The 102,368-nt window shown below is 43.7% G+C and overlaps 1 protein-coding gene and 2 long non-coding RNA genes across 5 annotated transcripts; 1 reads left to right on the top strand and 2 right to left on the bottom strand.

Annotated features, from left to right (window-relative positions):
* Positions 1–12,058: 12,058 nt before the first annotated feature.
* Positions 12,059–91,192, top strand: Cysltr2 (cysteinyl leukotriene receptor 2). Of its 3 annotated transcripts, none has more exons than XM_076545354.1 (4): positions 12,059–12,147; positions 85,166–85,292; positions 87,702–87,848; positions 89,998–91,192. In XM_076545354.1, exon 4 carries the CDS (start codon positions 90,009–90,011, stop codon positions 91,011–91,013), a length of 1,005 nt encoding a protein of 334 aa, XP_076401469.1. In that variant the 5' UTR covers positions 12,059–12,147; positions 85,166–85,292; positions 87,702–87,848; positions 89,998–90,008; the 3' UTR covers positions 91,014–91,192. The 3 variants fall into 3 exon arrangements, with proteins under 3 accessions (XP_076401469.1, XP_076401467.1, XP_015841238.1); XM_076545352.1 differs by lacking the exon at positions 12,059–12,147 and adding an exon at positions 65,163–65,453; XM_015985752.3 differs by lacking the exons at positions 12,059–12,147; positions 85,166–85,292 and adding an exon at positions 65,163–65,453.
* Positions 15,717–17,499, bottom strand: LOC143267423 (uncharacterized). The gene is made up of 2 exons (XR_013042519.1): positions 17,401–17,499; positions 15,717–16,840 (listed from the first exon to the last, which is right to left on the bottom strand). It is a non-coding gene; the product is annotated as an uncharacterized LOC143267423 (long non-coding RNA).
* Positions 91,193–93,354: 2,162 nt separating the features above from the next.
* Positions 93,355–95,010, bottom strand: LOC143267424 (uncharacterized). The gene is made up of 2 exons (XR_013042520.1): positions 94,528–95,010; positions 93,355–93,591 (listed from the first exon to the last, which is right to left on the bottom strand). It is a non-coding gene; the product is annotated as an uncharacterized LOC143267424 (long non-coding RNA).
* Positions 95,011–102,368: the final 7,358 nt, after the last annotated feature.

The raw sequence follows: 102,368 nt of genomic DNA, 5'->3' as shown, positions 1-102,368 counted from the left end.
GAGAAGCAGTCAGAGAAGGAGCTAGGACAGCAGAAGCAGCAGAGGTTGGGGTGACATGAAGTGGGGGCGTGACTGACCTTCGCTGACTTTGAGATGGGGGTGGCCTTTGAAATCAAGGCAGGCGAGGAACAAACTGTCCTCCAGGGCTTCCAGGCCCTGCAGACACCTTGATTTTAGCCGACAAAACCCAATACTTTCTCATTTCACAAAAGAGGACGACAAAGCCCCGGCAATAGTCCTGGCTCTGCCCTAATTCTCATACAAGTTGGTTATCTACCTCAAACACGGGACAGGGTAGACCAGGGTTTCATAAACGCACAGTCTTTTAAGAATGTGGGTTCTGATTTGGCAAGTCTGGGTTGGAATCTGTGGTAGTGATTCATGTGTCTGTCTGTGATCTTACAATTCAGAAGAACCAGGGGCATCTGGCAGGATTCCCCTAGAAAGGATAGATGCAAGTGTCCCATGTACAGAGCTCTTTGGAGACTGGATTGAGGGTCTCATAGGGAAAGATAAGATAAAAGCAGAGCTCGCTATGCTGCCTGTGAGGAAGACAGCATTGAAATATGATGGATTTATTTGTAGCTCAGACTGTACTGTAACTTGCTTTGTAGCCCAAGTGGCCTCAAACTTATATTCCTTCTGTTTCAGCCTCCCAAGTGATGGGGGGACAGGCCTGCGCCATCATGGCCAGCTACATGATTAATATTTGTAATTGGAAAGACAGCTCAAACTTGCAGGCGTGAGTCTGTCATCACACACAGCACACAGATAGAAAACATGATTCTTCCATTTTAACTTTTTATTGGGAGAGGGGAGAGAGAGAGAGAGAGAGAGAGAGAGAGAGAGAGAGAGAGAGAGAGAGAATGTGTATGTGTACCTTGCTGCATGTGTGGTGGTCAGAGGATAATTCAGAGGAGTCGGTCAGCTTCTAGGGATCGAACTCAGGTCTCTAGGCTTGCCAGCAAGCGCTGAGCCGTATCTCACTGGCTGAAGCTAGAGATGGTCTTTCTGCCACAGATCTATATTGTAATTATGAAAGAAAACACTAGTCTTTAATCTTTCCCTGAGTTTTACGTACTTCCTTTTAGAAAAAGAAATAATGTGCTTATTTTTGAAAAATGTCTCTTGACAGAATTTAGGGGCTCCTGGGTGACCACCCCCTCTCCTCAAGCCCCAAACCACCTCCTTGGGGTGCTGCACACTCAGGACCAGGATGCTGCTTTCCCACTGATTGCAATTGTGGTGTTCTGAGTCTTTGCTTTGAAAAAAATATGGCGTCTCCCATCACACAAATAATGCCTTGACCTACTTCGGCAGTCATTGCAGAACTTCCAGCTGTTTGTGGCTGTAAGAGCCACCTGCAGGCTAAGAATATTCTGGTTTCATTTTGAGGCAACTTCCTGGCACAAAAGCAGGAAATATCAACTCTCAGACATGTGAACACAGAAAAGAAATAAACCTTGGATTGTTTCCTATGTCTCTGCCTTTCAAAAGCTCCTCTCTCTTCTCATCCCTCCTGTTCTCTCCACTTCCTTCTCTCTCTATTCTTCCTCCCTTCTTCTCCTCTTTTTCCTCTTCTCTCTCAGTTTATTTTGGCTTTAGACAAGACTCCCTTTGTAGCCCCGATTGGCCTTAAGCTTTCTATCTTCCTACCTCAGTCTTCCGAGATTATAGCATGCATTCCCACACCCAGCCATGCCTCTATTAGAGTGGCTCAGATGTGGTTCCCCCCTCAACAGTATTTACCTAGAAGAAATATTAGAGTAGTTATTTTTCTTTATGTGTATTCACACACACACATATGTGTGTGTGTGTGTGTGTGTGTGTGTGTGTGTGTGTGTGTGTGTGTGCAGGTACAGGTGTATATGTATGCATGTGGAGGTCAGAAGACCTGTCATTCTTCAGTAGTTCCCAGAGAACTGCTCACTTTCGTTTTTTGTTTTGTTTTGTTTGAGACAGGGTTTCTCTGTGTAGCCCTGGCTGTCCTGAAACTCACTCTGTAGATCAGACTGGCTTGGAGCTAAGAGATCTGCCTGCCTCTGCTTCCCCAGTGCTGGGACTAATGGTATACACCACAAACTTTGTTTTTTGAGATAAGATCTCTCACTGGCCTGGAACTCAACAAGTAGTCTAGGCTGGCTGGTCAGCAAGCCCCAGGAATCTGCCCATTTCTTCCTTCCTGGGGCTGGGATTAAAACCATACCGTCAGGCACTACATTTTCACATGGATCCTGGGGGTTGAATTCAAATTCTCATGCTTACAAGGCAAGCACTTTTATTGACTGAACTACCTCCAAAGCCCCAAGTATTTCTAAGACACGTTTTCTGAAAACTCACTCAGCTCTGGGTTTGCCTGTAAAGGCTGATATGATTCTGTTGGAAGATAACTTGTGGGTGAGCTATCTCGATCACTTACACCGGGGAGCCTTAAAAAGTACAAGGAAGGCTGGGCGGCTGCGGCTCATACCTTTAATCCCAGCACTTGGGAGGCAGAGGCAGGCAGATCTCTGTGAATTCGAGGTGGTCTACAGAGAGAGATTCAGGACAGGCACCAAAACGACACAGAGAAACCCGGTCTCGAACACTCCCCCCCTCCCCCCAAAAAATAGTACAAGGGAGGCGCAGTACTAGGTTCTGCAGAAAAATCTCCCATTGCTTCTAGGCAAGGTTCAGTGACCATGTCTGGATGCTGAACAGTTTGGCTTGAGGCCTGTGGATGGGAGAAATTCAACATTGTGGGTAGTTTTCAGTTATCACCCTGTGAGAGTGACAAACCACAGTTTGGGTGTGAGATAGTCCTTGTTGATTGTGAAGTCATGTTCAGGCCCCTGCACGCCTAAGCTTCTGCACCATGTTGTTGTGTCTCTAGCTGAAAAATCTGAATTAAAATTCCCACTCTCAGGATTCCTGTGAGGACTAAAAGAAATAATGTAACACGAAGGAAGCCCCTAAACTGTTCCTTCCTCCAAGAACCAGAGCAAACTGGATTTTCAAGGAGAACCTCTGCGTGGCTATAAAATGTACTATGTCACCTTTCTGCCACACATTGGTCTACTTATTGTCCTATATTTTGCTTAGCTTCCAATAACGTTGACTTTTATTTCTTTGGCATATATTCCCACTGACGAGAGAGAGATATGAAATGCAAACTGTGGCAATCCAGTCCTGCTGTAAATTGCAGGATTTGTGCACACGCACAGATAGAAGAGAGGCAGCTGTGCTTAGAAGAACGTGGTCGTCGGGCTGGAGAGATGGCCCAGGGGGTGTCCTAGTTAGGGTTTCTATTGCCGTGATGAAACACCATGACCAGAAGCAATGTGGGGAGGAAAGGGTTTATTTGGCTTACATGTCTACATAATAGTCTATTATCGAAGGAAGTCAGGACAGGAACTCAAGCAGGGCAGGAACCTGGAGGCAGGAGCTGATGCAGAGGCCATGGAGGGGTCCTGATCACTGGTTTGTTCCCCATGACTTGCTCAGCCTGCTTTCTTCCTGTACCCAGGACCACCAGCCCAGGGATGGCACCACCCACAATGCACTGCGCTCCCCCATGATGAATCACTAATTAAGAAAATGCCTTACAGCCAGATATCGTGGAGACCTTTTTTTTCAGTTGAGGTTCCCTCCTTTCAGTTAATTCTAACTTGTGTCAAGTTGACATAAACTAGTCAGCACGGTGGGTAAAGCCCTTTCCACAGAAGCCTGAGAGCCTGAGTTCTCCTTAGAACCCACATCCAGATGCAGAAGAATGTGTCGGTAGTCCCAAGTGCTTCTATGGCAAGATGGAAGCAGACACAGGAGGTATGCCTGCCTAGTCCTAATTTCTTCATGACTTCTATGATGAAACCATGTTGAAGTTTGTCAACTACGTTTTCTACATCTATTGAGGCAACCATGCGATTTCTGCCCTTGACGTCTATTTATACAACATGTTATACTTAACTGATTTGTGTGCATTGAGTTAACTTTGCACCCTTGGTAGGAGACCAACTTGGTTGTGGTTTGCGACCGACCCTCTTAATGTATTCTTTAACTATGTTGGCAAGTACTATGTCGAAAAATTTTTACACCTATGTTCATCAGGAAGGTTGGTCTGTAGTTTTCTTTTTGTGTGTGTCTTGTTTTAGTATCAGAGTAATGCTGGATTCATGGAATGAGTGTTTAGTAAGTGAGTGTGTGTGTGTGTGTGTGTGTGTGTGTGTGTGAGAGAGAGAGAGAGAGAGAGAGAGAGAGAGAGAGAGAGAGAGAAAGGAAGAGAGAAGAGAGAGGGAGGGGGAAGAAGGAGGGGGAGAGAAGAGAGAAAGAAAGAGAGGGAGGGAGAGAGAGAGAGAGAGAGAGAGAGAGAGAGGATATACTGTGCATGTGTGGTGTGTGCACACTCCATGCATGCCTGTGCACATGTGCAGACGTCTGAGGAAGATGTCTTTTATCACTCTATACTTTGTTCCTTTGAGACAGAGTCTCTTGCTGATCCTGGAGCTCAAGTTTTTTCAACTAGGCTGGCAGCCAGGAAGCCCTACCGTCTCAGGGCTGGTGTTACAGGACCACATCCAGTGTTCACATAGGTGTTGGGATCTGAACTCTGGTCCTGGGTCCTTATGTTTGTGCACAAGCCCTTTTAACCACTATAGCTCATGCCATTGGCTTTTAAAGTGGTGGTTCTATTTTACACTCTTACTGTCCGCGAGCGAAGGTTTCACGGGGATTTTGGATTCTAGCCTTTCCGAAGAGGAGTGTGGAACCACCTGGTGGTTTTAATTTGCAGTTCCCTAATGGTGTACAGTTAAGCATCTTCTCACATGCTCTTTGCTATCTCCGGATCTTGTTTGGCAAGGTGTCAATTCCTACCTTCTGGCATTTCATTGGATTACCTGTCGAGGTTCAAGAGATCCTTGCATGGTTTGGAGTGGGGTCTTTATCAGATGTGTGCTTTGTAAATAGTCTCTCCCAACCATTTTTTATCTTTTCATCCTCTTAACAGTGTCTGTCTCAGGAAAGGTTTTAAATTTACTAAAGTTTAAGTCAGTGATTTGGATTATTTGCCTTTGCTGTTAGATTTTTAAAAGTCATTGCTGCTTCCTCTATGCAGTTACCAAAATTTATAGCTCACCTGCCCTGGGGAGTTTCTTTTAAGCACTAATAAAATTGTCCTTGGGCTTAAAAAAAAAGTTATACCAAATGTCTAATAATTAAGATTTTTATATTATCTTCTAGGAATATTATAGTATTTCTTTTACATGTAGGTCTGAGATCTACTTGAGTTAATTTTTGTGATAAACTGTGCCTAAACTTTCTTTTATTTACTTGCGTGCAAGTGTCTAGATGGCCTAAAGCAGTGGCTCTCCACCTCCCTAATGCTGCAACCCTTTAATACAGTTCCTCATATTATGGTGACCCCCAAACCATAAAATTATTTTCATTGTTACTTCATAACTGTAATTTTGCTATTGTTACAGATCATAATGTAAATATCTGTGTTTTCTGATGATCTTAGGCAACCCCTATAAAAGGGTCATTTGACCCCAGAGGGGTCATGACCCAAAGGTGGAGAACTGCTGTTCCAAAGTCATATGTCAAACCTTTTATTCTACCTCTTGAGAGAGTTCCCAGGACTCCGTGCCCTAGTTCATACTGCTATGACAAAACACTGACCAAAACCAACTTGGTGAGAAAAAGGGCCTGCTTGGTTTACACTTCCACATCTCAGACCATCACGGAGGGAAGTCGGGAAGTCAAGCAGGAACTTGGAGGCAGCCACTGAAGCAGAGACCGTAGAGGGTGCTCTTTGCTGTCGTGCTCTCCAGGGCTTACTCAACTTGCTGTCCTATAGCTCCCAGGACCATCTGCCCAGGGTGTCACTGCCCAGAGGGAACTGGGCGGGTTAAGCTCTTTGTCTCTCTCTTTTGTTCTCTGTAGCGGCAATAGTAGAATTTGCTTCCTTGTGTGGTTTGAGGATTATAACTCTTTTTATACAACAGGAATAGAACAAGGCCCAGCACACAGGAGGAAGTACAAATTATTCCTGCCAGGTAGGTATGTGGGTCCCCGCAAGCTCAAATCACAATTTTAATGTCCTCATCCAACTTGTCATTAAACACTGAGGCGTCACAGGAGTAGCCTCGTCAGTTTTATTCTTCTATCTTTCAGCAGCTTTCACATTTGAATACTCATCTAGAGCAAAGATGAATCATCAGCGACAAGGTTTAGCAAAGCCGTTCATTTTGGTGGATTCCCAAGGAAACCAAGATGTGGGCTAAACTAGGCTGAGCGATTAGGAGAGTGCCGCGAACCACCACCTCACCAATTCATTTCAGCGTGTGGGGCTAGAACGCTACACCAGTGTTGTCATGCCCAGATTGCGGGGACCCCCAAAAGACCAGCATGGAGACCGAATCCCATATGTAAAAGCAAAGAGTCTTTATTTTCAAGCTCAGAGCTTGGCCCCTGTGTCTGTCGACATAGCAGTGAGAACAGAGAGCCCTGAGCTCGGGTGGGGTGGGGTTTTTAATCACAGCAGCGGCCAAGCTGTTTTGGGGCCCCTCTATAGGTAGGTGTACCAGCTGCTGTCATTTAGATCGTACCAATGCTGTTGTTGACATTTGATCCCCCTCATGAAGATGAAGGACCAGGTGGGATCTTTAAGAAATTATTAGGTCCTGATGGTTAGGCCTTTATGATGGATTGATCTATTAAAATAGTTCAAAGAATAACAAACTCCCAGGAATGGAAAGGTCCATCTAGAACAGTGGCTCTCAACCTTCCTGATGCTGCGACCTTTTAATACAATTCCTCATGTTGTAGTGACCCCTCCCCCAGCATAAAATTATTTCATTGCTACTTCATAACTGTAATTTTGCTCTGTTATGATTAATAATATAAATATCTGATATGCAAGACATTTGATGTGACCCCCGTGGAAGGGTTGCGACTCACAGGTTAAGAATGCTGACACAGAATACTACACTGAAAGGAAGTACTGTTCCTCTGCATAATTTCACACAAGAAGGAGAAAAAAAAGGTGCAATAATTTTATCATTTAGTGAGAAATTCTGGGGATGAGGTTTTTTTTGTTGTTGTTTTGTTTTGTTTTTGGGAGTCCTGAGACCTTCTGAAAGTGTCTCAAAGCTCCTTTTGCCTCCTCCCAATCCATTTTTTTTTTTTTAATCATTTTCCGTTGGAGCTTGTCCTAAGTGTTGAGGCTCAGCTGTTGGGAGAAAGGAAGCAGCAAAGTTAGGGTGTGTGAAACTGGGGTCCAGGAACTTGGCTCCCGAGAGTGAGATCCCAAAAGCGAGGAAAGGTATAGAAGAGGAGACTGAAGGGTTTAGAAAGAGGAAGGCTTTCAGAAGCTTTGTGTGGAAATTCATAACTTTTATGAAGTTCATAACCCCTGGACTGACTCGTGGCTATGGTGGCGACGGCGATGGTGACGGTGACGATGTTGATGGTGTTGATGAGATGATGTTGATAATAATATGACGTGGGTGATGAGATGATGTTGGTGATGCGTGTTGCTTGCAATGAATGCCTTTCATCTTTAAACTCAGAGAGCAACACAACCATTAATTAGTTCTGAAGGAGAGGCAGGGAAATATCATTATCTTCCGTTCACAGATGAGGAATCCCAGAAAGGGGAAATTAAGCCCTTGACCCCAGGCCACCTCGGAGCGCTTGCCAACAGGAGGGTCACAGGTCTTATCTCCTCACTTTCTATCGGGTGCTTTCCTTTAGAAGCATTCTTCAAATCGCTCTTTGTGGTCGACCAGTGCGGAAGGCGACAACAGGAAGGAGCCCAGAGTTGAGCATGAAAATGGAGTGTACAGACACAAAGACAGGAACAAGGGTGAGGAGCCAGCTATGGGTCTGAGAAGATTTCGAGCCAAGCTGCTGTAGGGATCAAAGCTCTTCCAAGAGACCACAAAACTTCTCGCTGGGTCTTCCAGGAATGCAAGGTCCCAACTGCTTTCTACCTGGGCCCTTCCTTTGGGGGGGGGGGAGGTAGTGGTGGTGGTGGTGGTGGTGGTGGTGGTGGTGGTGGTGGTGGTGTTTGCTGTGAGTGACCTCAAAGGACTAGGCAAAGGATGACTTTCAAACCGGGTCTAGTGGCACACACCTTTAATTCCAGTACTCAGAAGGCAGAGGCAGATGGATATCGATGAGTTTGAGGCCAGCCTGCTTTACAGAGTGAGTTCCAGGACAGCCAGAGCTACATAGTGAGACCCTGTCTTAAAAGTCTCTCCTTTTCTACCTCCCTGCCCCCCCACCAAAAAAGAAAAGAAAAGAAAAGAAAAGGATGATTTTCCAGAGACTTCCTTCCTACCTGCTATGAAATAGGTAGATTCCACAAGTAGAGGCCTCCTTGGTGATCATGCTACCCTGGACCTGACAGCATTCATCTGGCCCAGTGGAGCTTGGAAGAAGGGGAGATAACTCAAGCACGCTGCTTATGTTGCTTAGCACTCATAGTACTAAAGTCTCTTGTCCCTGGTTCAGGACCAGGACTCTCATATTCTCTGATAACTCCCACAACACAATGACAGACTAAGGTCTTCACTTATAAGCAAGTAGGGTCAAATTGGATCCTAAATCTTTTGGGACAGCTTGAGCAACACCAAGTGCACCTGCCCTGTGGCTCCTGAACCCCCTTGTCTCAATGTTGAGCATCCTTCATAATTGTGCATTTACATATCCATGTTTTCCAGCAGGCTAAAAGTTCTGGGAAGGCATGTATTTCCTGGGCCTTGAAAAACATTTGGAATACGTTTTGTTTCCCTCCAATACTTGTCAGAAGATTGAACAAGTGAATATAGCCAGTTAGAGGAGACAGTCTTATCCCAGACTGGTCTGGAACTCTCCATGTAGTCTAGGCTGGCCTTGAACTAATCATCTTCTTGTCTCAGACTCCTGAGTGCTGGGATTCCAGGAGTACTGCACTGTGCTTGACTAAGGGACTATTTCAATCCTGGGCCAGTCCAGGGAGTAGAAAGGAAGAGTTGACTAAGAACAGGGCTTTTGTTCAGCAGACTTAGATTTGGCCCCTTGAAAGCCCATGAGCAATAAGGCTTCAGGCCACCGCATGGAGGCCAGACACTCCTTGCACATCTGGCTCAGCTCAGCAACAGCCACAGAGTTGCCCTCTGGAAGGGCCTGACACACCTGCTCACCCTGAGATTCCTTTAAGGGAGGCACCCGCATGTATTCCAGAGCAAATTAGACACAGGCTTAAACGCCCTGGTCCGGGCAATCAACACCCACAAGTTCGAACTTGCCTGAAGAACTTTGGGGGTTGGGGAGCTGAAGGTGCTTCTCTGGGAGGCAGCACTCTCTTGGAAAAGAGGAGCTGGAGAGAGAAAACTCCCGACTCCACACTTTTCCTTTAAATCCGGACCTCTGCTCTGTCTTGTCTTTGATAGCAGCCTTAGGTTCCTGCCACTGCCCTGCTCAGTGTGAGCCAGGGATTACCCGTCTGCACGGATCACCTGCTCTTTAAATACAAAGGTTGGGCCACTAATTCGGAGCCTGGCAATCATTAACCATGAGCAAACCACATGATTTTCTTAATGGCGTGGCACCAGATAATCTCTGAACCCTGTAAGCCCTGTAAAAAGCTGTAATCAGATGTGGGCGTCTGTATTACCCCAGCATTTTGTGCCAGCTAGTGCCAAAGTCCTGTTCAGTTCTCCATGGTGCCGGGCGGACCCTTCTGGGGATAGCTGAACCCAGTGCGCCATCTGAACCAGCCAGGCAGCAGGGATTCAGGGAGGTGGGCCAGACGTGTCTTTGGAGTCTTGCAGACATGTAATTTTCTTGTGTATTTAACTAGAAATGGCCCAGAGCTCAAAATAGCATAGCCATAATTTTATCCACCAGACAGTTTCTGAACACCCCATTGGTGCCGAATCTTGTTTTAGAAGGTGGAAATAAAAAAGTTTGCTTAAAAACAAAACAAGATGGGGCGGTTGTGGGGGAATAGTCGGTTTTTTGTTTTTTGTTTTTTTTGCCCTGAACAAACATGTGCTGCACAGACAGTTTCTGTTCTCTTGCAGCTCCTCCATTTACCAGGCCACAAATGCTACCGTTCATTTTTAATCATGTTAAATTGATTTCCTGGAGACTGAAGGAGAGTTAGCCTGAATGATTCCCCCGCCCCCTTTCTCTCCCTCCCTCCCTCCCACCCCGCCCCTTCGCGCCCTTTGGGTTTTTTTTTTTTCCCTAACTTTTGGCTTGATAACATTTTTGGCAATGCTGCCCCCTGCAGAGCAAGACTGGAATCTCAACCCCAGCGGTTCGAAGTGTGGAACCTGAAGGTTGAGTGTTCCTCAAGCGTTGCTCACTACCAGCTAAGATACTTTTGAGTACACATGTCCACCCTTGCATGTCATTTGGTTAGCTTTTGGTTTGGGCCGTAGCTTTAAGTGTAAAGGCTGATTTTTCTCACGTATGTTCTGTGTATTAAAGAAGTACAGTTCTTTTTCTACAAGCATCCTTCGTTTGCAGAGAAAATCACTGGGTGATTTCCCCCCAACCTCTCCTTATGTTCTGGGCTCCATCTTGATCCCAGCTTGATGTGAATTTTCATTTTCTGTTCTTCTAAAAATAACAGGGATGTCTGGTTTATCAAATCCAAGTAGAAGACGTCTAGGTCAATTTGAATTTCAGATAAATAATGAATAATTTAAAAATACACAATACATAGGACATACTTATGCTAACGAATAGTTGTATTTCTGAAATGAAGTAGAATGGTTTATCATGTATGTTACCAGGCAACACTATACAGGGATGCAAATGTCCTAATTTTCCTATGCTGGGATGTTTGTTCTTTGTATTTATCCCTTATCTCAGGAAATACAGCCATGCCATCCGAAACCACCTCCCTACTCTAAAAGGAACATGTTCTTTTCCACTACAAACGTTGTCAATAACATAAACTAAATGCACTTTCCCTTAGCTGCTGTCCTGGTTTGTCTGGGTGTTGTAACCATTGTCTGTCTGTCTGTCTGTCTGTCTCTACCTCTTCATGGCCACCTGCTGCCACTTGTCCCACATTCCTCGACAGGAGAAGAAAACCCTTTATTTGAACCTTGGCCCGTCAGGGAAGAACAGCTGGGCCCAAATCCTTTAGCTCTGTGGGTTACAGAATGAATGAATGCTCGGAGTTCACAATCTGACCGGCTCTGTCACTAAATGTCACTTTTGTACATGAAAGATGACCCTCAGTTTTCAGACGAGGCTTTGGAGTAAAGGCCACTCACTGTTGAGTTGACATGGCAATCTGTGTGGTTTGGGGGTCCTTTCCGCACAGCAGCAAAGGCTTCAGCCCCCACCCTCAGGGGCTTCCACTGAACTGCTCTCACAGCTGATTTCCTCCCCTGTGTGTAGGTCCACAGGAAGCCCCTTATGTGGAGGTGGGTGAACGTCCAGCCCCTAGTCTAGTGGAAGCTGCCGCTGAGCTCTGGGTCATTTAAGCCAAGCTGGCGCCTCCCTGAGAGGGGGCACCAGGGGACTAATTAGGCAGAGTAAATGGCAGGCCAGGATGGGTGGCTACCCTCCGTAGATGTGTTTCTGCTGAACTGTGTGAGCAGAGACAGGAGGAAGGTCTAGACGCAGGCAGCTGCGCTAGCAGAGGAGCATATTGGGCAATGAGAGCGGTAATTTGACTTTTTAATGAAATAAAGTGCTAATTACTTGGGTGCACACCAAATATAAAAACAATAAGAAATTAGGCAGTGGCAACTTGCAGACATAGGGGCACCAGACCTAAAAGATGAGGGGGAAGGATTAGTCCTAGACACAGGCTAAGCAAGAACACCACTTTAGGAACAGAATACCGACTGTACCAACCACCCTGGATTAATCCTTTAGAAACAGGATATCGGTTGTACAAATGACCCTAATTTAACCCGTGGCTCAGACCTGGAAGAGGAAACCTCGGACGCTGTCCAATCTCAAAACCCCACGGTCTAAGGTCTCCAGTTAGGATGCCCATGTGTTCCGGGCTCCTCCCATAGACCCCACCCAGATCCTGCGGAGCTTCCGTTCACACTTCAGGCTTTCTCAACCCGCGGTGGAAGACCCCTGCTTTCCCAGCTCTGTCTGCCTGGACCCCAGCTCAAGTCTCTCTTTGCAGCTCTGGATGGCAGAGGAGTAAGTATACATGCCCCTTCCCCACCCACCCCGCCACACACAGACTGGCAGCCGTAGCGTAAACCGTAAACCGCCAGAGCAGGAGACGAGCGTGTGTGTAGTGTGTTCGAGTCTTGTCGGCTTTAGTTAGTGAAGGATGCTTGGCCAGAAATACCATGGACGGGGGAACTTAAGCAACAAACATGTGTCTCACAATTCCGACGCTGTCTAGGAAACAGCATATTGGAAAGTTCCGTGGCAAATTGTTTGGAGCTGTGGTACCCAAGCTTCTGTGACCACATAAAGTTAGGGGTTAGTGATAAGTAGTGAGCATTTCATTTCATCCCCGGGGGAAAGGGTGGCCACAGCAGATGAGAAAACTTTCTCCCCGTTTTCACTTTAAGAGTCTGAGGTTTAGAAAGCTGAGTGGGGAATCAAGTTCTTAACTGTCTGTTTTGTTCTTATCTTTTTTCTCTCCCTGAAGAGTTATCACTGGAATATATCTATATCTATATATCTGTGTTTATGTTTTATAGTTCTTGTGTGTGTGTGTGTGTGCTGCTTAAGAAAATATGCCAAATTTCCACCAGAATATGAAGCAGGGAAAGCATGTGTGATCCTTTTAGAACCAGGCCCTATATGTGGTGGGGTGGGTGGTGGTGGGATGGACTGTGACCAGGCCAGGAACATACCCAGCCCCCTTGCCACCAAAGAGCTGAAGTCAGCCTGGCTATTACCATGTAATCTGGGTCATATATCACCTCATTCTCCTACCAACCGATTCTCCTGCCTCGGTTACATAGTATAGGTCAATAGTAGCTAAACCTATTTCATTTTTCTTTTTTAAATATTTATTTTTCAATTGTGTGAGGTGAGAGAGAGAGAGAGAGAGAGAGAGAGAGAGAGAGAGAGAGAGAGAGGAGAGAAGGTACCCAGAAAGTCCAGAAGAGGGGGGGGTTAAGATTCCCTGGAGCTGGAGTTATAGGAGGCTGTGAGCGGCCTGATGTGGGCACAGGAAAAAGAGCTTAGGTCCTGTGCAAGAGCAGTGTGTGCTCTCAACTGTTGATCCATCTTTCCAGCCCCTAAACTATTTTGCAAGGCAGGACGTCCCTTCCCTTGGAAACCTTTAGGAGTAGACTCCTTGCTTTGTCTGGTGGGGCTGGAAGTCATTCAGCTGTCCACTGTGCCGCTTGCTAAGAAGTGTATTCAACTCAGTCTCCTCCTTCCTCAACAGGCCCCCCCCCCTATCATCTGCCAAAGCTAGTACCTTCCTCCCCTGAGGTAACTATTCTATATAGGGATAGTTGGGGGCCTACCCCTACCTATATTATATATCAATTTCTTGGCTCTTTCCTCCATACATTTTTTGCAGCAAGCCTTCCTGTCCTTGGAGCGCACTCTGCCCCAGTCAGCCAGTGGGATGCTGTCCAAACCATCTTTTAAGGATGTTTTTTGATTTTCTCCTTTACTTTAGGAAGCATCTTTTTTCTCTTGAGATTTTTTTCTTTCCTTTCAGTCATGAAGTGTTCTGCTTGTGGAACAGATATAAAGGTGGGAAGGAGGGTAGGAAGGTGGGAAGGAAAATCTTCATGTTGGACTCAATGCACAGGGCTTTCTTGTGCAGAACGTCCCCTATCACAGAGATAATAGGTGGTGAGCTTTAGAGGGCCTGATGCCATCTGAAATCATTCTTTGAAACAAGGTGCACCAGGGTTTAGCTTGTGGGCTTTCCCAGAAGGATTTGTCAAGGTGGCATAGTGCTTTGATTAATTAACGGAATGGGGTTCTATACAAATATCACTTTCCTTTACCCATGAAATTTCTCTCAAGCACAGCTTGAGGAAAAGGAACTGAAATTCAAGGCTGTAAATGCAACGCTTCATCCGCATTTGCATCCTGGGACACAGGGATGAAGACATGATGTTGTGAGAACGTCACACTCACATTTCAGCCTTGCCTTGGCAAAAAGGAACTTCCTGAGGTGGAGCTCCAGCCTTTGTTTGCCACCAAGGCCAGTAGCCCAGTACTCTACTAGCTACCCAGGGCTGCCAGAGAAGAATCTTTTGGGCAGAAAGTTCTGATGAATCAAATGTTTGTGTGGCCCAAACTCCTACATTGCAACCGTAACTCCCATGTGATAGCGTGGAGAGAACCGCTTGGCCACTTCCTGTGACTGTGAGAAAGTACACGAAAAAGACTTATTTTGGCTCAGGGTTCAGAGCTGTCCACAGTCACTTGGCTCCATCAGTTCTGGGGCAGAGTGTGGTGGCAGAAAGTCCATGGTCCAGCAAAGGTACACACCTTGGTAGATAGCCAGGCTAGATATTGTGGTTTCCCGGGCTTGGGTGGACTTGGGTATAAAGCCTAATCCCTGGGACTGTTGGACATCAGTGGACATAAGCCTGGCCTCCCAGGAAGTCTGCAAGACCTATACAGCCTGTGGAAACTCAGTGAGGCTGGTGTATTTCTAAAGTACTGAAGTGCACATGGTAATAGCAGCAAGTGCGGGCCTCAATGGTTTCCTTGCTTGCAACATTTTCCTATTAGGACCACCAGGGGGCGACAGAGTACTCCCTTTGCCTGTTCTTGCTTCAGGTTCTTCGGGTCAGTTTTCTTACCTTCAGCACAGTGCCCGGAGCCTGACTCATGGATCAGTCTTGATTTCTTTTAAAATCAGAACGAACCAAACAATATTATAAATAAATACAGAACAACGAACCCAGCCTGTTTTATATTAATCTTTGTACCAACATAGTTGTCAGGTATAATTTTTTATTTTATTTTGTTACTTATTTTTTAAATAAGAGTGGGCCATGAAGGCAAAACTGCCTTACATTTATGAAAGTGACAGTTTTCCCAGATAGGTTCTGGACTGGACTTTGAAGAATGGGTTGGCAGCCTGGGTTACCACTTGACTTGGTTTGCTCAGGCAACTGATCGGGTAATGTCTGAAGTAGTGGTTGTCAATCTTCCTAATGCTGCGATCTTTTAATACAGTCCCTCATGTGGTGACCCCAATGATAAAATTATTTTCGTTGCTATTTCATTACTGTAATTTTGCTACTGTTATGAATCGTAGTGTGTAATATCTGTGTTTTCTGATGGTCTTAGATGACCCCTGTGAAAGGGTCATTCCACCCCAAGGGGTTATGACCTACAGGTTGAGAACCCCTCGTCTAAAGGCATACCTGTGTATTGATCCCCACTCAGTTCATATGGGGTAAGGGTAGCCACATCGAACAGACAGGAAGAGCGGGGGTGGGGGGGGCTTCCATCTTAAATTATGTTAGTGATCAGAAAATGACACCCAAGAGTGAAACATAGTAAGTAGACTCAGAAAACACATTCTCCCTGGCTTCTCCTGCCCTCCAGCTCTCATTCTTCACTCTTTCCCAAAGCAAGACAAAGAAACCAGCGGTCGCCTTCCCGAAAGCCAGCCACAAAGGAGAGAATCACACTTTTAATTTGCCCAGCTTGGCTGGGGAGCTGGCCCCAGGGAAGCAGATTCCGAGTCCACCAGGGTCCTGCCTCAGACCCGGGAGAGGAAAAGGCTGTAATTGAGCGGCCATGGAGCACCAAAGCGAACAGGCCTTGCTGCATTTCTTTATCCAGTGTAGTTCCCTGTATCTACGCTAAAGGCGCCACACCACAGGCACCGGGTTCCAGAAGCCTGCCCATAGACTAGGGACAGATCCCGATCCCCCTGCCTGGGTGCCCCCCAAACAGTTCGAGCCAAACAACCGTCTTCCATGTCCAGAGGGCTGAGTCCAGTCCCATGGGGCCTCCACAGCCACCAGTCCACAGTTCATGGGCTTGCACTAGTGTGGCCGGTCATCTCTGCACGTCCTCCCATCATGATCTAGACGACCTACAGTATCTCTCCTCTCTCTCATCAATTGGATTCCCGGAACTCAGCCTGGTGTCTGGCCGTGGATCTCTGTATCTGCCTCCATCAGTCACTGGACAAAGGCTCTATGATGACATTCGCTAGGCTGGTGAACAGAATAGACTGGTCCAGGCACCCTCTGGACCACTGCCTAGCTGTGTCCTTCTAAAGGGCCAATAGTGGGTGTCAGAACACAGTCCAAGACTGGAGTTGTGTTAAGAATTCTGAGTGCTTGTGAGAAAATTCCAAGAAAAGAAGACAAGAGTCTTGTGACCTCAGTTTCTTCAAAACACAGAATTGTTCTTGGAATGTGCTTTCATGCCCCTCCCAGGGGTAGTGGAGGACAGGAGTGAGCTGACTTCAGATGATTCATCACAACTGGCTATTGTTATTGGTTTACATGCCTCGAAGGAAAAAAACAAGTTTTTGCCACAGACGGCTTGTCACTGTGATTGTACACTTTACTCACGTGATTCTTCTTAACCCTTAGAGTATAAATTGTCCGAGGCTCTGAATAAAGTTGGCTATTGGGTGAAACTCTAGTCAGCTTTGTTTTTAGGCTCCATTCTCCCAGGTTCAACCACCGGCTAGAGCAGGGAACAACTGGGCAGGCCAGAGTTGGTGAAGGAAATCCATTTTATTCAATGCAGCATCCCACGAAGGTGCTGGCGAAGCTTTCCACACAATGGGCTTTTACAATGCTATCAGGTGACATTGGGCAGGGAGGCTGCGTGACTGGTGGGGTCATGGACATCAGGGTGTGTGTCTTTTTTCTCTTCCTGGCTAGACTATTACAATAGACGTTTTCCTCGGGCCACGTAGGACTTTCTGTAGGTTAAGGAACACAGCAATTTCCATGTGTTTTATTAGCTGATGATGCTCAGATTGAAAAAGTAAAAGAGACTGAACCATTCTGATGTTACCCAAAGGTCACCAGATAGCCTGGGCTCTGACACCTCCAAACTGTTATTTAGCAGTTCATGTTTCCATCATCTCTGTATTACAGTTTTTCTTTAGAAGTTACAAACTGCCCAGGCCAGTTCCCAAAGGAGCAAATGTTGTTACACTCAGAAAAATCAGAGTGAAAATTACCTTTTCCCCTAATGAATAATAATGGTTCCTTGAATTTGACATTTCAATATTTCTGTCCCATTTCTGCTCTTTGAGGCAAACACTTAGGCAACTTTCCAAACTGCCAGTACCTCAGAGGTGTATGCATCTGTGCCAAAACAGAGCTCTCACCACAGAGGGAATAAGATATTTTATTCTGGACCCATGTATGGGGGACCATGCCTGGGACCATGGATTCAAGTTCCCTCTATTATCATGGTCCAATGTGGCAGCAGTGCCATGAAGTTCTATAGTAAGAGAACAAAAGAATGGCTTACATCAAGGTCCTTTTCAAAGATACTGCTGGAAACATTGGGTAGGCAGTTACAGCCAAGTGTGGACATCTTCACTTTTGGCTACATGCTCTCTCATGCCATTCTTAACCACTGAGCTAGTGGGGGCTAGGGGTCTTGTCAATACATTTGGCAAGGATTTACCTAATAGTCACAAAGGTGGTCGGTTAGATACCATTGTGAACAATGAATGAATGGATGAATGGGACTAACAATAGCCTAGGATAACAGTTCTCCACAATCGCAGAAGTTCTGATTAGCTAATCAGACTTGTAGAATATTTAATGTAGGCTTGGCTTTTTTTTTTCCCCTGGAAAATTCTAGTTCACGGGTGTTATCTCTAATAAAGCTGTGTGGAGTACATGGCTTGTCTACATCACCTCTAAAGTTGGTGAGAAAAGCAAGTCATTAGAAGCAGTGGAAACTCCAGGGCTTGTCCAATTTCCTCTCGTTCCAGAAACGCTAGCGCTGAGCCACATACCAACAATCACATTTCCTTTTTATATACTATTTCAGCTGCCCCAAAGTTAGTATTTATCTCCCTCTGAAAATTTACTTGGTTTTCTTTTTGCGCCATCCTCCTTTCCCCTCCTAAACACCTTGTGTGATCTAGAAAACATGATGAAATTTTCTTAGCATTCTCATCCTTTCTGCTGGATGCTCTGGGTGCCCCCCTCCACAGGTGCATACCGCTGCCAGCCCCTGTGGGCCCCTCCTTGCCAATCTCCTGGGACTAGCTTTTTATATTTATTGTACTGCTGTTTCTTCCTGGATTTTTCTTTTTCTTCTTGACTTTATAATTTTGACTAATTGCATCCCATGGTTGCTTCCTGAGAAAACATAAACAGGAAACAATCTTTTTTCAGTTATCATTCTTCTGAAAAATGTCTTAATTCCATGTGTTTAAATGGCAGATTTGGCTTCTGTCCAGGGAAAAGGTCCTATTTTGAAGCACTTCTCCACTGTGTCCTAGTTTACAGCTGAGAAATCCAAAGTCATGGTCAATTTTAATTTCTTATATGTGATTGTGTTTCCTTGGTGGAAGCTTGTAGGATAATCACAGGAATTCTGGGGTTTCATTTATTGGGTGCTGTGGATGGGTTCTTATTCTTCATTATGTTGGCAATTGTTTGGGTTCCTCCAAAATGTTCTTTTGTTCTTTCTTTTAAATGTCCTTTGGACACAAGTCCCCATCTTTAATCCAGAAGCCATCTGTTGTGGGATAGTCTTTTAGCACACTGTGAAGATGCTTTTATTGGTTTAATAAAAAGCCAATAGTGGCCAATAGTTCGGCAGGATTTCCAGGCACAAATAATGCTGAGAAGAACGGAGTTTCAAGGAGATATAGAGGAAGCAGGACATGTAGGAGATGAGATAACAAGCCAGGAGCCACATGGCAGCAGGTAAATTAATAGAAATGGTTAATTTAAGTTATAAGAACTAGTTAGAAACAAGCCTAAGCTATCAGCTGAGCTTTCATAATTAATAACAATTCTCCATGTCATGATTTGGAAGCTGGCAGGTGGGACAGAGAAAGACTAGCCACAGCTATCTCCAATTGATAATTGATAACTTCTTGTAAAGGAAAGAAGCCGGCTTTCTCCAGTGGAGTCTTCACTGAGTATATAAACCATATTCAATGGCAGGCCTCATGCCCAGCAGCAGATGGCCAACACAAAATGAACTCAATGGTAATTTCTCATAATTTTTTAAAAAAAGTCTTTCTTGGTGTTTTGCTTGTATATTATGGTTTTGGATTTTGTGATTTTATGGTTTTGCTTCTGTATGTGTGTGTTTCCTGTACTTTTTATTTTGTTTATTTTATTTTTTTGCCTGTTTGTTTTCTAAAGAGAGAGAAAAAATAGTCATACAGTTGGATGGGTGGGAAGTAGGCAGGATGGGAGGAGATGAGGGAGGGGAAGCTGTGATCAGAATATATTGTACAAAAAACATTTCAATAAAAGAAAAGTCCTTTCCTGCATGTTCCCCCATTTTGCCACCTGGTTTGACTTTTCCCCTAATTGTGCGCTTGTCTGTCACCTGGTTCTGTGTTTTGAGTCACAGATGACCTTGACCTTCTCAGTTCTCTTGAACAAAAAAGCCCCTGACTGACAATGTTATCATCCTCTCAAACTAGGTCAACTTTGTTGGTCCAGCATTGCTTTCTCTTGCATTTCTCTGTTTTTCTTTCTTTTTGATTCCTTTTCTTGGTTTATTGAAACAGGATCTCACTGTGTGGTCAAGACTGGCCTGGAACTTATCTATCTGCCTCAGCCTCCATGTGCTGGTAGTGAGCATCACCCAGCTTTTGTATTTCTTTCTTTCTTTTTGTTTTTGTTTTTGTTTTTGTTTTTTTTGAGACAGTGTTTCTCTGTATAACAGCCCTGGCCATCCTGCAATTCTCTTTGGAGACCAGGTTGGCCTCGAACTCACAGAGATCCACCTGCCTCTGCCTCCCGAGTGCTGGGATCAAAGGCGTGCGCTGCCACACCAGGCTTGTATTTCTTTATACATGTGGATCTGTGCCTTTTTAGTTGCTTGGGGGTCAACTTGATGAGCGTGGGCAAAAATAGGACGACTTCTGTATTACGCCTGCTCCTCCCAGGGAACAAGGACCATTACAGGGGAGGGGCAGAAAGGCCATGACCCAGAGGTCAGAAAGGACTGCACTCAAGTGGGACTGCCACACTCCTGAGCCTACAATAGCAATGGTTGCCTGCACAAGGTCAGGCCAGTGAAATTCAGTCATAGGGGAGTGACTCGTGAGTCTTCCATCCTTAGCTGAGGCGCTATGGGCAGATGAGAGCTACAGGGAGAAGACGAATCAGTATTCTGTGGCTCCTGGTAGGTTGACCACACTCCCGTGGATGGCCTACATCCCTGAGTATATGGATAGCATAAATTGGACTTGGCTTGTGTGCTGACTAGTTTCATGTCAACTTGACACAAGCTAGAGTTGTATGAAAGGAGGGAACCTCAGTTGAGAAAATTCCTCCATAAGGTCCAGCTGTAAGGCATTTTCTTAATTAGTGATTGATAATGGAGTGCCCAGACCACTGTGGGTGGTGCCATCCCTGGGCTGGTGGTCTTGTGATCTCTAAGAAAGTAGGCTTAGCAAGCCAGGGGAAGCAAGCCACTAAGCAGCACTCCTCCATGGCTTCCGCATCAGCTTCTGCCTCCAGGATCTTGCCCTAACTTCCTTCAATGATGGATGTGGAAGTATAAGCCAAAATCAACCCTTCCCTCCCCAAGTTGCTTTGGTCATGGTGTTTCATCACAGCAGTAGAAAAACCTAATTATGACACCTCTATTTGATTAGTAAGGCTGGCTCAGTGCTATCATGTCCTCCTATGCAGAATGACTTTATTATGTCCTGCTCAACCTATAACAGGTGGTTATGATGAACACTGGATCAAGATAGAACTCTAAGGTGTCACATATGTGTTGGAAGTAACCATGAAAGAGTAGAGCTGGAGGAGTAACAGAGAGACCTGAGAAAAGCCTCATCAACATTTTCAGTGAAACTCACTAATGTTGAGTTGGGTGGTGGCACATGCCTTTAATTCCAGCACTCGGGAGGCAGAGACAGCTGGATCTCTGAGTCCAAGGTCAGCCTGGTCTACAGATTGAGTTCCAGAACAGCCTGGGCTACACAGAGAAGCCCTGTCTTGAAAAACCAGGAAAGAAAGAAAGAAACTCACAGATTTTAGATGTTACAGCATCAAATAATATCTTACTAGTTTTTCATGGGCTTTGCCTTTATTTGGCAACTTTAACTAAAGACTCATAAAGGGTTAAAACTGTTCTTCTGGGGGAAGTTGCCTTTTTGTGCTCTTTCTTTGTTCTGTGTCAGTTAAATGCAAGCTTAGCTATTAAAAAGAAAGAGGAGGAGGAGAAGAACAACAACAACAACATTCCAATCAGAAATGGTAAATACAGAACTCAGAAGGTTGGTAACCAGTTAGGTAACAGCAGCATGTGTATCAGAGAAGTAGAGCACTGTAGGGTTTATAAGGATTTGTCTTATCTCTTTATTCACCTGGGCCCAGCAACTATTAAGAAAGAGGGTTTTGCTGTAAAATAATCCTGTACACTGTGAATATGTATTACTCTCATTGGTTAATAAAAAATTGACAGGCCAGTAGCCAGGCAGGAAGTATAGGCCAGACAGCCATACACAGAGGACTCTGGGAGGAGGAAGAGTGGAGTCAGAGGAGTCATCAGGAGCCACAGAGGGAGCAGAGCATGCTGGAGGACAGGAAAAGCCATGAGCCATGTGGTAGAATGCAGATTAATAGAAATTGGTTAATTAAGTTGTAAGAGCTAGTTAATAATAAGCCTGAGCTATTGGCCAAGCATTTATAAGTAATATAAGCCTTGATGTGGAAACTTGGAAGTGGCTGCTGGGATGGGAAACCTCTACCTACAGGGTTTTGTTTTTTGTTTTGACAAGACTCTTTACTTTCCAACATACCAGCTTGTTACCAATGAAACTCTTTGTTCCCACATAGTTCTGTCTCTTCAGTTACTAAAGTGGGAAGCCAGGGAGCCAGACCTGTCACAGTTACAGCTGCTGTGGAGGGTCTCCACATTTTGAAGCAGAGCTCTGCTTCCTGGCTGTCTGATTCTTTCATGAATTCCCATTTGTTACAGACACTGACTAGACTATTGAGAACCTTGAACTTGGAAACTCAGTTGTCCTTTGTGGATGAAACATATGTGGTATAGAATTCCATCCATGAAGAGTGGGAGGTTTTGGATCACCCCTTTCAAGAAATGGGACCAGGATGCCAATATGTGGTCACCAAGAGAAGAAACTGGATGGTGGATGCAAATGAGAGAGTTACAAATGGCATGTCTGAGGAAAGAATGTGCCAATCTAAGAACCGATCCTGGATTGAAAGGGAGGTCGGGGAGTACAAGTGTCTTCAGAATCACTGAGTAAAGGGGATGCCAGTGTAGGATGGTGCTGTAACAATTACCTCAGCTAGGCAGCTGCATTCTCTTATGTGATGGCTCTATCAGTTCAGTCCCAGGAGACAGTAAGAAAATTCTTTGGTCTAAGATTATGTTGATTAAAAAAATGCTTCATGAGATGGGGAGAAGGCTCAGGAGGAAAAGTACTTGCCTTGTAATCATGAGAGTCTGAGTTCAATCCCTTGAACCCACTGGGTATGGCAGCATATGATGCAATCCCAGTATTGAGTAAGTGGAGACAGGCAGGACCTGGGGACTCATTGGCCAGTCAACCATTTCTGCACAGTGATCTCCATGTCAGGGAAGGATCCTGCCTCACAAAACAAGGCACAAACAAACAAAAAACAGTGGTGTGGACAATGTCTGAGCAATGGTACACAAAGCTATTGTCTGACCTCCACACATGTGGACACAGACTTGGGTGGATTGAACACATTCCTTGCCCAATGTTTTGTGAAGACATTCATTCACAAAACTCTTCACTTGCCAAGGATACAGCAGTAAGCAAGACAAAGATGCTTGCCTTCATCAGCCTGTCTTTCGAGTGATGATCCACTATTGTGGAGACTGATGTGACAGCCGTAAGTGTTAGACCGGCTCTCTAGAGATACACAACTAATCTGGGTGGCATTCCAATTAGATTATTCCAGAGGGGAAAATGGTTAATAAGCAAAGTCAAATCCTAGTCCCATTGGCACACTGTAGGTTAATTAACTGTTCTCTGGTCCCCCATGAGTTTGGGTAGTTTGAGGTTGTTCCAACACTCAGCTGAGTGCACTATGAAGACTTGATCTCCAGATTCAAACCACTTGACTAGACCCTGCAAAGCACTGAAATTAATTTTCCTTAGCTCTGTCAGTCTCAAACATCTTCCTTCTACTTCACTAAGCATTTCTCTTTTCCCTGCCTCAATGGAGATGTTTGTTTGTCTTCCACAATCGTATTCTTATGCAGCATGTGCATAATAGCAAGTCATTCATATAGTCCTTCCTCAATTTATTTTTAGACAGGGTCTTCTTATGTGTGCTCAGTCTGGCTTTCAACTTGTGATTCTTCTGTGTCAGCTTCCTAAGTGCTGGAATTATTGGAATGCATTACTATGCTAGGTTGGATTTTGTTTTGTAATCCTATCAACTAGTCTGTTTCTCCTTATTGGTAAGTTGAGGCTATTTACATTTTAGGTTATTATTGATCAGTATTTATTAATTCCTGTGTGGTGGAACCTTCCCATTTCTCCATGGGAGGCCCACTCCCACTTTTTTCCCAGGGTACTCTTGAGGAGAAAGAAGTGAGAGATATTTAGAGAGAAGGATAGAGGGGAGAGAGACAGATAGAAACACAGGATAGCCTTGGGAGGGCCTGGATCAATATCCACTGGTCCCGTCTATCTCTTCTAAAGGGCTTTTTATAGGAATGCCAAGGAGTGGAGAAAAGACCTCCCCCCCAGCACAGCCAAGTGCAGACTCTTTCCAATCACCTGGTAACTACACATGTGGTCAAGCAATCCTCTAATGCAGCCCTGATGGGTAAAGCAAGCTCATATCTCACTAGGAAACCTTTGTGGGCCTCCACATTCTTGTAGCTTCATTGGTTGGTTTTCTGGTTGATTATATTCTTGTTCATTCTTTACTTTCTCCCTGTTAGGATCAGAGGCTGTTTATTTTACTGTGTTGGATCCAATGGATTCCTTCCTAGTTTTTGTGGTAGTTTGAATAAGAATGACTCTGATAGGCTCATGTGTTCAAATACTAGGTTCCCAGTTGATAGAACTGTTTGGGAAGGATTAGAAAGTGTGGCCATGTTGGAGGTGGTGTGTCACTGGCCTGTAGGTTTCAAAAGCCCACACTAACTCTGGTTAGTTCTCTTTGCCTTACACTTGTGGATCAAGATGTGAGCTCTCAGCTGCTGCTCAAGCACTATGCCTGCTTGCCTGCTGCCATGGCTCCCTGCTATGATGGTCATGGACGCTAACCCTCTGAAACTGTAATCCTCCAATAAGCTCATTCTTCTATAAGGTGCCTTGTCCTGGTGTCTTCACAGCAATAGGGAAGTAAGTAGGATGGTCTCTCTTATTTATTGTTCTCATGAAATGAGAAATCTAATGCAGAGTGTGCCACAGGGTTAAAACCATTAGGGTTAAATGTGGGAATGACAAATTAAGTGAGATAAAGAAGGAGGAGACAGAGAAAGAAAAAGATAGAGGAGAAACAGAGTCCAGAGAAACATGAAGAAGAGACTTTTAGGGAGGAGAACTGAAAACAGCAAGAAACTGGAAAAATTAGAAAATTAGATTAAAGAAATAAAAAAAAAAAGAAAAGAAAAGAAAAACAGATAGCATCCAAACATTCCCAACAGTGAGAAAATTAAAGATAAGATTAGGCAACATGCAAGATGGGGAATACAATTTAAAACATGAGAGCTTATTAGAAAAAGGAAAAAAAAGATAGGAAAAAATGAATAATTATAAAAACTGCATAAGCAAAATTGTATGAACGCATGATTGGGAATAAAAAGTAAAATAATTAAAAAAAAACATGACAAACTAGAAATGCCCCTGAAAGTTTAGTAAGATAAGAAAAGGAACAGCATTTGGAAACCATCAAGCCCAGAGGAAAGAGGAAGTAAAATAGACCAAGTGTTGGGATGCCATTTCTCTGGGTCCTCAGAAATTGGAGACGGCCAGTTCTATGCACAGGCAGTGTCAAGGGGATGGGTGAGATGGACGTGTGGAGCCTTCTCTTCCCTGTGGTTTAGACTGGGGTTGAGCCTGTGTGGGACAGTGTTCAATGTCCACCAGGGTTCTTTCCACATTGATCTCTCCCATTCTTCGCATCTCAGGGGCTTCTGCTGGCCATGGTCAGCACTGGAGTCTATGTGCTGGGCTGGCTCTCCCATCCTCCTGAGACTCACTCTCCCCATCATATCCCTGTGTGTTGCTAATGTTCTAGTAGGGAGGTGTCTCCCAAGTGCATTGGGTGTGGAGAAGCAGCCATGCCAGAGCAGATAGTCTGGATTGATGCTTCTCAACCCCCCCCCCCCAAGTATTGATTATCTTATGAAGGAATGCTGCTGTGGGTGTCAAGTATCCTGATGGCAGGTTAGCACCCTAAGAAGCTACAGCAATGGATGGCAGAGAAGGCTTCCACTTGTCCAGCTCAGGCTCAGGGTTATCAAACCGTCATGAGGTCTCTCCCACTGTCTCCCTGACACAGAGGGTGGAACCCGCTTTCCCTGTGCACTTTACCGTCTGGCTGATCCTCCTGCTGCCTACCCTTTTTCCTTGTCAGCTTCTGAGCCTCTCAACTCCCTACAAGCGCCTCTCAGGGGAGTCTTCCACCCTGAGTCTGTGGTAGGTTAAATTCAGGCTCCATGGCTTAGAGTTTTCTCCTTCCCCATAACTCGGTCTCTCTCAGATGTGGATAGCCACTGCCCTCTAAATCACGGAGGAGGGGGGATTGATAAAGACGTCCCATTAGGGCTGAGTACCCCACCATCACTTCCTTACAGCATCTTGACGAGGGATGAGTTTCTGTGTCAACTGCTACCCACTACACACAGATGCTTCTCTGACCAAGGTTGAGAGAAGTACAAGTCTGTGGGTGTAAACATCCGTGTCTAGAAGGGATGGACAACATGGTCCCTTAGTGAAACAGCATGGATAGATTCTCTCCTAGGTTCTGTGAGCTCCCCAGCCCTGGGGCTCTCGACCAGGTTTGCAGTACTGGACGTCAAGTGGCGGCTCCTGGGAAGAAGGCCTCAGATCTCATCAGAAAGTAGTTGGTTAACCCCATGATGGTGGTTATGGTTCGTTAGAGTGGAGAAATACAGATTAACGTCAGCCATAGAAAAAGGGAAGGAAGGTCACTACCATTCAGTTTTTTCATCAGTGAAGAAATGTGGACAAGACTTATTCTCCCAGCAACAGTGTGTAATGACATGGAAGGGAGCTCATCTGAGCCATGGTTTCCAGATTTTCCTTAAAAAGAGGTTTTCTTTTATTTTTAATTATGTGCCTAGGTGTGAGTATGTGCACACGAGTATAATACCCTTGGAAGTCATAAGAAAGCATCAGAGCCCATGAGCTAGAGTTCTATCTAGGTGGTTGTGAGCTGCCTGATGTGGGTGCTGGGAACTGAACTCGGGTCCTCTGTATGAGCAGTGAGTGCTCTTAGCCACTGAACCGTTTCTCTAGCCCACAGAATTTTTTCCCCAAAGGTGGGAGTGTTCAGGCACAGCAGACGGCTGATGTGATTGTCCTTACTCTAGCCCCTCCAGACATCACAGGGAACCTCATGTCATGGTCCAAGACTCCAAGCATCAGTCACATTGTTGGCATCAAGTATCTTGGGGGCTCTAGGTTCCCAGACACTCCAAGACACTCTTCCTTGCACACTATACCAAAGGTTTTATTGTTATCTCAGGAGCAGAAAAGGGCTGTGCTTTTCTCTGAGATGTGCAGGGCTTGACCACCCAGACTTGCTGAGTTAGTCCTTAATGAGTAGCGCTCCACAACATTCTCACAGTTAAAAAGGATTCAGACATTATGGGTGGGTGTACCACACAACTTCTAAACACTATCCTTATAAATGCAGTGTGTTTGGGCTGCTGTTCCTGGAAGCTCTTATGCAGGGCGTGACAATCCTCAGGACAGCTTTAACTTATCATAGGAAGAGTGACATTACATTAGGACGGCCACCTACACACTTCCCGAGGAAGTTTACAACGGGCTTCTTATGAGAGAGACTTTCACATTCCATTTGAATCTAGGTAAATTACGAGAAACATCTTTTCCCTCAGGAGAAGATGACAAGGGAAGAAGCATTTGTCCCCATGCCAGGGACACCTCCAGAGTGGCTTTTCCTAATCCCGTGAGAGCACCAGGGAAGGCTGCATGCATTTAGAAAGCTACACTCAGAGCTGGGTCTGAGCTCTGGCTTTTCTACCTTCTTAGTGACTGCAGTGGGTTGTAGGGACCCAGACATGTCAGAATCCTTCCTTACCCTGAGCACGGTGACCTTATTAGGAAATCGGGTCTTTGGGGATATAGGTAATCCAGGGAATTAGAGGCATTTTCCTTGTTTGTTTTCTATTGCTGTGATAAAACATGGACTCAAACCAGCTCCAGGGTGGAAAGGGTTTATTTCATCTTAAAAATTCCAGGTCTCACTCCATCACTGAGGGAAGCCAGGGCAGGAACTCAAGGCAGGAACCTGGAGGCAGGAACTGAAGCAGAGACCATGCAGGAGTGCTGCTTACTGGCTTACTCTACAGAGCTTACTCATCCTACTTCCTCATAGAACCCAGGACTATCTTCCAGGGTGCCACCACCCATATCATTAATTAAGAAAATGACTCATGGACATGCCAATCTGATGGAGACATTTCCTCAGTTGAGGTTTTTCTTCCCATATGACACTAGCTTATGCTAAATTGACAAAACCCAACCTATGATGTGATTAGCCTAGAGTTACAGTTAAGCTATAATTTCAATGAGTAGTGTCTTTAGACCATGGAGGGGAGGATGTGATGTACAGAAACACATAAAAAAGACTGGGATGGTAAATCGATGAGCCACAGGATACTGGGGTTTGCTGGCGAGTGACTAGGAGAGATGCAAGGAAGAACTCTTTCAGGAGTCCCCAGAAGCTCCCAGTCCCCATAATGCATGGAAGACATTCAATAAATACTTGTGAAATGCATGAATGAAATGAGTGAATGCTTCTGTTGAGGCAAACCTTTGATGCCAGGACATAGACCTGTCTTATGATTTTAGACTTCTGGTTTCAAGAAGGGTAAGAGGATGCATTTCTGTCTCTTTAAACTAAGCTTGTGGGAATTTGCCTCGGTAGACCCAGTGATCTAGTTTCACTTTCTGAATATATGTTGCCCATAGTTTTCTCATCTGGGACACTGTGATATCCACCTATTGAGGGGGTAAAATGAGATCTTGTTTTCGGAAGAGTAAGAGGCTTTCTCATTTGCAAGTTCTGTTTCCTTATGTATGCATGGCCGTGTGTGTACGTGCTTGCCTGAACAGGTAGGTGTTCATAGAGGCCAGAGTTTGATGTTTGGTTGCCTACCTCAATTGCTTCTCCACCTGACCAAGAGATAGGTGTGCTCACTGAACCTGGAGCTCCCTGTTTTGGCAAGACTGGCTAGCCAGAGTGCCTGGGACCTGCCTGTCTTTGCTCCTCAGTGCTGGGGTGCCCTGCTGCCGTCAGCTCTTACATGGATACTGGTAATCTGAACTCAGATTCTCAGGCTTGCTCTGCAAACAGTATACCCATTGAGCCCTCTCCAGCCCACTCTCTAGACAATCACAAATGTGTCCTTACTGCTTTTAGAGACTTCAGGGTGTGGTTTGTATTTTAATGACAGTCCAGCCATGAACTTACTGGCAGGGGCCCTGCGGAGAAACATATCATGATTTCAGTGCAAATAGTAAGAAAAGGGAAGCTGGGTGGGAGAAAATGTCAGCACCCAGGTTCTGTTTAAGAAATACATATGTCTTTGCACGAAGGATAGACCCCGCCAAGTGACTCCATTGGCATCTAGAAAGGTAAGCCCCTACAATAAGATTGAACCAACCTGTGACTATATGGTGGTGCCAGTCTGTGATGGTGAGCAGTCTAGCTTTCTTTCCTCTGGACCTTCTGCTGTTTACATGCATTGGCATGGGTTTCTAGAGGAGGCCGAGAGCAAGCGCAATGACATCAATAGTTAGAAGTATTGCTCAAACCGAGGAAGGACTGTTGGCTGCAGAAGGCAGGAAGTTATCACTCACTGCTGTAGCACTGCCACTCCATAAGGTCACCACGGTGCTATGTCATTTCTTATCCACGAGTCTGGAAGAGCGGCTTCCGGTATAGGTGCGTGGGGCCCCAGACCATTTGTCTCTGTCACTCGATGCATACATGTGCATACAACTCATATGAGAGGAATCTGCAATGCGCTCCTTCAGGATATTCAAATCCTCCATGTACGGCAAAGGAGAGGAGGGGTAATTTATCAGGCACCTGTGCTGTGCCAGGAGCAGTGTCAGCTGAATCTACATACATTTTCTGATTTAAGCCTCATCTCATTGACTTGCTAAGATCCCGGCTTAAATTGGATTTGGGGAATGTGGCCTGAAAACAAATTGGCCATGGAACTCAGACTTCACAGGTCATTGGGAGGGGAATTATTTTCCCCTGAAAGATGCCCATTGTTAAAAAATGAGCTTTCCACTCATTCTCATCCATTCAACCAACAGGTACTCACTGAGTGCCTTTAGTTGGCTCTCTTTAAGAGTCAAGAAGAAAATTTCAAAGAATTTTGGTAGTCAAGAGACTGGTTGATTGTGATTTTAGGAAGGTAGTCAAGGCATACCTCACCCGGAAGGTGGCAGTAAGCAAAGCCTGAAGCAGCTGAAGGAAGAGTCACGTGAGTAGCGGAGGTGGGGCCTTCCAGGTAGAGTCAAAGATACTGTGAGAGACTGCTTAACTTGCTCAAGGGACAGTGAGGAGACCGGTGACTGTTATGGAATAGGTGAGGGAAAACAGAAGGTCGTCAGTGTATTTGCAGGACTTTGGTAGGGGTGAACTTGGTGGTTTTTAGATACATTTAGCTCTTGTTGGGCTGGCCTGTGTTTTGTTGTTAGTGGGCTTGCCTAGCATGCACAAAGCCCTGGGATTCGATTCTCAGCATGACATAAACTGGGCCTGGTCACGTATTCCTGTAATGGCAGCATTTGAGAGGTGGAAAGAAGATCAAGAGTTCAAGGCCACCCTCATCTACATAGAGTTTGAGGTAGCCTGAGCTGCACAAGACTGTCTACAAAAGAAAAAAAGTAAAGATTACTCTTGGTTTGATGACATAGATTATAGAAGGATAAAGTAATTGTCTATGGCTATTGTAGCAAGTGATCACAAACAAGGAGCTTAAAGCTTTAGAAATGTTCTCTATTGCGGGAGTTACAATTTTTAAAATCCATGTGTTGGTAGACTCCCTTGGAAGGCTCTAGGGGAGACTCCACTTTTGGAGACACAAGCTTCTGGATGTTGTTGATGGTACTAGGTATTCCCTGGTTTGTGGATAGATAAGTCCTGTCTCTGTTTCCATACACATATAATCTTCCCCATACTCCTGGGTCTCTGCTCTCTCCCTCTATATAAAATCACCATCATTGGCTAGTGGGCTTTGAGTTTTAGTACACCATCTCATCTTGATTGTACCATTGTACCTGCAGATATTCTATTTTCAAATGAGATCTCAGCCACAGGTACTAGGTGCTATGTATTTTGGGGGAACACATTCCAGCCCATAATGAGGGGCAACTATAGAAGCCAAGAGTTCAGATGAGAGAGATAGAGATAGGCAGCTTAGACCTGAATTGGAGCTGAAGAGTGATGAGATGTAGTTTAGCTCTGTGTATGTGTTCAGATCTGCATCAGTGACAGCTCCTATCAGATTGTGTGCATGACAGAAAAGGAAGCATTGTGGACATCCCAACACTGTTCACCTGGGCATCGGAAGGGTATAGATGCCATGGACTGGAGTGAGGAAGCCTTCAGGAAGAGCATGCTTGGGAGTTATTTAGGGGTTTGATTTTGAACATGTTTCAGACATTTTTTTTTTTTTTTAGATATTAACATGGTGATGATAAGTGAGAAACAATCTATAAATCTGTGACATTTTAAGGGAGAGATCTGAGCTATAGATGACACATCACTGGATCCAGGTGGGAGAGGCATCTTTATCACTGGATCCATGTGGGGGAGGTGTCTTCATCACTGGATCTGGGTGGGGGAGGTGTCTTCATCACTGGATCCAGGTGGGGGAGGCATCTTCATCACTGAATCCAGGTGGGAAGGTGTCTTCATCACTGGATCCAGGTGGGAAGGTGTCTTCATCACTGGATCCAGGTGGGGAAAGTGTCTTCATCACTGGATCCAGGTGGGGGAGGTGTCTTTATCACTGGATCCAGGTGGGGGAAGTGTCTTCATCATTGGATCCAGGTGGGAGAGGCATCTTCATCACTGGATCCAGGTGGGAAGGTGTCTTCATCACTGGATCCAGGTGGGAAGATGTCTTCATCACTGGATCCAGGTGGGGAAAGTGTCTTCATCATTGGATCCAGGTGGGGGAGGCATCTTCATCACTGGATCCAGGTGGGAAGGTGTCTTCGTCACTGGATCCAGGTGGGAAGGTGTCTTTATCACTGGATCCAGGTGGGGGAAGTGTCTTCATCATTGGATCCAGGTGGGGGAGGCATCTTCATCACTGGATCCAGGTGGGAAGGTGTCTTCATCACTGGATCCAGGTGGGGGAGGCATCTTCATCACTGGATCCAGGTGGGGGAGGCGTCTTCACCCTCTAGAAAAAAGGAACTTCCAAGAAATGAGTGGGGAGGAAGGAAGGGCTTTATTCAGAGGTCAAACAATGGGATAGAGGGGAACTTTGCTCATCAATCAGCCTCCTCACCTCCAAGGGGGCAGATTGAGAGCTTACAGCTATAGGGTAGAAGTAAGGAAGGAAAGAGTAGGGATAAGCAAGGGGAGAGATATTCCTGTGTTTTTGGAGAGCTATAAGCTCATCTCCTCTACCTTTTATGGTCAATGATCGTTTCAACCATTTATGGCATTTCTAGTCATGGTAGTTGGTAGGTGTCTTTAACCTTGACATGGGGAGAGAGGTTGAGCAAGTTTGGGTCAAGTTAACCCCCTTACTATGTCCAACATGTCTACCTGCACAGCTGAATAGAATCCACCTCAATCAAAGGTTGAGGCTCAAAGGGGGCAGACACACTTGAAGGTAGAGGTGTGAAGTCTTCTCTTCTTATTCCAGTCACTCATGGGACACCTGCAGGCCCAGGAGGAAGAGATGATGTTTTTTTTAGCAAAAGCAGCCTTCAGGGCCCTGAAAAGTAACCTTGACAACTGCCATTCCAACCCATGTGGATGATGTAGAGCTGCTGGGAAAATAATAATGTACTGCCCAATGTGTGACCTCCAAATTTGTGATCTTTAAGTCAACTGAGAAAAAGTCAATTTAGTTTGTTTAGGAATTTATCTATGCAGGAAGGGAGAGAGAAAAGGAGGATAGAAAAAGATAGATAGAGAGATAGACAGACAGACAGATAGAGAGTTTAGTTCTACCCTGACCTGCTCTGATGTCTGAGTCACTTAAGGTAAGGTTCTTTGATCACACAACTAAGAGTCCTGGATATATAAATGGTGAACGTTCTGTTTGTGTATAGATATAATCACAAAAATATTCATTTGAATATCTGGACATCTGGAAATAATTCTGACATTGGAAAAGACTGTAAAAGAATAAATCTGTCAGTTTTCTTAGCATAAGCCCCAAAGCACCTTCCTTTTCGCTGGGAATGGACATGATAAGAAAAACTTGGTCCCCTGGGACAACAGCTAACAGCTAGCTGCCTGCTAGACTCATTTAGCACATTCTCTCACTTACTGCTTTCAAAGCCCTCTGAGATTGGCCTGACATTACAAAGAACAAAACCTAGTTTTGGAGCAGTCAGGTAATTCACCTAGAAACATCCAGCTTCTCCAGCGGAGATTTCATCCTGTGTTTCTCTGGCGGCAGGACTGGAGATGTTGACCAGCATGTGATTTAACCTCACAAATATCCATATTAGTTTGGTTTATCCACCCAAGAAAAAATATTTCTCATTTGGGAGAGGGTATTGCCAAGTCACCCCTGGATTCCTCTAGCCTTGTGTTAGTACCAACCATCATGGATCTCCTTGTTATTCTTAACCTGTGGTTCCCCTCAAGGCCTCATTTCTGCTAACATACCTACATTTCCCATGGGAGACTTGAAACCATTTTCTATCGAGGAAGGAATGTTTGCTAAGATGTTAAATGAATGTCTATGTGCTTGCTTTGTGGTCTGGTATCTATTCTTCTCCTCTCAACAGCATACTCTTGATTTTGTTCATAGTAGACTCCAACCCCCTACCCCATCCTCTTAGAGTAAGGTATTATGGCCATGCTATCCTTTACTTCTAAATATTTCAGCATGTGCTTTCTAAAAACAAAGACTTTTCTTACACAATGATCCCAACCAGAAATTAACATTGATAGCACATTATTTTCTAACCTACAAACCTTTTCTGTGTGTGTATCGGCAGTGGACACAGCAGTAGATTTTGTAGCATAAGAAAATGAAGACCTCTGTTGTTGTCTTTTTGGCCACTAATCCAGAGTCTCTGTGGAGTTTGCTATTGTATTTAGTGATACAGACCTATTTGTGGGCTCATTTGTTTTAGGGGTACGGACCAGTGAGGTTGTAGACTGTCCCTCAGTCTGAGTGTGCCTGGTCATGCCTGGTGATTGGATTCTGGTTATGTGTGTGAGTCAGTGTGAAACTGCCCTTCCCATCAGGAGGCACCTGCTGGTTAGCCCCATCAACAGCAGACAGGGTTCCTCAATTGCTATCACTAGCCATCACTAGCCACACCTTCCCCTTGCCTCTGCTACTTTGTGACCACTTAGACTCTCCCCTAATTCCTGTTCGCACTAATAGCTCTCCACTTTCTCCCTCTCCTGTCTCCTTGTACAGGAAGCTGCTAATAGCATCGGGTAGAATGGGAAAGTCTATTTCTATTTGCTTGTTTTTCAAGAATATTTCTGATCAATCTGGCCATCCTCCTGCACACCATTCTGGTACCCCACAGCCCCGGTCACACTTCAGAAGATGACGAAAGATTAATTTGCTCACAAAGCCCGAGGCTTCTGCTGCTTGCTCCAAATAACATTCAAAAATGAGAATTTAGGATTCACCATTCCTTTGCAAGGAGTGAAAACTGAAGTTAATGATTTTTTTTTTCCATTTCAAAATGGAATAGGCTATCCTTCTAACCACAAATATCAGGGACTCTATGACCCTATCCTGTGGTAGGCTTCAGTATTCCCCTGCCAACTCTGGCACTTGGGACTTCTCCTAACCATGCTTCTGTGACCTTCCTGTGTGAGGAGGGGGCTCCATGGCTTCTACTGAACTCACATAGGGTGTGTGAGATAGAAGCCAGGCAGCCCTTCACTTCTTTTTTTCTTAAATTCTTATTTAAAGAGTAGACACCTTTCTCCTGTCATTTCAGGGTTCATCATCCTAAGTGGGCCAAGTCATTATGGCAGCTCAGACTCAAATAGACTCCAGCCTGGCCACCCTGCCTGGGCTCCTGTTGCTGGAGGGCTTCTCTCCAGGTTCCCCAAGCCCCGCAGTCCCACAATCCACTTATAAAATAATCACTCAGACGCTTATATCACTTATAAACTGTATGGCCATGGCAGGCTTCTTGCTAACTGTTCTTTTATCTTAAATTAACCCATTTTTATAAATCTATACCTTGCCACGTGGCTGGTGGCTTACCAGAGTCTTCACATGCTGCTTGTTCTGGCGGTGGCTGCAGTGTCTCTCCCCTCAGCCTTCCGCTTCCCAGAATTCTCCTCTCTCCTTGTTCCACCTACTTCCTGCCTGGTCACTGGCCATCAGTGTTTTATTTATATAGAACGATATCCACAGCATTTCCCCTTTTTTTCTTTTTTTAAAAAGTAAGGTTTTAACTTTAACATGGTAAAATTACATATAACAAAACAATTATTGAGCAAGAATAACAGTTACAATATTAAAGAAGATGTCCTATCTATCTTATATTTGTGAATTTAAGGTTTTATATCTAACTTATCTTTTATCATAACTGAGGGAATTACAACTATCTAGTTTTCAACCACATCAAAGACCTGAGAAGGAACATAATGGTACCTGAGAAATGGTAGATGGATGCAAGCAACTTTCGGGAATCTTGCAAAAGTAGACCAAGACAGCTGGCAGCCTGGACAGTCACCTAATGTTTCTCAGCATTGTTGGTGCATTTAAATTGGCTACAGGCCTAGAGTATCTGACAGACCATTTTCAGAAGCAGGAATTCTGAGAGACCATCTTACCCTGTCTTGGCAGAGTACAGTGGTCAGTGGTTGCTTTCCTTGTGTCCCGCTTGTCCAGAAAGGACAGCATTATATTTGTACTGTCAGCCATGAAGGCAAGGGCAGTTCTTTGCCCAGTAGGCCATTTTGTGCCAAAAAGACAAACTTCCAAATGGAAATGTCTTAGAAGCCCAACATTCTCTCGGGATCAAATTGGTGCAGCCAGGAGCAATTGTGTCTCACGTCAACAGAATTCTAAGTTATTTAAATGCCATATTCTCTAGGTCTATGAAGTGTTTGAAGATTACCTATCTATATGAAATATATCTATGTATACCTAGAAGACTTAACTAACATGGCTACAGATATTATTATCATAGATGACTAATTATTAATCTATTTTTTAATTATCCATTACAATTTTAAATGAGTTACATAAACATAATACCTCAAACAAGAATAGAAATATTTATATACAGTATAACAAAATTAACTTCAAGTTTGTATCAATAAACTAAAATTTATACCAATGTAAAACATTTTAAACAAGTTGTTCTTTAAAAGTAGGTTCATTAATCTACCCTTTTATCTTATCATCTCCATGTCCTCCTATATATCTATATCATATCCCCTTTTCTTTTTTAGAAAGAGATCACATTTATAATCAACCTGTTTTAAATAAAAATATTGGTTTTTCTCTGTCCCACACCAGTGGGCTCTTCTGATTTGGGACACAAGAATCTCTTAACTATTTTTTTTTAAAGCAATATGTCTAGGTTTAGAGGGGGAGTGAGCCAATTCCACCTCTAAAGGCAGCTTGGTATATTTGGGAATTTGGGCGTAGCATCTCTTACTACTTCCTGCTGGAGGGGGGCGCTGTATCTTATGGGGACACAAAGAAAATTTTAGGCCTATGGGGTAGTCCGTGAGGCTGTATTGTGTGAACCAGTTGCCTTGAAACCGCTCTGGATGTTGGATCATCTGGGCCATGGTGTCATCGGAGACCTTTCAGGGGGTCTTGGCTGGTGAAACCTGATGTATCTTAATCTGGAACAAATCCACAGCCTCTGGCTTTCTGTGGAAACAAAAGCAGAACCTCTTTTCCAAAGCAACATATCCTTAAATCCAAATTTTGAAGTCAAGGTAACTTTAAAATATACATTTTGGCATAACTCAACAGCTTTTGTAATGAAATGTTTTTCTTCAGTTACGAATATCAAAGAGAACATAATCCAGATTCTCTGTGTGGTAGCCATCTTTACGTGGCTTATGTTTTATATTACCTTAGCCTATTGCTTTAAACTGTACCATTCTAAGACTGAAACAGCGGTGTGGCTGCTGCCTCCGCCCACTTCAGCTTCCCAACATGGCAGTGGGACGTTTTCCGCCAGCTCTGGGAGTCATCAAGTCTCAGAAAAAGTAGGTCTAAACTTTTATCAAAGCAGCGTGTAGCCCAGAAACCTCTTTTTTTTTTTTTTTTTTTTTTTTTTAAATACTAGTAAAGACTAAATCTACCACACAGCTTAATGTGCCGCTGGCAGACACCTCATTTCCGCCATACTGCCGGTCAAACGCACACGCCAGGAACCCGCCAGTGTTCAAACCTGCATTTTGCGGCGTCTAGCTGCTGGTATGAGACAAGAAGCAGGAACCTGGTTTTGGCTCTGTTTAGAATTGGTTATTAAATATTCTCAGGTTTAAGGTGGAAACTCGAGCCGTTGGGCGCCATTTGTTGCTGGAGGGCTTCTCTCCAGGTTCCCCAAGCCCCACAGTTCCACAATCTACGTATAAAATAATCACTCAGACGCTTATATCACTTATAAACTGTATGGCCATGGCAGGCTTCTTGCTAACTGTTCTTTTATCTTAAATTAACCCATTTTTATAAATCTATACCTTGCCACATGGCTGGTGGCTTACCAGAGTCTTCACATGCTGCTTGTCCTGGCGGTGGCTGCAGTGTCTCTCCCCTCAGCCTTCTGCTTCCCAGAATTCTCCTCTCTCCTTGTTCCACCTACTTCCTGCCTGGTCACTGGCCATCAGTGTTTTATTTATATAGAATGATATCCACAGCAGGCTCCAGCGTTTCATAGCCCCACAGCAGGTCTCAGAGCTCAGGGCTGATAACGGAATCTTTTGGCCTGGGGAAATGAAATACTGTCACAAGTTGGTATGACACTTCCCATGTGAGTGTGGTGCATGGTCTCACAAACCTTCCCAAGATATTTCTGTTTCCTCTTCAAGTGTAGAGGGGTGTCCGTGGAGAGAGGCATGTCAATGGCTTCTCTTGTGAGTCCCCAAGATGTCCAGGAATGTGGCTTTTACTCAGTTACCTTTGAGAGACGCCAGGAGCGTTCTCAGAGACGGAAGTGAAATTATGAGCTAGTGCGCATGTCTGTGAAGGCGGAGCTGAGAGGGGCTTTTGTGGTTAAGGACTGCCTTTAGTGCTCCCCCAGGAAACCGACATGAGGGAGGCTTACACTTTTGTAGCAGCCGTGTGTGCTCGTATATTTGCTACCAGCCATGCTTCCCTGCGTAGACACTTTCACAAAGAAGCAGAGGGATGGGCAGATGGTTTGGGACCGAGACTTCTCGGTCGAGGTCTGTGACACCTGGAAAGGACAAGTTCCGTAAAATCATAAAAAACGTCAGAGGTTCCAGTCTCAAGAGTAGTGTGGTACCTGAGAATGTGTTCACACACCAAAAAAAAAAAAAAAAAAAAAAAAAAAAAAATACCAGAAACCTGTGACATCCACCACACCCCATATAGGCGGTGGAGTCTCTTCAAGGGGGTGGTAAGGCTGTTGTAACCTTCTCCATGTAGCTTGAGACTGCATTCTGCGCCATCCCTAGTCTATAAGTTCCCTGCTGGCTTTCGCCCTCATTTAATTTATTATTAAATTAGTTGAAAGACAATTTTCAGGGAACTCTGGAAGAGGAATCAGAAGATTGTAAGAACCCATGGAATGGAAGACACAAGAAAACAAGGGCTTCTGGATACAATTGGACTGACTGACACACACATGACCATGTCAACATGCACAGGGTCTGCACAGGTCTAAGCTGGTTGGGGTTCCAGGACTGAGAGGGGAAGTGGACACAAGCCCACAGCCAGAAGCTATCTCCAGTTGATAACCACTTGCAAAGGCAAATAAGTGTTCTCCAGTGGAATCTCACGGGACACAAACCACTCTTAAGGGCAGGCCCCATGCCCAGCAGTAGATGGCTGACACAAAATGATCTCAATGGTATTTTTGGAGGGTTTAATCTCATAACCCTTTGTCTGGGCACTTTTTTTTTTTAACCTTGGAGATGTTTTGCTCATATATTATGTCTCCTGACTTGGTGTCTTTATGGGGTTTCTGTGTCTGTGTCTGTATCTCTTGTGTCTGTGTGCATTTCTTGTGTTTTTGCCTTGTTCTTTTTTTCCTGTTTATTTCTTTTGTCCTGTTTTGGTTATTATTATTATTATTATTATTATTATTTTAGTGCCTGTCTGCTTTCTAATGAGAGAGACAGAAAAGGTATGGATTAGGGTGGGTAGGGAGGTGGCCAGGATCTGGGAGGAATTGGGAGAGAATAAACTGTGATAAGAATACATTGTATGGAAAAAAATTTCAATAAAAAAGAGAAATACAATTGTGTACTGTTTATATCACAATTTATAAATATACAGTCCCATGGCTTTACCATGTTCACAGTTATGTAATCATTATTAGTATATAATTCCAGAACATTTTCTTCATTCCTTCCAACTGACCCTAAGCAATCAGCAGCCCCTCACCTCTTGGTAACCACCAGTCCACTTTCTAGTTATATGGATTTACATTTTATGTAAGTGGAATCATGTAGCCTGTGGCCTGTGAGTTTGGTTTCTTTCACTAGGAACAATACTTTCAAGGGTGATTCACATTATACACAAATCAGTATTTTTCCCTTTGTTTATTGGGTAGCATGCTATGGTACAGAAATGTTACAGTCTGTTTGTTTGTTCATCGGTTGATGGCCTTTTAGACTGTAGTCAGCTTTTGGCCACTAACAATGGTGCTGTTGCGAACATTCAATTACGGTTTTGAGTGCATATTTAGGGGTAGACTTGCTGGATTATATAGGTTGACTATACAATGAACTTTATGAGGAGCTATGAAATTGTTTTTCATTGTAACTATAGCATTTTAGGTTCCCATCAGCAATGCGTGGGATTCCGGTTTCTCCACATCCTTGTCAGCATCTGTTCCTTTGGTGCATGACTTTGTCTTTCTGTGTGTGTAAGTGCCAGTGTATGTTCCTGTATGTGATTCCTTCCCTTTCGATGGATGTAAGTGGTGTCTCATCATAGCTGTGAAGAAACACATTTTTATTACATTTATTTGTTGTATGTGTGTATGTGTGTGGGGTGCATGCCTGGCACAGTATACATGTGGAGATCAGAGTACACCTTGAGGCAGGTCCCCTTGTTCTACTGCATGAGTCCTGAGGCTGTCAGGCTTGGCAACAAGCTTGCTTACCCACTAAGACACTCTCACTGGCTGGGCTGTGAATGTTTAAGGGTGTTCTTATGTGTGTCAGAACACTAGTTGGCACATAGGAATCCCCCAGTTCATGGTCTCTTGGGGGAACTTTAGCCGTTCTCCCACTCAACCAACATCCATCAGGTTTTCTAGGTGTCCACCACTTCTGGGATGGGCTAATATGTTCGCTGGCTTCCCCTTACTATTACAAACAAGTGTAGTCAGCTTATTGAAGGAAAAGTTTAGCTCTGGGCGGTGGTGGCACATGTCTTTAATCCCAGCACTCAGGAGGCAGAGGCAGGCCGATCTGGGAGTTTGAGGCCAGCCTGGGCTACAGAGTGAGTTCCAGGACAACCAGAGAAACCCTGTCTTGAAAAACCAAAAAGAGGGGCTGGAGAGATGGCTTAGTTGTTAAGAGCACTGACTGCTCTTCCAGAGGTCCTGAGTTCAATTCCCAGCACCTACATGGTGGCTCACAACCACCTGTAATGAGATCTGGTGCCCTCTTCTGGTTTGCAAGGACACATGCAGGCAGAATACTGTGTACAAAATAAATAAATCTTAAAAAAAAACAAAAGAGAAAAGAAAAAAAAAGAAAGAATGAAAGAAAGGTTGGCTAAGCATAGAGATGATGCATTCCAAGTTCTTGGGAGGCTAAGGCAGAAGGATTGTGGGTCACACAGTGAGACCATGTCTCCCACAATGAGAAGGATGAAAGACATTTAGGTTCACAGTTGGCCCTGTAGCCTCTATACCTCTGGTGAGGCAGCATATCATGGTGGGAAGTGCACAGTACACAGCAAAGCTGCTTATGCTAAAGAGAGACAGTGGAAGAGATCAGGGCCTCCTCAACGCCTTTGAGGACATACCACAGATGGCCTAAAGATATCCCGCCAGACCCCACTCTGAACTTTCCATCATCTCCCGCTAGTGTCAAGACTGAGACCAAGCTTTTAACATTTCGGATGGAAATGATACCAGCAGGGACCCCAATGGAAAGAACACGAGGACTCCTGGCCTTCCAGAAGTTCCACTGGAGTAGAGGAACCATGAATAAAATACTGTGCATTGGAATGGTGAGTCTTTGAAGGACGAGAACAAGGGCCAAGGCAGAGAATGATGCTAATGTGTGTTTCCAGAAAAACAGGCTCAGTGGCCTGTAAATACAGATATGAATTAGTTCATCGATTATGGAGGCTCTGGAGACCCTCAGCCTCCCGAGGAAGGCTGGAGGCTGAGAGCTGGGCAAGAGGCACAGGTGGCAAAGGCATTCTGCTGTGAAAAAAGAAAAGGCTGTGTCTCAGATACAGTTTAAAGAGCATCTTCTGGGGGAACTCTGCCTTGCTCAGGGGAGGCCTGGCATTTATTTAGTGTTTATGCTTGACTGGATGAGGCTCAGCCACACTAAGCAAGGCAGTCTGCATTGCTTAACGTCTACTGGTTTAAGTGTACACCTTTCCCACAAATATTCTCACAGGAACATCCAGTATAACAGTTGGCCAAACATTGGGGCTCTGGTAGGGGATAGCACAGAATTACTCATCACAGGAGTTTCCACAGAAGACGGGAAAGGCTGCTCCATGCAGGCAACACTTAGACTGGCATATAAAAAGTGAAAAGAAATCCAGCCTGCAAGGTCTCACAGGCTTCCGTGTGACTTACCTTGATTCTTCTCCCTCTTCTTGCCTGCCATCAAGGTCAGTAAAGAACAGAAGGGAAAAAACGGCGGCTCTTTTGATGGACTCAGTGTTGTGGCATCAACTGATGGACCCAGTCCCTTTTCCTTTTCCAATTGGGGAATTTTGTCCCCATCTGGACACTAGGGCAGGATTCCAAGGAAAGCAATGAGAAGCAAAACAAACAAGCAAAGACCAAACAAGAGACACGGCTTGAAAGTTCCAGAGAAACGATGATTGAGACCTTGAGAATTTGCCTTGTCACTTCCTTGGTAATCTAAAATTACAGATTGTCCTGGATAAACAGGACACAAGCTATATCTAGAGAGGCAGATCTTCTCCTCACAGGGTAGAGTCCACAATCCAGACTCATCCCAATGCACAGAGGCTACACTCTTCCTGACCTTGGCTTTGTAACCATCTTCAGCAGTCTCCTCTGGGTCAGACATGTATGGCTCTAGATACTTTATGGCATTCATTCAGAGCACAAGTAGAAGAGAGCAAAACAATCAAAGTCCTATCAATCACAAGTCCCTCTTCCATGTGGCATGAATTGAAATAGACACCATTATCTCTTCCTCAAGTAGTAACTAGGGGGGCAAGACACACTGACTCCTGAGTCACCAGTTTTGAAATATTTTTTTTAGAGATTTATTTATTTATTATGTATACAGAAGAGGGTACCAGATCTCATTACAGATGGTTGTGAGCCACCATGTGGGTGCTGGGAATTGAACTCAGGACCTCTGGAAGAGCAGTTGGTGCTCTTAACCTCTAAGCCATCTCTCCAGCCCTGAAATCTTTTAATATATAACACTGATTTTTAATTAAAAACATTTAAAATTGGTCAAGGCATTGCTATGAATCTTTGATAACAGAGCAAACAACACTCTCATCCCCAGTGGCTCGAGAGTTAGCAGAACCCTAAGTCTTATCTCCCACTGCAGGTCAGAAAAGGTCAAGTTCAGAGGCCTGGCAGGACAGGTCCACTAAAAGTTTGATCCCTCAGGTGCTTGACAAGCCCCTTTACATTGGACTGTGCTAAGGACCTGGCAAAGGAGGCCTGCTACCATCATGAGGATCACCCTGTGCGTCTGTCCTGGGACTTCATCTTCCATGGCCTAACTGATGTGGGGCCAAAGGCAGAAGAAGAGATGACAGGTGGAAAGGAAGTGAACTCCAAGTATCACTAGAAAGAATGATTTTATCATGGAATCTAAGGTACTGGGGACACAAACAGCATTTTGGGGTGCCGTTCGGATAGAATACATAATTACATGTATTCTCCAGGTCCCTGCCAAAGCTCACTACACTGCTCAGCACCCCCAAAGCCTCTAGCATTTAGTGGTTAGTCCTAAGAGAACTAGAAATATCTAAGAACTTTTATGTCCTAGCATTTAATACTGAGTAGTTTCAAGTAGCAGAAAATCCAAAGTGGCTTGGACACTATAGAATTTAGTAACTTGTATTGTTGGAAAAGTCTGGAGGTCGATAGGGACCATGCAGGATTCACCCAGGTTCCTCCATTTTGATGAGATTTACTTGTTTTTTTTTCTCTTTTCTGTGTCTGTTTCATCTGAAAACAGGTGTCAAGATGAGTATAAGACCATGCCCCATGAACTTGCATGGTACAGTATTTTATTTTTCTCTATGGAAGTCTATGAAGAGTGAAGAAACATTTCCAGAATTCCTTAACATATTTCTGCTTATACCTCATGGACTTGAGGTTTTAAACCTGCCAGATATAGGCATTGTATTAGTCAGGGTTCTCTAGAATAATAGAACTTATAGAATGAATCTCTCTCTCTCTCTCTCTCTCTCTCTCTCTCTCTCTCTCTCTCTCCATCTATCTATCTATCTATCTATCTATCTATCTATCTATCTATCTATCTATCTATCTATCTATCTATGATTTATGAGAATGACTTCCAGGCTGTGGTCCAGCTAATCCAACAATGGCTGGATGCCTGGCTATGAACAGGAATGCTCAGTCCATGAGGCTAGATGTCTCATCTCTGGTCTATAGTATATGCTGAAATCCCAAAGAAGTAGGCTATAATGCCAGTGAAAGAATGGACTTGCTAGCAAGGCAAGAACAAGTAGGCAAAGAGCAAAAGCTTCCTTTCCCCATGTCTTTATATAGGTTTCCAGCAGAAGGCATGGCACAGATCATTAGTTCAAATGATCTGTATTAAAGGTGTGTCTTTCCACCTCAAAGCTCTGAATTAGAAGAAGATTTTACTACTTCAAATTAAGCAAAAAAAAAAAATCTCTTACAGGTATGCCCTTCATTTTTGGGTTTTAGTTAATTCCAGATGTAGCCAAGTTGATAGCCAAGAATAGCTATCACAGGCACCATCACCTGTGATTAGTTGAACACTGTGTGCAGATTGCCTTGGTTTCAAGTTTCTGAACTTATTTCTAGCAAGTAACATGGACTTACTCTTAGACCCATCAAAACTAGTTGTATAAAATTGAGTTCAATAATTTAAAAGGTTTGTTGTAAGTACAAAGATAATGTGAATGGGTATGTGGAGACAGGGGTTCTGATCTCAGTTCTGCCTTTTTCATGTGACACTAATCCTTTTGCTTACACCTAAGTGTCCAGATCTACACCAATAATCCACATTTAGCTGCAAGAGAGTCTGATAAATAAAACCTTTAATTTTGAGAGAACACATGTCCAGTAAAAATTGTGTTACTGTGGAGAAAGTAGAGAATGAGCAGTGAAGAAAATAGCAGTCATCATATGAGTATTAGAAGTGAAATCAAGACATCTTGTATACAGAGTTTTTCATAAGCAAGACTTATAGCAAAGTCTGCTGTTTTCTAGCATTAGTAAGACTGGAAGCAGGTTTTGAGATAAGATAGATGGAAAGGAACAAGAAATCTTGTTTTGCCACATTAAAATTTAAATTATCATTAGAAATTCAAGCCTAACCTTTGATTATAGCAAACAGGAACTCAGAAGACTCATCAATATACTGATTGCACTTAAAGGTCCATGATTGGATGCTGTCATGTGTGGAAAGAGTACAAAAGAGAAAAGAACTTTGGGCATAGTCTGAAATTCTAACATTTAGGAGGGTCAGGTCTAAGCAGCAAAGAAAGCAATGATTGGTATTTGATGATAGCAAGAAATGTTATTGAGGTGTGATGGTTGGTAACAATGGTATGTTATGTTTCCTATGTAAGTGTTCTTATTTAAAAATATGTCTAGGACTTGAAAAGAATGGGGCGGGGCAGAGAAGCAGATAGAGGAAACACAATTGGTCATGAGTTGAATTGATAAGATGGAAGTTCATCCTACCACTCTGCAGACTTTCCTATATAGCCAAACTTTTTATAATCAAAGAGAAAAATAAATGAGTAGTCACACACATAGAATGACTACTGGGATCTGTGGTGTCATGAAACCTAGGGAGAGAGGGAGGGGAAAATGTCCAGTGTGCTAAAGGAAAGGGAGACATTGACAGAGAGTGTATCAGGGCCCCAGACCTTAGTAGGCCCCCAGACCTTAGCACATCTGGCTCCATGGTAGAAGTACCATTCAGGCTGTAAAACTCAACATGGAGACAGCACCACCTGCCAAAACTAAACAAAGGCCTAATCTATCAAAGTCCATAGTTCTGGGAAAGTCTCTAAATGTACTAACTTTGCTTTTTGGCTTCTGTAGTCCTGCTCTGGCTAACTGTTCTTGTTAACTGAAGTGTGTCAACCCAGAACATTGTTTTTGTGGCTAAAAGCTCATTCTGAAGAAAGCTAAGGGCTACGCTGGGATCCCAAACACACACTGTAGTTGCTGCCCAGATAATAAAGTCTTTCTATTGGCTTAAACTGTCTGAGCAGTGTTCTCTGGTGAAGACCCCATAACAGGAGTTGACCTTTGGGTTTGACAAAATTGGTCATTAGTGATATTATTGTTTTTTTATTGAAAATATATTTTTTCATACAATATATTCTGATTATGGTTTCCTCTCCCCCAACTGTTCCCATATCTTCCCCACTTCCTCCCCCACCCAAATACATACCTTTATCTCTTTTATTAGAATATGAACAGGTATCTAAAATAATAGTAATAATAATAATAATAATAATAATAACAATAAAAGATAAAATAAAAACAAATAACCAGAATAGAACAAACCAAACAAACAGGAAAAAAAGAGAAAACAAACAAACAAACAAACAAAAAAACCAAAAAAGCCCCCCAAAACATCAATACAGATGCTGAGACATAGAAATCCCATAAAAACAAAATCTGAGACCATAGTATATAAGCAAAACATCTGTAAGGTCAAACAAAGACCAGACAAAGCATTGTGAGACAAAAATCAACAAACGGACAAACAAAACACCTTCCCAAATACCACTGAGTTCATTTTGTGTGGCTGTCTACTGCTGGGTGTGGGGCCTGCCCCTAAGTGTGGTCTGAATACCTAGTGGAACTCTGTTGGAGAAAACTTACTTTGCCTTTGGAGTAGTTATCACTTGGAGGTAGCTTCTTGGTTAGGTGTAGGGTCTTGTGTTAACTTCCCCTCTCAGTGCTGGGACCCCATGTGACTTAGACCTGGTGAGACTGCCACAGACTCTATGAGTTCATGTGCGTGTCACTTCTGTTGTGTTTAGAAGGCCTTGTTTCTTGATGTCTTCTGTCCCCACTGGCTCTTACAATCTTTTGCCTCCTTTTCTGCAGAGTTCCTTGGGACCTGGAGGGGAGGGATTTGGTGGATATATCCCATTTAGAACTTGGGTGTCCCAAGGTTTCTCATTCTCTGCACATTGTCCAGTTGTGAGTCTCTGTATTTGTTCCCATCTAATGCAAGGGGAAGCTTCTCTGTTGAGGGCTGAGAAAGATACCGATGTATGAGTGCCTCAGTCACAATTTTATTGATGCGAAGAGACACCATGACCAAAGCAACTCTTACAAAAGAAATCACTTAATTGGAGGCTTGCGTACAGTTCAGAGGTTAATCCATTATCATCACGGCAATGAGCATGGTGGCATCATGGTGTTGGAGAAATAACTGAAAGCCTTATATCTTGGTCTGCAGGGGGAGGGAGGGAGGGAGGGAGGGAGGAGAGAGAGAGAGAGAGAGAGAGAGAGAGAGAGAGAGAGAGAGAGAGAGAGAGAGACTTTGAAACCTCAAAGCCCAGTGACACACTTCCGCCAACAAGGCCACACCTACTCCATCAAGGCAACTTCCTATTTCTTCTCCAATAGTGCCACTCTCTGGTGACTAATTATTCAAATATATGAGCATGTGGGGGCCATTCTTTTTCAAACCGCAACATTCTACTCCCTGCCCCCCCCCATAGACTTACAATTATATAACAATGCAAAGTGTGTTTAGTTCAACTTCAAAAGTCCCCATAATTTTTCCACAGTGTCAAGACTGTTTAAAAGTTAAAAATTTGCAAATATTTATTGGGCAGTTTTACATCTATATTTATAAGGGAAATTGGTCTACAATTGTTTTTCTGTTGTGTTTTTATGTGTTAACATATCAGGGTAATCGTAGCCTATAAAACAAAGGGCGAATTTTCTTCTGTTCCTATTTTGTGGAATAATTTGACAGGTACTATTGTTAATTCTTCTTTGAAAGTCTGGTAGAATTTTGCAACAAAACCATCTGGCTTTGAGTTTTTAATGGTTGAGAGACTTCTGATGGCTACTTCTATTTCACTAGGGGGTATAGGTCTGTTTAAATTGCTTATCTGATCTTGGTTGTGGTATCTTAACTTTGGAAAATTATCCATTTCTTTCATGTTTTCCAATTTTGTGGAGTGGGTTTTTAAAGTATTTCCTTATGATCCTCTGGATTTCCTTCATGTCTGTTGTGACTTCCTCTGTTTTGTCTAATTCTGTTAATGTGTATCTTCTTTCTTCATCTTTTAGTGAATTGGGATAGAAGATTATTACTCAAAGAACAAACCCTTCATTTCATTTCTTTGTATTGTTTTTTGTTGTTTGTTTCTGTTTTATTGGTTTCAGTCCTGAGTTTGATTTTTTTTATTTTTTAAAAACTTGATAATTTCTTTCCATCTACTCCTTTTTGGTGTTATTTCTTCTTTTTCTTCTAGGGCTTCCGGGTGTGCCATTAAGATCTCACTAATGTGCAATCTCTCCAGCTTTATTATATGTAGGCACTTAGTGCTGTGAACTTTCCTCTTAGATCTGCCTTCACTGTGTTTCCATTTTTATTTGATTCTAGAAAGTTTTTAATTTCTTTCTAGGGTCATTTTTCATTCGGTAGTAAGTTGTTTATTTTCTGAGAGTTTGTAAGCTTTCTGTTGTTGTTGATATCCAGCTTCAATCCATGGGGGTCAGACAGGATGCAGGATGTTCTTTCAATTTTCTTGTATCTGTTGAAACTTGCTTTGTGCCTGAGTATGTGGTCAACTTTGGAGAAAGTTCCATAAGGCACTGAGAAGAATATATATTCTTTTGTGTTTGGGTGAAATGTTTTGTAAATATCTGCCAGGTCCATTTGACGTATAACATTGTTTAGCTCCAGCATTTCTGTTTAGATTTTGTCTGGATGACCTGTCTATTGGAGGGAGTGGGGTACTGAAGCCATCTACATTGTTGTGTGAGGGTCAGTATGTGATTTAAACTGTAGCAGTGTTTCTTTTATGAACTTGGGTGCCCTTGTGTTTGGTGCATAAGCATTTAGAATTGCAATGTCCTCTTGATGAATTTCTCCTTTGAGTATGCAGTGTCCTTCCCTATCTCTACTGATTAGTTTTGATTAAAGTCTATTTTGTCACATGTTAAAATGGCTATACTGGTTTTTGCTTCTTGGGTCCATTTGCTTGATATATCTTTTTCCATCATTTTACTCTGATAATATCTATCCTTGATGTTAAGGTATGTTTCTTGGATGCAGCAAATGATGGATCCTGTTTTTGAATTCAGTTTGTTGACTGCATCTTTTTATTGAGAGTATTGAGACCATTGATATTGAAGATTATCAATGAGCAGTATTTATTGATTCCTGTTATTTTATGGGTATAGCTTGGGTTTTACTTCCCATATTTGCTAGTCTAGGATTATTCCTTGTCTTTCCTTAGGTGTGGTTAACCCCTTTAGGTCGAAAGTTTCCTTCTAGTGCCTTTTATAGGGCTGGATTTGTAGATAGATACTGCTAAATTTGTTTTGTTTTTCTTTTTCTTTTTTTTATATCATGAAATGATTTTCTTTCCACATCTGTTGTGATTGAATGTTTTCCTGTATGTAGTAGTCTGGGCTGGCATCTGTGGCCTCTTAGAGTTTGTAGAATATATGTCTAAGCCCTTCTGGGTTTTAGAGCCTCCATTGAAAAGTCAGGTGTTATTCAAAGGGTCTGCTCTTATATGTCACTTAGTCTTTTTACCTTTCAGTTTTTCATATTTTTCTTTGTTCTGTACATTTAGTGTTTTGGTTATTATGTGCTGAAGGGAATTTATTTTCTGGTCCAGTCTATTTGATACCCTGTATACTTCTTGGTACTTCGATAGACATTTCTTTTTTTAGGTCAAGGAAATTTTCTTCTATGATTTTGTTGAAAATATTTTCTGTGCCTTTGACCTGGGTTTCTTCTCCTTTCTCTATTCCTATTATTATTCAAAGTTTTGGTCTTTTCATAGTGTCCCAGATTTCCTGGATATTTTGTGCCTGGATGTTTTTAGATTTAATATTTTCTTTGACTGAGGTATTCATTTCTTCTATCTTTTCTTCAAGAGATCTCTCTTCCATCTTTTGTATTCTGTTGGTGAGGGTTGCCTCTGAAGTTCCTGTTTGAGTTCCTAAATTTTTCATGTCCAAATTTCCCTCAATTAGGAATTTCTTTATTGATTCTAGTTCTACTTCCAAATTTTAAACCATTTTCTTCACTTCATTCCAATGTTTGTTTTTGTTTTTATAGATTTTTTTTCAGGGATACATTCATGTCCTCTTTAAGGACCTCTCTCATATTTATAAAGGCTGTTTTAAGGTCTTTGTCCTGTTCTTCAGCTAAGATTCAATTCTCGGGGCCTACTGTGGTAGAGTTGCTAGACTCTAGTGGAGACATATTGTTCTGGCTGTTATCAATTGTGTTTTCTGTACATTTAGTGTTTTGGTTATTATGTGCTGAAGGGAATTTATTTTCTGGTCCAGTCTATTTGATGGAATCTAGGCATCTGGGGTGGGGATGGTTGTAATTCTAGGTGTTGATATCTGGTCTTGTCTTTGTTGGGTGGGTTTTCCATTCTTTGGTTTCTATTGCCTTTTATGGCTATTAGGAGGGTGTGGTGGGTGTGGGTTTCCTGATAGGAAGTGCTTCTGAGTCCCTGCAAGGTGTGGCCACTAGGGGTTCCAGGTAGAATGTGTTTCTTGATATTAGGGGCTGACAGAGAGGAACATGGATGGTCTAGAAAGCAAGGGCTGTGAGGGTCCACAGGAAGGTGGAAAGCTGGATCTGCCATGAGGACCTGAGGATTCCTCAGAAAGTGGAGTCAGAGAAGGAGAGAGGCCTCTGCACATGGTCTTCTACAGGGCTGGGGGGAAGACTGGGAAGTTTGCAATGAAGGAAAGGAATGTAATGGAGGACCCCCCGGGCTGGCTGGCTACCAGGCTTTCTGGTAGAGAATGCTTCCAGGTACTGATAACTGACACAGGCATCGGGGCTGGGGAGGAAGGCTGGGTCCTGTTGGTGTCTGTGGAGTACCCAGGGAATGGAGGCTGAGAAGGAAGGCAGGCGCTTGCAGGAGGTCTGCTACAGGGCAGGGAACGAGCCATTGCTGATGTTAGTAAGATCACTCGATTGGCTGACAAGGGAGAGGTGTTGTGAAGAGAATGAAAGGGGATAGGGAAAGAGAGTCAAGCTCTTGTCTCTGAAGGGACAGAGAAATGGACAAACTGGCCAGAAAGGGTCATGGGGACAAGGAATATACTTAACTGTGCAGGCATATGAATATGGTGATTGATGGCCCAGCAAGGAAGACATTATACTGCGGGGACAAGAGCTTGATTTGGGGAAGATGGTTGGCTGGAGAGAGGTTGGCTTTGGCCAGCAGCGAGGTCCTTTATTCCTACGCCCCATTCAGGCACGGGTATTGGTGGTGGTGGTCATGAGATAGTGCACATCTACCTAGAAGTATTTTTTTCCTGTAAATTATGACATGAGGTCATGAAAACAAGGGAAGAAAGCTGTTGGAGATTTGAGGAAGGAGAAGAAGAGGCCTAACAGTCTCCCTAGAACAGTGGTTCTCAACCTGTGGGTCAAAGACCCCTTGGGGTTGAACAACCTTTTCACAGGGGTCACCTAAGACCCTTGGAAAACACAGAAATTTACATTATGATTCATAACAGTAGCAAAGTTACAGTTATGAAGGAGCAATGAAATAATTTTATATTTGGGAGTCACCACAATACGAGGCACTGTATTAAAGGCTCACAACACTAGGAAGGTTGAGAAATGTTGCTTCAGGGAGAGGAATTGGATTTCTCAGGCAACTGCAGTGCTGGTTTAGGGAATGTCATGATTTTACAATAACCAATGGGAGAAACATCTGATTTTTGTCTTGTTTCAGTGATCAGAGAATGAACAGTGAGGTGGTTGGTATATGTGCCTTCAGGAGGGCTGGCGTTTTCCCAGGTGAATTTGACAACAGCGGAGAAGTGACAGGAGACTGTGGGTGTTGGAGAGGATTAGTTCATAGGTCCGTGGGCTCTGGGTGAGGAGGCGGTAGCTGAGAACAAGTGGCTGACGGGAATAGAAACTTCAGAGGTGATATGGGTGTTGGTGAAGACAGACATGAGGGCAGATAACTGAGGCCGGTGGTCACTGTAGCTAGAGACCATGGAACCAAGAGCATGGAGTTCTCTTCCTTCCTTCTCCCTCCAGCATTGAGCACAGGGCTCTCCAGACAGTGGCTCCTTTCTAATTGTTGGCAAATGTCAATCCAGGCCAGCTGCAGAGGGAACAAGGAGCAGAAGGAGACTTAATGGAAGGACAGGAAGGAAGAAGCCGAAAGGGTGGAGGCAGTCTCCCCACCACCTCTGTCCCTGGGGTCGGCCCAGGACACTCCTTTCATGGGGCTTAACATCTTCTAATGGAGCGATGTGAACATATTCAGCTCATGTCAATTTAAGTACTGAGCACTTACTGCATCTCAAGTGTGTGGGGGGGGGGCTAGGTGCTGAGAGCGGGTACGGGAAAGCACATGATGGGGCTGGGGAGAAAGTGGAAAGCACACATAACAACGCCAGGCAGCTTCAAAGTGCCATGCAGGAAATAAAATTGGCTGCCTCCTGCTTGGGGCGGGCATTCCTTGGACGTTGTGTTTGGAATTATAGCTCAGGAAGGCATGCCTCAGTATCACATGGCACCGAGGCAGAGGGGGCGCATATCAGAAGCTTCTGAAGTTGGATCATTTGGTAATTATCCTCAGCGTCTCCATCCCTAGTCTTCCAGATAGATTTCTTTAATTTCTTGCAATGTGGAAGTTGGCCAGTTAAACAGACAAACAAACAAACAGGATATGCTGGTAAGTTGAACATTCTGGGGAAAGCGCATGCTGTTGTCTTGCGTTCCGATCCCACAGGCACTAGACTGGAAACTTCATCTTCAGGCTACAGTCTTGAGAACAACTTCTTTGTAAAAACCTCAGGCCTTGTCCTCAAGACCTTCAACCAATTGGATGAGGCTCACGCACATTATCGAGGGTTCTCTGCTGTTCCCAAAACCTCTGGTTTAAATGTTTGACCTGTTCTCTCAATAAGATGGCTATTGCTGTTGGGCCAAGAAACTGAGACCCATGACACAGCAAGCATCACACTTGCTTGTAAGACTGCCAACATGAAAAACCCTGTGGAACTTGGACCGTGTCTGCAGGGGACAGTTATGTACGCGTCATACTGAACTGTAGACATTAAGCTCCTTGCCACTAGGCTGTGTTTCCTTTTTATTGGAACACATTTATTAAGAGGCTCTTTGCCTTTATATCTGTCAGAGTTAGACCTGGACCCTAAGATGCCAGAGGTGGGAAGAGGGTAAGGATGGCATGGCACAGGCTCCAGAACAGATTCTGAAACAGAGCAGATTTCTTTTAGTTATTTGTTTATATTTTGAAGAGAAGCACAGTTTTTACTAAACAGGAATATTGATTTATAATTTTGTTAAAACAAAACAAAACAAAAACCCAGAGCTGTTATTCTTCAATCTAATTGTTCCATTTCAAACAAACATACACATTTTATATGTGGCTGCTGGTTAACCATGAGGACCTGAGTTCAGATCCCAGCAACTACCTAACAGGTTGGGCATGGTGTCACACATGTGAGCAGCTACTGCACATCCCCAGTACTAGAGAGAAAGGGAGGGAGGAAGGTTTGGGAGAGATGTGGGTACTACCTCAGTACAAGTCTCTTAGTTAGAAGCCAGTCATTTGAGGGGATACTAGAAATGGTGAATTGAGATTCTCTCCTAAGAAAGTAAGGCATTGGGAAGAAACAGCCATGAAGTGTGCACATTGTGTTTACAAGTGAAGGATGTTCAGATGCAAAGACCAGAGACAGCAAGGAAAAGGAAATTCGAATAGCACCGAGTTCAGGTATGTGAGAGGCTCACCGTGGCCAGAGGACCTGAGCAGAAGTGGGAAGGGTTTAAGGGCCTGGCCAACACAGTGCCATGGGCTCTGAGCATCGTGTAGGATTCAGACATGGAAAGGAGCATTGAGAGGATTTCTAGACAAGCTACTGTGGTTTGACACATAAGATGAGATCACCCTGGCGTCACAGTCTAGGAAAACCCCAACGTGATGGGGAGGAATAACAAAAAAGAGGGTCAACAGAAGAGGGAAAACAGGCAGCAGCAAACACCTCCCAAAGCATTATATTCAAGTTGACTCCACAGCCCTAGAGCCCAGCAGCCACAGCCAGGCTGGTGACTTGTATCTCGTCTAACTCGAGAGGTAGCCTTGGGATTGAAGCACCTTCTGTTACCCAGGAGTCAGTCAGATTACCCAGGAGTCAGGCGTTTTTCTTACTGCTACCTTCTGCCAGTGTTTTCCTGATGTGATAATGAGCTGCCCGGGACACCCTCAAGGCAATTCTCAAGCTGGTATGGATAATCGTTATCCAATTACATATATGTCTTATTTTTCTCTACTCCTGAGAAATGGCAATGCTTGGCTTGTTACTTGGAGACAATGGCACATGACCTTAGTAGTGTCAGACGAGATCAAGATTTTGGACCATTTTTTAGCATTCCACGGGGCGGGGAGGGAGGCTGCTTTTGGCTTCTTCACTGACCAGATCTCACTCTTTCCCATGACACCAGCCTCACATCAAGTAACCCCCTCCCTCACAGACTCTTGCAACTACTAGTGTAGATCTGAGACCAGCCAGTGTTCAGATTCTACCAGCCTATTCAGAATACCCTCATTCCCTCCAGCTTTTGTAGCTTATTCTTCCCCCAGGTATTCCTGACTTCCTTACCAAGCCTGACCCCTGCCGTGGCCCTCCCCTCAAAATAACTTTAAACAGTTATTTAGCGATTATCCACATATAAAATGGGAACAACAACACTTTTTATAGAAGCATTATAGATTTGTTGGGAAACTTTGCCTTGAATTCCCCTCTGTCTTCTGCTTCCAAACTTGGAACTGTTTGTAGTGTATTACGAGGCGGTTGCTAAGTGCTTTACATGCCAATTGACTTGACCTTCAGATCAACCCCATTGCCCTGTAATGATGCTCACATGGTAATGACGTAATGATGCTCAACATTTCACAGGGAGCAAAGGGCTCAGAGAGAGTCATATTCTGTCTTGGCTATTACAACAAAATACCAGACTGGTAGGAGAAAAGTAACAGGCTTAGCCTCCTAGTTCTGGGCTGTTGATTTGGTGTGGGCTGTGAGGGCTTGCTTACCGGTGGGCAGGTGTGTGGTCTCATTGTGTCCTCGCATGGGAGGGACATGGGAGCTCCCTGGGGCAGCTTATACAAGGCACCGATTGGGGCTTGACCCTCATGAGCTAACCATCCTCCATAAGCATCATCTTCTAATGCCACCATCTTGGAGGTGAAGGTGTCAACACATGAATTCTGAGGTATCAGGGGAGGGAACAGCAAGCGCTACCTATAGGAGAGAGGGTGAGGCACACTGGCCATGGTGATGAGGGGCTGGAACTTTTCCCCTGTGATTCCCCGTGATCACAGAAGGCCTGCCCTCCACCTGGGGAACTTCCTTCTCTCCTAGAGTCGGTCGGCTACTGCCTCCCTGCCTTTAAGATGCCTTTTCAGATGCACCCTCCTCCCTCAGGAAGAGGTAACCAGGGTTATCTGGACAGTCTGTCAGTTATGCCCTTGACCAAGGCAGGAGAAGGGTGGAATAATCTGCCTTAGTTTCCTGGCAACTGGTGAGGCCTGCTAAGGAGGAAGGGCCTCTTGGCTGTAATTCTAATGCCCGAAAGGATTTTTCCCACAAGGCCACTGAAAGTTATCTGGGCCCTGAGAATGAGCATCCTTCCTCCAGGACCCACTATAACAGGTGTTCAGGAAGGGCTGCCTTCTGCCTCTCTCTACCAGGTGGTGACCTTCTAAGGGTCCTCAGCATTAATGTCTGAACTCATCTAGCGTGGTATTGACACACCTCTGCTTTAGGTCTGTTAAGCAAATGTATACAAGGAAGAATGAAGGAAGATGGGACCCTCTGTGTAAGAGGTTGAAAAAATGATTTCATTCTTTTCTAGAATTTCTTTTTTTTTTCTCCTTAATTTTTATTTGTTTTTATGTGCGTTGGTGTCAATGTGAGGGTACCAGATTCCCTGGGACTAGAGTTATAGACGGTCGTGAGCTGCCTTGTGGGTGCTGGGAATTGAACCCGGGTCCTCTCAACCCCTGAACCATCTCTCCAGCCCCTCAATTTCATTCCTTTTTTTATTCACAACAAATATTTACTGAGCATGTACTATGCACAAATCACAGTGTAGATAATGGATACATAAAACACGTAAGATGTTCTGGTTCTGACCCTTAAAAAAAAACTTCATTTTTTTTTTCTGTCACTTTATACAGAAAGGGAAGACTATATAGTTCAAAAACTATGTAAAACTACACTGAGCTGGCTTCTTGAAACACCTTCTAGCTCTCTGGGGTTCCATACTTCTAAGTTCCTAAGGAGTCAGCATGTTCAAAACCAGGGATGGGGCGTGTTTGGTGTGTACCAGGGGAAGGAAGTGATAAGCACCGTCCCCCGCTGCAGTGTGGGAAACCAAGATGTCGGAATGCCTTAGCTGCAGCAGGGTGCTCACTGACTTGAAGTTCTGTAGCTCTTGCTGTACCCCACCTGATCAGATTGGCCCACCAGGTAGAGTCCTCTTCGCACACAACACCTGGCCCCCTCCTCTCCGGAGCAGATGGAAGCACTACATGCACCCTGTTCTGTCACCAGTGGGCATCTCACGGCTCATGTGTGAAGAGCACAGTAAATTGCCCTGTCCGCATTGTTCCTGAGTGGCTTGGTGCAAGGACCTCCCTAGTGACTTGGGAGAAATAATGCAATTTCCTTAGCTCTGTGGAACGGTGAGGCCTCCAGCTATTAAGGTCACTATGAAAATATGTTTAAACCTCAAATGCATGATACATCTTCTGATATTGTTTTCTTGAACTATTGGGGGGGCATTTATTGCACACTCGCAGTTTAAGAGGGACTCACAGTTCCTGTTTCAGGGATTTACTTAACTATGGCATAAATGTAAGTGTCAGATTAGTACAAGCATTATTTACATGCTCAACAATGTTAGGGGGAGTCACAATTTTGTTTTTTCTTTTCCAGTAAGGAGACATTTCCTAATATGGTGAGATGAGTCTTAATGTCAGTGGGATCTATGGTTCATATCATTAGTATTTTCTAATGACAGAAGCCATTTTACATATTGTCAAATGAGACACTGTGGAATGCACATGGCATGGCAACACATGTAACAAGGTATGCAGCTTGAGGCTGGCACAGGAAGGCACCCTGTAGCTCTTGGAGTATTTGACTGTGGTGAACAAGGGCTCCTCCCATGACTGGGAGATCATCAGAGCAGCCTGCTCCTCGGTTCCCACAGTGGGGCCATGGCTGGCCAGCTGGGCAGTATTCAGAGCCACAGAGGACACACAGACGTCCCCAGAAATGCTGTCATCGGAGCCAGTGGGGAAAGGACTCCGTGTTTTGCTCATTTTCTTCTACTTCTCTCCTCCCATCTATGCCCAGTACAGCTAGAAGCTGAGTCAACACGGACTCAGCTTTTAGGGGTGCCCTCACCTTACCCACCCCCACAAACATACACACACACACACAGAGACAGAGACACAAAGATGGACACACACACACACACACACACACACACACAGAGGAATAAGGACAGCTGAAGAAGTGAACTGATAGCAAACAGACCCAGGCTCTGGACCACTCCCCTCTCCATGGGGGAAGTACCAAATGAAGTCCTTTTTGGGTAGAAAGTCTTCATTTAGGTGGTAATTTGTTTCCAGCCTATCACTTCCTCACTTTCCCATGTCCCTAAATTTTCCCACACCTCCCCATGTCTTCAAATCCCCAGATTTTTTGCTCACTCTGTCTACAGATGGCAGGGGATGACAGATAGCAAATGCACCTCAGCTGCCATCCCTGATGCCATTCTGATTGCTGCCTCCATGCGTTGGCAGGTTGAAACCCAGAGAGAAGTCTATTGGCAATGTAGTCCACACGTTTTCTGCCTGTAGCTGGGAGGAAATCCCTGGAAGGGATTCACCCAGGGTGCTCTGGGGCCAAGACTGGCTACCGGGTGTGTTATTGGAAAGGGTCCACTTCCTGTCACCTGTACTCATGCTTAAAATTCTGGTTCCAAATTCAGCTCCAATCCAGAGCAAACAGAGAATGGAGAATACGGCATAGTTAATCTTCACCGTTGGCTGTACTAGATCTAGAACCACCTAGATTGAAGCACATCTCTGGGTGTGTGGATGGGTTAACAAGAGGAAGGACCCACCCTGAATGTGGGTGGTGAATCTCATGGGCTGTGATTTGGACACTGTCGAAGTGGGGAAGGAGAAATCCAGAGGAATCGCCGTCATTCCTCTTTTCTCTCTGTCCCAACTTGCCACACTGAGTGGTACTGTTTTGCCCTGCCCTCTCCACCATGTTTATTTGTTTTTTGGTTTTTCAAGATAGTGTTTTCTCTGTGAAACATCTCTGTTGGAACTCACTCTGTAGCCCAGGCTGGCCTCGAACTCACAGAGATCCACCTGCCTCTGCCGCCCGAGTGCTGGGATTAAAGGTGTGCGCCACCACCTCAGGGCGTCTTCTCCACCATGAGGAACTGAGAGCTTTGAGACCATCAGTGGCTTCCTACTGTAAGTTTATGTTGGACACTCTGTTAGAGCGATGAGGAGCGACTTTTGGATTGGTGTTGTTACTCTTCTTGAGTTCTTCCTTCAGCTGCCGCGTTCCACATGACTGCAAACTTGCTCTCTATTCCTAGAGGCAGCCCTAGAGTTACCCACGTACTCCATTAGCCTCAAGTTGGGGTAAGCTTCATGGATGGAGGGAAGTTTAACCACGAAAGCAGTTTGTTTTTCTAACTTTGGCATGTCTCGTCGTTCAAATATGTGATTCACTAAAATATTTATGATGACATGGGAAATGTTTGTGTTACAAAGTAGATGGGGAAAAGCTGCATGCAAATTTATGTCAACCAGAGGAAGCATTAAATGAACAAATGACAGCACATCAAAGTGTCTACAGGGACGTGTACCCACCCACATGTCTTTTGGGGGATGTTACTATGATTAGTTTACACGCAAAGAAAAGATGCTTGCCTCAGCGATCCCTTGAGTTCAGAAACTGGTCTTAATTATCTTGTGTCCATTTTTCCTCCCCATTTCCAGAGAATGGAAGGCTCCCAGTAGGCAGAAGTCTGTGGAGGGGTCTCTGTGTGTCTCCCAGAGCTTTAGCCCAGTCCTTCTTGTTCTTACCCCGCACTTAGGGTGAGGGTCACAGAAGTGGAAATTGAAGAACTCAGCTGTTCAGACCGAAGACCGAGACTCTCAGGAGCAGACTGGATAACGGGGTTCTGGTAATAGGGCTCGTGACCTCACAGTAAGAACCTGAAGAGACCAAAAGGGACCGATGAGTGAGTGCAGGTTTGGAACTGAGGTGGTGCGTTTAGCATGTTTTTCACAGTGGGTATTTTGCTGAGGTTCTAGCTGTGTGGTTCTTTTCTGGAAGGCTGCTGCTGTGGTTTGAGTAGGTCCCTCAAAAATTCATGCCCTGCAAAGTTCATTTCCCTAATTTGCATGTTGCTGGGAGTTCAAAGTAGGGCCAGTGGGATTATGATTAGAGAGTTCATGAGATGTGTGTCCTCCAGGCAACATGCTCCACCTAAAGTTTCTAAGTCATGCCCTGCCATGGCCTACTCCCTCCAAGGAATGCTGTTGTGGTTACAGGAAATTCCTTTGGAGTTAGTGTTAGAGTGGGCACAGTGCTTGCCTAGCATGTGGGTTCTCTCCCCAGTACCACCAAAACCAAAATAAGACAAAACAAAATGAAAAGTCCCTCTTTCTTCAGTCTCTCTCTGTCTCTTTAAAGGGAACAACTGATTGCATCCGGCCAAATTGTCACAGCAGGAAAGCATTACATGTCATAGCGTGTAACCCTATGTAACGATATGTAAGAAACTCTTCTGTCTTGGTGAGGTGCTTTTTTTTTTTTTTTTTTTTTTTTTTTTTTTTTTTTTTTGCCAACTTGACACAAACTAGAGTCATCTGGGAAGAAGGAACCTTAATTGAGGGGGTGGCCTCCATCAGATTGCCAGTAAGGAAGCCTGTGGGGGCATTTCCTTGATTCGTGACTGATAATGGAGGTCCAGCCACTATGGGTGGTACCACCCCTGTGTAGGTGGTCCTGGGGGGGGGGTTAGCAAAGCAGGCTCAACAAGCTGTGGGGAACAAGCCAGTAAGCAGTGCCCCCCCCCCCCCCCCCCCCGGGACCTCTGCTTCAGTTCCTGCCTCCCGTTTTCTGCCTTAAGTTCCTGACAGGATTTCCCTCAATGGTGGACTGTGATGGGGAAGTGTAAGGCAAATAAACCTTTTTCTCCCTAGGTTGAAGTTTGGTCCTGGTGTTTATCACAGCAACAGAGACCAAACTAGGAGAGGTACTTGTTAGTGAAGATTTTACCTTACAGTGCATAAAGGTGCTGGGTCGTCCTAGAAGGACAGAGTCTACTTGACTGTGAAGGGCTTGCCCCGATAGTCTTGTTCTAAAGTCGAAAATGCCCTTACTTCACCTAACCAAAGAGCCCAGCTCAACAGCATGGCATTCGGGTGTGTTGTTTGTTTGTCCCCATGATCAGAGGGCTCCCTGGGAGCAACAGCTCTGTCTGCTGTGGAGACTGAAGGTCGGATAGCGGGTGGGTAGGCCAAGCAAGACCAAGTTCAAAATTCCAAGTTCAATTTCTAGTGAATACATATTCTACCTGCATCGTTGGAAACCAGCATGAAAGCTGGGCATGGTGGCACATGCCTTAAATCCCAGCACTGGGGAGGCAGAGCAGGTAGATCTCTTGAGTTTGAGGCCAGCCTGGTCTACAGAGAGAGTTTCAGGGCAGCTAGGACTACATAAAAGTAAACCAGCTTGAGTCAGGGGTCTTCACCTTGTTCCTGGTTTACTAGCTCAGAGGGAAGGCAGAAAGAGGCCTTTCCACCTTGTCTTTCTTATATACACTCTCAACACACATGTGCAGGAGGGAGCTTTGGGGAGAGAGGGCTGGATTTTTTTTTTTTTTTTTTTACTTTATTCTACTCAAATGAATATCAGTCAGTTTACTGGACTTTTATTACAGGCATAAAAGCCTCTAGCCTAGTGATTATTACAGGGTTAAGTATTTCTTAAATGCCTTTGCTCTTTCTCCCCACTTCCTGGTAAATGTACAGACTATGAGTTTCCAAATGGGATAATCAACTGTTAACAAGTCCCTGGGTCCAGGGGGGACCTTGTTCTCAGAGTGGCAGCCTTGGCTCCAGCCCCTTTCCTGAGGCTGTACGAAGGTACATGGTGCTGAAAAGCTCCCGCGTTGTCCTAGCCATAACCATTACCAGAGTGCTTTGGGACATGTTTATTATATTTCCAGGAGCCTCCTCTTTTCCGTCATCACAGCACCAGCAGCCTGGAACTTCCAAAGAGGTGTCTTTTCATTCCCCCAACTTTCAAGATTTGGAGTGGCTGAGGGAGCTGCAGGTAGGCAGAGTAAGGAAGGCTTCTTTGCTTTGTCTCTTGGCAACAGTGGCGGGGAATGGATGGGACTGGGTGCTGTAAGGAATGGTGTTAAGGGTTGGAGGAGAGCCTGGGTTAGGTGAAGGTGCAGCCTGAGCTGAGGTGGAGGAGAGTGGGGTAGGATGGCAGTGTGGTAGCTTCTGGGAAAGCCTTTTAGTCACCGCCCTGGGTTCTAGGCCTGTGGTGATGCTGCGTCCACATGAACTGGTCCGGTGGTTGGGTGTCCATTTTTCCAGATGTCCAGTGAAGAGAGGTTGGGGGTCCTTGATGTCCATGTCCTGGTCTCGTTCCCGTAAGGGGGCTACAGAAACATAATAAACGCAGTTATTTTGGTTTATTTTCTAAGTAAGTGCTTGCTAGCTCTACCCAACACAACTGAACTCTTTGATGTTTTATTTTTGTCCTCTCTCAGGACATACTAAAATACTGTTTTGTTTGTTTTGTCCCTGAAAGAAATGAATAGTTCCATTTGGCACAGAGCTACTCTTAGATGTGGACCTATTCTGGAGCTAAACATTTTCGACCCCTGTGGGGTCCTCATTTAGCTCCTTCTGTCCAAGGGGCCTAAAAGTCTGTGGAGGTACTATGGTATTTTATTTTCCTTTTAAGGAATCACTAACCTGTGCTTAGCAGTAGATATACTGTCTTATGATCTACCAGTGAGCTCAAGTTCCAATTTCTTCATATGCGTGCCAACATTTGGTATTTTGATTTGTTTTAAAGTAATAGTTGATGGATACAAAGTAGTATCTTACTGTAGTTTTGACTTGCAGCTCCCTAATAAACAGTGATAATGAAGTTATTATGGTATCTTTTTTTTTTTCATTTACTGAAAACAGGCTTTTTTTCCTCTCACATAATATATCCCGATTACAGTTTTGAATTCCTTTACCCTTCCCAGTTCCTCCCCACCTCCCCTCCTATCCAAATCTACCCTCTTTCTGTTTCTCATTAGAGAAAAATAGGGTTCTAAGGGATAATAATAAATATATAGTAAATATGACACGATAAAACAAAACCAAATACATTAGAATAGGACAAACCAAAGGAAAAGAGACCGGGAGAAAACAAGAAACAGATATAGATGCAAAGGATTACTCATTTGCTTACTCAAGAAACCCATAAGAACACTAAACTGGAAGTCATGATAAGTATGTAAAGGACCTGCAGGGTTAAAAAGAGGGAAAAAATACAAATAAAACAAAACAAAAAAATAGATAAAATTAAGGGGAAAAAAATCCCTGGTATGACATTATGAGACAAAAACCTCCAAGGATGCCTTTGAGTTAGTTCATTTTCTGTTGGTCACTTGCTGCTCTGGGCTTGCAGCCTGTCCTTAAGAGTAGTTTGCCTCCCCAGTGAGACTCTCTTGAAGGAAACTAAATTTTCATTTGTAAGTGGTTATCAACTGCAGATTGCTTCTGAGTCAGGGATGGCAGCATGTGTCCACTTCTCCTTCCAGCTCTAGGAACCCATCTGGTGCAGACCTGTGCAGGCCCTGTGCACGCCTGCCTCAGTCTCTGTGGTTCGTATGTGCATCTATCCTGTTGATTTTGAGGGACTTGTTTTACAGACTTTAGTCTGTAAGCCATTCTAATAGATCACACACACACACCACACACACACACACACACACACACACACACACACACACACACACACACACAAGTATATGTATATAGATTCATTCTATAAGTACTGTTCCTCTAGAGAACAAATACATAAGTGTATATTTTAGGAAACTTTTACTGTATTGAGTCTCTGTGCTACCACTGAAATGACCCTTCATTTTAACTGTCTGTCCTCACATTCCCTCCTGCAGGTGTTTACAGCAGGCAGGAAAGTAAAGAGGTGAGAATGAAAACTTGGTTCAGATTGACCTTGTCAACCTGGATCAAGACATCAGGGAGTCTGATGCCAGGTGATTTATTGCCCCCATATTTAAACTCGTATAATTTGGGAAAAAAGTTTCATGGTTAATATTATCCCTTGTGTACAAGAGAGCATAATTACATCAAAATTCAACTCAGGGCACATGTTATTTCTTCCAGGAAGATGGGCTCTGGAGATAGGCTACCTGTACTAGTTTAAGGGAAGGATCTGGCCTGGTCTCACTCATATAGGTAGCATAAAGGTCATTTAGACTATTGGCCACTCTGGTCCTGGTTGTGGGAGCTTGACATGTCCTGGCCCAACAGATAATGCAGATCACTAGGCTATTAATCACCTCCAATTCTCAGCTTTCTGGATAGAAGAACAGGTTTTACATCTTTCCCATAATCCCTGTATGCTTAATATTCCTTGTCTCCCTGGTGATCTGTGGACAAAAGGATCTTCTTGCTGTGCTTCCAACTTGATAAAGATAGGAAGATCTCCCATTCTCATGAATCAGTAGGATTAATGTAATAAAAATGGCCATCCTACCAAAATCAATCTACAGATTCAATGCAATCCCCATCAAAATTCCAACATAATTCTTCACAGATCTTGATATGGCAATTTTCAGCTTCATATGGAAACACAAAAAAACCCAGGATAGCTACAACAATCCTGAATAATAAAACAACTGCTAGAGGTATCACTATTCTCAACCTCAAACTGTACTACAGAGCTAGAGTAATAAAAACAGCATGGTATCGGCATAAAAACAGACATGTTGATTAATGGAATTAAATTGAACACCCAGGCATAAATCCACACACTTATGATAGAGAACACAGCAATTCTTTGTATTAATTTATATTGTATTAAAATCTTAGCAATATTAAGTCTTTTAATTCATGAGCATGTCTTTCTATTTACTCTGTCTTTGGTTTTTTGGGGTGTTTGTGTGGATGTTTTGGAGCCATCAGGGTGTATGTCTTTCAGCTTCTTGTTAAGTTGGTATTTTATTCTTCTTGATGCTTTATTAGTGAAATGCTTCCTTTTTGGATTGGTCATTCACTAACGTATAGAAATGCAGCTGCTCTGTGTGTTGACTTAGTGTCCCACAACCTTATTCTGTTGGGTTATTAGTTTGAACACGTTCTGTATTTTGTGTCTATCTACAAGATGATGTAAGTTACAAACATAATTTTACTTCCTCCCAATTTTGAAAGGTGTATTAACAATCCTTTATTTGCTAATGTAGCTGCACTTTCTTTCCCTTCTTTTGCTTTTCTATTTCTTCTTTCTACTTTGTGGAATCACATCCAGGGCCTTGCACATGCCAAGCAAACACTTTGCAACTGGGCTATAGTCGTAGCCCATTTCTATAGCTGGCCATTCACAAAACGAGAAGGGTTTGAACAGGGCTGGGATACTGGAAATATTTTGCAGGTAGGACAATGGAATACACTGAGTGTAGGGAGTAGGAGACAGAAAAGCACTGAGTGACTTCTGACTTTTTGGTTGGATTAACTGAGGGGCTTACTGTGGTGCCATTGGCATGGATGGGGAAGATGGGGGGTAGTAAGACTTGGGGAGACAAATAAAGACCCTGGGCCACATTAAATTTTGTCTTGTCTGAGGATAAGTTATACATAGGCAAGAGAAGAACAAACAAAGAGATCACAAGACAAATCTTTAGGAAAAGCTCAAACCTGGCAAATTAGTAGGAACGGAAGGATCTGAAAAGGAGGCGTATTAGTTACTATTCTGTTGCTATAATATAATACCATTACCAAAGGCAACTTCAGGAAGAAGGAGTTTGCTGGGGTTTATGACTCCAGAGAGTGCAAGTGCATCTGACTTGGGAGGCGCCACAGCAGGCAGCCAGAGCAGGAAGCTGAGCATCACATCTTTAAATGCAAGCCTGAGGCAGAGAGAGCAAATTGGAATTGTAGTGAGGCTATACACTCTCAGACCCCACCACGGAAGGGGGAGCATGATTCCTCTGCAAGGATACACCACCTCCCCAAACAGCACCACCGACTGGGGACCCAGAGTTCAAATACCTGAGCCTTTGGGGGGCATTTCTCATTCAAGCACAGGGAGGCAGAGGGGAATCAGGCTGAAAGTTGGGGAAAGAGCCAGGTGGACTGAGAACCTGCTGAGAGAGTTTGCAGTTAACAGTTCAAGCAAGAGGGAAAGGAAAAGGGGAACACATGATGCGAGGACCATCCGTGACCTTTAGAGAGACTTTTAGCAGCGTGAGTAAGGCTTTTGCCCGAGTGTATGAGGAAGCCAGGGAGAGTGTGATGAAAGTGTTTTTATCGAAAGTATTTTACAGTGTGGAATGTAAAAAGCGGTGTTGATGGGCTTGTCATGGAAACAGAAACCCTTTCAGAGAAATAAGAGCCACTTAACTGCCCCCCCCCAGCTCTCTGCCCATCACATATGATTTAAAAAAAAAAAGAAGAAGAAAAAGAAAACCCCCAACAAAAAACAGTCATTAGAGGAGGGCAATTCCTGGGTGACTTGGTAAGACAGCCACTAACTGGAAATTCTCTGCCTTTGGGAGAAGGAAGCCAGCACCCATTCCCACGATCCCGCCACAAAGCTGAGGACCTGCTGACCCAAGTTCCTTCTTTTTCTGCTATTGGCTGACACTGTTCATAAAACATAGTTTGCTGTTTCACTTTTGCTTTAAATGAACAAGCAAGCTGCATTCTATGGGGAGAAAGCCAGGAGGGAGGGCAGAGACAGACAGACCGCAGGGCGGTTGAAGGCAGACACACAGGTAGGTTGTCTGGTTGGTCAATTTGTTACTGAGAATTGTGCTTTGATGGTTCCTAGAGGAATGGCATATGGAAAGTAAGCTTAATTTGCTCAACTATTAATGTTTGTTCTAGCACATATGTTTTAGACTTAAAAAAAAGTGCAAAAATTGTAGAAGGAAGAAGAAAACCGCAAGATAGACTTGATGGGTAGTTGGGGAGTATTTTCTTCATTTTTTTTTTTTGTTGTTGTTTGCACATATGATTTTAGCTTCCTTTCATAGTTGTATCTATAAAATATGAACAAATTTATATTCCTTCCTTTTATTAAAGCTTGTGCTTTATCCACACTGCCATGAATTCTGCGCAATCATAATTGCAAATTGCCATATAAGGCATTAAAAATTTCCCTCTTTGGGGCCATATAGAATTTTTCCATTTTGCGTATATTTTATTCCATAAGATTTTTTTCTACTCCAAGTCTTGCTTTTGGTAGAGGGATTATATTTGAGAAGGTCTATTTCAGTGGTTTTGTTCAGAGGCACAGCGAAAGTGAATATGAATGCAGGGCTGTGCACTTGGAATAATCAGTTCGCTTCGGAGCACCCATAGTCTTTTTCAGCTTGCATCTCATGATGCAACCCCTCAAATAGCCAAAAACTGATTGTCGGTGTTAAGCAGTCTTTAATGTGTTTGGATTGCTATTACTTCCCAGGTGATATTAATGAATGGTCAGTTTAAAAAAAATAAGTTGTTCGAAATACTTTGTCTCTAACCTGAGTGTGATATCAATGGCGAAACAAGATACAATTGAAGGCAAGTCTCTCTTTAACTCTGTAAGTAATCTAAGTTATAGAGCTGATTTTGTGGGACATACAAGAATTTTAGAAATCTCTGTTGTCTACGTCAACACTTCCACTCCGGAGATTAGAACCTACTTGAAAGCTCCAGTCCGCTAATGCTTGAAGGAGGTAGGAGCTAGAGAAGTGGAGGCTCTAGAAGGTTCTAAATATGTTAACCTTAAGCTCACTGTGTACTAGTACCTGCCAAGGCAGCCAGACCTCCTTTCGTTTATAACCTTTCAAGGTCATTAAAGAGACGGACATTTAATATCTGGGCGTTCACAAACATACCACAGGTAGAGCAGATGGATGATGGCTTACCCTGCTTCCCAAAAGAAATTATTTTCACTGGATCCCATGTCTCTCTAAGGAAAAAACAGACTGAATTCATATCAGAACCATGTTCTGGTTTCTCCCTGCAGGAAGAGTAGACAGAAAAAAGACAACTAAACAGGCTGAAGCCGTCCTGGCTGTGCCCTGAGCTCCCCACAGGGGTATACTTGACTTTAATTTGATCAACAGGGTATCAAACAAATTTCTTCTTCTTTTCATTCCATGGAGGAGAGTGTATGTTCAGCACCTTTGATGAGAATAAGCACTATGTAGTTCTTTCCTATACAGAAACACATTTTCATGTATCTGTTCATTTGACCTATGCAACAGTCTTTATAAAGAGTGTATTTCTCATTGAGAGATGGCAAAAATGAAGCCCTGGGATTGTAGGGTATTTCCCAAGGTAGAACCAAATTGGCGAGCCCAGAGTACATGGCTACATCCTTACATCCCCAATAATAACTATTTTATGAATATATATATGAATGAATTTTCTTTGCATCTGTATATTATTAGATAGTTAAATGATGGCATTGATATTATATCACTTAGAAAAAAAGAGGTGACCATGTCTCAGTGGCAAGAAAAAGCAGGATACAAAATAGCATTAGGATTTGCGCTCTCTTTTTTTTAAAGATAGTTATCGGTATTTGGAGAAAGAGGAAAAGAAGTATATGTACAGAACTTTAGACTTGTCTGATTGGCAAAACCTGTCACTTACACATGATTGAGCTTATTATCTTTTCTCCACTTTAAATTAACGTAACACTTGCAACAAAAACAAGAAGTAAATTGAACAGAACTGAATAGAATTGACTGTGCCTGTCCGGTTCATTCTCCAGATAAAGTGGGCCCAACTCTTTTTCCAGTTGGCTAGAAAGAAGCCTTGTCTTCAGTTCTGAGTTTTGCCTGTGCCTGTCACGCGTTGTGTCGTGGCTGTGGCTTGCACGGAGTAAGCACTTAGTGTGTCAGACGCCATGCTGACGGGGCCGCTCTCATCCTCTCCATTCACTCTCGCTCCATCAGCAGATGAGGCTTTTAAGAGGGGTGAAATAATGTGTCAGAAAAAGCAGAGCTGAGACTTGTAAAATTGGGATTCTTCAGACTCTATCTACCTGGGGCCTAAGAGGAATTCCCTCCCTCCACAATTGTGGGGAAAGGATCATGGGGACCCTTTCCTATGCTGCAGAAGCTCTTCAGGAATTGTTATTACTTAATACCTCCTGTGCACGCCAGACTTCAGCCCCCTTCTGTTTTTCTTGTTTGTCCTGAACAGCAGGCATCAAATACATGCTGGTCCCTCAGAAAGCAAGCTTATAGGAGAAAAGACTCATAAGGGATTATGCAGCCGCTCAGAGCTTAGCTTAATGCAGCAGCAAGCTGGGTAACACAAAGGAAGATAATTTTTGCTGAGAGCCTTTTGAAATGCACTGTACTGTATGCATGCATTGTTCATGCATGGACTACCTCCCTCCTTGTACAGGAATGATTTATGTGTGTCTTTGTCCATTGCACTGCATGAAGAGTCTGAAGACAGAGTCTTGGCATTATATGGACTCCATTGAAAAAAAAATGGGAAGGTATAAATAAAGTAACTCACCAATGGCTGTGGACTACAGTCACAGCTTATACTCATTACTGATGACTTTTATGTACTAACTTCTATTAACTGATCCATGGAGAAAATGTACTATTTGACACTATCTAAAGGAAAACTCCCATCGGATTGGAACTGTTTCTTCACCGTAGGCTCACTTCTTGCCTTGACAGGAACTGTGATGCTCGGCAGATTCTAAGGTTTGGAAATGGCTCACGTTGAACCGGCACAGATCTCTGTCAGGGATCTTGCTGGCACAGAATCAGAAAGATAATTCGCTGTCCTGGGTGTGTAGCAGCATCATTGCCTAGATGTTGACATCAGAACCTTTGCAATGGGCCCTGCCCCGTTGTCCTTAACCTTAGAATTTTTCTTCCCCTTTGATAGTGTTGGGAATTGAACTCATGACCTCATACATGCTAGGCTAGTATGCTACCAATGAGCCAGATTCCAGCCCTCCTGTCTTGCATCCTATTCATAGATCTTTGATCTGAATTTTAGAGAAAAAAATTTTTTATAAGGAAAAGCACTAACAGCATTTCATTGCAAAACAATCAAACAAACAAAATAACAACAATCCCCCTCCCCCCAAAAAACTTGACATCCCCCCTTCTCCCCAGATATTTATTGAGAGACATGAGGAAGTAATGACTCAGCGGTCATTTATCTGAGCACATTTGTCACACGTGCTAGGCCTCCAGAGGGACTGCAGTAGGCATCCTGGTGATAGGACAGAATCGAAGCTGCTGCGACTCTTTGGGAGAACTGCAAAGACCTGAAATCTCTCAGGTACAGGTAGTCAAGACCTGGGGGTTTAGAGAATTCTCCCTCTGTCTCTGTCTCTGTCTCTGTGTGTATGTTGTGCAGAAGGAATGATATGTAGACAGGAATTGAAGATTGGGTAAATGATAACTAGGTTGTGAGGTGGGACTCCAAGTACATACTCAGAAGAGTGTTTCCTCTCCTTTTCTCCCTTCCCTTCCCTTCCCTTCCCTTCCCTTCCCTTCCCTTCCCTTCCCTTCCCTTCCCTTCCCTTCCCTTCCCTTCCCTTCCCTTCCCTTCCCTTCCCTTCCCTTCCCTTCCCTTCCCTTCCCTCCCCTCCCCTCCCCTCCCCTCCCCTCCCCTCCCCTCCCCTCCCCTCCCCTCCCCTCCCCTCCCCTCCCCTTCCCTTCCCCTGCTCTCCCTTCTCCTCCTCCTCCATTTCCTCCTCTTCTCCGGCTCTCTTCCCACTCCAGTTAAGCAGTTAACTAGTCTGCATACCATAGCATTCCCTCGAGAGTGTTTGCCAATCTTCTGCCTTTAGATGAGCAGGAAGGGAGACTCAATGCAGACTTATTGAGGCAAGCGAGCAGCCTTACTTAGATGCCAGATAGTAATGGTTAACTACAGTCTCCCTTAATGCACCGATGAAGTGGATTAGAAAACAAGCAAGTTGAGGTTTCAACAATGTAGCATTAGTGTGTGTGTGTGTGTGTGTGTGTGTGTGTGTGTGTGTGTGATATGTGTCTTGGCAGGAGCATGCACACATCATGGTGAATGTGTGGGGGCCAGAAGACAACTTTGTGGGGTCTGTTCTCTTCTTTTAATGCTACGTGAGTTCTGGGGATCAAACCTGGTCATCAGGTTGGCATGGCAAGTGCCTTTATCTCTGAGCCATCTTACCAGCCCCAAAGTTGAGTTTTTTTTTTAATATAATTAAATCTATTGATTTAATAGATATCGTGGACTCATGATATTAACCAAAGTTAATGAAAGTTATGAGAATTATACAGAAGGCAACACTTAGTTAAAAAAAAAAAACTTTACAAAATTAAGTCTTAGCTCAAGGAGGCCAGAACTTTCTACATGTGTTTTCTGTGCACTGATGTATCTATTTACTGTGGTGCTTGAATGTTAGTGGTTAGGATGCACATGGTAGAAAAGTTAGCTTTGCAAGTAGCAGAGAAAGGAACAAGGGGATTAGTGGGGAGAGAGGTGAGCTGAAGGAGACAATACTGTCATCATTCTTGGAGTCAGGGTGTCCCTCGCATTTATGGATATGGACCTTCTGTAAGGCTTTAATACCTGCTATCTTCCTGCAGATCAGTAATAATTTGGGAGCATTCATCCCTGAGAATAACACACAAATGACTGAAATTGTAACAAAACCTTAGTTTTAAGGGAGTAGTTATCTGAAAATGTGTCCGCAATTGATAGGTGCTTCTGTGTGCAGGAAGACTTTTGAGAAATCACTTAAAATGTACAAACTGACCAAACATGATGTCAACAAGGTTATGTGTGTGGGGGTGGGGGTGGGTGGATGGGTATTCTGCAAAAGAAACAAAAAAGAGCAGCTATTTTTCCATTTTATTGAAAACGGATTATTTTCTCCCACAATACATCCTGATTATGGTTTCCCCTCCTTCTTCTCATCCTCCCCATTCCTCCCTATTTCCACTCCCCTCTGAATCTACTCCCTTTCTGTAAGAGCAGCTATTGCTAAAGTATCAATACAAGGTGCAAGGGTGATTATGGGATACCACCTTTGGGGTACATATATTCTAACTGTATTTTTCCACCCATGCAGGTTTTTTTAAATTTAGAATTTTTTTTTTACATTTATTTTGTTTATGTGTCTCTGTGTGTCTGTGTGTGCCACCGAATGTGCACAAAAGTCAGAGGCCAACAGGTGGGAGTTGGTTTTCTTCTCCCACGTGGTAGGTCCAGCAGAAGTCCTCAGGCTTGGCTGCAAGTGCCTTTACCTGCTGAGCGTCTCAAAGGCCCCACTTTTGGATCTCTGCCCTAAATGTGGCTCTGGCAATATGCATCTCTTTTGGGGTGTCTCTTCTGTTGTCTGTATCTGCATTATATGTAGGGTGTCTCTTCTGTCTGTATCTGCATTTAAGCAGTAGAGGATGTCCTGTGCATGTTCTGCGACTACGTTCTCCTTTAGTGGAAGACAGACACACTGATGTGTACTTGTCTATGTCCTGCACACAACCTGTGCCTAACAGTTGTTTCAAGAAGACCATGGCTTAGGCAAGGAAGGATCTGGTGACACCTGTACGTTCTCACGGGTCAGAGAAAGGCAGAGAGAGGTAGACAGAAGCTGAAAGGCATGTCTAGGTCAGTAGCTGGAAGAAATCACTGACGTTAACTACCCAACTGCCATGACTTTTAGAAACTCTTTGAAGTAGGGAACTTAATGGCATACAATTTGACGTGCCTGGTCATTAGAACTAATATATGAAAGATGGTGAAACTCGGAAGTTATTTTGGGGTTTTCTGAATTTTCTTAGAGCATTACCATTTTGGAATTTGATCAGAAAAAGAAGGTCAGATGACCTAATATTTCCCACCAATCCTGGTGGATTCCTGAGGAACCCTTTCTTGAGAAAGGTGGATGGAAATTTTACTTACAGAGCAAACAGTTAGATGAGGCAATTTTAAGAAAGAAATTTCTTGGTGCATTTGGAGCCACACAGGGACTTTGGCCTGTTGGAGCAATTACGTATTAAAGCCACTCTGCCTCCTGGCCCTCGAGGATTCTCTCTTCCCTCAGAGCAGTCCCTGATGGAAACCAGAATGGATTTGGAGACTGCTCCTCAGGAGCGTCAAGTCACACAAGGAACCTGTGGTACCTCCTGAATAACACCCCAAATTTCTCTGTCGAGTGCCAGGGTGAGTCAGTAGACCCTTGGCTTGGCATCTAAGAGGAGAGGACATGATGATCCTGAGGCTTCCAATGAGGAATGAACTGGTGGCTGTCCCCAGAAGAAGACAAAAATGAGCCACAAACCGCACAGGCTCTTGAGGGGGAACTTCAGGCCTGGACATCACATGAGAAGGTCCTCCAAAGCCACTGACGAGCTCTGAAGTAGAGAATGTGACATAGAGAACTAACTACCTCCTCTCGGCTGCCAGGGCCATGCATGCTTGTTTAATGAGTTCTGGCTTCCAATGGAGCTGCCAGCAAACCTTTTCCCAGCGGACCCAGATATTGACTACACGTAAATGGCAGTTGGCAAGCAAAGAGTCATTAGTCTGGTGGCCCATGGAGTGGCTTCTGCTTTGGGAGTCTTTGAGGCACTCTGGGAATCACAGATGGAAGAATGAGGACATCAAAATCCTCCAGGGTGCTGAGTACAGTGGAAATGGAGCCAGGGTGTTCGTTCCTTCTAACAGACTCTGGGAGCCCAGTTCCTCATTTAGAAGCTGTCACAATCACAGTTATTTTTATCTGTGTGTGTGTGTGTGTGTGTGTGTGTGTGTGTGTGTGTGTGTGTATGCTTTGTCTCCAATAACTTAGTTTGTTTCAACCCTTTGAAAAAAAATCTGAAAGGTCTATGAAGCTTTGCATTTCCAAGATTGTAGCACCTGTGCTACTACCCGTTCATCATGTCCGAGAGAGAGGCTGAGGCTTAAAACAGAGACAAGACAGCGGGTCATTGTCTCAGTAGAATGCCCTTTATTGAAGGAGGGAAGAGGCCTTAAATACAGGCTTACAGCACAGTGGGAGAACCCCGGAAGGCAGAAGTTCGCAGAAGTTTGCTGCAGATGTTTTACATTCTTGCATCCTAGCTGTTTACACCAATATGCAAGATACACAAACAAGGAACCTCCTGTAAGCTGCTTAGGAGGAAGGAAACCGGCAGGGAAATTAGCAGAGGGAGGACAAGGTCAGCAAGCAAGGCAACAGCTACTCAAGGAATGGGGGTCAGAGCCCAACACAAGATGAGTTCGGTTTCTTCTGCAGCTCAGCTCTACCTTTGCAGCTTAGAGTTAGGAAGAGTCTCAATGCCACATCCTTGTTTTGAGGGCATATTAGTTATTAGTTCCGCACTCTGCTGTCTAGAATTTGGAGAAACGAATATGCTTGTGGAATCTTCTACCCTGGAGGAAGGCCTCATTCTCTCTGCATAACAGGGAACTACTTTGGGGAGCCTGAACAACGACAGCAGACACATTCTTTCTGGTGTTTTCTAAGACACAGGCTCTGGCCTAAGTGTCGTTCATATGTATCCTTCCAGCAAATCCATGAAGTATGCATTATTACCATCACTCCCATTTTGTTGGTAAGAAACTGAGGTAGGAGATACAACGACCTGCCCTGGGTCGTAGAGCTAGTAAGTGAAAGGACAGAATTCAGATCCTGAGTTCCTGCCTTCCTCTCTGTCTCTCATGTGCTGTGGAGGGAAACAGGGACCACAGCTTCCACAGTTTCAAAATCATTGCATCATCTGTCTGTCTTTGCTCTCATAGTTGTCCCGATGTCTGAGAAAAAGGTGCCCCCTTAACGTTAGACTTGGGGAAGGGGATGGGAGAGAGTTTTGAGCTAGCCCGCTTAATTCAGTAATGCCGAAGGAAGGAGGATGGTGGGATTCTGATGTCCATGGCTTCAGTGCTGTCCAGCAAAGCAAGGTGTCCACCCTTACAAGCTTCAGAGGGGAGAGGAGGTCTTATATTTCAAGGAAACAGGTTTAGTGAATGTTACCCTAATAATATTGGGAGTGGAGCGTGCATGACTTAGGCCTTGTGACATTGGTCACATTTTCTCTGGCTAGGGGCACTGAGGCATGTGTAGCCATGCAATTTGACCCTGACCCCCAGATAGTGGTGGTTGTGGGGGATGTTCTTGCTTTGCTTGCAGCCCTCTCTGGTTCATACCCGTTTGAGTCCCTGAACACTTTTCCTAAGTCATACATTTGAAATTGAATAATAGTAGTGAATACTGCAGATACAGACACTGAGGCCCAAAGAAGAAAAACTACTTGTTCAAGGTGCCTCAGCTGGTCTGATGCAGCTTTGGCTCTGTGACCTTCCAGAACCTTCTCCTGTGAACATTCCAGTTGTAGGTTCAATATAAAAACGTCCTCCGTGGGCTATTGTGCTTACACTTGGTTTCTGCTAGTGGTGCTGCTCAGGAGGGCCATAGACACGCTCGTAGCTGGAGTTTTGCTAAAGGAATTGGGTCACTGGGGACAGACAGCTCTCTGCTTCCTGACTGGATTGAATGTCACCTGCCACCTTGTACTCCCGCTGCCATGCCTTCCTGGCTATGATGGACTGTATACCTTTAAATGGTGGCTCCAAATAAACCCTCCCATCCTTAGGGTGCTATGGTGAGAAAGCCATGGAGTCTGCTTAAAGGGCAAGGAATTTATTAGGGGATAAAACTCACTGCAGCATGAGAGATTTATCATAGTGTCTTGGAAAGCCGAGCTATGGTCCATGCTGTTCTTTGGCCTGGCCCGACCCAGCATCCAAAAGCAGGAGGAGAGAGAGGGATGCCTACAAGCATCCCAGGTCTTGAGGGTCCTGAAGGCCACGCCCCAGGGACATGTACTTCAAGGTCATAGGCAGGTAGAGTAGTTCTACCTGCTGCATCTCTAGGGGCGGTGCTTCAAGGTCATAGACAGAACAGCTACCCACTCTAGGTTGCTCTTTGCCAGGCATTTGTTCGTAGCAAGGAAAAAAGTGTTTGTAAGAACTGTGAATCGGGAGGTTCCTCAGTGTGCAGTAGCTGTGGGAGGTAAGATCCAGTTAGGTTCTGAAGTTTGGGGATAAATTTAAAAAAGAAAATTATGAGGAGAGTTAGGAACTGCAGGGCGTTATCAAAACAAAAGCCTCTTACCACAGAGGAATCAACCCCACAGCTAATAAACCCCATGTAAGGGAGGAGGAGAGACCTAAGAGGATGACAGATTCACCTGGACCATCAAATCCCACTGCTGTGCGGTACACACACACTCTAAGGATGTGGTATGGTGACATCCATTGGTTGATGATGGCATTAAACAAGATCTCTCCAACAGGAGCCTGGCAGAATTGCCTAGGCAGTGCATGGGAGGCTGTTCCTCCCACGGGCAGTGTGGTGTGTGGAAGGGCCTGGAGTCAGACTTGCCCTACTGAATTTCAGGGAAAATGTGTGGAAGGCTTTCCTTATCCACCGTTTAAGTTATTTGAGGTCAACTGTGGCTCACAAATAGGAAATGGACAATTTCCAGAAATTATTTCTCAGTTTCAAATACTAAAATGTTTTGGGCAATTTGATAAAAATCTCATGAATCTTGCCTCTGCTGAACATGTGTGTATCAGCTACCTTCCTGTTAGTCATTTAGTGCCTTGAGATTATGTCTAGGTGTCTTGAGAAAGAGGATCTGGTCTGCCTTCCATGATTCAGCCTCTGTCAGCAGAAAATCCTTCACAGCATTTGCAGAACCAAGGATGAGCTGTTCCGCTTACTGTAGTCACATTTTCAATGACTTGTGAGAGACTTCCTTAACAAAAGCAGTGGAAAAAAAAACTTTTAAAATATGAAGTTAAAATTTAGGTAAAGTAGGTGGTCTGGGTAAGCAATTAGTTACAGCAAAAACATGATTAATAAAAATGTACACACCTTTAATTCCAGCACTTGAGAGGAAGAGGCAGGTGGATCTCTGTGAGTTTGAGGCCAGCCTGGTCTACAGAGTGAGTTCCTGAACAGCCAGGGCTACACAGAGAAACCCTATCTTGAAAAAACAGAAACAGAAAAAAAAAAAAAGTATTATCCTTATTTATAGCTTCATTAAGACCAAGGTTAGCATTGTTCTTATCACTTAGGAATATACCAAGGAAAGTTCCAGATATCTTAAATGACTTAAAAATATCTAAATATAAAAGGATTCAAAACATAAAAAGTAAGAGCTAGTGAACCTGTGTTAAAGGGGTCGTACATTCCATTAACTGGAGTGTTGCACTGTTGATGTAGTTGAGATCAGTATCATCTAGTTTTTCTGGGGTCTGTGTGCTGTGTTCATTGACATCACTAAGTGGGAGATGAGAAGTATCAATCCAAGCGTTTGTCTTCTGAAGTTCTTTAAAGAAGGAAGTGGTTAGAAGCACCTCCTAAGGCCTTTCCCTTCATGCTGAACTGGGTCTTTAATTGGTCCCTTTTCCAGTTGGTGAAACCATCTGCATTTGGTTGTCATTCCTCTAGTTCTTTGTCCCCTGGGAGCTCACCATGTGAAGATTCTGTAATGGGTGTGACCAAAGCTGTAAACATCATGTTTAAAAGTCTCTCACGAGCGTGTGTACTGTCACTCTTTAGCCGAGAAGGCTTAGGCAGTCCATTGTCTTTTTTGGGTGTGTGTGTGTAGAAATTTCTCATTTTATGTATATGAGTGTTTTGCCTACATGTTCATATGTCCGTGAACTGGTGTGTACCCAGAAGAGGGCTTTGGATCCCCTGGAACTGGAGTTTTAGATGGTTGTGAGTCACCATGTAGGTGTCGCCTGTAAGAGTAGCAAGTGCTCTTAACTGCTGAGTCAGCTCTCCAAGCCCTCCTCTGTCCATTTTAAGAAGACATCCATATTTATTTTATAAGGAGATAATCGAGGCTTCCCCAAAGTGCAAGCCATAGATTTAGAAGAACTGATGGTCCGTGTCTCAGGTCGAGGAAGCTTAAGCCTCAGTCAATTTTGATGGTTCATGACATTCGTTTGCTTCACCGCCAGCCCGTAGAGCTGATGGCCATGACACAGTGAACAGTTTCTCCAACAGGATACATTTTACAAACGGATGTTACTATCTGTACTAAATTACTTTTATAATTATTATTTAACTTGGCAAGAATGCCACGGGTAGTAATCATTTTTTAAATAGGATTTCTCCCCTGAAAGTACAGCCAGTGAAGAATGAGAAGAAACATGAAGCCTTTACTGGAGCAAGTCTGGCTTTTAATTCAATCTCATCATCAGGTTTTAACTGTTCATTTGGTAAAAAGATAAAACATAAAATCCATGTTCTCTAAGCCAGTTTTCCTCTGCATATCACTAAGAGAGGATCAATATCTAAGAAAACTTTCTTATTGTAAATGGAGAATCAGCCCAGCTCTACCTTTTAACAAATTTAAGTTAACCATTTGTTAAAAATGTGAATCTTATTGTAACAGGTACCTAGAAATTGCTTTTCCTAAAGAGGATTTTTAAAAAATTAAGTCTATAAGGCAACTAAAAGCAGAATGAAAGTCACACATTTCTGTCTCTGCCCTTTAAAAATTCCTCCTTACTTTTGAGTGTCCTGTTTGCCTTAGAAGTAAGCATGAAGATCATTTAATTAGTCCACCCCAAATTACTTTTCCCCTCTTTAAAGCTGAAGGAGCTGAAGGGGCAGAGATAAATCATTGTCCAAAATTCATTGTAAAAGAGAAACAATCTAACGCTTATTGGGCTTGTCTGTAAACTGTATGTTGTTTTTTTTTTGTAAGCCTTTAAGAAGACTGAACAGATTTTAAAACAACAATTTCCCCTTTTTAGAGGCAAGTAAGTTTTAGAGTTGTGTCTATTTTGGATTGGTCAAGAAAAGACTTGGCCTTTTTTTTTTTTTTTTTTTTTAAGAGTCTGTAACCAGTCAAAAAAAATTACCTTAAAAATGTTTATATTATATAGATGTGCGCGCGCACACACACTGACTCTGAGGAAACACTTTCTGCTGTCCCAGTGCAATGCAGGAGACTTCTCTGACCATCCTGATTTCCCTGTCAGTTTCCGCCCTGTCTTCAGCACCAGTCTGAATGCTCTACCATCTTGAAATCTTCTCTGCAAAATAAATAATCAGTCCATCACCTTTAACTCAACACATTTTAGCCAAAGTATCACAAGGCACAAGGTGCCTGGTCCAGGTCCTGATACAGCCCTTGCTCCCCTCTGAACTCTCATGAGCTGGGCTTCTGCTGTCTATATGTCTCCAGACACCGCAGTCTTCTAAACTTCCACATGAATGGACCGCTAAGCTCTGCTTCTAGCACCCCATGGCCTTTCTAAGCCAAAGCTCCAAACTTTTCCATATTCCAGTCACAATGCATCAAAATAAAATTTTCTTAAATTGCTGACAAAATCCACAGATCTCACCTTAGAGGAACAATGTGTTTTTTGAGGTAAATTTGGATGACCATGGGTTCATGTTCCCCCAAATAACATATTCCAACAAGGAAATTGTTTCATGAAATTTGTGTAGACAGAGAAGAGAAGTCATAATTCAAGGGATACCCCAAATCTGTAGTTAGATACAACGGCGTGGGGAAATCTCTGCTGTAGGCTTCAGATGCTGTCTGATGGCATTCTTAGAGTCTGGGGTGGTGGAAAGTAGCGGGCTGCTAAGTTAATGCATTCCAGAAAGTTTTACCTGATCCTCAAAAAGATATTAGGTCAGACCCAGAGGTGAGCGATTAATGGATATTAAGAGGAGTAAAGACAGCCCCAGATAATCTTGACTCTCGATCTGTGATGTTCCAATTCCTCACAAACGCTGGAGCCCATTATCTGAGTAGACTCTTTAACAGCCCTGTGGTTTTTTTTTTTGTTGTTGTTGTTTTGTTTTGTTTTCTGGACGTTTCAGTTCACAATACCTAATGCTTAGAATCTGATTTTCTAAGAACTCCCATGAGCCTCTGAGCAGTTGCAGCTTTCTAGGACCATGAGCACATTCTCCACAACTCTGTAAGTTACTCACCCCCTCAACGTTTAACTGACCACCCACCATGCCTGGTTGTTTTCCTGACCCATATATGGCGTCTCCATCTGCTGCCGCCCTGTCCAGTTTCTCTTTGTTGTTTTATTGCCAGCAGGGCTGTGGGAGCCAGCTCCATTCCGTCTTAGTTCTGAGCTCTTCTCTCAGTAGCATAAGTTGGGCCTGCTCTCCCTCCTCTACCTCACGTGAGACAGTGGAAATTATGTTGCCAAGTGATTACCCAATTTCTCTTCCATTTATCTCTTCATATGTTTCTCAGCTTCCTGTCATTTTACTGGATTGGCTGCTGCAGATGATGATGATGATGATGATGATGATGGCAACGATTATTTTACAGTCACATCTGTCAGGCAGATCCTCCCACACCCATTTTTCTCCTCTTTATTTTTATTACCAGCGTAGTGAAAGGCTATTGCAATGTGGTGTTCTAAACCCACCCAATTCGGGCAGATGAACCAAAGCAGCCGTGGCACTCAGTGGTACCCGTGGTGTTGATTTGATCCTGTCTTGTTCCCTGGTTCTGTGTGGGGGTCCCTGCAGACACCACAATGGCAGAGCAACAATCCACATGAGGCAAGAAGGATATCTGGTTGAACATGGCTTAGTAACCAGTGCCAGTTCACACTTCCAGATTCTGACACCAGACAGCCAACGTTTAAGAAAGGTTTCCTGGTAACAGTGATCTCAATCCCATGTGCACGATAAAGCTTAAGGCATGACTGCGCTGAAACTCTTTGGCAAAGTACATGTGACCTCTTCCATAAACATGGGTTCTGTAACTGAAGGGCCTAGAGGAGTGTCTGGTGTGGTCTCGGTCATACAGATAGTGCAGAGGGCACCAAGCTATAAAGCACATGTGACATCTCCCCCAAGAATGGGTTCTATTGACTGAGAAACAATACTCAAGATAAAGGACTAGGGAGGAAGAGTCTGGGATAAACTTAACAGTCTGGGGATATTCCGGTGTGGCTTGGCCCTACAGATAGCATCGATCACCTGACTATTAACTACATCCATTCCCAGCCTTCTGGGTGGAAAACAGACATACATCTCCTCCGGTGAGTTTAAATATTTAGTATTCCTGGTTCCCCTAGTGCTGATCTGTTAGTACAAGGACACTGTGCCCTCCATGGTTCTAAAAGCAACCTTCTTTCTTCTTCTTGAGATCTGTTCCCGAATTCACCAGTGGCTATGGTCCTCCATGTTCACCACGGGCCAGAGTCTCTGTGTCTAAGGCTTGGTCTGCATGCATACTCTTCAGTACTCATGGCATGTCTGCACTGACCAAACTTCTTCCTAGCTCCAGAGTCCTCTGTTTCCGCTGTGGTCTGGTGCTAGGTCTGCTTTGTGGTCTCTGCATTTTCTAAATGTTCAAGGAGTCCCTGTGGCTAGGGTCAAGGTGGATCTATCTGTTCCTCTCTGTTCCTTGGTGGACCCATCTTTTTTGATGATCTTTTGGATATGGTCATATTTGCTGGCTCCCATGTTATGCTGAGGATAAGTACTTTCCTGAAGCACCTGTAATTGATTGTGTCCTTGAAGCCCAGGCACATTTCTATGAGGAAAGAGGCCAGGGCTATTAGGCCTAACCTAACCCCTCATCCTCACTAGCTCCATGGCGCATTAGATGGAATGAGGTCTTTGTTGTAAAGAAGTTTAAGGACTTGATTGCATACAAATCTGTCTCTACCTTCCTAGACCTTTCTCTGGTCTCTTAGGTATTAGCTTTCCTTTTGACTTTACCAGAGTCCCAGCTCCAATATCAGCATAGGAAGGTTAGAAGGAATAGAATTGAGAGTGTTTTTGAGCATTTCCCCTGTAAACTTATTAGAATAACCTGAGAGTAATCAGTGTTTCCATGGAGTACACCTTTCTAAAAGACACCAAGGAGAATCTGCTCTCAACACCTCAAGCTAACGTGAAAGTGGAGCAATTCGTCCCTGCAACCACTGAGATGACAGGGATTGAAGCTAGTTCATTTCTACATTCCTTTATGAGGGTGCAGCAGCAAGGGAGCCCTTCACCAAGGGCCAAGAGTCATCTGCAGCACATTCTTTCTCTTATGTACTCCTTACACTCATTTCATGAGGTAGACAGTATAGATCCCTGTTGTGGGGTGAATTAGGCTCTGCATAGCAGCACACATACATATTCAACTCCGTTTATCTATAAATGCAACCTTATTTGGAGATAGAACCGTAGGCAATGTAAGTTAGGACAAGGTAATCTAATACTAGGTGAAGTGAGCTCAATATGACCAAGGCCTCTCAAAGAAGAGAAGAGCCAGAGACACAGACACCAATAGAGTGATGATCTGAAGAATCAGAAAAACATCAAAAACAAACAACTCCCTCCGATCACACAGATTGGAATGACATATCTGTGAAGCAAAGATTGCCAAAGACTGCTGGTATCTACCAGAGGCTAGACAGCAAAAAATAATAAATAAAATAAAATAAAAAGGATTCCTCCTTCCAGTATTTGAAGAAAGCACAGCCATGTTGACAACTTGAGTACAGACATGTAGCCCAGGACTATAAGAGAATAAGAATAAAGTTCTAGTGTTTTGAGACACCAAGCTTATGGTACATTGCTAAGATAACCCTAGGCAGCCAGCGCAGTCTCAAGGCTTAGAAATGCTAATTTACCTGACAGTGAGTGCTTAGAAACACTTAGACCCTGCTCCCTACTTTTCTTATTGGTTGGTCTCACCACTGGGTGGTACGCCCTTCCTCTTTTTCAAAGTCACGATGTAGATAAGTTGCACAATAATGCAAGCAGTTATGTGGGACTGCAGAATGTGTCAATGTTCCAAAAAATATTTCATAGGAAAACCAAAATGAAACGGAAGGAGAGAAACTCTGCTTAAACCAGGCTTCTGCTTTTACAGGGCCCTGTGGAGCATCATGAATTCCCAAAAGAAAGGGTGACTAGAGATTGCTATATTTCTCAGGCTGATTTGACCATGGCCTTTCCTTTAATAAAAGATCTCATGGGATTCATGTTCTGTCAAAAGTGCTTTGGGAAGTTCAGAAACAAACAAACAAAAACAATTTGTTTTACATTATATTTATGGTAGTTTGAAGTAATTGGCTCCCATAAGTTGATAGGGAGTGGCACTATTAGGAGGTATGGAAGTGTGTCACGGTGTGGGTGGACTCTGAGGTCTCCTATGCTCAAACTACTAGTGTCACAGACCACTTCTTTTTGCCTGAAAGATGCAGGACTCTTAGCTCCTTCTCCAGCACCATGTCTGCCTGCATGCTGCCATGTTCTGCCATGATGATAATGGACTGAACCTCTGAACTGTAATCAAGCCACCCCAATTAAATATTTTCCTTTATAAGAGTTGCCATGGTCATGGTGTCTCTTCACAGCAATAGTAACCCTAACTAACACAATATATTCATACCAGATAGTTTTCTTAGGACTTAAATTATTTTATTTGTGTTTCTTCATTGCACATAGTGATGAGTTTCATAAAGATAATGTATTCCAAGTATATCATGTGCTTTTAAAAAATAATAAACCAACTATTTCTGTGAGTCATATTTTTACATGAGTGTCTGAAGGAAAATTGGAGAGCATTCCTGCTGCATCTGAAATTAGTTTCTATATCTCTGAGTAGCTTAAACTAGTGCTTTCCTGTCTGTTTCTTACGCTTTGGATTATTATGTGGACTCTCAGGGCCAATGCCATCCAGTCAAAAGTCATTATGAAAATGCCTATAATTGAACAAAGCTGGGTCAGTGGATTTGTACTGAGAGAGAGTGCACATTATTGGTGTGCTAGATTCTTATAATTTTATGTTGCCTAAGCATATATTTTAAATTCAATTGGAAGGGCTATAGAGATGGTTGAGAATACGTACTGTTTTTGTAGAGAATCAGTTAGGTTTCCAGCATCCATGTTAGGTAACTCCTGACTGCTAGTAACTCCAGCTTCAGGTGATCTGATACCTCTGGGCTCTTTGGGCACTCATGTGCACACACCTATTATCCCTCCCCCCCAATAATTAAACTAATAAAAATAAATGCACATATTTAATTTTTTCATACCAGAATCAGGACACAGTCACTCTTGCAGGCTTCTGGTTCTAGCCCCTCACCCAGAGGTCCTCAGGGTGATCGATCCAGATGGCTGCAGTCCACATGGTGGCCATATCCTCCCACCGCCTAGTGATAGCTTCCTGTTGAATAGCTAATCCATCCTCCTTGGCTGTCCTCACTGGCCACTGTGCTCCACATGCACTGTGAAGATATATAGTACTACTTCTGGATCTTGTGTCTGCTTCCCATAGCCCCCCAGTGGGAAGCCTGGCCCCAATAAAGTCATTCCTCTGTGAGTTCCTGTCTCTCTCCCTACCTGTACCTTCTTACTTGGGTGTGTGTAGCTTCCAGGCAAGCTCTGTACCTGCCAGGACCTGTACTTAAGAAAATCTTTTTATTTCTACTTTGTGAATCTCTTAATTGTGGGAGGGGTGCTTCCATCTTCAAGATCTGACATTTAAACAACTGGAAAATGAGTGTCTTGGGAAGAAAGCCTTAGAAGGGAATTGTTACAGGCTTTGTGCTGCTGTGAGGTCATTTGGGAATGGAGTTAAAAGGAGACAAGAGTTGGCAGAAATAAACACGGTCATTGGTTCTGTAATAGATTCTGGAAACAGGAAAACTAGTACCCAGACAATGAGTATACAGCCCTCAAGTCCGTGTGTGTGTGTGTGTGTGTGTGTGTGTGTGTGTGTGTGTGTGTGTGTGTGTGTTCCAGTGGAACTTTTCACACCCAGGGTCTGCTCTGTGGTATTTATGCAGGTGCAGCCAGAAAAATTTACTCTAGTTAAGAAATCGCTAAGGTTAATGTGATTACTTGTGACAGCCCTGCTTCATGAATTCAAATTTAAAAGAGGAACAAAAGCAATATGCCTTTTTCTGGGGTCAGACCCAAGCTTTAGATGATCATCCTAATTCTGTCACACTGGCTGTGCTCACTGCTACTCATATCACAATAATGGAGAGGGCCTGGGTCTTCCGCCAGCCGTTTGTTCAAGTTTCCTGTGGCTTTTTTTTTTTTTTTTTAGGTTTCTCTCAATCCTTTGGGGATAGTGGTTCACAGAAGGGGTGGTAGTTAGAGCATCTGAACTTCTATAACTCACAGGACAAGGTCTTGTGTGTCAATTGACTGTCCCAGTGGGGAAGACTGTATTATTAGGGGCATTTAACAGTCATTGATTATGACAGGAATGAGCTTTGTGGGGGTAATTGTTGAAATGAAATGATTATTTTTTTTACCTGGTAGAGGATGGATTTTTTTTTTTGTTTTCATTTCTGAAGATTAGGTTCTTCTGATATGGTGTAAAGACTTTGGCAGATGTGTGTTGGTGATGTGAAGTCAATGTATAATGTTTATAAGATGGTGTCTGTGGCTGGTAATATGGCTAAGTTGGTAAAAGCGCTTGAAGCCAAGTCTGAGGACCTGAGTTCAATCCCCAGGACCCACACTGTAGAAGGACAGAATAGTCCCTCAAAATGTCCTCTGATTTGTACACACAGTATGACATCCCTGTGTGTGTGTGTGTGTGTGTGTGTGTGTATGTGTAAGCACTTGCACATGTCCTCATTTATGACTACACATTTGCACACACATACAATAAATAAATGTAATTTTAAAAACTAAAAGACTGATGTCTGTAATTAATTATGCAATGGAAACTTAAGCATCAGTGGGATATGGAAATAAAATTTATTTTTGGAATGCTCTTTCTCCTGAGAGTTATTTAGCTTTGTGAGCAATCAGTTAAATTCAGAACAGTATTTATGGTCTATGTTTAAAAAAAATTACAAAGAAATTAGCTTTCTTCCCCCTGAGCAGCAAAAGACCAAAATTGGCTCAGAATGAGAGAGGGAGAGAAGGGATATTGAATCTGGTAATAGAGGTGGCCACAAGGCAATAATGGACAGGTTGGTCATGGAGTGACTGACAGAGATCAGAACACATGTTTTGTTAATGTCTTGTGTGAAGCTACCTATTTCTACAATCAATGGCTGTCCCACAGCTTACAGCAGAGGCTGCCTACTTCTGAAACTCAGCAACCAGGGAACTCCCACAAACGTTCAGGGTAGGGATTCTTTTTTTTTTTTTTTTTTTTTTTTTGGTTTTTCGAGACAGGGTTTCTCTGTGTAGCTTTGCGCCTTTCCTGGAGCTCACTTGGTAGCCCAGGCTGGCCTCGAACTCACAGAGATCCGCCTGGCTCTGCCTCCCGAGTGCTGGGATTAAAGGCGTGCGCCACCAACGCCCGGCCAGGGTAGGGATTCTTTAAATAGCACACACCTAGTATTTGGCTACAAGTGCCGTTTTGGTTGAGTAACATGATGCAAGGTTAAACTATTGGAGTCTTTCAGCTGGGTTTGTTTCTCACGGTTCCCCTGAAGTCTTTTCCCTGGAGGTTCATGAGTGTTTCTCTAATGTCATTTTCAGAAGACCAGATGTCTATCAAGCAAATTATACAGAAGCTGCCCTGGGGAGTCTTTTGAGGGCACCAGTTTCCCGTAGTCCTTCATTGGGGAATAAAAGAATAGAACCCAGGATTGGAAGCAACCCCCAAGTAAGTCCCTCTTAGGAACTCAGAGGGAGGTGATTAGTTACTTCTCCAGGAGAAGGTTCCTGGCATAGCAGGTGTCTTAGTCAGTTGTCTGTTGCTGTGAAGAGACACCATGACCATGGCAACTCTTATAAAGGAAGACATTTAACTGGGGCTGGCTTACAGTTCAGAGGTTTAGTCCACTGTCATCATGGTGGAAAGCATGGCAGTGTGTAGGCCAACATGCTGCTGGAGAGGGGCTGAAAAGTCTGTATCTGTGTAGGCAGGCAGCAGGAAGAGAGAGTGAGCCACTGGACCTGGCTTGAGCTTCTGAGCCTTCAAAGCCCACCCCACCACCAGTGACACACCTCCAACACAGCCACACCTACTCAACAAAGCCAGACCTCCTAATACGCTATGGGCCTGTGGGGGGCCATTTTCATTAAAACCACTTCAGCAGGAGACAGCTGCAGGTTGAGAGTTTTAGTTTCTCTCTCTCTCTTTTTTCCTTTTACCATACTGGGGAATCAAACCCAAGACATCCTGCATGCTAGGCAGGCACTCTACCATTGAGCTACAAGTCCAATCCTCTTTTTGTTTTTTGTTTTGCTTGTTTTTTTGAAACAAGATTTCTCTGTGTAGCCCTGGCTGTCCTGTAACTAGCTCAGTACTCACAGAGATCCATCTGCCTCAGAAGATCTCAAGGCTCTGGCTGTCCACGGTCTGCTCTCATAACTGTCCACAGAGGGAGGTGTTGCTGTAGTCAGGGCATGCATGGGGGTATTTTTGGCAAGTCTTTAAACTACCCCATCAATCCTGGCTTAACATCGCTGCTAACTGTTGTAGTGGGAGTATCCGGAATCAGTTTTGCCAAATGTAACTTTTATTATAGTTCCTTCAATGATAGCAAATTACCTCATGGCTCTTCAATTCATTTACTGTTTTACAGAGGTTCTTAGAGTGTCCAGAGAGCCTCCTTCCCCCCTGTCCCCCCCCCCTCCACCCTTTTCTAGTATCTTACTATGTGGCCCACGTTGACCTCAAACTTGAAATTATCCCGGTTTAGCCTTCTAAATCTGGGATTAGATACATGGCCCATTTTAACCTAAAGGATCTCATTTCGAAACATTTTGAAATTATGGATTCATCAAAATTCGTACGCTTTATATCAGCATAAATATCTTTTATCTTTTCTCAGCTGGCAGGTCTAGCTGAGGCCAATTTATTCAGCCATCCAAACATTTTGTTTCTAGAAGAAATTTAGATTCCATGAGTAAATTCAAGTCAGTGACAATATAATCTTAGCAATTTCTAGTTTCTCTTTTCACTTATGAACCAGTTACACACAAAAATTAAGGCAGGAGTATCTGAGAAGATATTAGAAGGTCTATAGAGTGTATGGTGATTTCCTAACAGAGGTACCCGATCATGGACATGTTTTTCTAAGCATGAGGGTGCATGATCGTAGAGTGTTACAGCAATGCATGGAGGGAAGTCAAGAAAGCTGCAAAGGAGGGGTAACTGAGTTCCCCTCCCCCATCAATAAAAGCAGCAGGGAAATTACTAAATTTAGTTGTGGGTCCTAGAGCTAACTCAGTTGGGTTGGCTTAAGTCTTCTAAATGCCCTGCTACAGCGGATATGACTCTTAGCCAAGACAGGCACACAGGGGCCACTAGACCTAAGGAAAGACCAAAATACATAACAGATCTCTAATATTTCTCTTGTAGTTTAGTTGACATCCTTGTTGGCTTGTTCAGACTTTACATGGCTGAAAAGAAAAGTGATGTCGTGAGCCTAGACTCTTAAAAGAAAAAAAATCTCTTGGCACATAACTGTTACAATAAGTTTGTTGTTTAGGCATAAACATGCTTTTACTAATTTTTTAGTATTTAATTTTAATTATCTATTCTTTGAGAATTTTGTAAAGATATACATTGTAAGTTGATCATATTCACTCCATATTCCTCCCCAGCTCCTCCCAGAAGGCCCTCACCTCCCTTCTAACTTCATACCTTTTGTTTTCTTTATAGCCCACTGAGTCCAATTGGTACAGTCAGCACATACATGTAAGGCCATTTGTTGGAGTGTGGGCAACTTAGGAGGCGCCTAGGAAGAAAACTTAGCCCCCTTCCTTTAGTCCATCAAGTGCCAATAACTTTTAGCTAGGGATTGGGGCCATGTGAACTCTTTCTCCACCCAATAAGCATGCTTTTCAAAACCTAACACAACAGTATGACCCTTGAAATATATTTTTATTAACATATTTTACTTATATACAGTTAATTATGAGAAAAAGTCAACTTTCATTTTCATTTATCAGCTTTTTATGACTAAGTTTAATAGGCAAAAGAGAGCTCATATTAGTTTTAAATTACTTAAAATTCAAAGACTATTTAGAAACCTGACTATCCATGTTGTCTTTCTTGTCACAGGATGAAGGCGACCATCTATTAGAGGCTCCTTGGAACAACCTGAAGACAGTTGGAGCTCGAAAAGACATATGATGGCCTTCTTATTCTGGTTTGGGGGCCTGAATTTGGGAAAGTAAGAGTCAAGAATAGTTGTTCAAGAGACAAGATGTAAGTCCTACCTGTCTAGAGTCAAGAAACAATTATTGGCAACATTGTAAAATCACAATTCATAATAGTTGCTAGGAGCTTAACTTTGATTTTTGGGAAAGTAGGGGATCTTTCCAAAAATGGTTTAAAAGCATACTAAAGAAGACAAAAATAACAATATTTTATTGACAAACATTACTTATGGGCATAAAATAAGAATTATTTTACATAAAGACCCAAATTCTAATTCTACTTGTTTTGCATATTATTTGTATAACGATGTACAACAGATCTTTTATTAATATGCCTTTATGTTGGTATATCTAGATGTATACATACATTCAAATAACTGGCATTTTAAAAACGTTTGGCACATTTCTGCTACTCTGCCAGCTACCTGAGCTAGACAGAGAGAGCTAATCTTATCCTTACTCAGAGAAGCTTCTCTCTGCAGTAAAAACAGGGATCCATGGCTATCCAAGGTGCTGAGAACAGGTGACAGCTGAGTGCTCGGCCCCAAATAGGATACTGGAGCATCCCCGGAAGCTCGGAGGGGAGCTAGAAGAGGAGGGAAGGCAGGGGATGGGGCAATGTAAAGGCAGGAAGAAAAGGGGCAGGGCTACAAAGTACTGCCTTCTGGTCACGACAAAGCCACTGGAAACCCCAGCTCACAGCAGCTGTGATTGGCTGCATGGGGCCTATATGAGACTGGCTTTGTCAACAGCCAGCCATAGATTCTACAGGGGATCATGGCCCTACCTCTCTCTGCTGAATAATGGTCTACCGATGGATTTTAGAGGTGAGGTAGACTGCGGTCTTCAGCTGTGCAGCCATCAGGTTTCAATGGATTATTTCAAACTAGTGGTCACACAAAGATCCTGTTAAAATCAGTGGGTCACAAAACAAAGATGTGACTGTAGGTAGGGCAATTGTGGGGATGATGCATACGTTCTGTGGGTCCTTGAGAAGAGAGTATATTCTGCTCCTATTGAATGAACTGTTCTGTAGACTCCAGTTCCATCTTTTGGCTTAGGTGCTTTTAGTTTCTCAGTTTTTTTTGCCTACCTGCTTTCTATCAGGGTTTGAGGGGTTGGGGAGGAGGGTCTTAAGGTCACTAATGTAACTGTGGATCCCCCCCCCAATTCTGTTGGTTTTGTTTCACATATTTATAGCTCTGTGGCTTGGTGCATCCCATTAGAACTTGTGTGTCTTCACAGTGGAGAAGTTATTTTTCCAGTACAGTATATTCCTTTATTTTCTGTTTTCTGGTAATTTTTTCCCTCTTAAATCTGGAGCCATTTCTGATTTGGTTTGATTTGAGTAACTTATTTTTGTTTCCTTTTTCTTTCTACCTGTCAATATTACTATCTGAGGTGAGTTTCTTGAGGGCAGTATCTAGACAGGTCTTTTGTTTTCACATTTCAGTCTTCCAATTCATCTTTTTACTTGTATATTTAGACCATTGATACAGTGTACTTATCAATATGCTGGGGTTATGAATCCCTGTTTTTTTTCTGTTTATATTACTTGTTTTCTTTTCCTGCCTTCACAATGGTTCCTGAACCCTTTAAAGTTTCATTTTAATTCATCTTTAGAGTCTTAGTATATATTTCTGTATAGTTTTTTTAGTTTATGTTATTACATCATGTAAATATTCTTATCACAATCTCTTAGCAAATTGTTGCCAGTTCAAATGGGCAGAGAATCCCAACCCCCTTCATATATCTTTATTTCCCTTCCTGTAAAATACACTGACCAATAACTCTTCTACATCCATTTAAAACTGTATCAGACAGTGTTATGGTTTTTGTTTCAAACATCAAATGTAGCTTAAACTTGAAAAAGGAAAGGAAGCTGCTGTCTGTGCATTCTTTGCTCATCATGGCCTTCCTTTTTCCTGATATTCTAAGGTTACCTTGGAGAACTTTACTTAGCCATTCTTTTAAAAAAGACTTATATATTTTTATTTTATGGTATGGCTGTTTTGTCTGCATGTCTGTAGGTCTACTGTGAGTATGCCTGATGCCTGCAGAGATCAGAAGAGGGCGTCAGAGGAATCTGTTTCTCTCCAAGAGACAATGAATGCTGCAAATGTTTGACCAATGATCAGGAAGAAAAATGGAGTTGAACAAAGTAATTTTTGTGTTTATTTCTTTTTAACCCACTATAGAGAGAAAACGCATGTCCTTTCCTCTGTCCAACTCCATATCAGAAATGGAATCAACTAAGGCCCTCAGCAATGATAGTGACAGGAACTGCACCATAGAAAACTTCAAGAAGGAATTTTACCCCATCATATACCTGATAATATTTGTCTGGGGAGCCTTGGGAAATGGCTTTTCCATATATGTCTTCCTGCAGACTTACAAGAAGTCCACATCTGTGAATGTTTTCATGCTCAACCTGGCCATTTCAGATTTCCTGTTCATAAGCACCCTGCCCTTTAGGGCTGACTATTATATCAGAGGGTCCAACTGGATATTTGGGGATGTGGCCTGCAGAATTATGTCTTATTCCTTATATGTCAACATGTACACTAGCATTTATTTCCTAACTGTGCTGAGTGTTGTGCGTTTCCTGGCCACTGTCCACCCCTTCCAATTGTTCCATGTCACCAGTGTCAAGAGTGCCTGGGTCCTCTGTGGGATCATATGGGTTTTTATCATGGCTTCCTCAGCGATGCTTCTGAATAATGGCTATGAGAAGAAGAAGAACGACATTATATCGTGCCTGGAGCTGAATCCCCAAAAGTTTAATAAGCTACTGATCATGAACCACATTGCATTAGTGGCCGGCTTCCTGTTTCCGTTTATCATACTCACCATCTGCTACCTACTGATCATCCGGGTCTTGTTAAAGGTGGAGATTCCAGAATCGGGTCTTCGGGCTTCTCACAGGAAGGCGTTGATCACCATAATCATTGCCATGATCATCTTCCTCCTCTGTTTCCTGCCTTACCATGCACTTCGGACCCTCCACTTGGTCACTTGGAATGCAAATTCATGTGGAGACAAGTTACACAAGGCCATGGTCATCACACTGGCCTTGGCTGCCACCAATAGCTGCTTCAATCCCTTTCTTTACTACTTTGCTGGGGAGAATTTCAAAGACCGATTAAGGGATGCATTCAGCAAAGATCATCTACAGAAAGCAAAGGCAAAGTGCAGCCTTCCCTTGTGTGCGTAGCTGAAGAACAGAATTAGAGTTCAGGGAGCAGTTATGCATGTGTGCGCATGAATCTTGGTGTCCACCTTCATTCATTCATTGTCTCCAAATTACTTTGTATTTGCATCATAACCAACAAGTCTTGGTTCCCAACATTCAATGACCACAACTTTTGCTAATAAAGCCTATTTCAGAAATTTAATTAGATGTATGTTTAGTAGTTGGGGCTAAATGAGAAATGTAGGAAAACTGTTTCTACTGGAATCTTGCAAGCTGAAATGTGACATTGGGAAAAATTGTCAAGCACAGTAAGCCATGCTTTGTATCAGATCCTATGCTAGGTCTCTGGCCCTAACTTTAAGATATCCTCAAGCACCCTAGCTTCTCAGATCCTTTCCCTTTTAAAGCCCTTGAGACACAGCTAAACCTACCAAGAGCCTCCATGCAGCCTGGAGCGCATCCTAAGAACTAAGGAGCAGACTTTATTGGAGAGGAAGACTGCCCTGTAACAAAGCAAGTCCAGGCAAGGTTGGTGAGAGAACAAGGAGGAGAAGGATTAAGGCAAAATAGAGTGAATGATACATAGAGGTAAAGAGTAATCTCATTTTTGTCCCAAGAAATGGGTTCTAGCAACGAAGTTGAAGAATGTGTCTTTTGTGTCTTTCTTGCCAGGGATTAGGAAGACCAAAGAGTGGGGGTGGGCTGGGATGACTTTCCTAGGGGACACAGGAATTGTGTGTGGAATAGAGAAGAGGTGGAGTCATGGACTTGCATCTCAATTTTACTTGAGACTTGGGCTGGGATTGATGTCACGGTAGTCATTGCTCCCTCCTAGTAACCCACTAGGATGACAATTAAAACAAAGGAGGTGGTGCTATGGTTTGAGTTGAGCCTTTGGAAAAAGAGTTGGGCAGAACATGAGGAGTGGTATATAAAAAGTTCTTGATATTAGAAAAAGACCCTGTCTATTCACAGAAACTGGATCCAGATACCACCAGTTACTCACATGACCATTGCGTTGACCCAGACCGTCAAGTGCCATCCTCATGCTGAGAAGCCTGAGCAGGTGCTATATAACTAGGTAACCCTCACAAGAAAGCACAGGGATTTCACAGGTGAAAAAATGAAAGCTCCGAGAAATTAAGAAATGCCCAAATCTACACAGCTAATCAGAACTTTAAAGGGAAATGTTGACTGGACGCTCCCCTTCTCCCCCACCCTTGTGAACCTCCAGGAATGCAGCTCTAAGGTCTGGATGAAAACTCCCGCTGTTATCAGGCACATATGCCTTCTTATTCTTACAAGAAAACCAAGCTTTGGGGCTGGAGAGATGGTTTGGGGCTTAAGAGCCTTATGGCTCTTGCAGAGGACCCCAGGTCTCATTCCTAGCACCCACATGGAGACTCACAGCCATCTGTAATTGCAGTTCCACAGGACTTAATGCCTTCCTGTGGCCTCTGTGGGCATGCACATGGTGCAAAGACAGATGCAGAAAAAACATTCATGCACATAAAAATTCTTAAAAACAACAACAACAACAAAAAACTAAAAAACAAAGTCAAGACTATCTCCTTGCAGTTGGTGACCCCTGGCACAGTTGTGGGTGGAAAGAAGGTTGTGTTCTGAAGTTGGAGGGCACTACAGGTAGTGTTTGTATAAAACAAAGACTGTGACCTTCCTTTAGTCAGCTACCAGAGTGATGACAGACAGATGTCAGAGGAAGGCCCTGGAACATTTGCCTACAGGACAACTCCCCTATCTCCGAGAAAAGGCTGACAGATAGATACTTGGAAATCTTCCAACATCAAATCTGGGCATCTGCTCTGTCATTTACCTGTCAGTGAAGCCTACAATCTAATACATTCCCAGTGCTTCCAGAAAGCATCCAGCTACTTGGTCCTGTCCTACTCTTGACTGTGAACTATGACCACACACTTCCAATGGGAAACCCCTAAGACTCAAGGCACCAGCAAGGAAGAGCACAGAGGGAGACATCTTCAGTAGGGAAGGGCTCTAACACGTGTATCAGAAAGCACTGGTGTGCTGCTCCCAAACGAGAGGAAGACAGGCAACCAAGAAAACAGGAATGGCCAAAGGGGAAGACAACTCCCAGGAGGGTTAGAAAGAAGCTCATACAGGTAGGGCAGGAATGCCAGGGGACTCCAGGAGGGATGGCGCCAAGAACAAGAAACCGCCGGGGGAGCACACATGGAGAGGGAGAGCTTGGGATGAACTAGTGGCAAATGATAGCACAATGCCGTCATTGTTACACTAGAAAAGAGTGCTAGCTAAGCGCACCAGGACTAACTTGAGCACACTGTGCAGTTGAATGTTTACACAGACAGGGACACAAACACAGAAACGCTGTGATAGAATCTGTCACGGGAAATGAGTCGGGTGGACGTGCGTGTAGGGGAAAAGTGCACGAAGCTCGGCTTTCCATCTTCCATCGGAGAGAATTCACCAAAGCTGGGGAGCAATGAACAGCCACACAGCGTGCTGTCTAGCGCGAGGGAGGAGGTGGTCTCCGGAGAGAAGCTGAGGGTGGGATGTTTGTTTTCAGGAACTGTCAAACTGAATAGTTTGTGGATGTGCATGCCTGAAATAAAATGAAAATTAAGATGAAATTAAATTGAAACCTTCAAATCAGTTTCCTGTTTTTAAAGGAGCAAGAATAAGGAAGCAGGAAAAAGCCTCTAGCTAGGGTAGAATGTCTCTGAGGCAAGAGGTGAGAAATAGAAGTGTGTTTGCCAAAGTGAAGGCCAGGAGCTCTGAGGTTTTAGTTAGATACGGCTTTTTGTTTGAGAGATTAGGCGTCCCTTCAAAGAAAATATGCAAACTCTCCAAGTAGGAGAAAGGGTTTTTTGTTGTGCAAATGCTTTCTCGGTGGAGGCCAGGGCTGGATGACACTGTCTTTTACAACTGTATTGAGTACTAAAATCTCTGCTTTAGATTTGATCAGGGTTTGTTCTCAAGCAGAAAGGGTACTGAACTAGCCGGGCGGGGGAAGGGGGGGCGGCGTTGCGGACACGGAGGACTGGCAGACTTGATCATTGGGATCACTTTCTGTCCAGAATTCACCTTTCTACCTAGAAAAACATTTGGGAACAGAGGCCTGCTCAGAGAAGAATGGGAGCCCAAGGAACATGGGGATGAGAGATTCTCACTCTGACGTTCCATCCTAGATGGAGAGAAGCTAATGGAAAACACACCGAGAAAGAACTTATTACCACGCTGATATGACGTTTAACATTGAATATCAAAATAGCATGGACATGGGTATCTACAGAGAGCTGAAAAGAAACAGCCCCAAGAAACAAGCTGCTTGCCACGAGGAGTTGGAGAGGTCTCTGGCTGAGTGATGTCTGTGAGCAGACTGCCAGCTCTTACTCCGAGTGCCTCTGCATTCCGGTCTGGGTAGACCCAATAGGACGTACTGGCCATAAAGACAACCTTCAGCATGGGTCGGTGCACCAGTGTGAGCTGGTGTCTGGTGACTGGAGAGGCCTCCCTGATGAGCTGGCTCACAGGGTACCTCAGTCCTTTGCACGACCTCAGGTTAGGGAACAGCAGACTGTTCACAGTGGGACACCAAGGACCAGATGGAATTTCCCATCCGCTGATGCAACAAAGACTTAGAGTCTGCTGTAAGTTAGTGTTCTTAAAATCGGCTGTGATGCTATGGAGCGTTTTGGCCAGAAGCTTCCATCCATTCTTTATTAACAACGGATTTCACACAAAGACATAAGCTAATGGAGAATCAAATGGCGGTCTCTGTTCTTACTCCTTTTGGAAGAACTAAGCTTTATTAGTACTGCCATGGTCCTTCACACATCTATGACCACAGACATCATTAATCTCCATTTCACGTTACTCTCAGAAGCAGCATTGCCCACCACACAGGTGCCAATGATCAAACTTCCTTGTCTTACACTATCTTTACAAAGCAATGGATTCCCATGAAGCTTCTTCATACATCCTTATGTTTGACCAATCCATCGCTACCCTTTGCTCTCTCCTGTCTCCCTGCTCCTGTCCCCACCTAAACCTTTAACCCACAGTATCCCCCCAGCCGTTCTTTCATGCCACCTGTGCTCTGCTGTGCCCTCTAATTACATCTTTGACTTGGGCTGCAAGATCATAGGTTTCCACAAGGCCTTTTCATTCACCGTTCATTTTTAAGCCTTCTTCTACCCTCTTATTTCAACCCCCCCCCAAAGCCCTCTGTGTATGAACCTTTCTGTTTCCAGTCTGTGCCCTCTACTTTCTTTCCCCCTGTGTTTTACTATTCTCCTCTCTCTTAATTCAGCCTACATTCCATCAACTGACATGACTCTGCTTTATATGAGAGGCCTAAGAATCTACAGGTTTGGGTATTGGGTAGTAGAGTCCTGGAGCTAAATCCCCAAGGATAAGGAGGTGATTGTATTTTACTTCTTGTTTTTAGAAATTCATTGTCAAGGGGCTTGGCAGTCACATGTTTTCTTGCTATTGTTAGTTTCTTCACACTTCATTGTGTTGAAATGCATGTATTTTTCCTGTTGAATGTTTATTTTAATCAGTAATTGAGTTGCTTATTAAAGCTGGCAGTTAAAGGGGACAGAGAGATGGCCCAGTGGTTAAGAGCACTTGCTTTTTCAGAGGATGAGGGTGGAAGACCAAGGGGAACAGTCTAATGACTAGAGATCTGTGTGAAGAACAGTATCCATCAATGAATATATAAACTGGAATTTTAATATTAATTTAGGGTCAAATCCTAAAGTGAAACAGCATTTACTCTTTCTAAAAAAATTATTTTTCAAATGTGTGTATGTGTATTTTGTCTGCATGTCTGTATGCCTGGTGCCCACGGAGGCCGGAAGAGAGTGTCAGATACTCTGGAACTGGAGTTACAGATGGTTGTGAGCTACCATGTGAGTGCTGGAAATTGAGCCAGGATTGTCTGGAAGAGCAGCCAGTATTCTTGACCACAGAGCCATCACTCAGCCTCCAGAATTTACTCTTGATTATCTTTTATTTCGTGTGGCTTGTTTGTCTTCCCTCTGCTAGAGAGAAGAAACAGGTTAATTATGCTGGATTTGCCTGCGAGGAATTGGCTGGACACTGAGCACAGGTGCATTCAGTTTCACAAGCTGTGGCTTGTCTTCACCAGTCCTGAGAGCATGTCAGGTCATTTTGGTCTCCTTTGTGCCTTCCAGTTTGAGCTGAGAACAACAGAACCCGCACCTGGAAATTCTTGTTGAGCAGCACTGCCCCACTCATCAGTTTTTGAAGTGTGATAACAGATTTTTATCTGGTTAAACGCTAGTTCTGGGTGGATTTGTGAGGGCATTTCTGGAAGAGGTGAACATTGGCACTATGGCTCCCTCTAAAGAGGTTGAGCACCGTACAGTTCTTTGTAGGCTTAAAGAGAACATGAAGGCAGAGAAAGGGAGTTGTCTCTCATCAGTTACTTGGGCTGAGACATTGGCCTTCTGTCTCTAGAATGGGACTCACCTTTAAGGCTGAGGCCTCAGGCCTTCAGACTTGCATTAAAAATGTACTGTTATAACCATGGATCTAACTCCAGAGAGCACTCACTGAGATTTCCAGGGTCTTGAAACCTGGAACAAAGAATTGGACCAGTGATACATGGATAACCATAGAAACAGAGACAGATGATTAAGAAAGAGAATGACATTATGGAGAATGTAAGTTGACTAGAGAGCTAGAACAGGCCCCAAAGATCATAACCAACTTTTCATAATCTGAAGCGCACAGAGTCTTTCTTGAGCATGCTCTGTTTTGTTACAAGTGACCTTGGTGGGGAGTGGTTTCAGGTCTTTTTTCTGCCAAACAACTGATAGTTAATCTTGATACTGCCCTCTGGGGCTTGCGTTCCTACTTAGTATCACTGCCTTCTCTGGATCTTCTCCTTGTGACAGACATCATGAGACTTCTCAGCTTCCATAATCCCATGACCCAATTCCTTGTTATGACATTGCTTTGTATATGTGGATGTAGACATCGACATGGACATGGCTATACACACGTCTAGTTGATTGTATTTCTCAGGAGAATCACAGTGAACACACAAAACTCCATTAGTGACTTGGCAGGAAGTTACAGATCTTGGGGCTACAGACATGGCTCAGCGGTTAAGAGCACAAACTTCTTGAGGAGGACCTGAGTTAGGCTCCCAATACCAATGTCAGTCGATTCACAACTGCCTGTTACTCCAGCTGCAAGGGGAACTGTTATCTACTTCTGGCCTCAGTGGGCACCTGCACTCATGTGCACATACTTGATCCATACTCACATAATATTTTAAAAAAAAAAAGAAAGAAAGAAACATAGATCTCCAGATACAACTTTAGGAATCAAATTACTTTCTACACAGTTATATATTTCAAATTTGAATATACCCTGAAATGGTTCTAGTATCTGAGTTCTAGAAGAGAGACATGGTAGTGCAAGCCTGTAACCCAGCGCTCAGTAGGCTGAGGCAGGAATATTCAAAGTTCAAGGCCAGCCTAGGCTGCAGAGCACAACTCCATCTCAGACAGACACACACAGACACACACAGACACACCAATCTCTGGGTTCCGTCTCAAGGGAGAGCACAAATCTGAACAAGTCATGTTTTTATAAGGAAAGTGTCCTTTGATGTCCTTTGTCAAGGACACTTGACAATTGACAGCCAGACTCACTCCTCTGTTACTTTGAGCTATGTGACCTCAGCAAGGACAATTTTCCCTTTTGCCCTGGTTGTCTGTCACAGAAGGATGTTAGATCGTGGGCTTGGAACCTGAAGATGCTAATCACTCTAAGAGATCGGATCTGCAGCCTGGAAAAATCAGGGCACAGCTGATTTTTCGAAAGAAAGTTCTCGAAAGAAAGGACTGGCAATCCTTGCTGTTGACACACAGAGTCCATCCCCTTCAAGATATAATAGGATATTGTTTTCTGATAGCCTGTTCCCCCACCATGCTATCCGTGATGGCTTTCTCTCCTCCTCTTTTGCCTTAAGGGATCTCCTAATGTTCTCATGATGTCCTTTCTGCTTGCTTATCTCTCAGCTAAGTCATGCTGTTTTGGGTGTGATGGACTGTGCTTTCTTATGCTCCCTCACTTTAGGGTCCAGTCATGAACCTCATGGTCGCAGGACTGTCGTTCTTAAGGAGAAACATTTCTGAAGAGTAATTTCTTGTCTGGTCCTTTCCCAAACCCATGGCTCTAATTTCTATCGGAACAACAGTGCATGCCCTCTCTTGAGTAGTTACGAAGACAAAGCGTACTGTGACATGTGTTGGTAACATTCTAAAGAATGCAAGCTAGAACACACTGCCTGATACTCTGTGAAAGAAAACAACAGGGTTTCATTATTCACATTGCATTTTAGATTGCTTTGGGGAGCTTGCTACACAAAGGAAGTCATCAGTGAAATTTCACCTAAATCAAACAGTCATTTTGTGTTTAGAGGCCTTCCCTTATTTGCTTGTTCTCTGAATTTTGCTGTTTTCAGTGTTCCAAAAATAGCACGTGCTGTGCTCTCACTTAAGAGGCCACAGTGAGTTCTCTGACCATAATGCCGTTGGTCGGAAGGGAGCTCAGAGGTCTGCATCCACTTGGGGATGAGGGAGAAGCAGGACTGCTGGAACAGCTACAGGTGACCCTTGGGACTCCTGGAGCAAATGACTTCCACCACCTTCCGGAGAAGAAGTGACGTCATGGAAGTAAAGGTCTCGGTGACTCAAAGCCCTCTGGGTTTTCTTAGCTTGTTCTTACGTGCAGAAGGCTATAAACAGCTTCTTACCTCAGCACATTTACGTACCTTCCAGAATAGGAGAGGGAAGCCGTAACAGTTACTGCAATTTGGGGCTGTGGCAGCCCCCCAGCAGGTTAGGTACCACCACCAGTTCTCATTAGTCCAATTTATGACACGTGCAATAGTGGAAAGTAGAGCAAAAAGATTAATTCATTTTGGCCACACTGGGAAAATGGACAAATGACGAGGTCTAGTGACCCAGCCCCCAGTCTATCGTTGGGATCCTAACATGAAGTTTGGTTTTAAACCAAAGGGAATGCACGACGAAGCAGACCTGGTCAGTGGGCCTGCTTAGAATGGACATGTCACTGCCCAGGCCCCGTGCTTAGGTCTGTTCTGCATGAAATCTCTTTCTTAGGGACAAACGCCCCTTCTGACTGTCACCAGGACCCCAGCCCTTCCTTCATGGCATGAGACCCCTAGGGGGATCTTGGTTCCTCGGGTCTCTTGAAGTGTCTCTCTTTAGAATAGCTTCACTTCTGTGGGACAGACATCTAATCTGAGAAAAGGCAGGCTATTCATGAAGTTGTGTGCTGAAGCCTGCAGGAACGGAAGCTTAGTGGAACTTATTTCCATCCTTTGTCTTTTTAGGACTTTGGGACCTGTCACCCTAAAATAAAGATCTGTACTTAATGGTTTGTGTTGCTTGTTCTCATTTTTCCTACAAAGCATCCAAGAAGAGGAATCCACAGAATGTAATGAGGCCTAAGTGATGGATCACGTGAAATACACCAGGAAAAGGTTTTCAGGAAGCAGGTGAATGTGGTGGGAGACCAGGAGCCCATCCTTTGCAGACCTGCCTCTAATCTCAGCTCTGGAGATTTCGGGCAGGGCAAGCACCCTGTCTGGCCTCCATAGAGAGACTAAAGCCTGCCTCACAGTGTCACAGAGATTAGCACTCATGGCAACATATATAAGAGCAACCAGCAAAACCCTGGGTCCACAGCGGACCCTCGAAATCTTGCTTATTTTAGTAAGAGGAAATGGGGTCAGAAAAATTGTTATAAGAGTGCAACATGACAACTGAATAGAACAAAACTGAAATGAAAACTTTCCTCAGCTCTGTTCAGTGTGTGTGTGTGTGTGTGTGTGTGTGTGTGTGTGTGTGTGTGTGTGTTTCTGTCCATCTGTCCATCTATCTGTCTGTCTATGGGGTCGGTTGTAGGTCAAAAGGAAACATTTATAAACTCACAATGAGAATTCCCAGAAGGGCTCTATCACCCCAGATCCAGTCCTCCAGTCTCACCCCCACCTCTGCAGCGGAATAACCATGGCAGCTTTCCCTGTGTCCTGGCTCCCATTTCCCGTGGATCTTCCTAATCTCTCTCCCCAAACTCATGTCCCAGCCCCCCAACTCCAGCAGGGAACCCCTACTAACCCAAGGGCCACTCCTCCCAGGGTAACAAGTAGGCTAAGGGCAGATCTCTCCTACTGCCCCCGAGATCCACTCCCCCCGACCCCCGCAACCCCAGTCTCATCCCTAGCTCTGTAGCAGGAAACCTGCTGTGGTCTCCCTTTCTTTTTTGACCCCACCCCTAATGGATCGGAAAGACCTTTTCCTCCAACCTTCCTTCCCCTAACTCATGCCAGTATCCCAGCCTCCAACACCAGCAGGCATTCCTTGTGAACACACTAGCTGAGCAGGCTAGGAAAACAGGCAACACGCAACCATCACACTCTCTGAAAATCCAGAGAGGAAACAGAAACCAAGGAACAAAACACCCACCCAATAAAGACAAATCCAGAAATCAGCACCTGGACCTATGCTTATCCCAAACCTAGGTGCCTAGATGTCAGTGTTAAGACACAATCAAAACAGCCGGGTCCATATTTCTCCACCAGAGCCCAGCTTTCTTACAACAGCCAGGCACTGAATATTCCAACATAGCTGAAGCACAAGAAAAAGACCTTAAAACCAATGACATGAAGATGATAGAGGTTCTTAAAGAAGAAATGAATAGATTCCTTAAGGAAATGCCTTGTAAATTAGGCACTCTGTCAACCTGCCTTTCAGCTACTTAACACCAGCAGCTTACATCATTACCTGCCCTGGCCACCAGGTAAGGTGCGTTTCCACTGTTGATGTGAGTTGTGCTCACCCTTTAAAAGGTCCCTTTGGACACCATGGCTCTCTCTCTCTCTCTCTCTCTCTCTCTCTCTCTCTCTCTCTCTCTCTCTCTCTCTCTCTCTCTCTCTCTCATTCTCTATCTCTTTTGTTTTGTCCCTTGATCTTATGTCCCTATTCAGAGATGCTGCACCCATAAACCTCTTGCATTAGATCTGTTGCATGGTGTGATCTGTTGCAGCATCTTTTGACCCCCAACCCACCAAGGTACCTTTCCCCACTTACCCTAACAAAATCCAGGAAAACACAAACAACTGGAGGCAATGAATAAAATCCCTTAAAGAAATTCAAGAGAACACAAACAGTGGAAGGAAAAGAATAAAATTATTCAAGGCCTGAAAATGGAAGTAGAATCAATAAAAAAAAAATACAAACTGAGGGAATTCTGGAAATGAAAAAGGAATTTGTACAGGAACTACAGAGACAAGCTAAGAGAGAATCCCTGGCTTTGAAGATATGAAATGGATACATTAGTCAGAGAAAATACTAAATTTAAGAAACTCCAAACACAACACAATCAGGAAATCTGGGATACCATGAAAAGACCAAACGTAAGAATAATAGTAGAAGAAGCAGAAGAATCCCAGCTCCAAGGCCCAGAAAATAATCTCAACAAAATCATAGAAGAAAAATTTCCTAACCTAAAGAAGGAGATGTCTAGCAAGATACATGAAGCATACAGAACATGAAATAATAATCCCTCACCACATAATAATCAAAACACTAAACATACAGAACAACAACAAAAGAATATTAAAATCTGCAAGGAAAAAAGACCAAGTAACATAAACCTGTTAGAATTACACCTGACTTCTTAATGGAGACTCTAAAGTCAGAATGGCCTGGACAGATGTCCTGCAGACTCTACGAGATCATGAATGCCAGCCAAGACTACTATACCCTTCAAGACTTTCAATCACCATAAATGGAGAACATAAGATATCCCATGATAAAGTCAAATTTATACAACATCTATCTACAAATGTCCTACAGAAGGTGCTAGAAGGAAAGCTCCAATGAAAGGAGGTTAACTACAGTCGTGCAAACACAGGGAATAGATAATCTCAGACCAGCAAAATCAAAAGAAGACACACACACACACACACACACACCACCACCACCAACAACAACAACAACACTACCACCAAGAACAAAATAACATGAATCAACAACCACTGGTCATGGATATCTCTCAATATCAATTGGTCTCAATTCCCCAATAGAAAGACACACACTAACAGAATGGATATGAAAACAGGATCCATCCTTCTGATGCATTCAAGAAACACACCTCAGCATCAAGGACAGACATTATCTCAGGGTAAAAGGTTGGAAAAAGATACTCCAAGCAAATGGACCTAAGAAGCATACTGTATGAGAAAAGAACCTATTTTCAATAAAAGGGGAAAATTAAAAAGAAATTCCTGAGAAGGGAAGCCTTTGG

This window comes from Peromyscus maniculatus, chromosome 9 (genome assembly GCF_049852395.1).
Source record: "Peromyscus maniculatus bairdii isolate BWxNUB_F1_BW_parent chromosome 9, HU_Pman_BW_mat_3.1, whole genome shotgun sequence".
Taxonomy (NCBI): Eukaryota; Metazoa; Chordata; class Mammalia; order Rodentia; family Cricetidae; genus Peromyscus; species Peromyscus maniculatus.
The sequence above is the reverse complement of the archived record's forward strand: the minus strand, read 5'-3'. Positions and strand labels throughout refer to the sequence as shown.

Bases quoted from the DNA above. Each gene is read 5' to 3' on its own strand.
- Cysltr2 (XM_076545354.1), top strand. From the start codon at position 90,009: ATGTCCTTTCCTCTGTCCAACTCCATATCAGAAATGGAATCAACTAAG.